The sequence below is a fragment of the Callorhinchus milii genome, unplaced genomic scaffold (assembly GCF_018977255.1).
Source record: "Callorhinchus milii isolate IMCB2004 unplaced genomic scaffold, IMCB_Cmil_1.0 Scaffold1, whole genome shotgun sequence".
Taxonomy (NCBI): Eukaryota; Metazoa; Chordata; class Chondrichthyes; order Chimaeriformes; family Callorhinchidae; genus Callorhinchus; species Callorhinchus milii.
In genome coordinates, this window is record NW_024704742.1 from 124,605,629 (window position 1) to 124,724,148 (window position 118,520).

Here is a 118,520-nt window from a genome sequence, read left to right on the forward strand (position 1 = left end):
AAAGTCGATCTCACAAGGTTTCCCACATTAATGTTGAAAGAGACTGGCTCACATAGCTGCCATGCTCAGGGCATCAGGGGAGATGTAGGCCAATTGCAAGCCATTATGGGCGTCCACATTTTGCTCACACAGCCCAGCTGCTTCTCATGCTCACAGATAAGGTTTTTTTCTGTTGTGTAGATCTTCGGACTTATCGAAATCCAAAAGTAGATTCTCTGCCTACAAAGGTTTGAACTGACAACATTCTGATACAGAAGTGAGAGTGCTTGTAACTGAGCGAGATGACATCTGGCTATATACCAATGAACCAGGGCAGAAGATAGCCGGTTTCTTTCTTTTAAGATATCTTAATTATATATCCCCTGTTCAGTTGCAGGATTAACATCGCCTTGTCTTCATCGGATTCCTGGTTGTAAGGGATCTGTCTCTGGAGCACAGGTTCAGGTTTGTGAAACTCAAGTTTGGGGGAGAAACCAGGAAGTATTTCTTTACATGTAGGGCACAAAACAACTGGCAAGATTACCAGAAAGAGTGATTGATGTCAAGACCTGGGGTCATTTAAGGTACATACTCCATGCACCTGATATTAATCCCTCAAGAAAAAAAACAATATTAAAGTTGGTCACTTCAATCCACGACTGTGTGTGGGACACTGCTGTGGCAATTGGCTGCTGTGTTTTGCCCACAAACATACAGTCAATTCACTTTATATATTCTGTGAAGCGCTTTGAGACGTCCAGAAGATGTGAAAAGCACTATATCAAAAGCAAGGATTATTATTATTATATTATTATTACTTCAATGTTGTTATGGAAACATGATAGCATTGGTATTTTGGAAAATTAAGTCAAATGTATCAAAGCAGTTGCTTCATCCAAGCTTCTCATGTGAGCCTCTGATACTTGTTTTGTGTACAATGGTTGCATGTGGAGTTCAGAAACTATGAGTCCAACTGGATCACATACTTTGCTGTGCTTGTTTCCCAGTTCAGAGCATACCACATTTCTCAGTCCAACATGTTGAACTGGGTTTATATTTTTGTCTATAATGATTATTGCTGGTCTGATTGAACCATTATGTGAGCTAATCTATACACTGATGGGTTTGTTTAAAGTTTTATTTTCAGTGCCTATTCTGGAGGAAGAAATTTCTCCTGCGTCTAGACTGACAATGTTTTCTTAGCATCTTAATGAGTAAAAAAAATGGCAAATTGTTAAATTCAGTCTTAAATTTGAAGCCGTTTTTCTGAAGGTTTTTTTCAGAACTAGGGAAAATTGGTTCAAAATTCAGATTGAATTTAAGAGTTTACCAAATTCTGCATGCCCTGAAGTGCTAAGGAAATAGTGAAAGCCTATGGTCAGCTAAAATATCTGCCTTCCGTTCTCCCCAAGATTCCAAAAGTTCAATTTTCTTCTACCATTGACATGAAGCTGCTGCAAATTTAAGGTTTACTGAGGTGTTCAAACCAATGGGCTGTTATTCAAAGTCTAACATCATAATCTTGCCCACCAACCCCTCTATATCTCCACCCATCCATTCAGGGCTTATTACTCCTCGTGTCATGCAAGGAACTCTAGATAAGATGTGCCAGTCAAAACACTCACAGGATTTCCAATCTGTTGTTACTTATATATATAGGATTTCTTAGTGTCTTGATTTCAATTAATGCAACTTGAGAAGTTCATGCCTTATTACGTCATCGAGACATCTTAAAGTGCTTCACAGGATTTTACTGTGAGGTGTAATGACTGTGTATTTATAGGCAAACATGACAGGCAATGTTGAACACAGTAATTTGTCACAAACAGCCATGTTTGTCAAATTTTATTTGGGAGAAATAGTGGGAGAAACACCCTACTCATTTTTAAATATTGCTCAGTAGTTGTGGGATCTTTAACATCCATGTGAACAAGCATAGAGGACCTCATTCAAAACATCTCATTCAAAAGGCGGCACCTCTGACAATGCACTGAAGTGTTAGCCTGGACTGTTAGTTCAAAATCCTGATGTTGTGCTTGATCCCATAACCTTCCCACTCAAAGGTGAGAGGCTGATCTGGCTCATATGGTGTTAAATCCTAACACAGACACAATGGGCCAAAGGCCTGATTCTCTGTGTGTGTAACACTCTGTAATGCTTTCCTCCTTCACACTGTTCTATTGCTCTTGCATCAGTATTTTCTAAAATTGGGGAAGTTTCCATTAAATCTCAAATTATTCATGACTTTAAAAGATCTGGAAAGATCCGATATGACTATGTGCATGATATGTTAATCTTACTCATCTCTGGCCAAGAACACTTCTGTCATTCATCTGCCATCACCTTGGATATTTCCAAAGCATAGTCAGGATTTTGTACTATGCACGTATTATCATCCAATGGTTTTCCATCAAAGATATGTTTAAAGCTATCAAGTTTCCTCTTAAATAGCTCTATCTGTTCTGCTGTTGATTGTTCGTTCTCTGGCTAATTTTCTTTCAACTCAAGGGTAAATTAGCGCAAAATACTAAATAAAGCTCTGGGTCTGGAAAATTTATTATAAGACATCAAGAAAGATTAGCTTTTATGCAGCATAACATAGTTATAATTATCATTGAATATATTTTCAATATTCACGTATTAATTCAGATTATAGCAAGTTTGTGGAAAGTTACAGATATTTACATTTTTCAAAAGCCAGTTTAACCAATGCAAAGATATCTTGAAATAATATGTAAGTATCAAACTCTGCATGTTGATTCAAGTTGCAGTATTAAATTTAGTGGAAATTTACAGTGGTAAGTTATGAATCGTATGTCATAATTAGTGACATTCAGACAGCAGCACAAGCAACAAGTAACTGCAAGGGGTTGGATAAAGTACTTTTATTTATTCTTTTGTTCATGTTGCCTTTCTGTAATAATCCTGCCCACTGCCTGACGCATACCTTCTCAAAGCTTAAGTAAGATATACAATGCTGCTTATATAAGCATCATATACAAGCGCTCCAGGACACTGTCCCACCGTGAAGGGTGCTATATAAATGAAAGTTGTTGTTGTTATAAATGTGGTCATTCCCTTATGGTTATTTGTGGAACATTGCTGTGCACAGATTGTTTACCTATTACACTACACAGTCTTTGCAGGAAATGCTGTAAAGTACTTTGAGACGTTTCGACGATGTGTTAAGACATATCAAATGCAAGGATTGTTACACGCTTAAGGAAGTTGCACTGATCAGAATAAATTTGAAGCATTTCAACATTTTTTAAATGAGATAGCATGAACCATGATAAAAGAATGAAAATAATAATAATAATCCTTGCATTTGATATAGTGCCTTATCACGTCTTCTAGACGTCTCAAAGCGCTTCACAGAATACATTGTAAAGTGAATTGACTGTATATTTGTGGGAGAAACATGGCTGCCAATTGCACACAGAAGTGCCTCACAAACAGTCGTGGATTGAAGTGACCAATTTATTATTGTTTTTTTCTTCTGGAGGGATTATTATCAGGCATATGGAGTATGGAAACTTGCCCAAGGTTTCGCCCTGCTGGAAAATGAACCCAAGTGTCTTGCTTGCGAGGCGAGTGCTCTGACCACAGAGCTACAGGACTCCACAAGAAGGCACTATTATTATTGCTAGATTGTGGTCAAAACTTTTCATTGATGTTTTTATACATTGAACACAAATTATATCTGTAAAGGGATACTTCATTCAGGTCACTGATTGTGTCTCCACAATTTTTTTGAAAACGTACATCGAATAATTTACATTGTACAAAAGTTGCACCTGCTCTCTCACAAACAGTTGCAGAGGTCATGAGTTGGGTCCCATGTACTGTACATTATGACAGATTGTTCTTAGTTTTCCAGGAACTAAGCCTGCTTTGAAACTTCCCGACAGCTTCTTTCAACATCATGCTGGAATCATGCTTCAAAGACTTCAATGCCCTTTTGTTCAATTTCTTCTTTTGCGTGTTTATTTCCAATTTCTATATTTATCAACTGTCTGACAAGGGTTCCAACATAATAATATGGTTCAGCCAATATATACTGTAACTGGGATCAACATATTGGCATAAAATATTGCCATTGTTTCAAGACGTAAAGCGCTCTGGGACGCTATCCCGCGTGAAGGTTCTACATAAATGCAAGTTGTTGTTGTATTTTTGAATCGATTAAACTGGCTTTTGAAACATGTTCCTTCTATCTAAGCAACAATCGCTTCCAGATTCTCTATTCTGACCAAAAGACATTATCTGGACATTCCCTCTGAACTGTCTGAAGGATGTTTTAACATTTATTTCCACGTTACATTGTTAGAGAGTGCAGTACCAATATGCCTGTCAAACACCAACATTAGAACAGACTTTTAATAAAAGCCACAGTCCATGAGCAAAACAATAATAATAATCCTTGCATTTGATATAGAGCGTTATTATGTTGTCCAGACTATTAAAACAAACTGCAAATGTAAATGTCCCCAATTATGAAGTTCCCCCAGAACATTAACTTGCATTTTTTGCCTTCACATCCTGACTGAATTGCAATCCAAACGCTCAATTCCTTATGTTAGATTTAATAATAATAATCCTTGCATTTCCAAACAATAATGGGTTTTGCCCACAAATATACAGTCAATTCACTTTACAGCATATTTTGAGACGTCTAGAAGAGGTGAAAAGCGCTAGATCGAATGCAAGGATTATTATTGACATTATTATTGCATTTGATTCGCAGCATTTGCAACTTTTTTGAAAAAAAAATAAAAACGTGGTATCTGTTTCCCATGCAAGGGGGAAAAAAAAGAATGCATGTACGGATAATAAACTTTACGATATATCAAATCGAAAAAAAAAAGTGTTTTTTTTTTGGTTTGCAACCCAACCCATTGACTGCTTACAAAACCATTGCAACTACTCGGACTCGATAGTTTGTTGCACCGAATCAGCTGACTGCCAGCACCCTATGAGCCCCCTCCCTCCCTCTCTCTCTCCCTCCCTCCCTCCCTTTGCTGCAGTTCTTTGCAAAGTTCGTCGCCGGGTTTTAAGGGATGGGAGTTGTAGTGACGCACTAGTTAAATGACGGCCGAGGTACAGTACTTTTTATTGGTAATATTGAGGGCATTTAAGCATTGCACTGAGACACGGCGGGCGGGGAGCGCTGCACGGCCGCTGTGCAGGGAGCAGTGGAACCCTGTGCTGGCTCCGGGCTCCGGGCGGGTGATTGACACATCAGCACCTGGTGCTCGCGCCCTCCCCCCCCACCGACCTCAGCTGTCAATCAGCGCCTCCCGCCCCGCCCCCCCGCAGCTGTCAATCAGCGCCTCCCGCCTCGCCCCCCCGCAGCTGTCAATCAGCGCCTCCCGCCCCGCCCCCCCCGCAGCTGTCAATCAGCGCCTCCCGCCCCGCCCCCCCGCAGCTGTCAATCACCTGGTGGGTACAGCTCCAGCTCCATTTAATAATAATAATAATAATCCTTAATAAAATTATCCTTAATAATAATAATAATAATTTGTGCCTCTCTGCAGCTCAGAAAGCGCAGAGCTCACACCCGGGGAGTTTGAATTCACCCCGTTTTATTCTGACTCTCCAATGCAGGGCGGGTGGGGGGGGTGGCGGGGGGGTCCCGGCTGCATTGTCGGAGGTGCCGTCCTTTGGGTGAGACGTTAAAACGAGGGTGAGCGTTAAAGATTCCCATGGCACTATTCGACAAGGGAAAGGAGCGTCTCCCAGTCTCAGGACCGACAATCCCCTCCCGGAAAGTTAACCATTCACCGCATTTGCCGACAAATAACGTGAGAGTCATACTTTGCCTACAAATACTTGTGAAGAGCTTTGAGACACCTTGGTGAGGTGAAGAGGCACCATATGAAATACAAGGTTTATTATTACCACTTTGACTGTGCTTTTGACCACCTATTTCTATTCCCCCTCCCCGCCCACCCCCACACATACAAAAAAAAAATTCAGCCCTCCTCAGCCTTTTTTAGAGCATGTGAGACGTTCTCCCAACATGAAAGACTCCATATAAGTTTAAATTGTATTTTTGCAAGGACTTACAGAAGGGATAGATAATGGAAAGCAGGTCGAAGAGGTATATTTTGAGATGTGTGGTGGGAGCTTGTCAGAGGGATTCCTGTAATTGGAGACCTGCGTTCTCCGGGATTTGGTGACCAGGGTACGTTCCTTCTTGGGGAGAGAGTGTGCATTTCATAATGAACAAATGGAAACCCTACCTAAAGTTGGACCCTGTCAAATGGTGCTTCGGTATAATGCTTTGGTCCATTTATAATGTGACTGTACAGTGGCCCCACATTATACCAGAATTGTAGTGCAGTTGTGACCTGGGAATTCTGACCAGTAGCCATTTTTACATCACTACCCATTATAATGTAATTATCACTCCAAACCACTGAGATATATGGAATTATCGTTAGCTTGTCTCAAAGATTCTTAAGCTTGTGATGGGTTTGTTGAACACCTGGCTGAACAAGGAAGAAAATATATTGGTGCTTCCACTTAGAATCGTGGTGGGCACCAAACTCAGAAAGTTTACTATCACAGCATAATAAACTTTAGATAACTTACTGCTTTGTGTGCAAACACTATGTGTGTTAGACCTTTAAATTTAAACACATTGAAGTTGTTTTTGTTGTCGTTTCCTCTCTTACAACGGTATTGTCGTTCTCATTTGCAGAGTATGTTTTGGCTCCAAAATTACTTGTTGTTCTGAGTGACTTATTCTTTCCTATGGAAACTTCTTCCTTAGCTTTGAAGCTGGTTGTCTGTAAATTATTTGAAGAACTACAAAAAGGTGGCTTTGACCTTTTTTTGATTCCTAACCTCAGGACTCCTATGCTGCAAAAGCTGGATGTTGAGTATCTGTTGAATTGAGGGTCAGCCTTCGTGGAATGGTAATAAGTCAGCAAAAAAGAGACAGGTAGAGGAAAGGAGGAGAAGAAAGAAAGGAAAAAAACAGTAACAAAGTACTGTAGATTGTCACTGAGTAACCATAGTGACAGATCATTACTGTTATCCGTTCTTCATTGAGATGCTTTCATACATCAGCACACAGAAACGCTTAATAATAATAATCCTTGCATTTGATATAGCGCTTTTCACAACTTCTAGATGTCTCAAAGCGCTTCACAGAATAGATTGTAAAGTGAATTGACTGTATATTTGTGGGCGAAATGTGGCAGCCAATTGCGCACAGCAATGTGCCACAAACAGTTGTGGATTGAAGTGACCAATTTATTATTTTTTTCTTGAGGGTCTATCATCAGGCGTGTGGAATAAGGAAACTTACCCAAGGTTTCACCCTGCCAGGAATCGAACCTAGGTCTCTCCAGCCCTGAGTGTGAGTTGGGATACTGCTGGAGTCTAACCAGCTAAAAACACATAGCTTGCCATTGATAGCACTGTCTGGCAAACTTTCCCTTCCTTATGAAACTACGTAGGGCTTTGGCTTGTAGGGTCAACATTAACCGAGTGGAAGGATTCCCTGCCACCAGTGACTGGTCTTCTGTTCCACGTCCTGCTGATGAGCCAGAAGGTCTTGGATGTCATCAGCAGTGCCCTGTAATACTGTGGAACCCCCTGGCTCAGGAACTGGACTACCGAGATGTCGATTCCGATATTCCGTTGCCAATCGTGTCACCTTGGAGCCAGTTCAGCTCCCCCAAGGAGTGCTTGTGTGGAATGTAAACACCAGTGAGGACCAGTTGGGCTGAATGACTTATTTCCTTGTAATATTACTCTGTGAAGTTCTATGTAAACTGTATGTATACATTGTAATGAGACTAGCTCTCTCTTGGTCCCTTGATGATGCTACATAATAATTCTATCTTTTTATTTGGATTGCTTTTTGGTGTTTACCATACTGTAGCACTGTAGATGAGTGACAAGAATCTGGTTCATGATCGATAATAATTAACTATGGAATTAAGTCAAGGAGAAATAGTAAAAACATCCAGCTTGGTTGAGGCCAGGACACTAAACTCATTTAAAATAAGAGCTTGATGTGGTGATGGGAGGATGGCTAGGTAGGTATTCTAGAAGGATAAGATCAGATGGGCCTTCTACAACCAAACTGCTCTTGTGAATGGCATTAAATTCAATTTCAATCAAAGGGATTCTTAGTACCTTCCAATAATATTTGTAAATTTTGCCACAAAATTGTGGTTTTGACAGTGAATATTGTACGTCAGTCTGGCTCAATTGTAGCACTTTCGCCTCCGAGTCAGAAGGTTGTGGGTTCAAGCCCCACATCAGGATTTGGAACCCATATAGTTTAAGATGACGCTCCATTGCAGTGCTGGGGATGTGCTGCTGGAGGTTGTTGGAGGTCTAGTCTTTCCGATGTGGTGTTAAATCAAGGTCGCATCTGCCTGTTCAGACGGATGATGAAGATCCCTATTAGAAAAGATAAGGGAGTTCCTCCTAGTGTCCTGTCCAACAATCTCCCAAATAAAAATTGGTCACTCATTCTGTGGCTGTTTGTGTGACATTGCTGTGCGCAAATTGGCTGCAACTTTCACCCACAAAAACACAAACGGTCTTTATACACTTTATAGAATATCCTATGATATCCTATAGCATTCTTCTGATGTGAAAGGCTATACTAAATGTAAGGTTTATTATTGACATAGCTGGTTCTGGATTTAAAACAGATGCTCTCTGTTAAATTGAGAGCATTTGATTATAAATTGACAGGCAGAAAATGATGTACAGTATTCCAAATGTGACCTCACTGGTGATGTATGTATACAAGCTTAGATTTATTTCTTTCATCTCTTAGCCACATGTGTAACCTAGTACTGTATGTGATTTGCTTGGTTTTTCATTGACTGGAAACTATATTTGCACCAAAATCCTTTTCCTTCTACATCTCTGCTAGTGGATAACCATTCTTCCTTGTACTCACTCATTATTTTGTGCTGTCTAAATCAAAATATTTTCTTAAAGTACCGTCATGTTTTCTGCAAACTGTTGGTGTATCTTGCATTAATTCTGTTTTTTATTTTTTAAAACAGGTATCAGTGCTGTATTTTGCCAGGAGTGCTGAGTTGTCAGGAGTTCGTTCTGAAACACTTTCTGTGCCACAACAATTAACCTCTATGCAACTCTGGGAGAAAATAGTTAATAAACACCCAAGGTAGAAAACAAATGCCATATCCTTCAATATGTTGAAGGATCCTACTTATCTTGACTGATTTATTCAATTTAAACTGCTAGAACATTTTACTGTCTAAGAACTGTTGTAAAATTAAGGAATTAAATATATTTTTTCTGAATATTGTATATTACTGGCTAAATAAAAATGGTAGTTTATGTGTCAGCCTGGATCTGTTTGTAGCACCCTCGCCTCTGAGTCAGAAGGTCCATGATTTTGAACTCATATAGTCTTATCTGACACTCCAGTGGAGCGCTGGAGGTGTGCTGCATTGGTGGATATACTATCCTTCAAATGAGATGTTAAAACACGGTTGTCTTCCTGTTCAAGTGGATATTACAGATCCCATGGCACAATTTGAAAAGAGAATTTTCCCACTGCCCCACCCATTTAATCCTCAAAATACATGGCTGTTTGTGGGATATTGCTGGGTACAAATTAGCCACTGTGTTCACCTACAAGTGCCACCGAACAATACACTAATTCCTGTGAAGAGCCATGAAACATCCTCCTGAAGTGAAAGGTGCTATATCAAATTGAAGGATTCTTATTATTATTAAGGCAGATCCTGCTGACCTCACACCATAACCTTTTTTTTTGTGAGACAAATATCTTGCTACATTGTGTGCTCATACCTTCTGGAAAACCGTGAATTTCCTTAAGCATTATTGACTCACACCGGTAGGGAACAATCCAGTCACAACAACAGCAACAACAACTTGCATTTATATAGCGCCCCCTCAGGCAGGGTGGCGTCCAACAGTGCTTGTATCCACTTTATATCGCGTGTTAAAAAATAATGATGAATTGCTGTTATTTCCTGTTTTTTCCTTACCTGCCCAACAGTCTCATTGCCATAAGGGATCACGTCCTTCTTGCAGTTCGTCAGGAATATATCCTCCTGGGAGATCAAATTCTGTTCCTCCAGCCAGGCGACGAGATTGCAGTCATCCCCCCTCTCAGTGGGGGCTAGCTTTTGGGATACGTATGCAGGTATGTCCAACTTCTCCTCAAATATGGGATCAATCACAGCAGGACGCACGTTATAATTCCTGATTGATTCTTTAATTTTAGCCAGGTCCAATGATTCAGTTGATCCCTGATGTTTGAACTTCCCTTTTTGTCTGCTTCCTCGTAGTCTGGAGTCTCTGTTATAAGGAGCCATACTGTTCTGTATGTAGCTTCACTGCAACCACAAAACATTAGTAAAAAATGAATGCAGTAAGTAATACATTTAAAAAAAAGTTAATTGCCAATGTTTTAAAGTATTATAGTAATAATAATAAACCTAACATTTGGTGGAGCACTTTTCACACTTTTCACATTCACTTTACATTGTAAAATTCAGTGACTTTGTGTTTTGTGGGTGAACACGACAGCTAATTTGTGCACAACAGTGTCCCACAAACAGCCATGAAGTGAATGACCAATTTTATTTGGTGGGATACTGAGAGAAATTCCCTTCTCTTTTCCATGGGATCTTTAATATCCACCTGAACAGGCAGACAGGGCCTCAGATTAACTTCTCATCTGATGGATGGTATCTCCAACAATGCAGCACATCCCCAGCACTGCATTGTAGGCCTCGAATAAGGGGAACTTTCCTTTGTAAAGTGTGGGATGTCAGGATTTGACTATGGAACATTTTCCACTCTTTGACCTGTTTTTATTTGATTTAACACACACGAACAGCACGTGCAACACATGCACAACACAGCCATCGCCATGATAAAAAAGTATTCAAACCTTTGCAACCATAAATCTACAGATATCAAATTCATACGGTAGATGTGCTTCACTGTTCATAATTAGACATTGTACGAGTGGTCTCAATCAGAGAACTTGGTTCTCCCAACAACAACTTGGATTTACGTAGCGCCCCTCAAACAGGGTAGTGTCCCAGAGCGCTTGACAGTGGCAGACCACGACGCTGAGCCAGGGGGTGGGGGAGGTGAACTTAGGCACAGTTGGAGAGGAAGGTCTTTAGGCCCAACCTGAAAATGGAGAAGCAAGGTGGAGGGATAGAAGTAAAGTGTTCCAGAGTTTTGCGGCCTTGTGGCTGAAAGCGCGGTCACTGATGATGGAATGGAGGGCACAAGGCACATGCAGAGAGCCGGAGCCAGTCCGGAGGCAGCGGGTGGTGGGTTGGGGAGTGCCAGGGCCTGAAGGGATTTGAAGACGAGTGTGACGATATTGAAATTGATCTGTTTGGCAACAGGGAGCCAGTGGACCTTGGCTAGAACTGGTGTGGTGGAGGTACAGAGTTTAGTATGGGTGAGTATGCAGGCAGTGGAAATTTGGATCAGTTGGATTTTGTCGATGGTGGAGCTGGGGAGACCGGTGTCTGGGAACAGTAAGAATTGCACAAAGAAGATTCCTGTAAAGATCACCGATGCAGTCCAAAAGGGAGACATTGATAGATTTTGTGATTTACACAGTTGTATCTTTTTTTTTCAGTGACCATGCATGAGAGTGACGATGAGCCCAAGGACTTGATAAAAGTGACCTATGAGAAGCTTTCCGCCGATGAAGTTTCAGAGTCAGTAAAATCTCCATCTTGTGGAGCTGTGTCTTTGTTTATAGGTAAGTTCTACAACTAGAATTCCTGCCTGGTGTGGCTATTGGCATACTTTGTATTCTTATTCTTGGATTACTTTCTCTTTTCAAATAGTGTCCCGGGATCTAAAATGTTCACCCGCACAAACAGATGGGCACTTCGTTTAAAATCTCATTTGAAGGATGGGATTTGAGACAATGCATCTCTTCCCCAGCTCTGCACTGGAATGATAGCCTATACTATGAGCTCCAAGCCCTGATGTGCGGCCTGAACCCACAACATTCTGACCTAGAGTTGAGAGTGCTACCAACTGAACTAGGCTTACACATAAACACAATAGCAAACAATGGCTCAAACAATGTTTAAAGTTTGCAGTTTTTCCAATTCATTTTTTTAAATACACTTTCACATTTTTGCGTTTCCTAAAATATCTTACACAATTTTCAAGTGTGCAAAAATACGCTGGAATATCATTCAGCTTTAGTGGTAGTACTCTTCCCCTCTTGAGTCAGAAGGTTGTGGGTTCAAGCCCCACAAAGGCATTTTAGGCTAACACTCTGATACAGTGCTGAGAGATAATGCTGCACTGTCCAAGGTATTGTCCTTGAACTAAGGTCCAATTTGCCTAAGAAGATGGATGTTGAAGGCCCCATGACACTACTGAAAAAGAGAAGGAAATTTCTTCTGGTATCCTTCCCAACATTGCCCTAAATATAATTAGTCAGTCACTTCATAGCTGTCACTTGTTTGTTTATGGGACATTGCTGTGTGCAAATTGGTGACAACATTTATCTGCAATAAATGCTACAACACTTCATGGATGAAGTGCTTTGAGACATCTTGGTAACGAGGTAAGGTGCTAAATCAAATGCGACGATTTTTTAAAAAATAGCTCCGAAGTATGAGAGATAGTAGCATTTGTGTTTTGCATATAGTTAAGAGTTGTTGAGGGATGCAGAAATATTTAATGAGAAAAGGGAAACCAAGTTTCTTATTGGCTGCTTGGGGAAGGAAAAGGAAGCTGTAATTTGGGTCGTTTTATTGACATTCATTTTCATCAGCATATTCTTATCATTGTTGTCTCCACATCACATGAAATGTGCTGCAAAAGTGGCAGCCAAGTTGTTCTTGAATATCTTGATTGACTTTGATACTTATCCCAACTTGCAGCTTTAGATGCTCAGATTCTTTCTCCACTTATTACTTTCTCTCTATCACTGCTGGGACTTGGTAAAAGCTCTGAGACTACCTTAATATCTCGCACAAAGCAAAAGATGAGATCCTGGTATGTAGCTGCTGGGAGTTTATATGTAAATTTGTGTCCATTACTGGCATTTGCTCTCTGCTCTGTTGTAGTAGCTTCAGGTGTCTTTCCTACATCTGATTTACAGAGGTATCTGTAATGTACTTATACAATGCAGCACCTAGAGTCTAGTTCCAAAAATATAATCTGGGATAATAATCATAAATCACATGAAGCGCTTTGGAATGTCCTCCTGCCATGCAAGGCGCTATAACAAACAGAATGTTATTATTATTATTATTTAAGCATAGCTGCTATTAGTATTTCTCCCGAATGATTTGAATGCACTTCTTGATAAAGAAACTAACTAAAGGCACTGCATAGCTGTCAAAATCAAATCATTGGCAACAGTCCAAGTTGTGAAGAAAACACTGAAATGGAGACCAGCATATTTTTGAAATAATGTGTCAACAGATTTAGGTCACTTTGTGTGAACCTGCGAGTCTCATTAAAAATATATGAAGTCTGACTTGTCTGTTGGTCACATGCTCATCGTAGTTTTTCTATGGCTGGCTGTCATCCTAGATTGTGGTGATGTAATTGTCCTACCCCCTGTCTGTTGGAAGAATGGTATAGTAGAAACATCATGAATAAGTCTGTGTTAGTGACTGCCCTCTTGGGGATGTGGGTGGGAGGGGGTGGTAATTAGGGTTTCCTTGGAGCCGAATAGAACATTGACAAGAGTGTGTTGGAGTGGGCCCCCATTCATTTAAGGCACTGATCATTGAAGAGCAGCCAGCCTGGCTCTTTGGCAGGACTTCAAAAGGCAGATCAGTCATAGAGGACATGCATTCTTCCCATTCGGTTCCTGTTAACTCTGCAAGACAAAGTTCTAAGATGGTCCAAGCTGGATAAGCAGCAGCCAGCACCCTCAAGCTATGTGGTTTTAGTTGGTTGAATTCTGGAGCACACTCTGGATATTGACCTTGGCTTTTGCAACCTGCACCTAATTCTCTTCTGAATTGGATAAGCAGGAAAAGGGGGAGAGTAGGTTTTCCATGCATAGGGAAATTTCCATGCATAGATGACATGTATATGTGGAACTCTCAATCTAGTTTGGATACTCTTAAGCATAGTGGATGGGTTTCCATGTATGTTATGTCTGGATGACTCCCCCCTGCGCAAAGTAAACTTGTTATAACTTTAATTTCTTGGAATTATAAATAAAAAAATAAGATTGTGGATTTCCGAGAGACAAAAGTTGTTTATGACTTCAAAACAAACGTATATGCATTGTTTTTCACAGAGCCTATTATTTTGTGTGTGATTTTAGTGTTTACGATAAAAATTGTGGGGGAAGCAACTAGAATAGAAATGAATACAAAGGTGGAGGATCTTCAAGAAAAGAAGACAGGATGGAAATGTTCCTCCGCCAAATATAAAGCTGTATAACCACATTTATAGCCAATCTCACTGTTTATATGTATTTATAGGCAAGAATTTGTGTTTGAATGATCAGTGGGTAAATAAATACATGGAGTGCTGGTGACCCACAAGATCACAGAATTAGTCTGGATGAAGAAGGTCCTTCGGCCCATTATATCTCATCCCTCCAGAACACCCACCCTACCAGCCCCCATTACCTCACCAAGTTGCTTTTCAAATGTCTTGTGTCCTGGCCTCCACCACCATTCCTGGCAGCCTGTTCCAGTCATTGATTACTCTCTATGTAAAGGAAAACTTTCTGGATACATTTTTTCAGTCCTGAAATTGCCCTTAATAACTTTAAACCTATGTCCTCTTGTTCGATCCTGAAAGATTATTCTGGATTTTCTTTTTCAATCCCATTTAAAATTGTGTACATCTCTATGAGATCCAATCTGAGTCACCTTCTCTCAAGACAGAAGAATCCTAGCTTCTAATTGTTGCACATAGGTCGGTAGAAAGGTCTCAGGTTTGATCCCTAGTTTTTACTGAGTTAGCTGATCTATGTCGGGGTGGCAGTGTAGTACTGTAGAATCCCTGAGTTAGGGAGGAAACATATCAGGTTGAGTTTGTGCTTACTAATATTAATCAGTGATTAACTCTCTCCGTCCCCCTCCCTCCCTAATTAAAAAATATGTGTGTGGAGACAATGATGAGGCCATGATCAGGCTTGGATGCTTATTCTAGATTTATTTGTGTTGGGGTTCAAAACAGACAAGCCTGATGCTTTTTATCCTGTACACATTCGCCACAAATTTAACAATATTTAAAATTGCAAAACCAAATATTATTCGGTAAATATAATAATCTTTGCATTTGATATAGCACCTTTCACGTCAGTAGAATGATTCAAAGCATTCACTGTACAGTGCAGTGACTGTGCATTTTTGGAGCTGGACGAATGATAGGGTGCTACAATGTGCCATTGATTTTTATTCACTGTTTCTGCTCTTTTAGTTTTGTTCAAATAATCTAAATTTAAATTGTTGCTGAGGGAATGTGTAAGATATGAACCAGCCACCATTCATTTAAAATAATCAGCTGCACTATTTGATGTAGATAAGAAACTTGTCAGTTGGTTGTGGGAGTTTTATAGTTAGTCACCTAAGCTAGTTGTGATGAGCAAGATCACGCAATAGGAATGATATCGATGAATGCACAATAGCTTTATATTTGGCAAGTTGCTATGTTTTTTAGCTTGTCAGATTTGGAAAGCAACTTGGGCCTACCTAGTTTGTTTTTGGAGGCTTCCAGCCCTGACATTGTTAAAAGTTTCTGAAGTGAATTGCAGCACTGGATGTGTGCTGTGTTTAAGCAATACTGTCACACCTAATAGGGGCAGTGACTGCGCTATTATTGACATTGCAAACAATAGTTTTTAATCACAGTTGTTCAAATCCAGGATTGTTAACAATCACTCTTTTCTGTAAATGCTAAAGCAGCATCCATTATTTATTTACAAATTTCCATTGAATACTTTCTCAGATCATGTTTCGAGTCTAAAATATAAAATTTCATTCACAGTTTGCATTTGTTTACACTTGGTTTGAATTATTGAAGAGATGACAAGTGTAGTTACCCTTTGCATATGAAAACAGTATAATGTTGGCATGTCCGCCCTGTCATTGAGAATTTATTTTAGGAGCGCTGCATGTACCTATTTTGCAATTCTAAAGTAAATTCTGTATATTCAACAACAACAAACAACAACAAAAGTACATTTGTATAATGCCTTTCACGTCGGAGGACATCCCAAGGCACTGGACAGACAAAGTTTCGGACCTGAGCTGGGGATCAAGGTTGGGGAGGGTGGAGGGCAGGGGGGGAAGCAGGGAGATCGAAAGCAGGGGACGTGAAGCAGGCCAGAGCCCGCTGAGCGAAGTGTGCGAGCAGGATGGTAGGGAGTTAGGAGGTTGCAGAGGTAAGGGAGTGCGCTTTGAAGGTGAGTACCAGGATCTTGAACTGTATCCTCTGGATGAGGGGAAGCCAGTGGAGTCGGGCGAGGATGGAGGTAATAGGGTCAGGAGCGTGGTGCAGTGTTCTGGATGATCTGCAGCCTGTGGAAGGAGGAGTTAGGGAGGCCGACAAGCAATGAGTTTGCATAGTTGAGCCTTGATGTAATGAAAGCATGTATGAGGGTTTCGGTGGCCTGCGGTGTGAGACAGTGGCGGAGGCGGGCGACGTTGCGGAGGTGGGGGAAGGCAGAGCGGGTCATGGCGCAGATGTGGGGTAAAAGGATAATTGAAGGTCAAACAAGGCCCCAAGGTTCCGGACTGGCTTAGCAAGGTGGGGTGTGCAACCATGGATGGTGATGCTGTCAGCGCCTGAGATGAGGAGGCGCTGACAGGAGCCAATCAGGAGAGCCTCAGTCTTCATGACGTTCAACTGAAGAAAGTTAGCTCTCATCCAGGACTTGATGTCCGACAGACATTCTGTCAGCACAGCAGTGGTCCTGGAGTCGAGGGTGGAGGCAGAGAGGTAGAGTTGGGTGTCATCCGCATACATGTGGAAGTTGACCCCATGTCTGCGGATGATGTCACCAAGAGGGAGCATATAGATATTATAGAGGAGGGAATCAAGGACAGAGCCCTGAGAAACGCCGCACGAGACGGTGCGGGGGATAGATGAGAAACCGTTTGTGGAGATGAAGTGGAGGTGGTGTGAGAGGTATGATCTTAACCAATCAAGGACAGAGCCGTGAAGGTTGAGGTGAGAGGAGAGGCAGTGGATGAGGATAGAGTGATCGAAAGTGTTGATATAATGTTCTCTGTAGAACATTTATCCTGGTATTACCCTGCAAGAAAATCTCTCCTCTGGAGTTGCCTGTCATGAGATAGATGCTATAAAAAAATCTGTCTCTCCTTCTCTTCCTGTCATATGCAGCTGACCTACCGTGAATGACAAAGTGCAGAACATTTTGCAGTGGTAGTGAACTAACCATATGACCAAAAACAAAGCAGAACCTATAAATTCTTAGAAGAGCTTTGAAAAAGAGAAATTGTGAAAGGCATGAAATGCAAACGAGAGAATAATATTAATAATAATAATCCTTGCATTGGATATAGTGTCATTTGTGGCAAGAAGACGTCTCAAAGAGCTTCACAGGATATACTGTAAAGTGGACTTGATAGGCAGAATGGGCTGTTTCTGTGGAGTAGGATTCAGTGAAGAACTTTAGAAAATAAAACACAATAACTGGATAGTGTGCTCCCGTGCTGAAACAGCATTGAACGATACACCCATTTTTAGATGGTGCTTTGTTTGGTAGAACTCCTTGATTGTGGCACTCAGCTCCGATATTGTATTTTTAAAGTCACGATATTGTGCATGAAAATAAGAAGATAATAGGAACACATCTTAATTTCTGTTTCTCAAGCATTATCCTCTTTGTAAATTACAAATCCATAATGCATTCAGCTGAGGGAGGAATTGCTATTTGAAGGAATAAAATGTTTTGCTTTTCAACGCACGTGTGATTCTGATCCATTTTTATAATTAAATCTTGCCTTTGATGTGCTAAAATTGTTTTTTTAAAAAAACGTTTGATTACAATTCCCACAGCCTTAAATTAAATTCATCCACCATTGACATTCTGCGCAATTCCATTTACTTCATTTTTAAACATTTTAATAAGCTCACGAATAGCAGAAAGCTTGTCAGATTATTATTGAACCAAGAACAAGCAAGATATAAAATGAACAAATGCAAATATGTAATGAAATAGGCTCCTAAAGACCAACAGATACAAAATAAATTTGATTTAGTGAAACAAATCAAATGCATTCATTACAGATTTATTGACCAAAACTATCAATGGTCCATTCATCCGAACCCCATCTGCTTCTTTCAGATCACATGCTCTTACTTCTACAGGCCAAATACTAAACCCAGTAAATCTTTGATCCATGGGACTGTAATAGTTATCCTTTAAGTTTTCCAAGTATGATTTCTTCATGCCTCACATAATAATAATAATAATAATCCTCGCATCTGAAGTAGCACTTTTCACATCTTCTAGACGTCTCAAAGAGCTTCACAGAATATGCTGTAAAGTGAATTGATCGTATATTTGTGGGCGAAACATGGCAGCCAATTGCGCACAGCAGTGTCCCACAAACAGTCGTGGATTGAAAGTGACAATTTTTTTTTTTTTTTGGAGGGATTATTATTAGGCGTGTGGAGTAAGGAAACTTGCCCAAGGTTTCGCCCATGAGTCCAGTCGCTATATAATGTAAGTTGTTGTTTATGGTTTTTGGTGTGGAAAACTTTTTGCAGTTCAGAGCTGATTGTATTTGAAATTTCACTCAGGAACAAGAAGCAAAACCAATCCAACTAATAAAAGAATCAAACCTCATTTCTATAATAATAGTCCTTACATTTAATATAGTGCCTTATCACGTCTTCGAGACGTCTCAAAGCGCTTCACAGGATGTACCACAAAGTGAATTGACTATATTTTGGGGTGTGAGCAAAACAGTTGTAACATAAGCAGTATTACGGTTAATGTGGCTTTTTTTTAATATATAAAAAAAATGTTCTCCTGACTTAAATTCATTTTACAGACAATATATGAACATTGGAAAGCTTGATACAAGAACCATTCATCCTGCCTGGCCTTTCATAGACCTTAGAAGCCTTATCCTTTCTTGCACTTCACCCCACTACTTCATCTGCTTTGGAAAGTGCTGTGTTGATACTCAATTAAACCTAAAACAGCCAAAAATAAGTTCTGCTCTTCATCCACCCCCAGTTTTCAAACTTGCCTCCTTCCCTTTGAATACAACCATTGGTCCGAGCAATACATAGACCATTGTGTCCTACAGAGTATTTGTGGTTTTCCTACGCAGTTCCAACACAGTTCTCAAACAAAATACGTATACTGCTTTATGTTGAAGGAGTTAATAGACATATCAACTGATGGCCTTTGGTGAAAGACAGTTTCACATACCATATCTATTTTTTGCTGATCTCAAATCCTACTTGAGCCTTATGCACTTGAAACCTATTGCCTGCAGTTTCTGCACTTAACAGTTAAAGTTAAACATTTTAGAGACCTGGGTCACGTTGTAGTTTAATCTTTTTCCTAATGAGAATATGATCATCTGTTTGAAGCTCTCCTCCTGCTGTAACTTTTAATCTTGATGCACCTCCTCTGAACTCTCTCCTACACTTTATTGTCCGTTGGAAAGCAATTGCCCAGGATTGACGTAGGTTTATACATTTTTTTAAAATTAAAATTTAATTTCTCTGCAGTTACTCTCAGAAGTAGTGCATAAAAGATAAATTTGATCAAAATGATTGAAAAACAGCTGTGACTGTGTGCAATAACATTTATCTTTAATATTTTACTGTAATTGAATAACCATGATCTATATATGGTTGACAAAACATAGGCAGAGAGTTGCACTTCAAGACTTTCTATCAAAGGAAATACACAGCTGAGCAGGTAGCAAGGCTACATAAGGGCAGATGTACTGTCAAGTCTCTTAAAAATAGGAAACAAATCATACCTTAACAGTTTGTTTTCAACATCAAAACGCAGCCTGAAGTATTCATCACACAGGGTTTGCTTTAACACCTAGTCCTCCATCGGGACACATTACAACACAGTTGCTCAAGTGCATTGTGCCAATTGTGCCAATTATGGTTTATGAATATTTTATTATGAATATTGGAGAACTTGCTGGTTGAAACTAGGTTGCGTTGCTCCAAACAACCAATTAATCATCACAACTTTGATCAGCAGAAATCCTCCTACTCTGTTTGTAGTGTAAACACTTCAAAAGCAAATTAATTTGATTTGTGTCTTTTCAGTGCCAAGAGATATAACAAATAAACACAATTACTAGTAGCTTTTTGAATGTAACAATAAATAGTAAATTGGAATACAGTTGCACTTGCAGATGTGTGGAAAATGTCTTGCACATTTATTTTCTATTGAGTTTTATTGCTGAACAATTTAAGATGTCAGTGGATTTTCTGTTTATGTTAGATTCAGTAAAATTGCAATTTGAGCTTTTGTTTTATGTTATATCAATCAGAATTATTTTGACTGATGTTTTTGGCAGGGATTATTCTCATTATGCTGAACTGCAAACACACTGGTCACTGTTTAATATTAATGATGAGTCATGATCTATCTGCTGCACCTTTACAATAATCATTACTGCCAAAATGTCTTATTTTATTCAATTAATCCCATATAACAAAATGAGTGAAAGATGTGGAACATAATCTTTACCTACAATTCTGTTTTAAGCATTCTAAAGTTTTTTTTAGAAAAATAATATTTAAGTATGCTTATAAGAATGGTTAGGAAACATTATGAGCTTAATCTAATTCTGCAAGGGGTTCTGGCAGTGCAGTATCATGCTGTGGAAATTGTTGATATGATTAGAAATGTAATTAATTTTGGTAAATTATCTCAAGTGCTCAATCAAATTAATCATATGTTTTTCAACCTCAATATCTAATTATGAATCTCATTTATTTAAATAATCCTGCTTTTAATTATGTATGTATGAATGTATGCATGTATGTTTGTGTGTGTTTGTGTGTGTGTGTATGAGAGAGATTGTTTGGAATTAAAAAAAACTTTCCTGGCACCTGTTCCAGTCATGACCCTCTTGACCCTCTTGGGTATTTCCATCATATTGTCCTCAAAGTTACTCGATTTCAGGATTGCAAAGGTATGTGCTTCTCTATCTTATGAAGCTTTTTGAGACGTCTCAAAGACGTGATAATGCACTGTATCAAATGCATGGATTATTATTATTAAGGAGCACATGACAAAGCAGAAATAATAAGAGGCTATTTGCTTCATGGATCTTGTTCTTTCCAATGGAGTCTTTTGTCGAGTCCTGTAGCTCAGTGGTTAGAGCACTTGCCTTGCAAGCGAGACACCTGGGTTCAATTCCAGGCAGAGGGCGAAACCTTGGGCAAGTTTCCTTACTCCACACACCTAATAATAATCCCTCCAAAAAACAAAACAATAATAAATTGGTCATTTTCAATCCACGACTGTTTGTGAGACACTGCTGTGTGAGATTGGCTGCCGCGTTTCGCCCACAAATATACAGTCAATTCACTTTAAAGCATTTTCTGTGAAGCGCTTTGAGACGACTAGAAGATGTGAAAAGCGCTATATTAAATGCAAGGATTATTATTATTATTATTAATGACCATACATAGTTTGTCTTATCCAATACTCAACAAAATTCATGCTGTGTTTGATGGTGATTCACTGCGACTTGATGCTATTTTAGTGGTGACTTGCTTCTATATGAGGTAAGGAAATGCAAATCATGCTGGAGCCTACTTTTCACACCACTGGGAGGAGCTGGTTGCAATAGTGCTGTGATTCTTGGCTGCCTTGTTTTGCCCATAAATACATAGTCAACCCACTTTACAGTATATTCTGTGAAGCGCTTTGAGACGTCTCAGCAATGTGATAAGGCGCTGTATTAAATGCAAGGTTTGTTATTATCATTATTCACACAAGCTACAATAAAAACTGGGCATGTGCACATCACACTGGATTCATTCCCTGAGATTTGTTGAATGTTCTGAGTCCCAACAGACACCTGAGGAACTTGTTTTTAATGTTGTTAAAGAGATAAATGTGCAACTTATTTTTTAATAACATTAAAAACAAACACTTGATTTTAATGATATGTGTGTACACAAACACTGATACCTTGCTTAAATTTCAAAGCACTGTAGCACAGCTCACTCAACAACAACTTGCATTTATATAGCGCCCTTCACGGGATCGTGTCTTGGAGTGTTTAACAGCTTTGTGATTTCCGGATTGGAAAGAGAGGGGAGGTGACTGAAGGCATGGTAGAAGACAAAAGTCTTCTGGTGTGATTTGAAGATGGGCAATGAGGGAGCAAGTCAGAGGGATTGAGGCAAGTAGTTCCAGAGATTCAGGTCACAGTGGCTAAACTTGTGTGGAGTATAAGCACAAGCTGAACTGGATGGGCTAAATGGCCTGTTTCTGTGCTGTACTTTCTATGAATCTGGAAAATATAGCTCAAATTTTGTGAAGCGCTTTGAACCATCTCAAAGACATGATAAGACACTATATCAAATGCAAAGATTATTATTGTCGCTGTATGGCTAGGAGAGAAATGGCTTTGCTTTCTGTTGTCTAGACACAGCACTAATCTGAGGGAATGTTTGCAAAGCTTCATTCTGAACACTCACAAAAAGCAATTAAGTGAGACTCCAGAATATCCAACATTCTTATTTATGTTTCAATTCATGCTGATTTAATGCTGTTTTCAACTGGAACATAAGAACATAAGAATTAGGAGCAGGAGTAGGCCATTCGGTCCCTCTAGCCTGCCCCGCCATTCAATAAGATCATGGCTGATCTGTTCTAACTCCACCTACCCGCCTTATCCCCGTATTCCATAATCCCTTTATCCACAAGAAATCTATCAATCTCAGTCTTGAATATGTTCAAGGACTGAGCAACTACAGTCCTTTGGGGTAGAGAATTCCATAAATAAAAGGTGAAGCATTAGCCTGGTTTAAAACAAATTATTTTATTCAGTCCTCAGGAGGTGCTTTCAGGAATTGAATTGCTGCTTTGGCTGTGGTAACACTTTATAAATGTGGCATGAAGGGCGCTATATAAATGCTAGTTGTTGTTATAATAATAATAATAATAATCCTTGCATTTGATATAGCGCTTTTCACGTCGGGAGGACGTCCCAAAGCGCTTCACAGAACATACTGCAAAGTGAATTGACTGTATATTTGTGGGCGAACGCGGCAGCCAATTGCGCACAACAATGTCCCACAAACAGTCGTAGATTGAAAATGACCAATTTATTATTGTTTTGGGTTTTTGGAGGGATTATTATTAGGCGTGTGGAGTAAGGAAACTTGCCCAAGGTTTCGCCCTGCCTGGAATTGAACTCAGGTCTCTCGCTTGCAAAGCGAGTGCTCTAACCACTGAGCTACAGGACTCCACTTGTTGGTATAAATCATGTCTGCACTGAAGTTGGTTTTGAAAGAACATTAATGCTACTGATTCTGCATATTTAGTGGTGAATCACAGTGATTTTCTGCCAGGTGTACAGTATAAATGCCTACTCAGGCTAGAGCCACATTCGTGAATCTGCTGGGTGAAGTGGATTTAAGGGCAGTACAAATTGTGACTGTACTGTGCGCCGTGATCCGCTCTGCCTTACCCCACCTCAGCAACTTCGCCCGGCTACGACCTGTCTTAAACCGCAGGCCACCGAAACGCTCATACACGCCTTCATTACATCGAGGCTCGACTATGCAAACTCACTGCTTGTCGGCTTCCCAACTCCTCCCTCCACAGGATCATCCAGAACTCTGCAGCCCATGTCCTCTCCAGCACTAGGCTCGCCCCCATCCTCGCCCAACTCCACTGGCTTCCCATCACACAGAGGATACAGTTCAAGTTCCTGGTCCTCACCTTCAAAGCCCTCCATGGTCTTGCTTACCCCTACCTCTCTGACCTCCTAACCCCCTACCACCCTATTCGCCCCCTCCGTTCAGCGGGCTCCGGCCTGCTTCATGTCCGCCGCCTTGCTCGCTCCACTATCGGCAGACGGGCCTTCCGCCAATCTGCATCCACCCTCTGGAACTCCATCCCGCAGTCCCTTCATCTTGCTCCCTCCCTTGCCAACTTTAAGATCCACCTCAAGACCCTCCTCTTTGACAGTGCTTTCGATCTCATGCTTCTCCCCCTGCCCTCCACCCACCCCGATCCGCAGCTCGGGTCGGGAACTCTGTCTGTCCATCACCTTGGGATGTCCTCCCGACGTGAAAGGCGCTATACAAATGTAATTTTGTTGTTGTTTTAAACACATCGGGTATGATAACACTTTGCAAAAAACTTTTACTAAAAATCTTACCAAATATTTTTGGCTCTTTAAATAATTTTTTTGAAAAAACACCCAATTTAGATATTCAATTCCCATGTTAAGATGTACATGTTTATGGATCACACGAAAACTGAGTGTTTTTCTTTACCAATTGGACATAATATGCAATGAATAGCGGCTTCCCAATCCACTTCGCTGCACTTCTGGCTATAAAGTGATGTTGCTCTTGGCACTGCAACAACATAAAATGTTTAATTGCTCTTTGGCAGTCCATTGGAATTGGGCATTGTATTGTCCAGCTTCTCACATAAGAGGATGAGTCAAACTACATCTCTGAACAATGGATTTCAACAACAACAACAGCTTGCATTGATATCCCCGACTGTCCAAATCCCTGACTGTCCAGCGCCTTGGGACGGTCTCCCGATGTGAAAGGCGCTATATAAATGTAATTTTGTATTGTATTGTATATAGTGTCCCTCATACAGGTTAGCATCCCAGAATGCTTAAAGAGCTTAGACAACAATTGACCTTAGAAACTGTTGCGGAAAAAGTATAGTGCAGAAACAATGAGACAGGACAGTAATATGTGATAACACACTGAAGTTGTACATGATGAGTTATTTTAAAAAGAGGGATGTGCATCCATACACAGTGGTATAAGAAAAAAACCCTATCATCAGTTGCATTGTTGAACACAACGCTGCATATTCTCATTGATTAGGAATAACAAGAAATAATTTTGAAGGAAAGAAAGTTGTTCAACTTGAATATGAAGCTTATATTTCGATGGCTGAAGCTGAAATAAAGAAAATTTGCAGGGATATAAGGAATAAATGGCCAATGATTCAGCACATCAGTGTCCATCACAGACTTGGGTAAGTTACTGACATTTAATATGTTGTGCATTAGATTATGTTTGAGCAAGAGGAATAGGCATGGTAAAGAGTAGATATTTCTAATAGTGTTTCAATTAGGTATAAATGTGCTTAAAAAATGCCATGTGCCATTTTAGTTAGAAAAATAAGAGGAATATTTCCATATTTCACATGTATTGCATATTAGTTAATCTTTGTGGAATTGAAGGAAAGTTATTCCACTTGAGTGTCACCTGACACCTGGCTCAGTTGGTAACACTCGTCTCTGAGTCAGAAGGTTGTGGGTTCAAGCCCCATGTCGGGACTTTGAACTCAAAATAGTCTCGGATGATTCTCCAGTACAGTGTTGGGAGATTTCTACATGCCTTTAGGTGCCATCTTTGAAATATGGTGTTAAAATTGGTCCTATTTGCCTGTTCAGATGGGTGTAGCACTATTCGAAAATAGAAGAGAGTTGCTCCATATATCCTGCCCAACAATCTCCCGGATAAAATTGGTCATTCACTTCATGGCTGTTTGTGGGTTATTGCTGTGCACAAATTGGCTGACACGTTTGCCTACAAAATACACGTGAACTTTGCCATAAATCCTGTGTCGCAGTTTGAGACCTACTCCCTACATAAAATATGGTATATCCAATCTGAGAATTTTTTTTTGTTATTTAAGACCTTTCAAGAATGCCCTCTTATGAGAATATGGTGGAATAAAAAATGCTTTGTTTATAAATAGAAAGGAGAATAATTTCAAACGATTTTGAAAATAAGTTTTCAGGGCTTTAGAATGAATGGTTTTCTATTTTAAAAAAATCTAATTCCCTTTTTCCGCAGTTTGGTTCCTATAACAGAAGCAAGTGTAATCATAGCCATATCCTCGCCACACAGAAATGACTCTCTTGATTCTGTGAAATATTGTATTGACACTTTGAAAGCAACAGTACCAATATGGAAGAAGGTATTTTTTTAAAAAAATCCAACTACAGTAAAACTCTATACAGTCTAATCTGTATAAATTGTATAATCCCTTAAATCGTACATCTGCTCAAATCCCATTCAAGAGTTTATATTCTATGCAAGTTTGACATAACACATATTTTGCATAAGTCATATTAAATGTATGGTCCCAACTGATATGACGTATGTGAGGTTTACTGTATAAATGCAAATTATTGTTGTTGTTATGTATATATACATATACCAACAATAATTCACATTTATTTAGCAACCTTCATGTGGGTACTTTCCTCAGAGTGCTCACATACATAGAATTACGTATACAGAATCTACAGCACTACAGCACTGAAACAGGCCATTTGGCTCCACTGGTTTGTGAGTCTCTATCCATCCTATTGCCCTCTCCTGAGTCTCTTCCCGTACTCCTAGTCCCTTCTCTCTCATGAATGCATTGAATGTCCTGTTAAATAAATTGATGCTTTCTGCTTCAGCTGCAGTTTTGGGTAACGAGTTCCACATCTCACCACACTCTGCGTAAAGTTCATCTTAAGATCCCCTTTGGATCAAATTAGTAGCTATCGTGTATTTATGGCCCTTGTTATGGACTCACCAACAGGTGGAAACAGTGTATTTATGTTTACCTTATCAAACCTCTTTATAATTTTAAGCGCATCTCTCAGGTCCACTCTGAATCATCCCCAGGGTACAAATTCCTCACCTGTCCAGATAGTTATCTCCTGTTATCCTTTTTCTTGTTTTAGTCTCTCTTCATGTGTACTAGATTCTATGCACAAGTGCAAGTCAAACTATCAAGTACATCAATTTTCCCTTCCCCTCCTGAAGATGTGGTGCCCTTTGCTGAGGGCTGGTCCGTGGGCACTTATATCCTTCAGGTTTCTTGTCCAAGATACCATCTCTCATGTGTGAGCTAGACAAGATGTTTGATGGTGAATTGGAAAAGGCTGACAGTGAATTGAGATTTTCTTGCCAAGCTCTGATTTTGTCTCTCTGGAGCAACTGTCATATAGCTTGAAAATATTTTTTTAACTAAAGGAACTCCTTACCAATAGGATTTTATGAACACTTTCATAAATAATGATTTTCTGAAAATATAATGAAGGGCTGCTTGGTGCTTTATAAACTGCAAGTTGAGGTAATCCTTATTCTTTAATCCTCACTCCCAATGGTGCACTACTAGGGAGAGACTTGGGCAATCCAATTGTTTTAATTTGTCTTTGGATTATTCAGTTGAATCAAGGACATGAAATTATTGAGGCTTAAGTGATTTTTAATTCTCACTCCTCTTAAGAGTTGATTTAACATATATGGAATTCATGGCATTCAGATAACTATACCCCAATGACTGTAAAGTGTTTTTGTTTCTCTTGTCTATTTCTGATTTAGGAGATCTATGACAATAAAGAGTACACCTGGAAGGAAAACAAGGAATGTTTTTGGGCACAAGACCAACAGAAGTAATATGATCCCGACATATCATCTCTTTGCTAAAGTAAAGGGCCTTATGAATTTAAATTTGATTCAAGACACTTGAGATTTTAATTGCATTTGTTCTTAAAATGATTTTCAATTGATGATAGTTGATATTTGCTGATTTGATTCTCACTATCGATGCTGAATCCAACTACAATCCATCTGTCTCCTGTGGGAGCACGATTATGTTAAATTGATATTCAGAAGCCCTAACTATACATAGGAATTTCATACTGCTTATTTGCATGTAGCCTTCTTAGTCAAAACAATAAATTCTAACAGAAAATACCAGCTTTTTTGCTGAGAATTCTCTGATGCCATTTTAGTTAAAAACAGACTTTAACCTTTTCATGTGCACAAATGCAAGGAAATTTCCATTTAGGTCAGCAAGATTTCACAGCTATTTTGGGCATTATTGACCTGGAATGAGTTAAACAAAGTAAATTTATAAATATTCCTGTATGAAATGTTGAATGTACTGTGTACCTAGTGCCCTCTAGTGGGTCAAGTGTGTTCTTTATATGCACATTTTTTGTTACCTGTAATCACAGTTTCATTATTGACCTGTAAGAAAATATATACTCTAAACAAGGTATTCAAATAATCACACTTGCTGCTTTTACAGTCTGTGCATAATGTGTTACAGTGTGCAACATTTTACTTTAAGACACCTTCAGAGCTGGCCTTTGGAACACACCCAAACCAAGTACTCAACTTTTCCATTTCTATCTCTGTTTGGACAAATCTACATGTATACGTCCCTTCTTAACCTTTGCTTATTGTCACAAATCAATTTGTTACCAATTTGATCAACGTTTAAATAGCTATTAGTGAATTTATTCAATTCATAGCATTTTGGTCTTTGGATCATAAGTTTCTGTGTTCAAACTGCAGATCAGGACTTGTTCTTGTATCTAGGCTGATTGTTCAGTGCAATACTTTAGTGCTGGATATGCTTTTCGTCAAATAATTTGCAAGGATTTTTATAGTTTCCTTGCACTTGCATCAAATTATTACAATTTGCTTGTTCCTTTGGATGTTATTGAACCCATGACACTATTTGAAAAGAGGTCGCTATCGGAAACATAACTCAGAAAAACATTTACAAATCATTCAAGATTGTTTTTGAGGAGAATTGAAGCAATCCTATGCCACTACTCGAAAAGAGATTGGAGTTTCTCCCGTGTTCCTGCTCTAACAATTGCTCTAAATAAAATTGATTATTTACTTCATAGCTGTTTGTGAGACATTGCTGTGTGCAAATTGGCTGCCGAGTTTGCTCAGAAAGCAGAGACACTGCATTTTACCATATACACTATGAATGCTTTGGGACATCCTCCCGATGTGAAAGGTGCTATAACAAATGTAAAGATTATTAAGAAATAGACCGTACGAATAGAAAATCTTTGTCCATAACTTTTATTTTAATAAAAATCCTCATCACACAATTGCAATATTAAGTACAAAAAAGAAAGAGGTAATGTATGACAAAATTCCCTTGAACTGTAGATACAGTAGTAGACAAGTTTTGGCAAGAAAGCCACCTAATAAATAAAAGCATTGATGCAGACAACAAACACTCCTCAAGATAATTTTTTATTAAACAAAACAGTTGTATCAGTGCAAATAGCAAAGTCCTCAGCAGTACGCTATAGCTTGCCTTATAGTGCATTCATCTAGACAACCTGAACATCCAACACACTTGGGTTCACAATGGATTTGGCAGTGACTTTTTAAGCACACTGTACGTTCAGGACAAATGCAGAAAAAAAGGCAGAAATGTTGCTGCACATAAAATTCAATCTAAGTGTCACATTATAATAATAAAAAAATGTTAGTACCAGACTTGAAAACCCCAGTTATTTTATTGAAGAGCACTCTTAATTCTAAACAACTATTTTTTAAAATCTATATTATTCCCATAGACAAACTGTACAAAACCCCAACCCTTTCTTAATCTAGCACAAAGAAAAACTTTTATATCAGTTATACCACCAGCCCTATAACTTTACACACACACTGGTGTCGTCTCCACTGACCCAGTTTCCCAGCGGATCAATTTCAAGGTCATCGTCCTCACCTACAGATCTGCTCACTGACTGGCACCTCCTTATCTCCAATCTCCTCCCACCCCTCTCTGCTCATTCACTCTAATCAGCTAAGTCTCTGACTCACTCTGTGACACCATCGGCCAAGCCCTCTGTTTCTATGCCACTGACCTCTGGAACTCGCTCTCTCTACCACTAAACTTGCCTCTCCGTGTCTTTAAATTCCACCTCAAGTCCTATTTCTGAATGTGTCCATGGCCACTTCCACCTCCCCCTCCCTTGCTCAGTGTCCAATCCCATCCCTGTAAAGCGCTCTGCTACATTACCCTATTTGAAAGGTGCTATGTAAATGCAAGTTGTTTTAATTATTTCTTGCTGTGGCTGTAGTTTTTCATCTCGGCTGTGTGAATAGGGTGCTACTTGGATACTATTTGGGCCAAGAGTCCTTATAAGATGTACCTGAATCAGTTTTTGAGGGAACTATAATAATGTTAAAAATTCTAATCTGCAGTCAAATGTGTTATTTGACAGATTACACTGGAACTCTGTTTTCAGTAGGTCAGGAAATAATAGGATTCCACTGTAGCCATAAGATATATGATTTACAAAATATACAGAAATAAGTATTAAATTAATACAGGTATCCAAGACTAGGGTCACAATGCAGCTTGCATTATGGTGCAGAATTCCACATGTTGCATCTTTTATAGCGTGAAATTATTGCCTGTTCATTGTATCCATGTGACTGCTATTCCATCATTGGTCAGAGCTAATGTTTTTGCTTGAACAAAAATACTTGGCCATATTGCACGCAGAATATGTACACTTCACACAGCCTAAAGAGTACATTATTTTGTCAACAAAATATCCAGTCAATTCACTTTACAGTATATTCTGTGAACCGCTTTGAGACGCCTTGAAGACGTGAAATGCAAGGATTATTATTCTCAGTGTTAAATTGCACTTGAAACATTCAAAAATGTAAGTTTCAATTTTTGTCTCTGATAGTTAATGCAGTGTGCAGTAAAAGTGAGATAGCTATTGATATCATTTCACCCATGAAAAATATTGCTCTCAAAATCAATGAAATATTTCAACTTTTTTTTAACCTTTCATGTGTTGCTCAATTCAAGTACCTGTGAAATCTAGAACATTTAAATTACATTTGTCAAGTTTATGCCTCCTGCACATTATCAAAACTAACCATTCTGGAATGTAAACAATGAATACATCCCCAACCCCACTGATATAACAGCACTGTTTGGTGTTTGGTACTGTGTAAGTGTACCAGCATTTGTTTCCAGGCAGGTTCAATAATTCGTTCCATAAAGTAGTCCCACAGAACAAAGAGCCACCCATTCACAGTGAAGACAGGCAACGCTCAAGATTCTTCGGGGGAATTGGTAAGGCTGTCGTTTTCCTCTTCATCCTTTATCAGTTTGTTGTATTTCCTTTTGAAGAAGCCAAGCTATGAAACATTAAAAAAAAACGCTGATTTCATTTCAGAGAAAATATAAAGTCTCAATAGGTTTAGACACAGCAATTACCATCTATTGCCACTTCCCATAAAGAGCTCAGTTATAAATCGCGATTTGGGACAATCTTCAAAAACACAACTGAGAGGATTATTTTTTTTAAAAGTTAGTGTGTCTGATTACTTTTCTAATTTCTTCTCTATTGACATAGGGTCCTCAGCCTCCTCATGCTGTTGCCTCCCGCTATCCTGCCCAAGTGGCCATTGATCACATGTGGGGACATGGCAGTCAGTTTCAGCACACCGCTCGATCTTAGAGTGTTACAGCTAAGCTTGATCTCTCCTCACGAGGCTGTCACACATACATACCATCAGTAGAGGGTGCTGCAGAGAGACCAGGAGCAGGAACCCTGACTTTGGAATATTGTATTTGAGCTCTTGCGATATTGTGTGATCCTGGTCCTCACCTTCAAAGCCCTCCACGACCTTGCTCCTCTCTATCTCTGAGACCTCTTAACCATCTGCCATCCTGCCTGCTCCCTCCGCTCAGCGGGTTCCGGCCTGCTTCACGTTCCCCGCCTCGCCCGTCCCACCATTGGCGGGCAGGCCTTCTGCCTCTCTGCCCCCACCCTCTGAAACTCCATTCCACAGTCCGTCCACCTCGCCCCCTCCCTTGTCTCCTTCAAGACCCATCTCAAGACCTTCGTCTTTGACCGTGCCTTTGGTCACCCTCTTACCTCTACCCTCTAATAATAATAATCCTTGCAATTGATATAGCGCTTTTCACGACTTCGAGATGTCTCAAAGCGCTTCATAGAATATACTGTAAAGTGAATTGACTGTATATTTTGTGGGCGAAACATGGCTTCCCCGCCTTCTAGAACCTCCTGGTCCCAACCACCAGCTTGGGTCCAGACCCCTGACTCTCCAGCGCCTTGGGATGTCCTCCTGACGTGAAAGGCACCATACAAGTGTCATTTGTTGTTGTTGTTCTGCATGCCAATGACCTTCCAGTTCTTTGGACACAGGTAGTGATGCCACCACACTCAGTATTGGAAAGTGGCTCAGTTGCAGAGAATGATGTACTATCTTTGTTTATCTTAGGGTTCTTTGATTAATGTATGTTCCCCCTTTGATATTTGTATCCTTCCACAGGAGTAATATCCACTTGTCTGTCCCAAATACTCATTCCCACTTGCTGGACTGAGCCTTTGATGCCATTATAATCAAGATCTTTCTTGTTATAAGTTCTATAACTTGCTGTCCTGTCCCAGAATTCGTCGCCAATGTCAGGCATGAATAAGTCTTCTATGGTTCTCCTTAATTTAGCCCTTCTCATGACGCACTACAATGCCTAACTTGAGTTTCTATGTTCTATTGATGTTTCTATTGATTGTCCCTATAATCTTATCTCAGGAGTGTGACTGTTGCAAAGAGCTTTCTTATTGTTGTGATATTGTGATGGCATTTTTCTTTTATTTGCATAATTTCACATTTTGTTTCTTCTTTTCGTACATCCTAACAATTGATTCATAACTTACCAAACAGAAAAGTTTAAAAATGAAAGGTTTTGAGATACGTCCAGTCTAGGAACCAGGTGACAAACTCTGTGAAAGGAAGAAGTTACTTACTTTCCACAAGACAGCAATCAATACTGCAAGTAAAAGCAATCCTCCGATCGTACTTCCCACAATCACTCCTGTAGGAATGTCTTTTTTTCCAACTGGATTGGTTATTGTAATCGGAATCTAAAAGTCAAAATAAAAAGTACTGTTATAATTTGGTCACCCATCTATGACGGTGTGGGACACCGCTGTGCGCAATCGGTTTCACCCACAAAATATACAGTCATTTCACTTTAGAGTATAGTCTGTGAAGCGCTTTGAGATACGTGACGTGATAAGGCTCTAAATCAATTGCAAGAATTATGTTATATCTCAGCCCTGTTCAGTGGTTCTATTAAACTTGCAAAATCTGCAATAATAATAATAATCCTTCCATTTGATATAGCGCATTTTCACATCTTCAAGACGTCTCAAAGCGCTTCACAGAATATACTGCAAGGTAAATTGACTGTATATTTGTGGGCAAAATCAATCAATTGGAACTAAAACAAAGTTCAGTTTTGGAACCCAGATAGCAATAGTTTTTTTTCCAGACATTTACATTCCTTTGCTTCTAATGTAGCAAATACTCTGTTTTCCACATTAATGAAATAGATGGCATTAATAATTTATACTTACTTGAATCCAATACAGTAGGCGATTCTTTAACTTTTAGTACATTTACTGAGCTTATCAAATAAGTGGATGTGATTCTTCACTGCTTGGTATATGTACTGATTTTAGCAATGTGAGTTTATAATGGGATTTTTGCAATTTAATTCACACCTGATTTATATGTACCAATCAGAATAACGTGCACTGGTTTACCAAGGTAATTTGTCAGAGAATTATATCCATTATTTCACTTCAAAATAGCATTTGAACACTTAGTCCTTTAAAATGAGATGTTATACTGAGTTTCTGTCTGCCTGCTTATTTGGCTGTTAAAAATCTCATGGTAATAGTCAAAACGAGAAGGGGGATTCTCCAACAATTATTTGGTCATTTACATCATGGCTGTTGGGAAATTGCTATTGCATTTGCCTACAAAATACCCAGTCACTACACTTTACATGAAATCCTGTTAAACGCTTTGAGATGTCTGCCGATGTGAAAGATGCTGTATGAAATGCAAGGATTTATTTATTTGATTGATTACAAAATCTTGTATATCACAGTGAGATTTAATTATTGGCATTTAATTATTATCAGTTGAAAATATTGCTTGTGTATTGGAAGGATATTGAATTTCTTCCTCATGTTCTCTTAAGTTCTTCATTACTCAAGATTTAATAATAATCAGTTAATTCCAGTAATAATATATAATACAATAATAATCCTTGCATTTGACATAGCACCTTATCACGTCGTTGAGATGTGTTAAAGAGCTTCATAGAATAAATTGTAAATGGATTGACAGTGCAATTTTTTTGTGGGTGAAGAGCGGCAGCCAATTACGCACAGCAATGTCCCACAAAGAATTGTGAATTGAGCAATCACATTCATTTTTAGGGAATTATTAACCCCGGAAGCGATCTACCAATTGCCTAGCAACCGGGACTCCATGGTTTCATTAGTAATGTGGGTTTATCAATCATTCAAGTCATTACTTTCATTCTTTTTTTGGTAAACAATTTTCTGCTCCTTAATTCATTTTTGCTTTTGTTGAGATTTGATTCCATGAGATTGCCCTCAGGCACATCATCCAAGTGGCCATTATTTATGTCTGATCTTCAGTAATTGAGTGTCAGAAGGTTATTCAAAGGCTGGGGAGTGGGCTAGAGAAGAGAAGATGGATCACAGCCTTGATTCTAATCTCATTCAGCATCCACACAGCAGTTGTCGCGAGTTACAAATCAGGTGGGAACCCTGGTTTCTCCTTCCTAATCCAGGACACTGATGCCAGTTGTAGTGCCTCCCTGGTTGAGAACAGCTAACTTAACATACATCAAGGATTTGAATGGACATTAAAAGTCTACCTACCGTCAGAGTGCTGTTTCTGATGATCAATAAGGATGGTTGGTTTGTTTGAATTTCTGCATTTGCAGTGAGCGTTAGCGATTGTAAGGAAGCCTGTAGAAAATAGGAGAGATATATTGACTGACTTTTCAGATTCATCAATTCCATTGCAATAAATGATTATGAGAAGACCACAGCCCTTTTAAAAACATCAGTCTTGTTTAAAGGATTTCTTTTAAAAACAAAAGGCAAGTAAATCTACAGAGTGCCATCTGCTTTGTGCTAGTCACAAATTGGTGTTTAAAGAGTGAATCCTGCAGATACATGAACGTACAGTGTCTGAAACTGATTCTCGTAGACAATCCTGGGCACCAGGAATCATAATCTGGTTTCATAGAATTAAACCTGAGATCTGCGTTTCATCAGCAAGTTAGAGGTCAGTTTTAGATGATCCTGGTATTTACAGGATCTATAATTTACAAGGAAAGTCACAAGTTGCTTCAAGTAGGAGAATCTCAAATATTTCTCTTCTGATTCGCCTTCTTAACTACCATTTAATTATAATTAGTATTTATCTTACTATTAATAAAACGTAATAATACAATTATTAATATTGCTATTAATTAAATTATTAATAAAAATGGGTAAAGTGGGAGTAAGGTAGAGATATTGAGGCAAAGTGGTTTGGGTAGAGTTGCTGAAGGCATGCCTGTTGATGGCGAAGGAGTTTGGGGGATGCGAAAAAGGCTCGACCAACCATGGGGGGTGGGGGTAGCGAGGAGTAGGATGTGAGCAGATTGGAGAGGTAGGGAGGTGCTAGGGTATAAGGTGATTTATAGGTGAGTGTGAGGGTCTTGAAATAGATCTGTTCTACAATACACAAACTACTGTAACTTCAACATGTGATTTAAACGTTTACATCTACGTAGACCTTCAGATAGTTTCCACAAAACACTTCAACATGTGATCTGTCTATACACTGGACAGAAGCAAAATCAGTGTTGTGATGATCTGGTTCTTTACACTTCATCCAATAAATATTTCAGGAATTTCCACGTATAGGTGAGATGCATGGAACTCTCAGTTTGGTTTGGCAACTCTTAAGCATGTCGATACTAAGCATGGGTGTTCAAGGTAGATAGATCACCCGATCCAGACGGGATGCATCCTAGGTTACTAAGGGAAGTAAGGGTGGAAGTAACGGAGGCTCCGGCCACAATCTTTCAATCCAATCCTCCTTGGACACTGGGCTGAGGACTAGAGGGTTACAAATGTTACTCCCCTGTACAAAAAGGTGCAGAAGGATAAACCCGGGAATTCCAGGCCAGTCAGCCTAACGTCAGTAGTGGGGAAACTTCTTGAGAATATAATAAAACAATTATTAATATTGACATGGGCTGCAGAGTTCTGGATGAAGGAGTGGAGAGGGTGAAGAAGGTAGTGCAGTTGATGTAGCTTATATGGATTTTCAAAAGATGTCTAATAAAGTGCCACATAAGAGACTTGTAAGCAAAATAGAAGCCCATAGTATTAAAGGGACAGTGGCAGTATGGATGGAGACGGAAAGCAGAGAGTGGTGGTGAACAGTTGTTTTTCTGACTGGAGGGAAGTGTGCAGTGGTGACCCCAGGGGTCAGTATTGGGACCACTGCTGTTTTTGATCTATATAAATGACTGGGACTTGGGTATGGGGAGTACAGTTTGATACTAAGCTAGGGAAAGTAGTAAACAGTGAGGAGGATAGTAGCAGATTGCAAAGTGATACATTTTGGGAGGAAGAATGAGGAGAGACAATATAAGCTATATGGTAGAAAATTAAAGGGGATGAAGGAACAGAGAGACTGGGGATTCATATAAGCAAATCTTTGAAGGTGGCAGGACAAGCTGTTAAAAAAGCATACGGGATACTAGGCTTTATAAATAGGGGCATAGCATACAAAAGCCAGGAAGTTATGATGAATCTTTATAAAACACTGGTTAGGCCTCAGCTAGAGACTGTGTTCAGTTCTGAGCGTCACACTTTAGGAAGGATGTCAAGGCATTGGAGAGGGTGCAAATGAGATTTATCAGGATGGTACCAAGAATTAGGGACTTCAGGTGTCAGGAGAGGCTAGAGATTCTCCTTGGAGCAAAGAAGGTTAAGACGAGACTTATTAGAAATTTTAAAAATTATGAGAGGATTCAATAGGGTGAACAAGGAGAAACTATTTCCACTGGCAGGTGAGGGCACCAATTTAAAATAGTTGTTAAAAGAACCAGTGGGGAGGTAAGGAGAATTTTTTTCGCACAGAGAGTTGAGTTGTTTGGATCTGGAATGCATTGCCTGAAAAGGTGGTGGAAGCCGATTTGATAACAACTTTTAAGAGAGAAGTATTTTGGGAGGACAAGTCTGCAGGGCTATGGGAAGATCGGGGTGGGATTGATGTAGGTAGCTCTTTTCAAAGAGCCGGCACAGACAAGATGGGCTGAATGGCCTCCTTCTGTGCTATATAATTCTATGATTCTATACCCGGCTGAACTAAAAAAAAGTTATACTTACAGTTAGAAATGTGCCACTCCAGATCCTTGATGTGATATTAATTGAATATTGCTTATTCTGTTCAAGGTTATTAAAAGAGCACATAAACTTTTCACATTGTGCTGTTTCACAGTTCTGTCAGAAAAAAAAGAAACATATCTCACAAAATTAATCACAAAAATTTGTGAACCATGAATCTCTTGCAAGTAAACTAGTTTGGTTAAACAGAGGCTTTTTTCTTTTAACAGCAATTTATTTTCTCCAGTGTTGTGAATAAACTTAACCTCACAGTTAGAATTTGAGTCTGCAAAAATGTGTGCTTAGCTACTAAAATGTGAGAAAATATTCTAATGAGAAGGACAGTTTAACAACAAGTATGTACTAAATATAAAACACAATATTTACTTGACTGGATCAAATCTGAAATAACTGCTTGGTCTATACATTTGGTCATTCACTTCATGGCTGTGTGTGTGACATTGCTTTGCGTAAATTGGCTGCCATATTCACCCACAAAATACACAGTCACTACACTTCACAGTATATCTGTGAAGCAACGTGTACAGTACAGTATAGCTGTGAAGCACTTTGGGATGTCCTCCCAATGTGAAAGATGCTATACCAAAAGTAAGGTTATTATTATTGTCTGTTTAGTTAAAACTAGATTAGCTTACCAGATCTTTCACATTTCGAAGGTTCTCTTCTGAAAAGGTTGCAGTGTAAGGTTGCTGTTTTATTTTCAGGCTATCAAGTTTCACTTCGCAAAATAAGTTGCTTCCCTGCAAATCCATTTTTAAAAAGTTGCATAAATAAATCCCATTAATTACCCTTGGAACATATATTGTTAATGAACTTCAGTGGTGAATGTGGAAGTTATGTCAACACTGCGACCCTGGTACAACTCCCAACACAGATGTCATTGTCCTTTCCTAAATTGTTGCTAAATGTTTGCAATTTCATCCCAGTAGAAATTAGCAAACATCGCAAAAAAGTCCGAAACTTCACACTGATCGAATAAACTCAAAAAGTTTACAAAAGAGATTGTGTGAAAAATATAAAAGCCATATAGTAGTGCAGTAAAAGTTGCTATTTGGATGTTGGGTCATTGCATTGCCTCCTCACCTCAGGCGCTGATAGCATCATCACCATCCATGGTTGCACACTCCACCTTGCTTAGCCAGTCCGAAACCTTGACCCTCGACTATCCTTCCTACCCCACATCTACAACATGACCTGCTCTGCCTTCCCCACCTCTGCAACATCGTCTAGCTCTGACACTGTCTCACACCGCAGGCCGCCAAAACCCTCATACATGCATTCATTACATCGAGGGTCGACTATGCAAACTTATTGCTTGTCGGCCTCCCCAACTCCTCCCTCCACAGGCTGCAGATCATCCAGAACTCTGCAGACCTTGTCCTCTCCCGCACGAGGCTCCGCGACCCTATCACCCCCATCCTCGCCCGACTCCACTAGCTTCCCATCACACAGAGGATACAGTTCAAGATCCTAATCCTCGCCTTCAAAGCCCTCCACGGTCTTGCTCCCCCTTACCTCTGTGACCTCCTAACTCCCTCCCATCCTGTTCGCTCCCTCCACTCAGCTGGCTCCAGCCTGTTGTTGTTGTTGTTACATATAAACAATGTGTTTGATTCTGTCAGAGTTTAAAGCAGCAATGTCAAGCTATGCAGTTTTAGCTGGTTAGACTCCAGCAGTGCATCAACGCACACTCAGGGGTCCTCATCCTTGGTTCTTGCCAACCTGCGCCTAATTCTTTACGGAATTAGGTAAGCAGGATGTGTGCATTCACTTCCAAAAATCTATCTCTGGGATTTCCATGTGTAGGTGGGATGCATGGAACTCTCAGCTTGGTTTGGATACTCTGAAGAATGGTGATGGGTTTCCGCATGTATCAGATACCCCAAAAAAGTAAGTCTGTCAGTCCTGCTACGCTTTATCTTGATAATTACAATGGGATGGCAAAATGCATATCTCGCTAATTCTGTGTCTCTTCCCGAGATAAATATAATCAAAAGGCCTCGGACAACTAATTACAATGTTATAATAATAGAAGACAATTAGAAAATAAATACACTCACTATAAATATATATTTGGAATTCATCATATTGTCAAAATGTTGTTAATTAACCTCTGGAGGGATTACAAAGTTACTTTGTTTTGTTATGATCCACAACAGAGTGGTTACAATCTTTCTTTGAGTCTGAATAATATAAGCAGCCTATGAAACACTTCTGTTTACGGTGATAAAATTATTGTGATTAAAACAGATTCTTCGTGAAAAATCATGGAATGTTGCCAGTTTGAGATTTCCCAGAAATATTCCGGTAGATAGATACTTGCTTCAATTCATTAAATATATTTTCCACAAAAAAATTTTTGAATGTGAAGTGCTGATATTGGCTGATATTTTAATAGTATCAGTGATATAAGAGATCATTGTTTCAGGGCAATATTCAGGCAGACACCTGCAAGCAGATACCTTTGTACAGTAGTTCATTACAGGTTTTAGTTAAGTATTGAATAAAGACGTACCTGATTTGTTTTTACATCCGTAAGATACAGAAGATGATTGTTGCCCTTGGTTGTCACTGGTATTTCAACAGTAACAGTTGCAACATTGATTGGGAAATGTCCAGTGTTAACCTATTTTTTAAAAAAAGTACAGAAATTAATTGTATTGCCAAATCACATTAGCTACTATCCATTTTCTGATGCAACAATCAAGATATGGAATACACATCTAATTCATACAGATCTAAACCTTGTTAAGATAATATTGTAGGACAGATTGGTTCAGTACACTTCAAAGTGTACAGAATTTGGCAAATACAGTCTTAATTTTAAAGTGGGTTTTCTGTAACTTCCTTTAAAACCAATTAGTTTAAGTGTCATATACTTACTTTGAGTGTAATCATGTATTCTGGACCAATGTCATCAAAGGTAGTTATTGTTGTGACAGCTTGTTTGCCAGAGTCAATTTCATAGAAATTTAAGTTGGTGTCCCTACAAATATAAAAGAAGACATTTAAAGCTGTGCATACATATGGAGGCAGTGGATTGCCCCACACTACAAATTTATCTTAACACTTAATTACATTAATTTTATCAGTAACTTCTGGACAACTTGTCTGTGTACATTGACTTAAAAGCCTGGAATAAGAAAAGACTGGCAAAGACCTAAGATATAATAATAATAATAATACATCTGATATAATGCCTTATCACGTCTTCGAGATGTCTCAAAGCACTTCACAGAATATACTGTAAAGTGAATTGACTATATTTTGTGGGCGAAACGCAGCAGCTAATTGCGCACAGCAGTGTCCCACAAACAGTCGTGGATTGAGTGACCACATTTTTTTCTAGATCGGGCATATCAGGGACTCTTGATACTTGAGCTTCTGATGTGATGTTCTGTAGAAATACTTCCTGAAACCTAAATATAATCAAACATAACTCCAGAATAGTTATCTATCTCCACATCACTATTCTCAATCCCAGCCGGCTGCTCCTCACAGACGTTTCATCACTGAATCCAGTCTCAGCAGCAGCAGCACATGAGTCCTCACAGTTGATCAGAAAACAAATGTTCATTTTCACATTTAAAGCCCTGCATGGTCTTGCCCCTCCCTGCTCTGTGACCCGCGAAAACTTTATCTAAGTGAACATTCCCTCCGCATTGCCCCCCAACCTGTCGGTCTGTTAGAATATGATATATGTAACGAAATGTTGTAAGGCAGGGCCCCATCAAATTATAAGCGTTAAGTTGTTAATCTTGCTTATACGGAGTCCTGCAGCTCAGTGGTTAGAGCACTCGCCTTGCAAGCGAGACACCTAGGTTCAATTCCAGGCAGGACGAAACCTTGGGCAAGTTTCCTGACTCCACACGCCTAATAATAATCCCTCCAAAACCAAAACAATAATAAATTGGTCACTTTCAATCCACGACAGTTTGTGGGACACTGCTGTGTGCAATTGGCTGCCGCGTTCACCCACAAATATACGGTCAATTCACTTTACAGTATATTCTGTGAAGCGCTTTGAGACGTCTAGAAGACGTGAAAAGCGCTATTTTAAATGCAAGGATTATTATTATTATATGAATCAAATTGGCGAATAACACCATTTTGTACCTGAACCATCACAAACATCTGTTAATAACATAAATACTTTTCTCTCAGTTAAGAGGAAGTGGTCGGCATGAAAGGTTGAAGTAAGACAATCACTGGCCTTGGGAGGAAGGAGATAAACTGTCACGCACTCATAACTAACAAGTATAGTCAAACAAGCTATTGTGTAGTCGAAATTACCCGGTTCCTGAGTAAAACAGAAATGACAATACCCCTGACCCTTTGCCCAGTGGCAAGAGGTCTACACAGTCTGCATGCCTAATAATGGATTGAATGAATAGAGAGGCATAAAACATGTCATGGGTAAGGTAGGAAAGGTTGCCGGCTTACAGCAGCAGACTTGGCAGGGAACGAGGCACCCACAGGCGGAAGGCCAAAGCACGCTGACTGCTCAAGAACCGGTAGTATATGTTTTATGTTTTCTCTTTTCTGTACTCAGTATTTGAATAAACATAGTTAACCACAAACTTAATACTGTCTGGTCATTCGACTTGAGCCATAGGATCTCTTATCCTAACAGGCTCCACCATTGGCAGTGAGGTCTGGAACTCGATCCCAGGGTCCCTTCACCTTGCCCTCTCCTTCGTTCTTGAAGATTTTAATCAGGCCATCTCTTGGCTCTAGTGAAAAAGCTATCAAGTTACTTCTCTGTACGTTTTTCAACTCCATACCTTAAGAAGAGAATTTCACTGTCATACTGCACATTAGCAGTAACTTGTGCTCTGTTGTCATTCATAGTCGCTTGCTGTTCTGCACTTTCGCTGTAAAATAAAACAGCTACACATATTATTCTGAAACTTCTAAACAGTAAAATTGGCAGAAATGCAAACCAGTGGTAAGAAATGTCAAAACATTTGTAATCCATATGTACCTTTCGACACTGAAGTCCAATACAACCTCTTTCTTTGGTTCTTTGAGGTTAAAATCCAAATTGATCTGAAAAGAGACCTATTGACATGCAAAAATAAAGAATAAATGTAATGTATTTAACATTTTGACTATTAGTCTTTACTATCTCCCAGACTCGGAAGTAAGAGTCCTACCCACTGAGCCAGGTTGACACACATGGAATTCTAGACCCAACTGGAATTTGTTCCCATATGTATCTTAGATTTCCTTGTCATTTCATCAATTCATTCAATTGTTCCAAAAAACATCCAAAAATATTTACCTCAGCTCCTTGCCTCAGTACTGGGTGCCCTACATCACAGGTTACTGACGTTTTTTCCATACTTCGACAAAGTACTTCAGTCGCACCAAACTGTTTTCCAGAAGAAAGTATTATAAAAATGAATCTATGATTAATTTAATACTTCTAAATATTTGATAGAGCAGTATCCAGCAGGAAAGTGAATACATAAAACAAATGGCAAGTGCAACACAATTTCTCATAGCCACAAAACTACACAGGAGACCAATAATGTTCTTTCAGCTGACACAACACTGAGACAATCTGATCCTGTGAAAGGTAGTTAATAAACCATATGAGAATGGTCCAATGTAAATTACTTGCTTCAGTGTTTCCCTTACGTTCTGTGGGAAAATACTCAACCTCTACTGAGTGACTGACAGACCAATTCAGACTAGACATTCCAGGTAGGGAATCACAGGGCCAGAATGAATAGAATAAACCTGAATCTTCAAAATTTACAGCACAGAACGAGGCCATTCAGCCCATTGAGTCTGCACCGGCTCACAGAGCAAACTATTCGTTTAAGCGCACTACCCCTCCTTAACTCTCTACCTCTTCAAGCCTCTATCTTTTTTATACCTGTCTATTTCCCTCTTGAAAGTCACAATAGTCTCTACCTCTACCACCTTACTTGGCAGAGCATTCTACATATCAACAACTCTCTGTGAAAAGAATTCTCCTAAGATCTTCTTTTGTTTTTCTTGTGTCTATGTTCTCCAGTTACTGACAGCCCTATTTGTGGAAATTATACCCTGTATTGAATATTGCAATCACAGTTAAACTTCCAATGTTTTAATATTTTTCATTTAAAAATAGGATGTATTCAGAATAAACACTGAACATTTTGTCTTGTGTTTTGTAATATTTTTCAGATTTCCCATACCAAGTTCAGATTCTTGTTCTATGATAATCTCTTGGTCAAGACATGGTCAAGACAACTGGACGCTAGTATTTTCTGCCAACATGTCCAGCCAATTAAGGAGACATGCAAGATCAGAATGAACTCACTGTGTCGGAATTGCATGTGTCATCCCACACATGTACCGTACCTCTCAATGGTACAACATATATGTAGTACAGATGTAGTATACTGCCACACAAGTTTTAGGGAACAATTCCACCTCATTTCATTTTCTCTATTTATGTAGCATATTGGAGAGTCCAGAATTTGGCGAATTGTTGAATTCAGACTTAACTTTGAGGTTTTAAATGATATTGACTGAAATCAGAATTTGACAAGTCTACCACATTCTTGATACAACAACAACAAGACTACAACAACAAGATTACATCTTTACAACAACAAGATTTAGCACCTTTCACGTCGGTAGGACGTTCCAAGGTGCTGGACAGAGGACAGCATTTCAGATACTCTATAATGCTACATAAATAGAGTAAAATAGACACATGTGGATTTTTTCACCAAATCTATGTTGTTTGTATAGAAATACTACCATAATCGTTGAAGGTTTAACAAACTGTATGAACAAAAGGTTCCACTCACCAAGACAGAAGATGCAAAATACAAGTTGCTGGAAAACTGAACAAATACTTTGGTGTTGTATGCATTCTCCTTCTTGTTAGATACTTTTACATCAATAGTTAGTTGCTTGTTCTTGCTATGAACAATGTAAGATGAGTCACTGTTGGCAGAAAGAAAATATTGATTAATTTCCGAATGAAACAAAATTTTAAGACCTGCTGTAAAAATGGTAAATAAAAACACTCAGCAACATTGAAAGAAAAAGCAGAGAAGTAGTGCAGGAATAACCTTAACATCCTTGTCATCTCTGATTTCTGGTTCTGATTTTAAGCACTCTTATACGCTACCCTGCCTGGAGGGGGCTATATAAGTGCAAGTTGTTGTTGAAGTTGTTTTTGTACGCTAAAGAAAGGCATTTTTGATATCAGAGAATGTAAAGGTCCATTTGTTTAACATTGGCAGAGGCTCAATTGAAGTACTTTGGCACATAGCGACAATCCCAACATTGTCAATGGTAATGAAGAGAAATCTAATGAAAATTCAAACTTGGCTTTATGTTTCATTAGGAGGACTTTTTAATGAGTTGTATATTTCAATATTCACTAAAGAGTGGGAAGAGCAATTTCTCAAAGTTGCTGAAGTGTTCAAACAGTTCAAATAGTGCAAATGGCCAACCATGGGGAGATGGTGCTTACTTTTGGAAATCACTGACCCCAATCTGACAACAACAATAACCTGCACTTATCCCACCCTCTCCACCTTTAAAGCCTATCTCAAGATCTTTTTTTCAACCAGGCTTTCAGTCAACCACCCCACCTCTGCCAAACCCATATCCTCCTCAGCTCCCTCCAGCCCCAGCTAAGTTCCCAGTCAGCTGGGTGAAGCATTTTAAGATGTCCTTCTTACGTGAAAGGCGCTATATAAATGTATATTGTTGTGATGCTTTTCACAGGGCATGAACATCTTGAATTGCCTTCAAAGAACAATCATTACACTAAGTTGGGAGAACGGGAAATTTAATAGTGATGACCAAAGGCACGGATAGAGAAATAATGTTTTAATGGACTGCAAAGGCAGAGAGAGGAGTCAGATGAAGGAATTTTAGAATAGAGTTCTAGAGAGCAGTAGCTAAATGTAAAGCTTCCCGCTTCAATGCTCCGCATGAAGGATGCTATATAAATGCAAGTTGTGTTGCTATATCATAAATTGGCTCCCAATAATAATAATAATCCTTGTATTTGATATGGCTCTTTTCACATCTTCTAGATGTCTCAAAGCGCTTCACAGAATATACTTTAAAGTGAGTTGACTGTATATTTGTGGGCGAAGTGCAGCAGCCAATTGCGTATAACAGTGTCCCACAAACAGTCGTAGATTGAATGATCAAATTATTATTGTGTTTTTTGGGGGAGATTATTATCCCCGGAAAAGCGATCCACAAATCGACTAACAACTGGGTTCCTTCTTATTGCTAGGTAAACATAGGCATGTGGAATAAGGAAACTTGCCCAACATTTCGTCTCAACGGGAATTAACCCCAGGTCTCTCACTTGCAAGGCGAATGCTCTAACCCCTAAGCGAAATGGGATAGCTGAGTAATCAGTTGAATTAGTTAAAGATATTTTTTAAGCTCTCACCTGCTCAATGCAATAGCTGGGTGAGCTTTAATCACAAGGTCTGTTATACATTCTTCATCCTCGCCACATTCTTTTGAAAATGGAATCTGTGAAAAAGATTTAGTCAATATTAATTAACATTTAAAAATGTCAATTTCATAAAACGCTGTTCAATACAAAATGACTTGTAAAACTTACAAAACTTTCTCTGGACCTTGGTGTGTTGGCATCAAGAACAGGACCAATGTCAACATTTTGTAGTGCGAGGTCCAAACGAAGACCGATTGGGTTAACAATATCTCTTGTGTCCTACTCAAAAGGAGAATTGCAGTAAAATAAGGGAAACATTGGTGTTTAGATCCATACAAAATACACACTGAAATTATTGAAATGCATGTGCCTAAGTGGGAAAGGAATTACAATGGTCAGTAAAATAATGGTGATTTTAAAAAATACTGTATATGATGTGACGATTATCACCGTTAATGTTGGCCAACACTTGGGACATTGCACTTCTACTGATTTCTCTCTCTCTTTGCTGCAAACCCCATCCTGACTTCATAGAAATGCTCTCAACAACAGCAACTTGCATTTATATAGCGCCCCTCATGCAGGTTAGACTTCCTGCTTGACAACGACGAAGCATGACACCGAGTAGGGAAGAGGTAACCGTAGACACAGTCAAAGAGGAAGGTTTTCAGGTGCAACCTGAAATTGGGGAAGGAGGTATAAAGGTGGAGGGATAGAGGGAGAGTGTTCCAGAGTTTCGGGTCGTAGTGGCTGAAGGCGCGGCCACCGATGTTGGACTGGAGGGAATGAGGGACATGCAGGAAGCCAAAGATAGTAGAGTGGAGTCAACAGGTAGTGGGATGGGAGTAAGCAGGTTGGAGAGGTAGGGAGGTGCCAGGGCATGAAGAGATTTGAAGGCGAGTGTGAGAATCTTGAAATTATTGATAGTGGAGCATTTGATCCTATCTCTTCGCAGATCGTGTAATTTCATGTTTTAGTTCGGGGATTATATAGAATGATACAGCACAGAAATAGGTCATTGCGTTAAGTTGGTATTCCTCAAACTGTCACTGAAATGCTGGGATCTGCGGATTAAACTGCCAACCAGTACATTAGCTGCAGGAATTATTTGTTGGGCAAAATCATTTTAACAAAGTAGTGTTGGGGAGAAGGGGATTACAAGTATCTCTGCCAAAGTTATCATTGGGAATCTCCAGGAGTTGAGAAGAGTGTATGGCACCAGTTATAGTTATTACACCACATCTCGTATTTTTCGCCTCAATATTTCTATCTGTTGCTATACATTTCTTTATTATTTAATGGTGCCTTCTTGAAAATACGAAGCTACGATCTGAGTGTATTGAGCTAAAACTAATACACCTAAAGAGCTATTTGACACATTTTTTGGCAACTGCATTTAGAAGAGCAATCAGTGTGTTGCAGTTCATGTACGGAGTTGAAGCTGAAAACCTAAAAAAAAATCTAAATGATCATTGTATTTAGCTTTAAGAAGCCAACAAAGGGAGTGGAGTGTATATTCTAAAAGTATGTAAATTTGGGGTGAATGGGAACCTTACTTCCATGGATGCTCCCTCCACTCAGCAATCACCAGCCTGCTTTATGCTCCTCACCTGATCCATCCCACCATCAAGCTTTCATCCATTCTGCCGCTGCTCTCTGGAACTCCATCCCACAGACCCTCCGCCTTATCCCCTGCCTCCCTGCCTTTTGCCCACCTCTCCTGCCCCCGCTTGGTCTCCTACTCAGCTATGTGAATCACTTTGACACATCCTCCTGATGTGAAAGGTGATATATAAATAGAAATTGATGTTGTTAAATAGCTTTGTAGTTAAGTCAGGGTGGTACAATTGGCGGACCGCATTAGACCGATTTAATCTGGTCCCCCACTCCCTCCATTTAATCTGGCCCACACGCTCCCTCTGTAACCTGTAAATGTTGTTATGCTATGTTTCTGGAAGGGAAACACAAAAATATTGCTTATGCGGCCCATGGACATTTCTCAAACAGGGCATCCGGCCCTCAGCAACCAAAAAAGGTTGGACCACTCTGATTTAAGTGATTGGGATCTTTCGTTAACTACTGTGAGCTAACAACTACTAGGTCACAGACAATGTCACACTGACCTGCACATAAAATTTGTGTTCATCGCACTTTGAAACACTGTCAAGAGTAATATCCTTTTGTATTAATCGGTCATGATTCTCTTCAAATAATCCTCGTGAAATCACGTGAAGTGACAGGAGATCTCCATCCAGTGTGGCTTTGTATCGAATGTCTGGAAAGTTTGAAGAGGGTTATTTTTTCAACATAACATTTGAGGTCTGAAAAATCTGTTAGTATTTTATACATTTTAAATCCAAACATAAAGTAAATAATAAAAATAACTGCCTGAAAGACTACACATATTCTCCAAAAGTTACAATATGAGGAACTAACACAAAGTATAGATGACCAATGAATAATATAACAAACATTTCTAAAATACCTTTTACAATGGATGGATTTGCCTAATACTTTCTGGAATTAGGTAAGCACGATGTGTGCCTCCAGGGAGAGAGTGCGCACTCCATTCCAACAATCTATCTCTGGGATTTCAATGGGTAGATGGGATGCATGGATATTCTTAAGCATGATGATGGGCTTCTGAATGTCCGATTGACTGAAAAATGTCTCAAACCATTGTCTTTAGTGGATAAAACAAGATTAAATTTGGGGATTAAATTGTATTATATTCATTAAAATTGTATTCATATTAGGATTGATGTGATTATCATGTTGAATTTGTTATGAAACAGAGCCTTTCACCACATAAATTCTTAGTTTAATATCCATCTTGTGTAACTAAGAAAACGACAATACATGTAGAAGGTTAATTTTTCCTCGGCTTTGCTCTTACTTTACAATGCAACATAATAATAAAAATACTTGCATTTGATATAGCATCTTATCACATCTTTGAGACGTCTCAAATCGCTACGCAAAATATACTGTAGTGACTGTGTATTTTGTGGCTGAATCGTGGCAGCCAATTGATATATTGATCAGTACGGTCAAAAACTAACAAGCTCAATGCACCTATGGAAATTAAGATTTTGGAGTGTCAGATTTATCTTAGATTTTGGATTACTCAATGCATGACTGTGTAACACTGCATTTGGCTACCCTATTATGCCCACAAAATATACAGTCAATCCACCTTACAATATATTCTGTGAAAGCTCTTTGAGGCGTCTCAACAACGTGATATGATGCTATATAAATGCAGGGATTATTATTATTATTATTATTATTTGAATTCGAGATAGGAATTTGCAAAAAGATGACATGCCACACCGCCATGGCACACCGCTTATACTAAACATGGTGAAATATTTGCCTGTAACGAATGATTTGTGTACAAGAGCTGTATGACTCTCTAGGAATTTTCACTGGAATGTCCTATGGCATTCTTGTGATCAGTATCTGACAAGGGTTATACACAAACCTATACATGCTTCAGACCTCATTTTCAGAGAACTCAACCAATAATAATTGCTGTTGCACTGGGTTAGTGCAGTGCTTTCAGCTCTCAGACCTGGGCTTACATTTATCTCAGTCTGATGGGGGGGGCGAGGAAGGGCGGTGTATGGGGGGTAGAGGGCATGGGCTCACTTGTTTGCTGAAATGAGACTCATAGTCACTAGTTCCAGTGCGGGAGCTCACACCAGCACAGGCATGATGGGCTGAATGACCTTAACTTTCTCTGTTTCAGTAATTTTTCCTCAGGAAATAGTAAGAAGAATGGTAGGTTTGCGTGATAAAACACATGGACAGTATTGAGAATGCTTGTGTATAATTCCCATATAGGAATGTAATAATTTTGTATATTTTCATGTAACTTAACTGTAGAATGTAGCTGAATGTAAATGGAGATGGTAGATTGTAAATCGTGAAAGGTGTGGCAGTTTAAACCAATGTTATTGATAAACATCTTCATGATAAGCATCCAAATAGTGGCAAACATAAACAGTCTTTCATGCAAGATGTCTTTACAGTGACTTTGAAGTCAAAAGGCTCTTTCTACACTTAATGGCAGAAAGCCCATAATCTTCAGCATTTGGACCTTATATTTTGGGGGAAAATCATGTCCTTCTGATGTGAATGTAAAGTTTTATCGAAAGAATGTAGTAGAATATGAAAAAGACACGCTATGAAAAGCAAGGTTTAGGTTTAGCAAAGTATGGGGGAACATTCTGGTCAAATGTTTATAGAATTATAGATGGAATTTGGAGAGTAAATTAATACAACTAAGTAACTACTAAGTAACTAACTACTATTTTGTTGTGTGGCTTTTATATTGTACATAAAAAGCAGAATAACAAAAATGGTTAATAAAATAGACAAGAACAAGCAATCCTTACTGACTGAAGAGACGCGTGTATCTGGTTTAAATGTAGCTTTGAAGCACACATTGAATCGAGCACAAATTTGACTTTTTCCATTGACCATGCAGTTTTTGTCAAAAATAGACAGTTTTTCTGGTGTGAATGCCATTGTAACGCTTACATTTACAATGCTTCGTGACCTGAAAAAAGAAATCACTTTTGTTACAAATTATATCTTTCAATATATCAGTGATAAAATGTCACTTATTGATCTAAAGCAATTACAAACAGCCCATGATGTTTATTAGATTATTCAACCTTCAATGTGTATGCCTTTATAATGTTTAAGCTGCAATTTATCCTCTACACATTCATAGAGGGAGCTTCAGAGCGTGAAACGACAGAGCTCCTTTATGATGTAAACTGAGTAGCACCAATGATGCTACATAAATCGTGCTTAATTCTCATGTAACTAACGAGGCATTCATTAGTTATTTTTGGCAAAGACGGTGGTGAGAAGGAACGAAGAGCACTATAAAAGGAAGGACTTGTTTGCTAAATGTACAAGTCATCTTCTAATTACCATATTCAGATCAGAGAGAAACAGGAGAGTGGGAACTTGATGCAAGAAAGACAAACGACTATCAGGGAATGAGCAACATATTATTATTATATTAAACGATGGACGCATAAGAGAGAAGAGAATAATAAGGTATGGGGGAGGGGTTAGACTGGGTGCAGGCTCATGTGGAGTACAAACATTGTTGTGGACTTGGGCCAAATTGCCTGTTTCCATTCAGGAACGTTAAATGTAATGACTTTCACCTCATTCACTGTTACACATTATACCTACAATAGGGGAGATTCACTGTGACATCATTTGACAAATGAGGTTGTTTATCAGCAAAATGAAGGAAAAGATTACTGATTATCCATTGAGGATTTCCAGTTTAATAACTTCAAGGAAGTTATTATCAACAAAACTACTGAATTTATAGATTGAGCAAAACAACAGAGTTGAATTTATGACCATCTTTGTTGTTCTTCCTTGAACTCTTCCCATGATCACAAAGGCCCTCTCATCATCAGACATCCTATCCTATCCGTCTGGCCTTCCACCCGGGTAGATCCTGAAGCAGCCGTCCAGCTGCTCCATGATCGCCTCTCCTCCACTTTCAACTTCCTTGTCCCCCTAAAATCCAGGACCATCTCTAAACCTACCCGATATCCCTGGTACAACAACCATCTCCGCCGCCAAAAACCCCAAATCCGTCTGCTCGAGCGCAGATGGTGGAAAATTGGCCTGACAGTCCACCGCCAACTGTGGCTCGAGCATCTCCACAGCTACCGCCGTTCTTTGACACACGCAAAAACGGCCTTTTATTCCAACATTATCTTGGAGGCCAAAAACAATCCCCAAATCCTTTTTTCCACCACCCACTACCTCCTCCGTGCCCCCCCTCAGGCTTCCTCAATCTTCACATCAAATGCCAAGTGCGAGGAGGTCATGGACTTCTTCTCTGCTAAAATACTCAACATCCGCCAGGCAACCTCATCCACCTGCCCCTTGTCACCCACCATCACGCCCTTTCTGCCCCCCTCACCTTCCTCATCATCTGCTCCTACCACCACCCCCTTTCTACACTCTTTCTTCCCCATCTCTCCCTCCTCCCTCTCACCCACCATCACCTCCATGAAACCCACCACCTGCTGCCTCGACCCCCTCCCTACCAACTTACTGGTCACACAGCTCCCCCTCCTATGCCCACTACTGGCTGACATCATCAACCAGTGCCTCTCCTCTGGATCAGTCCCTGCCTCCCTCAAAACTGCTGCCATCACCCCCCTCCTGAAAAAACCTTCCCTAGATCCCTCAAACCGCAGCCATTACTGCCCTATTTCTAACCTGCCCTTCCTCTCAAAAGCTCTAGAACGGGTTGTGGCCAACCAACTCCGCACACAACTCTCCTCCCACTCCCTCTTGAACCCCTCCAGTACGGTTTCCTCCCTGCCCACAGTACAGAGACTGCACTTGTGAAAGTCACAAACGACATCTTCTCTATCTGCGATCAGGGTTCCCTCTGCCTGCTCGTCCTCCTGGACCTCTCCGCCGTGCTCAACACAGTCAATTACTCCATCCTCCTTCACCGCCTTTCCTCCATCATCCACCTCAGTGGGACCGCACTCACTTGGTTCGAGACCTACCTCACAAACCGCCAACAGTACATCTGCACAAACAGCTTCTCCTCCCGCTCTCACCCGGTTACCTGCAGGGTACCCCAAGGATCCATCCTTGGCCCCCTCCTCTTTCTGATCTATATGCTCCCTCTTGGGGATGTCATCCGCAGACATGGGGTACATTTCCACATATATGCAGATGACACCCAACTCTACTTTTCCAACTCTCTTTGCGACCCCCAATCCCCTGATGTTCTGTCAGCCTGCCTATCAGACCTCAGGAGCTGGATGAGCGCAAACTTCCTTCAGCTGAATGTTGCCAAGACAGAAGCCATACTCTTCAGCTCTCGTCAACGTCTAAAATCTCATGGTTCTCACCTCCTCCACCTACCCGACCTCCCCCTAAAACTCTCCGAACGCATACGCAACCTAGGCATCAGATTCGACCCCCAATTATCCTTCCTCCCCCACATCCGGTCCCTTACCAGCACCGCCTTTTTCCACCTCCGTCGCATGGCCCGTCTCCGTCAATACCTCTCCCCAAAAGCCATTGAAACTCTGGTCCATGCCTTTGTCACCTCTCGGCTGGACTACTCTAACGCCCTCCTCGCCGGTCTCCCATCCACTACCATCCATAAAATCCAACTCATTCAGAACTCTGCCACCTGCATTCTCACCCACACGAAACTCCACTCCCCGATCACCCCAGTCCTTGCCAGACTGCACTGGCTGCCTGTCCCAGAGAGGATCGACTTCAAGATCCTCACCCTCGTTTTTAAGTCCCTGCACTCCTCTGCACCCCCCTACCTCTCTGACCTCCTCTCTCCTCAAAACAGTACCCACTGCCTTCATTTTTCCGGTCTGGCCTCCTCCTCGTCCCCCGAGTCCTCTGCTCCACCCTCAGCAGCCATGCCTTCATCCACTATGCCCCGAGGCTCTGGAACCGCCTTCCTCACTCCCTTCGTCTCGCTCCCTCCCTTCCCATTTTCAGGTCTCTGCTGAAGACCTTTCTTTTCGACTACGCCTTTGGTCACTTTCCCACCCCTCCCCCTGGCTCGGTCCTGGATCCAAAACTGTAAAGCGCTCTGAGACGCCGTCCGGTGTGGAGGGTGCTATATAAATCCAAGTTGTTGTTGTTGATCAATGCCCAATCGCAGTTGGGTGCTTAAACTTCTAATTATTTCAAATGTGACCTTACTTTAGTGATCTAAAAATTAGAAATGGGGTAGAAGAAGAGGTGGTGGAATTGAGGTATTTGATGTAATCATTTTACATCAGTGATTATAATCACAAATGATCACCTTTGGCCCTATAGTCTTCAGTGAGAGATAAATTTCCTATTCAATTTTTACAAGACATTTTGACGAAGCCTTAGAGTCTAAGGACAGTCTGATCTTTAAGCCTTGTTAGATAAGATTCACATGTCATATGGAGTTCCCTTGTTCTCACATGAAAGTAGTTCACGTGTCAGTTTTCAAAACATAGAAATTTAAGTCACCCAAAGTCATAACCCTAAAATGTGGTACATTAGTTTTTGTGCTAAAAGACTGAGACACCAGGCATAAAGAGAAGACTTGGACAACGCAGTCATAAGTACAAACATGAACGAACAACGTGACATTGATGCAGAAGGAGAAATGTTCCAAGCAATGACAAAATGGCTCATTATGGACTATTCAACAAAAAGAGTGCTTATTATGGGGTTCGCCACTGCCTGTCCAACAGCAGCCACTCTGACTGCCCTATTCCCCCTTCTCATTGCAAGGCTCACCGATTCCCGACCACAGAGGCCAATCTGTCCTCCCTGATCCACATCCCTACCCTCCCTGTCCCCCCACTCCCCCACCTCGCCCCCCACTTTCCCCCACCAACTGTCCCCTCAGCATCGGTCTACGGAACATCCATTCCCTCTTCAACAAAACACTCACCATCCAAGACTTCATTGTCGATGAACACATCTGAACCCTCACTGAAACCTGGATCACTCCAGGCGACACCTTCCCCGATAGAGGCCACACTACCCGGCTACATCTTCCATCATACCCCACGACCTAACCACCGTGGTGGTGGTGTGGCTCTCATCTGCTTGGCCTATCCCCTTACTCCTCTGGAACTTTCCCCTTCTTTGAGCACCTTATCCTTTATCACCCCTCCAACTCTCCTTACCCACTGACCCCCAAGTCCTCCCCCACCATCATCCCCGACATCTCCACCCTATCTTCTCTCTCCCTCTACTCTGAACTCTTCCTCATTCTTAGCGATTTCAACCTTCACTTCAACCCTCCTGCTCTACCTCTGCTGACTTTTCCTCCCTTATCTCCTCCCTCAATCACTCCTTCCACATCCACTCTGCTACCCACGTCCGCGGTCACACCCTCGACCTGGTGATCACTCGGGGCCTCATTGTCTCGGACCTCACCATCATCGACAAAGTGATCTTGGACCATCACTTCATCTCCCTTAACTTCTCAATCCCTTTCACCACCGCCATCCAACCCACCTCCACCTCATATCACCCCTGGAAAAAAATCTCTCCCCCCTCCTTCTCAGCTGCCTTGGAGTCATCTGATCTTCTTTCCCTCTGGTTGTCCTCCCACAATGACCTATCCTCCTCAGTCATACTTTTCCACAGCTCCCTCTCCTCCACTCTCAATTCCCTCGCTCCTCTCTCTTCCCAAACGGTCTCTTATTCACGTAAATCACCTTGATACACTTGCCATTGCCGCTCCCTTAAAGCTCAGGCACGTTACGCTGAACGCATCTGGCTTAAATCAAACCTAACTGCCCATCGGCAGATTTGGCTGGACCGTATCAAATCCTAGCACTCTGCCCTCGCCTCCGCTAAATCGTCATTCTACTCCAAGACAATCTTGGAGGCTAAGGACAACCTCAGGCTCTTCTCCTCCATCACGAACCAGCTCTTCCGCCCACCCACTCATGCCTCACCCATCCTTACCTCAAATGCCAACTGTGAGGGGATGCTGGACTTGCTTGAATCCAATGTCGAGGTAATCCGCTCAGCTGCCTCTGCCATCCCCTCCCCATCTCCTTCTCCCACCCCACCTTTGAATCTGTCTCCCCCTCTTCTCTCATCACCACCATAACCCGTATGAAACCTACCATGCTCCCTCGACCCCATCCCTATCCCTCTCCTTACCTCCCAGCTCCACCTCCTTGCCCCTCTACTCACTGACATTGTAAACCTCTCCCTGTCCTCTGGTACTTTTCCCACCCCATACAAAAACGCTGTCATCACTCCTATCCTTAAAAAACCCTCCCTAGACCCTTCTCTACTCCCTAACTACTGCCCCATCCTCTCCAGTGTTCTGGAAGGAGTTGTTGCTTCTCAGCTTCGCCTCTTCTTCTCCTGCCACTCCCTTCTCGAACCCCTCCAATCGGGTTTCCGTGCCGCCCACAGCACAAAAACAGCTCTGGTCAAAGTAACAAACGATATTCAGTCCATTTGCAACCAGGGCTCCCTCTGCCACCTCGTCCTACTTGACCTCTCTGCTGCTTTCAACTCCAACAACCACTCTATCCTCATCCACCGTCTCTCCTCTCACGTCAACTGTGGTGCTGTCCTTGATTGGTTCAGATCGTACCTCTCATACTGCCTGCACTTCATCTCCACAAACGGCTTTTCCTCTAGCCCCCGGACCATCTCGTGCAGTGTTCCTCAGGGCTCTGTCCTTGATCTCCTCCTCTTCAACATCTATATGCTCCCCCTTGGTGACATCATTCGTAGACATGGGGTCAATTTCCACATGTATGCAGATGACACCCAACTCTACCTCTCTGCCTCCACCCTTGACTCCAGGACCACTGCTGTCCTGACAGAATGTCTGTCAGACATCAAGTCCTGGATGAGAGCTAACTTTCTTCAGTTGAATGTCAACAAGATCGAGGCTCTCATGATTAGTGCCCGTAGGCACTTCCTCACCTCAGACGCTGACAGCATCACCATCCATGGTTGCACACTCTACATTGCTAAGCCAGTCCGGAACCTGGGGCCTTGCTTGACCCTCAATTATCCTTTCTACTCCACATCTGTGCCAAGACCCGCTCTGCCTTCCCCCACCTCCACAACGTCGTCCGGCTCCGAGACTGTCTCAAACCGCAGGCCACTGAAACCCTCATACACGCTTTCATTACATCGAGGCTCGACTATGCAAACTCACTGCTTGACCACCTCCCCAACTCCTCCCTCCACAGGCTGCAGATCATCCAGAACTCTGCAGCCCATGTCCTCTCCTGCACTAGGCTCTGCGATTCTATCACCCCCATCCTTGCCCAACTCCACTGGCTTCCCATCACACAGAGGATACAGTTCAAGATCCTGGTCCTCACCTTCAAAGCCCTCCATGGTCTTGCTACCCCCCTACCTCTGCGACCTCCTAAACCCTACAATCCTGTTCGCTCCCTCCACTCAATGGGCTCTGGCCTGGTTCACGTCTCCCGCCTCGCTCGCCCCACTATTGGCGGGCGGGCCTTCCGCCACTCTGCCCCCACCCTCTGGAATTCCATCTTGCAATCCCTCCGCCTTGCCTCCTCCCTTGCCACCTTTGAGACCCATCTTAAGACTATCCTCTTCGACCGTGCTTTTGATCTCCCTGCTTCCCCCACTGCCTTCCGCCCTCTCCCACCCTGATCCCCAGCTCGGGTCCATAACTCTGTCTGTCCAGCGTCTTGGGATGTTTTCCTGACGTGAAACGGGCTTTAGAAATGTAATTTTGTTGCTGTTGTTGTTATTCAAATTCCACACACAAACCTCTGTTTACCTACAGTAAGTAGGAACCCACTTGTTAGTCAATTGGCGGATTGCTTTCCGGGGGTAATAATCCCGCTCAAAATATTAATAATTTGGTTACTCAATCCACAAATGTTTTGGGACACTGCTGTGCGCAATTGGCTGCCGCGTTTCGCCCAGAAAACACATGCCGTCACTACACTTTACAGTATGTTCTGTGAAACGCTTTGAGATGTCTTGTTGACGTGATAAGGCGGCATATCAAATGCAAGGATTACTTTTTATTATTTAAGGGTATAGAATGAACTGAAATGGGTTTTGGTAAATGGCTAAAATGTAATCTCTAAAAGAACAACATATAAGACAATTTGAAGTTGAATGGTTGAGGTAAATGTAAGATGCAGGGCTTAATACAAGTCTTAAACATCTCCTCTACCCCCATTCCCCCATAGCGGAGGCAACTATGATAACTCTGAGAGACTGGATTCTCAAACAAGAATATTTTTTTATATACCAAGCACTTTAAAAACTAAAAGTACTTAAATAGTACAAAGTTCTCACAGTGATCAGACAGTATCCAGTACACACTGCAAAACAAATCTTATCATGGCGTTGCTAAGGTTGTTATGTATAAACTTTATATTTGTAGGAACAGACAGCTCACAAACATTTAGGCTGATTCATACTTAACTTCAGAATAACATAGAGAAGAACTTAAGTCCCTTACCAGAGCTGCACAACTCTTCCAATAGATCCAACTGAGAGATCTGTAATACCATCACTATCCATATCCATTTGGCCATCAATGGACAGTCCAAAATATTTCAAGTTTGTGTCAACTTCTGAAGCTAATATTTTCTAGGATATAGAAATCACAAGGCATTTAGATTCATCAGATAATACTACTAAACACAGTGGAGCATGGTTATAATATGGAAACCCCAGCAGAAGTTCACCTTGCAAATATCAGCAACTTTGGCAGCTAGTGATCTATCTGATCCAAGAGTGCCTGATCCTGACACTGGTTGATTGAAAATAGTATTTTATTTCCAATTCCAGTTTCCCTTGCCTTGATGAACACAGCATTTCACCCCATGCCCCGAAAAAAAAGTGGGTTAAACCTCTGCATTGCGCAAGCAGTTCAGGTATAATTTTAATCACAAAGTCTCAGTTAGGCTAACTGTGCATCCTGAAGTTTTTGTTCAGGAATCTCTTACCTGTGTGGATTTGGGCTGGATTGTGGTTTTGTGTCCACTGTATATATAAACCGCTCCACGATTGTCATTTTCTAACGGTGCTCCTACTGCTATGTCATTGTAACCATCCAGGTTAATGTCAGAAATGACAGCAATGGAGGCTCCAAACCGAGTGTTCCCAGATCTAGTAGGGCCTTCCAGGTCACCTTGCTTAGTCAGAATTCCCTGTTAAGTTACACACAGAGACATTGAGTTACATTGCCTGTACAGAACAGACACGAGGAAGCTTTTTCATAGATTCATAGAATGTTACGGCACAGAAGGAGGCCATTCGGCCCATCGAGTCTGTGCCGGCTCTTTGACAGAGCAAGTCACTTTCACTAACCCCAATCACCAGCTTTCTCCCCATAACCCTGCAAACCCGTCTTCCCCAGATACCTATCCACTTTTCTCTTAAAAGCTTTTCATTTATCCAGAGAGTAATCAATGACTGGAACAGGTTGCCAGTAAAGGTGGTGGAGGCCAGGTCATTAGACCCATTTAAAAAAGGAGAGAGGAAGTGACAATACTCACCAACTTTGGTAGTAATGTGGTGAAGTGAGTAGTACTGTGGGGGAGATGTGAGGGCAGCCTAAAGACCACTGGCTCTCTTTGCTAATGCTGCTTTGCTGACCGTAATTGGATTTCTGTATCTTATTTGTAAAGCACCCAATGTACTGAACACTGGATTCTTCAGCACATTCCAAGCTTCAGACATTTGATAACTGCACATTTCTTAGCATGGAATCTGCTATTCACAGCAGAATGACTTATTTCAACTTCTACTCAATGCAACCTTTTATTTTAATAGCTTTGGTGACAATACAGTTATATAATGCCCTAATCACCCCCATTTGGAATACTGCTTGTAGTTTAGGACACCACACTTTAGAAAAGTTGTACTGTATTTGCTTTGAAACCTGAACAGCTGGATTTAAGGGGTTTAGTTGTGAGGATAGAATGGGCAAATTAGGACTGGACTCCCTTCAACAAATAAGACTGGGAGATGATCTGATCGAGGTGCAAAAGTAATTGAAGTGAATAAGAGATTCTTTCCTATGGTTGCAGAATCCGATACAAGAGTGTAGAATCTACAAATTAAAGCTAGACCCATTAGTACAAGAAATCAGAAGTCATCACTTTCCTCAGAGAATTGTGAAATTCATTTCCCCAAAGGAATGTTAATTTAGGATCAGGAATGTTTAAGAGGGAAGTAAATAAATTCCTATTCAGTTTGCGCATCAGCGGATACAGAGAAAAGGCAGGCAAATTATATTGAGGTACAGATCAGCGTGAGCTACAACAATAACTTGCACTTATATGGCGCCCCTCATGCAGGGTAAAGTCCCAGAGTGCTTGACAGTGGTGGAGCACGTTGACAAGCCGGGGGAGGTGACTTTTAGGCACTGTTGAAGAAGAAGGTTCGGCACCATCTGAAGATGGGAGGGAGGGAGGGAGTAAGGCGGAGGGATAGAGGGAGAGTGTTCCAGAGTTCCGGGGCATAGTGGTTGAAAGCGTGGCCACCAATAGTGGAACAGAGGACATGAGAGACAAGCAGAAGGCTGGAGCCAGTTGAGCGGAGGCAGTGGGTAGTGGGTTGGAGAGTAAGCAGGTTGGAGAGGTAGAGGTGCCAGGGCAAGGTGGAGGGATTTGAAGATGAGTGTGAGAATCTTGAAATCGATCTAAGAAAATAGTACGGCAGGCTTGACAGGCATAACGCCTGTTCCTAATGTCTTTACATTGGCTGGAAAAATCTATATACAATGGAGTGGCAACATTTGCTAAAAAGAGAATCTTAATCTATCAACAGTTTTGTACATATTCTGGATGAGTTTCTATTGAGCAGAAAAATATTTCACCTCATTGACGGAGAACATATAAACTCTTCCTTCTTCATTTTTTTGTTCACCCATGAATGTTGGTGAACCAACCAACAGTATGTCTGTCAACGAATCACGGTTAACATCCACAGAGCACAAGACACTGCCAAAATAAGACCCCAGCTGAAGACAAAATGGAAACAGCATTCATTTATCAAGTGCAATTTTATAAAAGAAGGTTGGGTACTTGCAACAACAACAACAAATTACATTTGTAAAGCGCCTTTCACGTTGGGAGGACGTCCCAAGGCACTGGACAGTCAGGGATATGGACCTGAGTATGGGATTGGGATCAGGAGTGGTGGAGAGCAGGGAGAGTAGGGGTAGGAGGGTGGCTGAACAAATATTTAATAGCTTTTAATATTTTTATAGCTATGGTGACAATACAAATACAAATTGTTGGATTGTTTCTTTGTGTGGTTTTCCGATGTTCCTTTAAGAGACCTTCCTCCAAACAAACCCTGGATATTATTCTCTCCCTAGACACAACAGTTGCGTTTGACACATTTTTCTCCAGTCACGGAGAGCAGCTGTGTGTAGGAGGACAAGGTTCCGACACGGCTTCTGATAAAGTGGCTGAAGAAGGATGGTTTGCTCATAATAATAATAATCATCTTTGCATTTGAGATAGCGCCTTATCACATCATCAAGACGTATCAAAGCCCTTCACAGAATATACTGTAAAGTGAATTGACTGTGTATTTTGAGGGTGAAACGTGGCAGCTAATGGCACACAGCTTATGTCCCACAAATTGTCATGGATTGAGTGACCAAATTATTATTGTATTTATTTTGAAGGGATTATTACCCACGGTGAACGATCCGCCAATCGACTAACAACTGGGTTCCTATTTACTGCTAGGTAAACAGAGGCATGTGGAGTAAGGAAATTTGCCCAAGGCTGCCTCATTTTGTGTCTTATTACTGAAGAGGATTGGAATCAAAAATATATGTTTTTAAAGCAATAAACAGAATGTTTTGTTCAACTTTCTACAAACTATTTACAAATTCTTCTCCTCAAGAGGGCAAAACTTAATAAATGTTTATAATAATAATCATCCTTCAATTTGATATAGACCTTAAATGTTGTGTCTGTGCAAAGTCCCACAAACAACCATGTAGTGAATTACCATTTTTATCTTGGCGGATTATTGGCCAGGCTTCCGGGAAAACTCTTCTCTTTTCTAATCATGCCGTGGATCTTTTATGTCCACCTGAACAGACAGATGGAACCTTGGTTTAAGGTCTCACCCAAAGGAAGGCACCTCCAACAGTGCAGAGCTGCCCTCAGCACTGTATTGGAATGTTGTCCTGGACTGTGAGTTCAAAGACTGGACATGGGGCTTGAACCCATTAATTTCTGACTTGGAGGCAAGAGTATTACTAATGGAGCTAGGCTGACACCTGTTTCTAGCCTTGTTTGGATAATGTGTGCTTAGAGATTTCTTGTTATCTCGAGTTTCTTTAACTTACTCTTTAAAAAATCAGAATAGGTTTGCAATAAAAAGAATGAACTGCAGCATTGTACGTGCCTGCTCTCCTTTCTGTTTCTGTTTAATCGTGACCTCGCCATTTGAGCCAACTGTGTAAACGATTATCTGTCCCGTGTGTTGGAAACGTGGTGCTCCAGCAACATAAAACACAGAGTCAGCTGAAACCAGCGATGTCAAAGCGTAACCTGGATATAAAATATAATGATTAATTAATGGAGCGCTTTCTGGTTCGAAAAGTAGTAAAGCGATTTTTAAAATATAATCCAAATGTTATATACTTAATCCCCTTAGCATTATCGAACAACTCAGAAATATTTTTACCACATTTCTCTCTCAAGCTTAACTGACTGACATCATGCCTTCAATGGATCTACTCTTTAATTTTCCTTCTTCTACTAAGGTTTAGGGTTCACAAATCCTCTCGCCTCAAATGAAATGCTCATATCCTCCTTTGCTAAAGCAATCTCCAAAGAGCTTAGTTTATTATTTCATACCAAAACATTACTGCACCTCCTATCAATTCAACTCCAGAAGGTTCATATTAAGCACTCTGGTAATAAGTCTCTACCCCATTATTCTCTCTCCCTGCTTTCTGTCTCACATTTACTTTCAGCAGCTCAGCTGAGAGAGTTTTAACTCAGTGCATAGAGATCATGAGCATTAAACTACTATTACTCTATGGCAAGTGGTTTGCTATTACTGTAGGATGAGATCAAATCCAGAAGAGCTTTTTTATCTGAACCTTTCTTTTGATCTTACGTTGTTTACTTTCAGTAGCACTGGCATTACTGCTGTTGGTTTTACAGTAAACTATAGAACACCTGTGGATCTGGAATCAGAGGAGAAGTGGAAAAGTAGAGTTGGATGTCGTCCGCATACATGTGGAAGTTAACCCTGTGTCTGTGGATGACATCGCCAAGATGGAGTTTGTAGGTGAGGAAAAGGAGTTAGAACGAGGTACTCCACAGATGACCGTGCAATGCATATTTTCAAAGTGATATATTCACCTAGGTATGAGCTGTCATTTCTGTCTTGCAGAACACTTGCAAATATTTTTTTGGTAAAGATGGTAGTTTCGTCAGATGACTGATGTACAATTGTGCCACTCCAGTCATAGGCTCCTACTGCTCCCAGTATCAGGAGGCTCTGAAAAAGACATTTTAACTTTAAAATCACCTGTCGCCAGCAGAAAACAAAGCAGTGAAATAATTGATAACTGAACAAGAATAACATCACATCACTGTCACGGCAATCTATTTCTCAGCACTAGGTTCCACAACAATAAAGCAATGAAATCAGCTGTGGCTAATACAAGTCGTAAAACTGTAAGGTGTTCCTTCAGCTTAGTAAAGATACTATCTCATCTCTTGATTTCTATTGAGCATCTCAATTGAAACAGACCTCTGACCCAATCTTTCAAAAGTTCTTAGAATCAATAGTGTAATATAATAATAATAATAATAATAATAATAATAATTCTTGCATGAATGTAAGACCTTTCATGTCAGGAGGAAATCTCAAAGTGTTTTACGGGATTTACACTTTTTTGTCACTTGCACATACATCAGGGTTACTAGTTTAGAAACTAGGAAAGTCACATTCTCCTGGAATGAAGCTGTTCTGAGTGTGTTTTCATGTGGGGAAGTAGGGAATGAAGAACTCTGTATTCCACTCAGCCTACCTGCTATTCTTCGTACTCCAAAATTAAACTTTTGTACAACAATAAGTTGCATTTATATAGCACGCCTTATGCAAGATAGTGTCCCAGAGCGCTTGATAGTGGCAGAGCACGACACTGAGCTGGGACTGGTGAGGTAGTTAACCCTGTGTCTGTGTTTGACATCACCAAGATGGAGCTTGTAGGTGAGAAAAAGGAGGGGATCGAGGCTTCCCTTTAAAACACATCTAAACCTTTTTCCTTAATTTAAGGAGCAGGAGGTGCTTAGGAATCCCACAGATTTGACCCTGTGGAAGAAATCTTGTGGAGAATGAGATGGGTAATTTAGATGAACCAATAATCTACTCCGACCTGAAATTATTATTAAATTACTGAGTGCAAACAAAACCAGACACTTCAATCTCTAGAACTTGGTCATCATCTCTATGAGACCCACACTGACTTGAAAATGTTTAGAAATGAAAGGTAATACCTGTTTAGGTGTATAGTGTGCACTGAATCCAACTTCTGCCATTTCCAATAGAAATGTATCTTCGTTCTTATTACTGGTTCCTGATACATTTAAAAATAAAACAATGTTAATACCTTTCCCTTAAAGTTATGTTCTCCTAGTTGAACCCACAGTATTACATGCAGATGAATCCAATTAAATATGCAGTGGTTTGGATCCATAAATTCATTATGTGGCAGTAGAACATAGAACGATAGAAATTTACAGTAATGAGCGCCATTAAGAAGGCAGTTTAATGGTGAACAACAAAAAATCTTTCATAATTAATCTTAAAAAATTGGATCCCAATTATTAATAACATGTGGAAACCCATCACCTAGCTTATAAGTATCCAAACCAGACAGAGTTCCATACATGACTAAATATCTCTAGGCCACAACATTAATAGGGTGCAAAGAATGACAACGTATTAAGAGTATACATGCTGCAGGCCAAAATAACAAAATAAAGATAAATTGATTTACCTTCAATACTGAAGATCCGTTCCCCGAGAGCACTGGCTATTTCTAGCAAAGCTCCTTCTGAAGATACGTTGAAAAAGTGCTTTTCTTTTGGTTCACTCGCTATGGACTTGATCTCCTTGATTAAATTACTTGTGTCTATTCCCACCCTATTGTAATACCCGAGCACCTATGAAATGACAACAAAATATTCTGCTTTATTATAATTTCCACATTTTCACTAACTAGTCCAAGTTCAGGATTATTTTTCATTGAACAGTATCTAAAGTTTTAGTTAATTGGAACTTTGCTGAATTGTGAACTTGGTGAAGCAAGGCTGAGTGATAATGAGTTTGGGACACAGGGAACAGACTAGTTTATATCATGTACTTCTTAGTTCAAATGCACTGTATTCTGGCAGCTAAGGAGGAATGATGTCTCAGAATAAAGTATTTATTTTATTATAAAATAAAAATCAACATAAACTAAATCTGTGATAGAGATTGCACTAAAGCACAAATGGAAATATTGGCACAATTCAGACAGCAAATGGAAAATGGTGCTCTGATTTCTGAAATTAGCTACCTAAATTTTTATTACCATCTATGTTGATAAAAGTTTGATAATATATCGTGATTCAGATAGCTACAATCCCGTGTGTGTGGTAGCATTGGATAGAAGCAGTTCAGTAGCGTACCATTATAACGTGGTTGTGTTTTAGTGGGGGAGGGGGGGGATAAAATCTCAAGCAATGCTTTTACTGGATGCGATCACCAGTCAGTGTTTCCACATTCACCATGAGACAGCCAGCTCCACTGGCATTTCAAATTACCACCTTGCGCACTGGAAGCTAAAATATTCAACTTCCAGGCATTAGCAAAGTGACCAGAAATTGTTCATTTTGGGCTTCTCCACTGCCAGCCTCGTTCTGAAGCCCCGATGGAGACACTGCTTGCATATTGGATTTTTTCTTAAGTAAGCATCAGGGTGCACAGCTCAATTACACCATGAGCAAACCCACATTACAATGAAGTGTGTTTTAATGGGGGTTCTGCTGTATATCTAGTGTCACCTTTGCTTAGGTGATCGGCTTTGAGAGGAGTAGTCACTGGAATTGCCTCCCTGCATTCATGGATTTAAAAACAAGTGTCCCAATTTCATTAGTCGACTCCAAACTTTCTAAAGCATTTTTAAATTGTCTAAAATAACTAATGCTTTGTGGCAGTAAAAAGGCAGAGTGATAGAAAGCACATCAGTGCTTTATTTCTGCTCTAGGCTTTGTGCATTCCAAATGTAAGCAAATTAAACCCAATAATTACAGTACTAAGAGCTAAATTCCAAAGAACACAAACAACCAAACAAATGTGGTCTTCATGCCTGGGTTAATAATTCTCTCTTTCCCAGACAACAATCCCAAAGGGAAACCCCTTTGCCAATTTTTCATGGTGACTCAAGTCAGACAGTTTTCTTGTTTTTAAGTCCTTCCGGTAAAATAGCTCTCGACAGTCACGGATTCACATTCTAGAAAGATCTCTATCTCGGGAGTTCATCTTTCTTAAAATGCGGAAGTGGCACTCAGTCGGCCAACGTTGACTGACTGGAGAAAAGAAAATTAATTAAACCCAATTAAACTTGACATTTTCCGTTTATGTTTGTTTAGAATAGTCATAAATTAATAAATACAAGAACAAGAATATTTGAGTTAAAAAATTGTAGACAGTCAGTTTTTGACCTGTTCATAATACATTAGAACTTGGAAAAGTTTCCCTGGCTAACTGGCTATCTGTGCTAAAAAAAACTGCCTCCTTACAACGTAGGTAATCACTGTAAGCACTGTGTGCTGGTGCTTTCTGCACAGAAAGTGTGGCTGCTGTCACTTCTTGTATGCATTGTATTAATGCTATGCACAAGAAGCCTTGTTGATGTCACTTTGCACACACAGTGTGCCCAGGAAATGATATCCACATCACTTCCTGTGACTAACTTGCCGGAAATGACATCAGTGGTATAGTAGTTTGGCCAAGTCCTATATATAATATAGTATAGTCCTATATATAAGTCCTATATATAGTATAGTCCTATATATAAGTATAGTAGTTTGGAGCCTCTCCCTTTGAGTCTGATGAAAATTAAACCTGATTTTCTCTATGAAATGTTGACCAATCTGTTGTGCATTCCCAACGTTATTATTTTCACTTAGAGAGTCAATGTTTAACAATTTTTTTGTGGGATAAAGTTTGCAGAATTTCGTAACCGTTAGGGAGACTTTTACGCCTTGTATTTTTCTTATTTTTAACAAAAGGGTAACAATTACTTACAGCAATCCCAAATCGGATAATTCGCTCCGTCTCACATGCAGCAATTTCACTTGGTAAAATGCCACTATCATGAGATTCACCATCAGTTACAACAACCAAAACCTTCGTCGCTCCTTTTCTTCTACCATTATCAAGTGAGAATGCCTGGTTTCTGGGGAAGCAGGTAGATATTACACAGAGCAGAACATTCTCTGCTAAACCTCAGGCAGCCGATCAGCAATTGCTAGGTGTTTCAGCTGACCCGTGCTACTTTCATGCTTTGCTGCTAAATATGCTGTATTAATGAAGGTTGAGTCAGCGTAAATCCTGACACCATCAGAAGGAGACAATTTCAGGAGCAATGTGTTTCGCATCCTCTGCAGTAAATCTGCAAAGCTCAAATTTTGCTATCATTAGAAAAGGAATCTACGCACAAACTTGAATAGTTATCAATGTTGAGACACCATGAGCAGAGTTGTGTGTGTGTGTGTGTGTGTGTGTGTCAATGTGCAAGCAGTAATCCATTTTGATCAATAAACAAGTGCAGTGTGCAACCAGCTGCTTAATTCCTGGCTGGCACTGCTATAAAACAGGCACTAGCACTTTTATTATAACCACGGCATTAAGAAAAGATCTGTCATAGATGAAAAGAAAAGTTGTGAGGAACAGGTGGAACATTAGCGCATCTTCTACACATGGCAGCAAGTATTGTAATTTTCATTTATAATTGCAAATCAACAACAACAATCACTTTGATTCATATAGCACCCCTCACACAGGGCAAAGTCCCATAGCACTTAATCAATAAAATAACTTGCTTTTTTTTCAACAAACAAAAAGAAATGTTCACCTTGCAAAGCGAATCCCATGGGCAGTATTTGTTTCCGATCCCAGCATCTGTGACACTCGAGCTGAAGCTTTTACAGCTTCGGCTTTTGTTTTGTGATCACTTAGCTTGAATTCAAATCTTGCAGTTTCAGCGTACTGCACAACTCCCACCTGATTGGATCACACATTCAGAGACACAATTTACACATGTGCATTTCAAAATAGCGATGACACTAAAACAAAGTAACAAACTTGATTCAAAATTAACTGATAATACTGGGGGCGGGAGAAGAAATTCCATCCAGCTCCAGATTTACTCTATGTAAAATCTCAGAATGTCCAGAAATTGCTGAATCAATCTTAATTTTGAAGTCGTTTTTCTGTAATTACAGAACTCACGGAAAGCCGGTATAAAAATTAAAACTGAATTTAAGAATTTGCCAAATTTTGGACACAGCAACAACTTGCGTTTATACATGTTGCCCTTCAGGCTGTATAAAAGTGTGATCAAAGAAGTACGCTGCTTTTGTCAGTGCTGGCCATGAATGGGATGTTGCATCATAATTGTCCATCATCATAGGTGTCGTGTATAACACTCAATGGAATTTTTACTACTGTGTCTTTTTAGTCTTAGGGGCTTTTATAGAAATGAAATGATCAAATAATTAAAAAAACTTTTTGCTTACCACATGTGGAAATATCAGGAATTACAAAATCAATGAATACAAAGTGACATCAGTGAAATCAGGATGTCTTGTACACCCACAAAGCCAAAGATCAAACATGAGCAAAACTAATTCACAGTTACCTGAGCTTTGCCAGGACCAATGTCCAAGCTTGACACTAGTTCTGTAAGGAAATTTTGGACGGGATCCCAAGGCCAGATGCTGTTGGAGCCATCTAACACTATCACAATGTCAATGAAGGATCCACAAGCTGCAAATATACCAAATTCAATCATAATATTATACATATTCATTATATTGTGTACACCCATTGTCACTCAGTGCAATTGTACATGTTTGCTGAAACATTGTTCAAATATATATAAGTATATGTTAACTTGGCCCAATCATTGGGTTCTGAAAATTGTAAAGATCAAGGGTTAAGGAAGTATACAATAATAATCCTACAATAATAATCCTTGCATTTTATTTAGAACCTTATCATGCTGTTGAGATGTCTTAAAGTCCTTCACAAGATTTAGTGTAAAGTGTCATGATTGTGTTTTTTGTGGGCAAAACCTGCAGCTAATTTATGCACAGGAATATACCACAAACAGTCATGAAGTTAATGACCAATTTTATCTGGGGTATTGTTGACCAGGACGCAGGGCAAAATTCCTTTCTCTTTTCAAATAGTTCCATGGGGTCTTTAACTTCCACCTGAACAATCAGATGGAGCTTTGGATTAACTCATTCGAAAGACAGCACCTTCAGCAATGCAGCACATCCCCATCGCTACATTGGATTGGCAGCATAGACTATGTGAGCTTAACATGGGGCTTGAACCCACGACCTTCTGATTCAGAGGCGATAGTACTACCACTGAGCAAAATTGACACACCAACCATACTGTCTGCACATTACAACATCAAAATGTTTTTGTAGAAGTTGAGGTTTTGTAAATGATCACTGAGCGGGCCGATGAATATATTTACAGGAACGTCATGGACTGAAGCACCATAGCATGCAGCAAGAAACATTTTCCAAACATGCTTTAAAATAATGAGATTAATCTCTTGGGTAAACACTGCAGAAAGATAATGATCTAAGCACAAGCAACTCAAGGTTAATGGTGAATCATGTATTTTCATAAATAACCACAGCTGATGAAATGAATGACCGTTTCTACTAACAGTTTTGTCTTGGCTTATGTATCCAGTAAACTCCTGAAAACAACAACAAATAATTGCATTTATACAGCACCTCTCACTTCAGGAAGACATCCCAAGGCACGGGACAGTGAAGGGTTTGCAACCGAACTGGGCGCTGGAGTCAAGAGGGGTGGAGGGCAAGGGGGGTGGAGGTGGCAAATGACTGAAGGCATGGTCGAAGAGGATGGAATTGAGATGGGCCTTGAAAGAGGTAAGGGAGGGGTGAGGTGGAAGAGCTCCAGGATGGAGTTCCAGAAGGCGTGGACAGAAAGGCTGAAGGTGAGCAGGTTGGTTTACATATGCCTAACTCGCCACTCAGGATAACTCATCATTCCATGGGGGAAAGGGACTCATTGACGAAATTATCCAACCTAGTGAGTTAGGCATATGTATAAATACATAAATAAATGTAGCCGGGATCTTGACAGCATGATGACTTAAGTGCTACTAACAAATTAAGCCAAGTTAAGTTATCAGGAGTTTACTGTATACTTGAACAATAAATGAAAGTCTTAAGATTTATGATAATGCGGAATGCACTGTCCCAGAAGACTTTGAACTCATACCCAATGGACATGTTCAAGTGATAAGTTTCTTCATGTGTCAGACACCCAACTGACCAGCCCTGAAAATGATGAAATGTGCAACAGTTGTTGTGCAATGCAAAATTGGGACAGTCATTTCAGAATTGTTGTCATGGAGGGTTACAGTAGCTTACACTTTAATGAATGACTTTTTCAATCACTCATTCTACAATACATGCAAAGGAAATAAAATAATATTAAAAAACACATGGAATAAAGTAGCTTACATTGAAGAGCGGGCAAAAAGGTTCTTGACAGCTTGAAACTTGAATCGATTTCAGAGCACATTCCAACTGGGTAATAGTGACTCCCGCACTTCTGTGCCCACAAAGGACCACAAGTCTAAAATAAGTAAACAACACTGTCAATAAAGCATTAGGAAACTTTTGGGTAAATGTGGTTTTAAAGGTTTGAGAAATGGTGTCAGCCTATTTTGGATCTTGGACTTGGAACCCATATAGTCTATGCTGACACTCCAATGCAGTGTTGGGAGAGCCGCTGCATTGTTGGAGATAATAATAATCTTTGCATTTGATATAGCGCTTTTCATGTCTAGATGACTCAAAGCGCTTCACAGAATATACTGTAAAATGAATTGACTGTATATTTGCGGGCGAAACGTGGCAGCCAATTGCGCACAGCAGTGTCCCACAAACAGTCGTGGATTAAGTGATCAAATTGTTATTATTTTTTTTTCTTGAGGGATTATTATTAGGCGTGTAGAGTAAGGAAACTTACCCAAGGTTTCACCCTGCCGGGAATCGAACCCAGGTTTCTCGCTTGCAAGGCAAGTGCTCTAACCACTGAGCTACAGGACTCCACAAATGCTGTCCTTCGGATGATATGTTAAACCAAGTTCCGTCTGTTGTCCAGGTAGAAGTTAAACGTATCGTGGCGCTATTTGGAAAATGAAGGGAGTTTTTTCCTGTGACCTGGCTAACAATCCCCCAGATAAAATTGGTCACTCACTCTATGGCAGTTTGTGAGGCATTGATGTGGGCAAATTGTCTACCTTACACTTTACGACTTGTCGGACCACTTTGCAGTATAACCTGTGAAGCACTTTGAGACATCTTGATGACGTGTTAAGGCGCTATGTCAAATGCAAGGATTATTATTAAATGTTGACTGTATCTCAGATTCTTTCAGTATTTTAGAAAAACGGAGTAATATTTGCAGTATTTTTTAAGACCCCTTTTACCTTTCTTAAGGAACACAGAGAAAGTAGCAGCTGGTGACTCCACAAAAGCAAATTATTCCTTTCAGTGTCCGAGTGTCATTTGCGTCACTCTAAAGTGAGCTCTTTTAGTTTGTATATTTTCAGCCCTATGTTGAGCCCCAGGTTCTATTTTTGGCTTGTTATTTCATTTATTTGCCTAGGAGGGCATCAATCCATGCCTCCCGACTCCAAACTATGAACTTGTTATAATAAACCTTACATTTGAGATAGCACGTATTGCAGCAAATGTCTCAAAGCACTTCATAATGTTTCTTTGTCCTGTGGATTTGTATTTGAATTTATGCATTTGTAAATGAATATTTATGAATATATATGAATTTATGAATTTGTAGATGAATGCAGCAGCCAATTTATACGCAGTGATGTCCCACAACCAGCAAATAGGTGAATACCAATTTATCTGTAAGATTGTTACTGAGGACACTGAGAGAAGATCACTTACTTTTTCAAATAGTACAATGGTTCTTTAATGTCCACCTGAACAGCAGACTCAGTTTAAAGAGTTTGAAGTCTCCTCTGAAGGACAGCGTCTCCGATAATGGAACTGTCCCCCAGCACTGTGGTAGAGTAATTTTGTTGTTGTTGTGGAGAGTCTGTCTGGACTGTGAGCTCAAAGATCCGATGCAGGGATTGACCCACAACCTCAGAAGTACTTGCTAACTGAGACAGTCTGACGCGTGTTTAGTGTTTGGGCAAGCTTAGTCTGAAGCCTCCAGGCTGATTATTAAATGTTAACTTACAAGATCTGGGGGTTCTGACATTCAGCACAAATGTGCAAGATCCTAAAGATAATGTTGTCAGCTGATACATTTTAAGTCATATTTATTCCAGAAACTTATAATTACCAGAAATCCACCCGACTTTTCATTCCTGAGAAGTGTGAGACCAACATTCATGTTCTGCTTGACCTCTGTCACATTTGGAACAGTCATTACATCTGCAAGATCAATCAAACGAAAATAACAATAAAACAGCGTTTTATTATTAAAAAAGTTAATGTTAACGAGATAGAAGATCATTCAGCTCTTTGTGTACGTGTTAGGTTAGGGTTAGCTTCCCAGCAAAAGCTATCTATTATATTCCAATCCAATTATCCTGCTCCTTCCTCAAACCCTTTAATACTTTTCTTTATGTATTTATCCAATTGCCTTTTAACTGTTTTTATGGATTCTGTTCTGACAGCTATTTGTAGTAAATCACAAGAACACTCTGTGTAAAAATACCAACAAAACCATTCTAATCACACATTTAAACCAGTTTAAGTACTGAAATTTCAGTTCCTTCGTTGAAAATAGAGTGGTTGAGAGGATTTTGAGTGATGCTGTGCATTAGCGCATTTTCTTTCACTGTTGAGTATGAGTTTTGAATTCAGTTGAGATTAATGGGATGAATCCTCCTCTCTGTTTTGGCTGTTGGTGTCCTTTAGCAGCCATTCTGCCCCCACCCTCTGGAACTCATTCAGCTGTGGAGTCCTGTAGCTCAGTGGTTAGAGCACTCGCCTTGCAAGCGAGTCACCTGGGTTCAATTCCAGGCAGGGTGAAACCTTGGGCAAGTTTCCTTACTCCACACACCTAATAATAATCCCTCCAAAAAAAGCAATAATAAATTGGTCATTTTCAATCCACGACTGTTTGTGGGACACTGCTGTGCGCAATTGGCTGCCACGTTTCGCCCACAAATATACAGTCAATTCACTTTACAGCATATTCTGTGAAGCCGTTTGAGACGTCTAGAAGATGTCAAAAGCGCTATGTCAAATGCAAGGATAATTATTATTATAACTCCACCCCGCCGTCCCTTCGCTTCACCCCCTCCCTTGCCTCCTTCGAGACTGATCTCAAGACCCTCCTCGTCGACTGTGCTTTCGATCACCCTGCTTCGCTTCCTGCCCTCCACCCTCCACGATCCCGACCCCCAGCTCGGGTCTGAAACATTTACTGTCCAGTGCCTTGGGACGTCCTCCCGACGTGAAAGGCGCTATACAAATGTAATTTTGATATTGTTTTTGTACATCAAATGTGCAATTTCCACCCAGTTGGTCATAAGTGCTGGCCCTCAGGACAAAAAATGCCCTCAGTCTAACTCAACAAAGCAGCAACTAGAATTCTAGAATCCTTAATTAAGGATGTCGTAGTGGATACTTAGAGGATCACAATATGATTAGACAGAGTCAACATGGGTTTACAAAAGGGAAATTATGCTTAACAAATCTTTTAGATTTTTATGAGGACATATCAAGTAGATTAGATAGGGGGGAATCAGTGGATGTAGTGTATTTAGATTTCCAAAAGACATTCGATAAGGTGCCACATAAAATGTTGATTCACAAGATTAGGGGCCATGGAATTAAGGTGAAAATATTAGCATGGATTGAAGAATGGCTAACGGGATAAACGGGTCCTTCTCAGAAAGGCGGGATGTGACTAGTGGAATGCCACAAGGATCAGTGCTTGGGCCTCAACTATTTACAATCTACAAAAATGATCTAGATGAGGACATCGAACTTAATATATCCGAAATAGCGGATGACATTAAACTAGGAGGGAGAGTAAACACCGAGGATGACATTAAAAAAATGCAACAGGATATAGATAGGTTAGGTGAGTGGGCAAATAGGTGGCAGATGAAGTATTATGTAGGGAAGTGTGAGGTCATCCACCTAGGTGGCAAAAACAGTAGAGCAGATTATTTTTCAGAAGCGGAGAGACGAGATAGTGTTAGCGTTCAGAGGAACTTGGATGTCCTTGTACATCAGTCACAAAAAGTTAGTTTGCAGGTACAGCAAGCAATTAGGAAGGCTAACGGTATGTTGGCATTTGTTACAAAAGGGTTAGAATATAAGAGTAGGAAAGTCTTGCTGCAACTGTATAGGGCCCTGGTGAGACCGCACCTAGAGTATTGTGTGCAGTTTTGGTCTCCTTATTTAACAAAGGATGTACTCGCCTTGGAGGGGGTACAACGTAGATTCACTAGGTTGGTACCTGGGATGAGAGGGATGAGTTATGAGAATAAGTTGAGCAATTTAGGCCTACATTCTCTAGAATATAGAAGAATAAGAGGTGATCTTATAGAAACCTATAAGATTATTAAGAGGCATGACAGAATAGATAGTGGGAGACTTTTTCCTCTGGCTGGAGAAACTATAACCAGGTGTCACAGTCTTAAAATTAGGCGTAAGCCCTTTCACACTGAGTTGAGGAAAAACATCTTCACTCAGAGGGTAGTGAATTTATGGAATTCTCTACCCCAGAGGGCTGTAGATGCTCAGTCCTTGAACATATTCAAGACTGAGGTTGACAGATTTCTTGTAGATAAAGGGATTAAGGGATATGGGGACGGGTAGGTAGAATTAGAATAGATCAGCTATGATCTTATTGAATGGCGGGGCAGGCTCGAGGGGCCGAATGGCCTACTCCTGCTCCTAATCTTATGTTCTTACGTTCAACAACAACAACTTGCAGTTATACAGCTCCCCTCACACAGGGTAGAATTCACTGTTCACCTTGGTATACAGGCAGAGAGACTACATGGGAGTGCTTGATCTGACCTTTGAAGTATTCTATTCTCAGCATTCATATCCTACATAATGTTGAGCACAAAATTCACCAGTAATTACACTGGTGAATTTTGTGAATTCTACAATATGTATAATGGATTGATGTTCTTTTCTTTACAGTCACTTCTAGGTGTAGTTAACTTCTTTGAGGTACACAATTTTACCCATGGGAGTATGACATTTTTGTTGCTTTAAGCCGATGTCAATTCTTATTGCCCAAACTTGCATTTACAGTTGACTATATTATAATAATACAACAACAAGATTTCATTTATAGAGTGCCTTTCACGTCGGGAGAACGTCCCAAGGTGCTGGACAGTTGGGTCAGGAGCCGCGCAGGGGGGAAATGGTCAGGGTGAGGGGAGGGAAGGGAGGGAGCGAGGAGGGGGTAGAGAGTCGAGAGGGGAGCTGAAGGCACAGTCGAAGAGAAAGGTCTTGAGACCGGCCTTGAAGGAGGAAAGGGAGGAAGCAAGGTGAAGGCACTGGGGGATGGAGTTCCAGACCCTAGGGGCCGAGAGGCTGAAGGTCCGGCCACCAACGGTAGGGCAGTTAGGGCGGGGGATGTAGAGCAACCGGAGCCAGAGGAACGGAGGGTACGGGCAGCTAAGAAGGGGGAGAGTAGATTGGAGAGGTAGGAGGGAGCGAGGCCATGAATAATAATAATAATAATAATAATAATAATAATAATAATAATAATAATAATAATAATCCTTGCATTTGATATAGCGCTTTTCACGTCGGGAGGACATCCCAAAGCGCTTCACAGAACACACTGTAAAGTGAATTGACTTTTTGTGGGCGAACGCGGCAGCCAATTGCGCACAGCAATGTCCCACAAACAGTCGTAGATTGAAAATGACCAATTTATTATTGTTTTTGGTTTTTGGAGGGATTATTATTAGGCTCTTGTAGGTGAGGATGAGGATCTTGAATTCGATCCTCTGGGGGATGGGGAGCCAGTGGAGGCGAGCGGGGGTGGGAGTGATGTGTTCCCGAAGCCTGGTGCGGGACAGTACACGAGCTGCAGAGTTCTGAATGACCTGCAGCTTGTGGAGGGAGGTGGCGGGAAGGCCGGCGAGGAGAGAGTTCCCGTAGTCCAGCCTTGAGGTGACAAAGGCGTGAACCAGGGTTTCAGCAGCGTGAGGGGTGAGGTAGTGCCGTAGTCTGGCGATGTTCCGGAGGTGATGGAAGGCGGTGCCAGTTGTGGTGCGGATGTGAGGGAGAAAGGACAGCTCAGGGTCGAACAAAACGCCGAGGTTCCTGACTGGCTTTGAGAGGTGGAGAGTGCAGCCTTGGATGCTGATGCTGTCAGCATCCTTGCATTTGATATAGCACTTTTCACGTCTTCTCGACGTCTCAAAGCACTTCACAGAATAGACTGTAAAGTGAATTGATTGTATATTTGTGGGCAAAATGCGGCAACCAATTGTGCACAGCAGTGTCCCACAAACAGTCGTGGATTGAAAATGACCAATTTATTATTGTTTTGTTTTTGAGGGATTATTATTAGACGTGTGGAGTAAGGAAACTTGCCCAAGGTTTCACCCTGCCTGGAATTGAACCCAGGTGTCTCACTTGCAAGGCGAGTGCTCTAACCACTGAGCTACAGGACTCCCCCCATTATAAGACAGTAGTTATATGGACTCTTACTTTACTTTTACTGACTCCACTTTACTTAGCATGTAAGAGCTCACTATTCACTAACTCTTGTAATTTTTGCTGGAGAAAACATATCCTAGTAATGCAGAATGCAAATATCGTCTTTAAACATAAATGGTCATTGTTCAATGTGTACTTTGTCCTGTTAATTTTGTTCATTAAAAAGCATACATTCTGCCGATCCATGAAGATAAACAAGGGTTGTAACTGGTTAATAGAGATCAAGAAAATGTATGTATATGTGTGCTCTGTGAGCCAGTGTGGACTCAATGGGCTGAATGGCTTTTTCTATGCTGTAGATTTCTATGTTTCTACGTGGAGAGTGACTGCAAATAATACTTTGTGCAGAAGATGAAGAAAATCACACAAACATTCACTAGTCAAGCTGCTTGCTGTGCTGGCCTGCACTGATAAGAAACCCCCTCACATACCCTCAAGGAATTACCTGGCCCTCACAGATCCCAAGGTTATCAAATAAGAATTTCAGCATTTCTGTTCTGCCTTATGTTAAACAGTCTCAATGGGTCCATATGTTCATCATTGAACAACCTCTGACCAACTCAGGGCATAAATTATTTTCCAAGTAAGTGAGGGAGATAAAATCATTTAACAAGAATATAACATTGAAATAAATAACACTGGGGTAAACCATATCTCAAACCAACACATATATGCTTGGTTAAAAAAAGTAAAATAGTGTTAGTCTCAGCAATACGTCTAATCAGCGTGTAACTTCTGTATCCTGTGTCTGAGCATCTGCTGTTATTAGTTCAATTGTTTAACATTTGCTCTGTCTAAAGCTATTTGGAGTTCTGAAAATATATCAACGTTTGACAAACTTACAGCTGAAAATCCCATAATATTTAGTGAGGGAAAAATGACACTAAGCTTTTAATAAATGCATTTATTAAATATCAAATGTTGAATCTAAGGTTCCCAAAGCTTTCCACTGTGTTAGTAGATTAATCCATACAGAACTAATTACTGTTAACATCTCCATTATTGTAGCATGCAACAACCAGGATGGAAGAAGGCGGACTAGATGGACCTTGGTCTTTTATCGTCTTGCAATTCCTGTGTTCTATTGATGTGGAATGATTTGCTGTGCCGCACAATGAGAAGGCACAAGGAGAATATCGGAATAGATAATTTTTGCCCTTGCACTTTTGGCATCTGCATTTTCAAATGCAAATTGCAAAAAATGCAAGGATTGTTATTATATCATTTTTGTGTCATTTGTCTGGTCGAGTCTCACCCCTTCAAGGTTCACCTCAAGACCTTCGTCTTTGGCCTTCAGTTATCTTTCCCATGCCCCCATTCTCCTAGCCCCCATCCCCACTTGGATCCCAACCCAGTTTGGGTGCAATCCCTGGACCGTCCAGCGCCTTTGGATGTGAATGGCCCTATATAAATGTAATTCGGTTGTTGTTGTTGTTATTGGGTTAGAGTTATTCATCATCGTTCTTTATTGTTTTGAACATAAGCCAATATTTCCCACTCCCCAAATTATACTTTAAAAATCGTTACCTTACACAGTGTTTGTGGCCTTGAAAAATAGTAGAATGCTGAATTATACTGGCAAAAAGGTCCAGTTGTGTGCATGCATAAGACATTTCTCACATGCTTGTGAGGTTACTAGGGTCTCGAATCCACCACACTTGCTGGTCAAACACTTGCAAATTCCCAATTCCCGTGCATGCACACAACAGGAGTTGCCTGTAGTCTGACTGAACATATTAACAGACAAAAAATCATAGTGAGACAAGTGTTAATTACCAGTGGACAGATAGAGAGGAGAAGATGAGAGAGAAAGAGAAAGTTATAGAGAGGGAGATAGGAAGTTAGAGCGAGAGAGAGAGAGAGAGAGAACTTTGAAAAACATGTCATCAGATTATTTGTAATGTACCATAATATTATTATAAAATTTTACAAAAAATACAGGTGTGGATTGCTCTATAATTACCATGTTATGCTTTTTTCGTTTCTTTCTCAAATATAATCGAAAATGGGGAGGGGGGAGAGAAATTGTCTTATAGTTGAAATCCCTTTTTACATTAGGAACATTACGGTATTTCACTATGCTGCAGCTATATCTATGACTCTGAAGTCTACATTTTCTCTTTTATCTTTAAGTGTTGACCAGTCTCTATGTTCAACACCAGCTGTAGAACTAGGAAACTATTGAGTAAACATAATTGAATAATCTGAATAGCTAAATTACAACAGTAATTCCTGAAATCTCAAAAGGTTGGATAGCATTACACAAAGAGAGCTTTTGCAAGACGGATAAATATGTAATATGTTTGGCATGCCCTGAGGTCACAGGCATATTGGCAGAAAATTAATTTGCATGATGCAACCAGACATCAATAATAGCACCGACAGTTAAACTACATTCCTCCTATGTATTGTATTGCTAAGCTTGTAGTCCTGTTGAGCTCAGTGATTGTGTTTGTAGTACGGTCTTTGTCATACTTGTGGAAAGCAACAGAGGTGGGAGGACATTGCTCATGCATACTACTAGTAGTTTGCTTTTAATCTGGCAGATTTAGATCAGGTCAGGGCTCGTACATGGAAAAAAAACTTTTTGTGCTGTCTTGTCTAATCACGCCTGTGTTAGAGGAGTTATTTTTAAGTGATGTAATGAAGATCACTTTGGTTCTGAAGACTGGTAGAAGCCTGCTCAGCATTGTACTCAACTCTGATCAGCCTGTCTCCTGGCTACAACTTTTTAATAATAATAATAATCCTTGAATTTAATAGTGCATTATCACGTTTTCGATATGTCTCAAAGCACTTCACACTGTAAAGTGAATTGACTGTATATTTTGTGGGTGAAACGCGACAGCCAATTGCATACACCAGCTTCCCACAAACAGTCGTACATTGAGTGACCCACTTTTTTTGAAAGGGATTATTACCACCATAAAACTGATGCGCCAATCAAATAATAACCAGTTCCTACTTACTGCTAGGTAAACAGAGGCGTGTGGAGCTAGGAAACTTGTCCAACGTTTTTGCCCTGCCCGGGAATTGAACCCAGGTCCTCCAGCTTACAAGGCGAGTGTTCTAACCACTAAACTACAGGACTCCACATTTTGTGGTAAATTTTAATCTGCAGATTGATAGGTATTGGGAAATATAGTGAAAATTAATTTATTACAGAAATAATAGCATGTCATGACACTGCAGAAGTTACTTGATCATGATTAAATAAACTGGCTGAGCTGATATCTGATATAAATGCAAGTTGTTGCTGACCTGGTGGGTAAAGGCACCACCGTCAGACCATCATTCCTTATTGAGGAATTCCATTAAGAAATACTGAAAATTGGATGCTATTATTTGTCTGCAAAAATACACGGACACTATACTTTACAGCAAATCCTGTGAAATACTGACTTTATCAAGTGCAAGGATCATTTTTATTAATTTACTTGTATATTGATAATTTCCTGACAGGCAGGGCACACAGACTTAAAACTGTTGGTTATTAAAAAAGTGTACTTACTTTATCTTAACAATGAAGTGAAAGACTTTGAAAGTTCTTTCATAAATGAGATAAAATGTTTCGCTTCATTGACAACTTTTGATTTAAAGATAAGATCCTAAGAATTTTTAGTAACAGCTAAAGGCTATCTGACCTAAAAAAACAGATCTCTTTTTTTGACTGCGTTCAGCTCCACAATTCTGCCTTCTGACCAAATCCCTCAATCCCTTCTCCCTCCAGAAACAACTAGTTACCTCTCGAGCCCACTTATACTATACCCTTCAATGGCTTTATTGGGAATGTAAACATGTTCCACCTGAATTCCTTTCTTACTGCAAGCATAATAATAATAATAATCCTTGCATTTGATATAGCGCTTTTTACATCTTCTAGACGTCTCAAAGCGCTTCACAGAATATGCTGTAAAGTGAATTAACCGTATATTTTGGGAGAAACACGGCAGCCAATTGCGTACAGCAGTGTCCAACAAAGTTGTGGATTGAAAATGACCAATTTATTATTGTTTTGTTTTTTGGAGGGATTATTATTAGGCGTGTGGAGTAAGGAAACTTGCCCAAGGTTTCGCCCTGCCTGGAATTGAACCCAGGTGTCTCACTTGCAAAGCGAGTGCTCTAACCACTGAAGTACACGACTCCACAACTCCACCAGGTCATTTCACAATTGTTCAATGAGTTTGAATTGTAGTCAACTTAAACAGAATACAGATTCCCAGAAAGTTTACAGTACAGAAGAGGGTATTTCTGCTCATGTCTGTGCTCATGTCTCCTCCACTAGCTGCTGCACTACTCTATTTCCTTGTTTGACTTATATTCCAAGGAATTTCAGCTACAAAGCAAATAATTTGCCTGCATGGTGTTTTTCACTACTGTGATTAGTTTTCAAATGAAACTTTATACCAAAAATTAAGTGTAGAAAAATCCCACTCTTAAAGTAAAAGGCTTCTTTAGGTTCTCTAGGAAATTCTGGGGTTTAACTCATTCTTAATATGAAACTGTGTCACTCTGTGGGAACTCTTCCTACAATAGAGCATGACACACTTCTAGTAACTGAAAGGAATCTCCATTTTAGCAACTAGGATTCCTTATTAAAGAATACTTCCCACCCTCTTTGATCTCATGCCCAGCTCGGATGCCCACCAGCAGTATCAAGTACTTTGGGATGTCCTCCTGGTGAGCAAGTTGCTATATAAGTGTAAATTGTATTGTTTATTAGATATTAATGTAATATATCTCATAAAGTGACTGTATCAGAGTTATCTTTACATCCAGGAAAGCCTTCTAAATGAAGTTACATATGTTAATCTCAGTTTATTGCAGTATCACGGCCACTTTACAACATGCTCACCTCCCAGGTTGAGTTTGTCACAGGTTTGTTGGGTTCCTGTGACAGGACATTTGTAAACATCTCCTATTCGGTTCTGGGGAGCCCCACTCCATGGTGATCCAACCAGCAACCTATAGATTACAATACAAAAAAGACAGTCATCATTGAATCAAAAAAAATAATACAATGAGATTTAGTGGACAACTCCACCAGGTCATTTCACAATTGTTCAATGAATTTGAACTGTAGCCAACTTAAACCGAATACAGATTCCCAGAAAGTTTACAGTACAGAAGAGGATATTTCTGCTTATGTCTGTGCTGCGCTTATCTCCTCCACTAGCTACTGCACTACTCTCATTTATTTCTGTTGCTTTTGGTTCAGCTTGGCTCTATTGGTAGCATTCTTACCTCTTCGTCAGAAGGTTTTGGGTTCATGCCCTACATTGGGACTTCGCACTCACATCTATGCTGTCACTCCAATGTGGTACTGGGGATGTGTTGCAATGATATAACACCTTTCAATTTGAAAGGACACCTCACAGTGCTTCACAGGTTATACTGTAAAGTGTAGTGACTGTATATTTGTATATTTTGTAGACGAACGGATGCAGGATGGAGTTCCAGAGGGTGGGGGCAGAGTGGCTGAAGGCTCGCCCAACAATGGTGAGGCGGGCGAGGTGGGGGTTGTGAAACAGGCCGGGGCCAGCTGAGCGGAGGGAGCGAGTAGGTTGGTAGGGGGTTAGGAGGTCACAAAGGTAGGGGGTTAACAAGGCCGTGGAGGGCTTTACAGGTGAGGACCAGGATCTTGAACTGAATCCTCTGTGTGATGGGAAGCCAGTGGTCGGTTGAGGATGGGGATGATAGGGTCACGGAGCTTGGTGCGGGAGAGGACACAGGCTGCAGCCTGTGGAGGGAGCAGTTGGGGAGGCTGACAAACAGGGAGTTTGCATAGTCAAGCCTGGATGTGATAAAAGCGTGTATGAGGGTTTCGGCGGCCTGCGGAGTGAGACAGTGGCGGAGCCAGGCGATGTTGCTTAGGTTGGGGAAGGCGGAGCGTGTTGTAGCACAAATGTGGGGTAGAAAAGATAGTTGAGGTTCAAAAGACGGCAAGGTTCCAGGCTGGCTCAGTAAGGTGGAGTGTGCAACCATGGATGGTGATGCTGTCAGCGCCTGAGGTGAGGAGGTGACGGGAGCCAATCAGGAGAGCCTCGATCTTGTTGATGTTCAACTGAAGAAAGTTAGCTTTCATTCAGGACTTGATGTCTGACAGACATTCTGTCAGGACAGCAGTGGTACTGGAGTCAAGTGTGGAGGCAAAGAGATAGAGTTGGGTGTCATCCTCATACATGTGGAAGTTGACCCCATGTCTGCGGTAAATTAAATGGAACGATATTATTATTATTATCAGAAAGAGAATGAAACACAAGTTTCAAGAAACTTATAGCTGGTTAACCTGAAACTTCTGCTTTTGTCAGAGGTCATTTTTAAAAAAATTGCGAGAATGCAGTCTGATTATTTAAGTAAAGAATCTCCACAAAATGGATCCATCTGATCTCGCAATTACAAAATGGGTTTCAGGCACAAAGAGGATAATTGCTGAATGTTTTAACTGTAGTTTTGGCCTCTGACAAAGCAGAAGTTTTCAAGTTAACCTGCTGTAATTTCCTTTCAGGCACTTGAAACTTGTGTTTCATTCTCTTTGAAAAGGGATCTGCCAATTAACTAATAACCGGGTTCCTACTCATTGCTAGGTAAAGGGGTGTGGAGTGAGAAAACTTGCCTAACGTTTTTGCCCTGCCCCGGAAACGAACCCAGGTTCTCTCGCTTGTGAGGTGAGTGCTCAAACCACTAATAATATAATAATAATATCCTTGAATTGACTGTATATTTATGGGCGAAACGCGGCAGCCAATTGCGCAATGCAGTGTTCCACAAAGAGTCGTGAATTCAGTGACAAAATCATTATTTTATTTTTTCTTGAGGGTTTATTATCTGGCGTGTGGAGTAAGGAAACTTGCCCAAGATTTTGCCCTACCGGAATTGAACCCAGGTTACTTGCTTGAGAGGCGAGTGCTCTAACCATTGAACTACAGGACTCCACAAATGTACAATGATACTGTTGATGGACCAAAGCTAAGAGTTTAAGTGTTCGAGGGGAGAGTGAGGAAGTGCTTTCAGCCTGTCCTGACCCTCTTCTCTCTCCTGTAAACGGTTTTTCCATTCTCCAAGCTGTACGTCCTGATCCTGTGCGAAGCAGCTGTTCTGTGGCCGATATCAACAACAACAATTAGCATTTATATATGTCCCTGCTCACTGCTGGCAGGTGATCATCTCTGTGGGAGAAGAGCTGCACTTTAGTGTGCCATCCCAGGATGTTCCTGTACAAGGTCCAGTGCTGGAGTCAGCTGAGTGCATCCGCTCTCAAGAAATGCCAGTCTGACATTGAGCAGCTGTTTGCTGGAAGATTTCTGCTACAATCAAAATCTCATGTCCACTGCAACCAAAGTATTCTCCATTAAAAGTACTTTTCCTCAAATAGAGGCACTGAAAGGATAGTAATAATAGTAGTCCTTGCATTTGATAGGCGCCTTATCACGTCATTGAGATGTCTCAAAGCGCTTAACTGTAAAGAGTAGTGACTGTGTGCTATGTGGGGGAAATGTGGCAGCCAATTGCGCACAGCAGTGTCCCACAGTGTGTAGGGATCATTCTACCTGCACATTGCTATGTCAAATGTCCATTTAAAGGGCTCACATACTTTGAGAAAATCATGTTTCTTGATCTTACTATTTACTCTTTATCTTACTACTTGGATCAACAGAATCACTGAAGAGGGGACTGGGAGAGCTCCTGAGAAGATAAAACATGAAGGGATATGGGGAAAGAGCTGTAAAGTAGGATTAGTACAAAAGGAAGTTTAGAAAAACCGGCAGCAGTTGTACAGACGTGGTGGGCTAAAGGGCCTGGTGGTTTGGACTGACAATTCCTATTTTCTCAATGCTCACTAAGATTCCTTCACGTGGATAGGTAAAAGGTTTGCTGCTTTCTACTCAGATAAGACAATACTAACTCATAAGTAAAGAAGAGCTAGGAGCAGTTACGTGGAGCTTTGAGAACCTAAGTACCTCTTAGACTCACTTATTCCCCATGGCTCCACCCGACCCCTCCACTTCGCTGGTTCCAGCCTCCTGGATGATCTTCGCCCCTCCATTCCACCATCAGTGGCCATGCTTTAAGCTACTATGCCCCGGATCGCTGGAAGTCTCTCTCTTAATCCCTTCACCTTGGCCCTCCTTCCCCATTTTCACATCATGCCTTAAGAGTTCATGCCTATGGTCACCTCCCACCTCCCCTGGCTCGGCGTAAGTCTCCGATACTGTTAAATGCTCTGAATATATAGCGCCTTTCATGCTACCCTGCATGAAGGGCGCTATATAAACGCAACTTGTTGTTGTTGCATTAGGATCAGTGACTTTCTTTAACCTAAATTTAAAAAGAAACTGTAATCTTTTGTGTGCTTTATCGTGATTCAGTTAATTAACTTGCTGTTCTTCAATAAGACGTTTCATATCTGTCCTTTATATGATTTCCCAGTAAACTAAGTTCACAGATGTTCAATAAGCCACAAATAGCCAATTGTTCAGAATAGTTTTCTCTCTCCTGATTTATCCACTGAGATATGACATGGGATTGCTGTCAAAAGAGTGAATAGTGCAGTAGTGTCTGATGTAGGAAAAGGATTTTACTTTCTTTCATCGATCTCTAGGAATACTCTGATACATATCTCTGATGAGCTGATAACAGGACCATTTTACATTGGGATTTTGTATAGAGATAGACTTCCCTGTATTTCTGGGTTGACTTATCTTACTGAAACATTCCATTTTTGTTTTGGATCAGTGCTGCAACTCCACATCTTTCATCAAACCATGGGTGTGAGCCAATGTTCAGTTTAGATAATCGTCATCCAATCGCTCAACCCTGTTGGGTCATGTTTTAAAATGTGTGCTCTTTTGTGCAAGACTTCATAAGAGAGCACAAATTCCTGTCCCCATTCCTGCCCCAACACTCCTCCATAATCCACCGGAAGACTTTTCAATTAAGTTGTGTTTACTCTAATGTTCTGCCTTATAAAATTGAATAATTCAAACAGTGCCTCAGACAGTGAGACACAATGCATCAGTGGCTTCTTTATTCAGCATTAGAACTTCACTGAAACATCATTTCTGATGTTGCTCTAAGATCAAAAAGATGCATCCAACTGAGAGTTGAAGGGATAAGAATGGAAGCTCAATTCTTTTCTTCCAATTTTAGCAATTCAAATGCTGACACTTAATTATTTTCCTATGAGGACAGAATAATTACACTACTATAAATCATGAGGCAACTCCCAGTTTGAATATGACCGACTCCATTGGCTCCCTATCCTTCAGATGATCTAGTTCAAGATCCTGGTCCTCATCTACAAAGCTCTTCAGGCCTTGCCCCACCCTACCTCTGCGACCTCTTAATCCCCTACCAATCCGCCCGCTCCGCCTCCCCCGCCCCACCATTGGCGGGAGAGCCTTCAGCCACTCTGCCCCCAACCTCTGGAATTCCATCCCCCAATCACTCCGCCTCACCCCTCCTTAGCCTCCTTCAAGTCCCGCCTCAAAACCCTTCTCTTCGACCATACCATCGGTCAACCCCCTTCCCCTCCCCTCCCTGACCCCAGCTCATGTCTGAAATACTGTACACTGTCCAGCGCCCCAGGATTCCTTACTTTGAAGCGCTCTGAGACACCATCCAGCGTGGAGGGCACTACATAAATCCAAGTTGTTGTTGTATACAAATGTAATCTTGTTGTTGTTGTAGGACATAGTGTTTTGTGAATACAGTATCTGTGATTCCATCAAACTGTTGCACGACAGATTACAACTTGGAAATGTGTTTCAAGAAAGATGTAAATGGACAAGATGTGCAGCTACTTTGCAGATTATTGGGGTGAGAAATGTGACCTATGATGTGTTAATTAACACACTGTTGAAAATTCCACCTTATTGTTGATTAAAGACAAAGACTGAAGGCACGATCAAAGAGGAAGCTCTTCAGATAGACCTTGAAAGAAGTGAGGGAAACGGCGAGGGGGAGCTCCAGAGAGTGAGAGCAGAAAGATTGACCATTAATGATGGGGCGGATAGGGTGGGAGACGTGAAGCAGGTGAGTGCCTAATGAGTGGAGGGAGTGGGCAGGTTGGTAGGATTTTAGAAGGTCACAGAGGTTAAGTGGGGAAGACCAGGGGTGTATCTAGGATTGAACGATTGGAGAGGTATTGAGTCAGGATTTGGCCGACTTGGCTCCACTCCTCTGCTGGACTGCCAGCCAGCCAGTGGGGGACCTTGACCCATGCCCCACTGACACCTACTGGCTACCCCACTGTGAAGAGCTTTAAAAATGAGGACGAGGATCTTCAACTCAATCTTCTTGGGGATGGGGTGCCAGGGTAGGTGGGCGAGGATAGGGGTGATAGGCTCACAGAGCCTAGTGTGGGAAAGGTCCCGAGCTGCAGTGTTCTGTATGGTCCTGCAGACTGAATGTGCGTAGTGTGTAGAAAAACAATTACGAAACTGTAGTAGGAATCAGAATTATGATCAGTGGCCTCTGTAAACTAAGACTGTGAAGTCTACAATTCAACAACAAAGACTTGCATTTATATAGCGCCCTCCATGCTGGGTGACATCCAAGAACCCTTGACAGTGGTGGAGCCCAATGCCAAGCCTGGGGGAGTGGGAAGGTGACCAAACGCATAATAATCTAATAATAATCCTTGCATTTGATATAGCGCTTTTCACATCTTCTAGACTTCTCAAAGCGATTCACAGAATATACTGTAAAGTGTATTGACTGTGTAGTTGTGGGCGAAATGTGGCAGCCAATTGCGCACAGCAGTGTCTCACAAACAATCAAGGATTGAAGTGACCAATTTATTATTGTTTTTTTTCTTGAGGGATTATTATCCCTGAAGGCATGGTCGAAGAGGAAGTTCTTCAGGCACAACCTGAAATTGGGAAAAGAGGGGGCAAGGTGAAGGAAATGAGGAAAGGTGTTTCAAAGCTTCGGGGCGTAGTAGCTGAAGGCATGGCTGCCGATGGCGGAGCGGAGGATTCGAGGAACGATGAGAAGGACAGAACCAGTAGAATGAAGGCAACGGGTAGTGCTATGAGGAGAGAGGAGGTTGGAGAGATAGGTGGGTGCCAAGAAGTGGAGGGATTTAAACACTGGAGTGAGGATCCTGAAGTCGCTCCGCTCTGTGACAGAGAGCCAGTGGAGTTTGGTAAGGACTGGGGTAATCGGGGTGCAGAGTTTAGTGCGGGTGAGAATGCGGGCGGCGGAGTTTTGGTTGAGTTGAATTTTGTGGATGGTGGAGGAGAGGAGACCGGCGATGAGGACATTTGAGTATTCTAGCGGAGAGGTGACGAAGACATGGACAAGGGTTTTGACAGCTTGTGGTGTGAGGTATTGTCGGAGACAGCCAATGTGATTCAATTCATTTTGGACAAACAGCTCCTCCATTGGCTGCATAATAATAATCCTTGCATTTGATATAGCGCTTTTCACGTCAGGAGGACGTCCCAAAGCGCTTCACAGAACACACTGTAAAGTGAATTGACTGTATATTTGTGGGCGAACGCGGCAGCCAATTGCGCACAGCAATGTCCCACAAACAGTCGTAGATTGAAAATGACCAATTTAATTATTGTTTTGGGTTTTTGGAGGGATTATTATTAGGCGTGTGGAGTAAGGAAACTTGCCCAAGGTTTCGCCCTGCCTGGAATTGAACTCAGGTCTCTCGCTTGCAAAGCGAGTGCTCTAACCACTGAGCTACAGGACTCCACCTGTATGACCTGAATGAAGCTAACCCTGCATTAGGTGTCAGCCAGGATAGTTAATGCCTGCGTTCCTCCATAGAAAAGATTCCAGGGGAGGATATGGTATGTTAGGTGATAATAAAGACCATTGATGTGGACAGAAAATGCAGTTACAACTTATCCTTAACAACAGGCTTGGGAGTAAACAACCATGCCTCCCCTACCCCCCAACTTTGAGAGAATGCTTTGCTCACAAACTCTGGAGATTGAAAATGACTGACATATTTTCTTTTAACAGGTGAGGAAACAGCTTGTTACATCTAATGGGAAAGGAAGCATAATCTACAAAGCAACAACAACAACAACAACAAGATTCCATTTATAGAGCGCCTTTCACGTCGGGAGCCCGTCCCAGGGCGCTGTACAGTTGGGTCAGGACCCGAGCAGGGGGGAAATGGTCAGGGTGAGGGGAGGGAAAGGAGGGAGCGAGGAGGGGGTAGAGAGTCGAGAGGGGAGCTGAAGGCACGGTCAAAGAGAAAGGTCTTGAGACCGGCCTTGAAGGAGGAAAGGGAGGAAGCAAGGCGAAGGCACTGGGGGATGGAGTTCCAGAGCCTGGGGGCTGAGAGGCTGAAGGCCCGGCCACCGATGGTAGGTGGGGATGAGGATCTTGAATTCGATCCTCTGGGGGATGGGGAGCCAGTGGAGGCGAGCGAGGGTGGGAGTGATGTGGTCGCGAAGCAGTCACTATCTTAACAACATATTGCCTATTGCAGCAATAAATTAATAATAAATTAACATTAACACATCATAGGCCCAAAATTCCTCCTAGTCTTAACGTATACAATGTTTGCGCTTTAAAAACTTAAAACTGAACATTCTTAATCGTGGATTCAGTCTCAGTTTGGAAGTCAGTTTTTTGTTTTAAGAGCCGACTTCCGATTTCAGATTGAATTTAAGAATTCAGCACAATCGCAAAAATTTTAGGAACAAAGTAGTCTCACAGGCAAAGACCAGATGAAAGATCAGGTATCACAGGTCACAATTCTCCTCCCCCATAAATATATGAAGGTAAATACCCACTCTAACAATGGTCACGTGGACTATCAAAATCAGTTCTCTTACCACTGGCCTTTGGAGTTTGAGAACTGCTGAATAGAGTAACCAAACTGACCATCTGCTGGGCCAGTATAAACCTGGGCTCCCTTCACATCGACATTAAAGGCCTGGGATGGCTGAAGCAGAAGAGTTCCTACAAATGAACAAAACAATATAAGTGCCAAGTAAAACCAAAATACACGTACAATTGCTGCTATATTAACAACAACAACTTGCATTTAGACACCCTCCCTCACACTTGGTAGCACCCCAGAGCACTAAAACAAATAGATACCGCAAATAACAAATAGTTACTGAATCTATCTGAGCACAATTGCATACCAATCAGGACGAGCGGTAGAGGCCAGGACATGCGACTCATTTAAGAACGTCTCAGATGGGATCTTATAGAGGTATATAAGATTTGAACTGGGATTGAGAAATTAAACATATTGTTCATGAAATCATCATATGAAATCATCATATAACTGAAAACCATAGTCTGAGACAGTACTTAATTATGACTGGTTTGGCTGTGACAACTTCAGCAAAATAGTTTAACCCTAATCAAGCTGAAGTCTCTGACCACTGCTATTGTTATTGCTGCTCTCTTATGCCAATATTTCGGGCATCCATACAAGACTTGCATAAAAGCAACGATTCAAAGGTGCCTTCAAAGCCTTCAAAGACATCCCAAGGACCACCAAAGTGTAGGTGGGCAAACTCTTGTACTGCTTTTGAGCTGGCATTGGAAGTGTTAGGTTTCAAATTGGAGCTTTTCAAAGCTGCTTTACAAGATAACTTAAACCAAGTTATTATCTTGTAAAGCACAACTCGAGTTCTGTTCCCATGGACCATAAAGTGGGTTCTCTTAGTGGAAGCCCAACATAGTGTCTCCATACAGGCTTTGGCTGCTACCATTATTCAGACCTTGGGTGGGGAATATTTCATCAACTCATGTTAACAACTGTTTTTAGGAATCCTGAAATTTTGACATCGCTATGATTTACTTTTGTAGCTCATCTTTGTTTGCAAAGTTTATTGTTCACCACTACATTTGTCAAGCACTTTGAGATGTTCTTTTTCATGAAAGATACTACAAAAATGCAAGTTGTTAGAATTTTGGCTTAGAGTTATGTTTGGTGTTCAGAAAAAGGTCAATTCAACCTCATGGTTAGATAAAATGTTGCTTCAAATCTTCATTTTATTGCAAACTCGAGAAATGTAACAACAATGCCATTACTATTATAATAATAATAATAATCCTTGTATTTTGTATCGTGCCTTTCAAGTCAGGACGACATTCTAATAGTCTATCACTTGTATTCTATAATAAATTTATATTCTATAATATGTTATATTAAGTCATAATTTAATATTCATAGCATTGTCATTTCCTGGATTGACAACACAAGTTAATTTTCTCTACACGTCTTATGCTGTTGCCAGTCTGAGTCTATCATTACCAAGTTAAAAAAAAATATTGCCTGCAAAATACATGGTAATCATTGTCATGCATGGTACACTTGATGGCAATTACCTGTTAATTGCTTTGAGAAATGTTGACATTATAGGTTCTATATAATAATAAGCCTTGTATTTGATACAGTGCCTTATCACGTCTTCAAGATGTCTCAAAGCGCTTCACAGAAAATATTATAAAGTGAATTGACTGTATATTTTGTGGCGAAACACGGCAGCCAATTGCGGACAGTAGTGTCCCAAGAACAGTTGTGGATTGAGTGACCAATTTTTTTTTTAAGGAATTATTACCCCCGGAAAAGCGATCCACCTATCAACTAACAACCGGGATCCTACTTATTGCTAGGTAAACAGAGGCATGTGGAGTAAAGAAACTTGCCCAACATTTCGCCCTGCCGGGAATCAAACCCAGGTCTCCCGCTTTGTGGAGTCCTGTAGCTCAGTGGTTGAGCACTCGCTTTGCAAGCTAGAGACCTGAGTTCAATTCCAGGCAGGGCGAAACCTTGGGCAAGTTTCCTTACTCCACACGCCTAATAATAATCCCTCCAAAACCAAAAACAATAATAAATTGGTCATTTTCAATCCATGACTGTTTGTGGGACATTGCTTTGCGCAATTGGCTGCCGCGTTCGCCCACAAATATACAGTCAATTCACTTTACAGTGTGTTCTGTGAAGCGCTTTGGGACGTCCTCCCGACGTGAAAAGCGCTATATCAAATGCAAGGATTATTATTATTATTATTATTATTATGAGGCGAATGTTCTAACCACTGAGCTACAGGACTCCACAACTTGCAGGACTTGCATATAAAATGCAAAGATTATTCATTAAACTGCAGTAAAGTGAAGGTCAAGGTGACGGTGCAGAAACAACTTTGTTTTCCAGAAGTTGAATTCCATCTTCAGGTCAAACAATTCCTCAAACATAGTGAAGCCATTTTTGATACTCTGTTCTCCCAAACCACAGGAAGCTATGGCTTGGAGCACAAGTACACATAAAATCAGCAATGTTCCAAAACACTCAGAAGCAGAGAACATTACTGCGAAGAGAGTGGCACATATGGAGTGAATTACAATAAACAATGGTTCACATCACAAACAGGGGATAATAATAATGATAATAATCCTTGCATTTGATATAGTGCTTTTCACGTCTTCTAGATGTCTCAAAGCGCTTCACAGAATATGCTGTAAAGTGAATTGACTGTATATTTGTGGGCGAAACGCGGCAGTCAATTGCGCACCCAGGTGTCTTGCTTGCAAGGCGAGCGCTCTAACCACTGAGCTACTGGACTCCACGCATAAAACGCACACAAACATACATGCACTAAACCACATACATATACCCACATACACGCAAACACATGAACACACAGATGTGCACAGATAGACAGAAGACTTGTTGGTTGGCACATTTCCCAAATACTTTAAAAGCAGCATCTCTTCTGACTTAGAACTGATTGGCAAGAGTAAATCAATATACACAGTGGACGTATAGTATCATACATTATGTCTCCAAAAAGTTTACTTGAATCATTTTGTTTTTATCATAACAGCATTGATAAGCCCTGCTCTTAACATGATGCAGGTCCAAGTAGAGTATGCTGGGTTACTAATTCCGATATGGAGTTTCTCATGTGATACTGTACTTAGTCAAAGGTTTTTTGGAAGTCCAGGTACATATGACTTCCAAAGTCAGTTTGAAATGAAATTTCCTCACAAAAGTCTTTTAAGTTTTTAATCACCCCAACATCTACCTCTTCTGAAGCCAGGCTGCCTGTCATTCATTAGATTATTTTTATACAGGGAATCTTTTGGAGTTTGATTCCATCATTTGTTCGATTATTACGGTCAAGCTAATGGTTCTGCAGTTTTCATATATGGTCCAATCACTTTACTTGGATAAGTATTTGTTTGCTTCTAGTCTATTAGAACCTCACCATTGGTGATGGACTCCCTCATTATGCCTATTAGTGGTTCACAAATCTCCGGTCTTGTCTCTTCAAGTAACATGTAGTCTCGACTTGCCCAATCTCTTTTTTTAACCTCTTTCTATTCAGACCATTCAGCCCAATGTCAGTTTTCTGCCTCAATCCCTCTTTGCCCATCTTGCCTTGCCCCTGTTTGCCCATCTTAAGATCTCACCTGAAGACTTTCCTCTTCAACTGTGCCTGTGGTCATTTCCCCTTTCTCCCCAGCTTGGCATCAAACTACACCATTGTTAAGGGCTCTGAGACACTATCCAGCTTGAAGGGTGCTATATAAATGCCAGTTGTTTTTGTTCTCCTTTGTAAAAAAAATGTTTTCTTAATCCACATTATTTTCCTGCCGATCCATTTTGGAGCTTCACTTGAGTATCTAACTGCCCCATCTGCTTGGGATTAATGTTTTTTTAAGGATATATAAGAATAAATAATAATCTTTGCATTTAGTATAACCCCTTATCACATGGTTGAAACATCTCAAGAACCACAACTAAAATATCTTAGATAACTATGAAATCACCCAATCTGCTCTCTCCTCTAGAACACAAATTGAAAAGTGTCTAAGACTCTAAAATATATGAAAACTGAGTCAAATTCAAATACAACAATAACTTGCATTTATACAATGCTCTGCATCTAGAATAACGTCTTGGATTGAAACACTTGGGATGATGTTGGGTGCAGAGCAAGGAGGGTGGGGTTTGGATTATAGAAATATGCCAAATATATTCAGATTTGAAGCAGAATGACAGCCTGTAGGAAGGTGGTGCTGTAACCAAGGTTCAATTTTACCCTAAGGGAAAACATGTTTTTTTCCCTTTATAAAGAAAATAATCTTGGTCACTCACTTCACGGCTATTCGTGGGGTATCACTGTGCACAAATTGGCTGCTGCTTTTGGATACAAAATACACAGTCACTACACTTTGCTTTATAGTACAATGCTTCTATCAGAATAATCTAGTAAAAACACTTCCATTTTTCAGTAATCCATACAATATATATGTATACATGTATGTAATATAACATTTATAAATCTGATTTTTTCCTTGTTTCTCAATTAATTCTAACAGACATGGCTGCCAAGTTCTCAGTCTTCTTGAAAAGTATTAATGGTGTTTAGGGGAACTGAACTTTCTTTACTGTTTCTTAATCAGCAGCACAGCTGATTTCCCTGACCATCTGGCTGGTTGCCAATCTTGGTCCAAACACAAACCTTAAATGTCAAAGGGAACCGGGGAGAGTCGTAAGAAAAGGGAACAAATCTGAACATATACGATTTCTGTTTGAAGTTTGCTCCATGTGAGTATGTTTTCTGCTGCTAAGATTTCACACTATGCACGTGCATTGCTGAAATGCACACACAATCAAAGCCTCTCCCATCTTAAAAATCTGATCTCATAATAAAGGTGACTGCCTGGTAGCACTCTCATCTTTGAGTCAGGTTGTGGGTTTAAACCCCATGTTGAAACTCTGAGCACATAATCTTGACTGACACTGCAGTGCTGATTGAACTCCTCCTGAGGTGAAAAGACAGATATAAATGTAAATTTGTATTATATGGTCTATCACCCTTTTACTAAAATAAATCTCTGCATTTCTCATTCTCTTTTGTTGTCCTTACTTTGACAAGAAACCCCTTATCCTTGAATAACAGTAATGAATGAATATGATAGCAGAACCGGGGACAAAAAGATAGTTTGTGAATAAAATTCTTGTCAACCTTGTTTGGGAAAATGCCTGTTGACTGACTTTGGTGCAGTTGTTCACTGCTAACTTCGTGAAGAGCAAGTCACAACTGGCCGTTGTTCACAGCTGCATTCAACATACATTTTTGGTCCTGCAGCATTCCAAAGAATATGCATCACTGACAAGATCAGTTATTTGGCTCTCAATTATTAACAGGCACCAAACGATCAACACACATAATAGTTGTTGCACATTGTTATTCATAGATTCATAGAATTATATAGCACAGAAGAAGGCCATTCAACCCATCGTGTCTGTGCCGGCTCGTGAAAGAGTTGTCCAAATTAGTCCCACTCCCCCACTCTCTCCCCATAGCCCTGCAAATTTGTCCTCCACAAATGTCTATCTACTTCTCTCTTGAAAGTTATTGTCGAATCAGCTTCCATCACCCTTTCAGGCAATGCATTCCAGATCCAAACAACTCGCTGTGTGAAAAAGTTTCTTCTCACCTCCCCTCTGGTTCTTTTGGCAACTATTTTAAATCTGTGTCCTTTGGTTACCGAGCCACCCTGTTTATCCTATCAAATCCCTTTATAATTTTGAACATCTCTATTAAATCTCCCCTTAAGCTTATCTGCTCCAAGGAAAATAATCCTAGCTTCTCTAGCCTCTCCTTATGACTGAAGTCTCCCATTCCTGGTAGTATCCTGGTAAATCTCCTTTGCACCCTCTCCAATGCCTTGACATCCTTCCTAAAGTGTGGTCCCCAGAACTGAACACAGTACCCAGAGCTGAGGCTTAACCAGTGTTTTATTTGTGGAGTCCTGTAGCTCAGTGGTTAGAGCACTTGCTTTGCAAGCGAGAGACCTGAGTTCAATTCCAGGCAGGGCGAAACCTTGGGCAAGTTTCCTTACTCCACACGCCTAATAATAATCCCTCCAAAAAAACAAAACAATAATTAAATTGGTCATTTTCAATCTACGACTGTTTGTGGGACATTGCTGTGCGCAATTGGCTGCCGCGTTCGCCCACAAATATACAGTCAATTCACTTTACAGTGTGTTCTGTGAAGCGCTTTGGGACGTCCTCCCGACGTGAAAAGCGCTATTTCAAATGCAAGGATTATTATTATTATAAAGGTTCATCATAACCTCCTTATTTTTGTATTATATGCCCCTATTTAAAAAGCCGAGTATTCCGTAAGTTTTTTTAACAACTTTATCTATCTATCCTGCCACCTTTAAAGATTTGCTTATATGAACTCCCAGGTCTCTCTATTCCTTCAACCCCTTTAAGATTGGACCATCCATCCAGAATTTTAGTAACTTTGCTTCTTTTGGACACCTTTGACACACACAAACACGCACACAAAATATTTCAGAACCTTTTACAAATTAAGATTCATTAGAAATTAAATAAATGTGATTATCTTGGCAAATGTGTGGACTCGAATTCTAGGTGATGTCATGTGTAACACCTTTGGCAATTAGAATAAGGGAAAACTTCCTAGTGACTAACATCACCAAAAGTGTTGGTTGTAACAGTGACTGTGGTAATACTACTGCTAATAATAATATAATATTCCTTGTATTTGGTATAGTGCCTTTCACACCAGAAGGACATCTCAAAACATTTAACAGAACTCACTATAAAGTGTAGTAACTGTATTTTTGTAGGATGTGGTGGCTGCCAATTTGCACACAGCAATGATTCTCAAATAGCCATGAAGCAATAGAAGGGATATTGCAATTCTATGACTAACAATGTTAATTTTATAACAATAGTGTTGATTAACAGAGCACATTTGAACAGTGAGTGTTTGGCTCTCTGCATGCAGTGACTGGTCTACTGCAGGTGGCTGACCAGGTGCATTGTATAGTGTGGTTAGAAAGCTGTGCTTCAATTATTGCCTCCATTAATGCATTCCACAGAGATTGGATTGATACCTGCACAGCACAGTAATATCCAACTTAAAGCATCCTACCCATTAGAGCTAAGGTTGAGGACATACATATACCTTTGAGTCTTATTAACGTTTTAATACGTATTTTACCAAAAATAGAAGGGAACCTGGAGGCGAATGTTATTGAGGAACTTAAAAGAAAGGAACATCAGTAAAGCGATAGTACTAGAGAAATTGATAGGATTAAAAACCAATAAATCCCCTGGATCTGATGGCCTGCATCTGAGTTTTTTTTAAAGAGATGGCTGCAGAGATAGTCAATGCTTTGTTTTTGATCTTCCAAAATTTCCTGGATTCTGGAATTGTTCCCAGTGATTGGAGAGTCACAAACGTAACGCCGATACTTAAGAAGGGTGGGAGACAAAAAATGGGGAACTATAGGCCAGTTAGTCTGACATCGATGGTAGGGAAAATTCTAGAGTCTTTAATTAGGGACGTCGTCGTGGGGTACTTAGAAAATCATAACATGATTAGGCAGAGTCAGCATGGCTTTACGAAAGGGAAATCATGTTTAACAAATCTTATAGAGTTTTTGAGGATATAATTAGCAGGTTAGATAGGGGGGAACCACTAAATGTGGTGTATTTGGATTTCCAGAAGGCATTCGACAAGGTGCCACATAAAAGGCTGTTGGATAAGATTACAGCCCATGTAATTAAGGGTAATATATTAGCATGGATTGGAGAGTGGCGAACGGGAAGAAAACAGAGAGTAGGGATAAATGGGTCCTTCTCAGATTGGCAGAATGTGACTAGTGGAGTGCCACAAGGATCAGTGCTTGGGCCTCAATTATTTACAGTCTATATCAATGATATAGTTGAGGAAATAGAGCTTAACATATCTAAATTTGCTTATGATACAACAACAACAAGATTCCATTTATTGAGCTCCTTTCACGTCGGGAGGACGTCCCAAGGTGCTGTACAGTTGGGTCAGGACCCGAGCAGAGGGGAAATGGTCAGGGTGAGGGGAGGGAAGGGAGGGGGCGAGGAGGGGGTAGAGAATCGAGAGGGGAGCTGAAGGCACGGTCAAAGAGAAAGGTCTTGAGACCGGCCTTAAAGGAGGAAAGGGAGGAGGCAAGGCGAAGGCACTGGGGGATAGAGTTCCAGAGCCTAGGGGCTGAGAGGCTGAAGGCCCGGCCACCGATGGTAGGGCGGTTGGGGCGGGGGATGTGGAGCAGACCGGAGCCAGAGGAACGGAGGGTATGGGCAGGCAGGTAGGGGGATAGTAGGTCGGAGAGGTAGGAGGGAGCAAGGCCATGAATGGCCTTGTAGGTGAGGATGAGGATCTTGAATTCGATCCTCTGGGGGATGGGGAGCCAGTGGAGGTGAGCGAGGGTGGGAGTGATGTGGTCCCGAAGCCTGGTGCGGGACAGTACACGAGCTGCAGAGTTCTGAATGACCTGCAGCTTGTGGAGGGAGGTGCCGGGAAGGCCGGCGAGGAGAGAGTTCCCATAGTCCAGTCTTGAGGTGATAAAGGCGTGGACCAGAGTTTCAGCAGCGTGAGGGGTGAGGTAGTGCCGTAGTCTGGCGACATTCCGGAGGTGATGGAAGGCGGTGCCAGTTGTGGTGCGGATATGAGGGAGAAAGGACAGCTCAGGGTCAAACAGAACACCGAGGTTCGTGACTGGCTTTGAGAGGTGGAGAGTGCAGCCTTGGATGCTGATGCTGTCAGCGCCTGAAGTGCAGAGGCGCTGACGCGAGCCAATCAGGAGGACCTCAGTTTTGCGCACGTTGAGCTGGAGAAAGTTACAAAGAATGCAAAGGGAAATAGATAGGTTAGGTGAGTGGGCAAGAAGGTGGCAGATGGAGTATAATGTGGGGAAGTGTGAAGTTATTCACCTAGGCAGTAAAAATAGAAAAACAGATTATTTTCTAGAGGGAGAGAGACTAGGTAGTGTTAGTGTTCAGAGGGATTTGGATGTCCTGTACACCAGTCACAAAATGTTAGTATGCAGGTACAGCAAGGAACTAGGAAGGCTGATGCCATGTTGGCGTTCGTTGCAAAAGGGTTAGAGTACAAGAGTAGGGAAGTCTTGCTGCAGTTTTATAAAGTCTTGGTGAGACCGCACCTAGAATATTGTGTGCAGCTTTGGTCTCCTTATTTAAGAAAGGACATTCTCGCCTTAGAGGGTATGCAGCGTGGATTAACTAGGTTGGTTCCTGGGATGAGGGGATTGACCTATGAGGATAGGTTGAGTAAACTAGGCCTATATTCTCTAGAATATAGAAGAATTAGAGGTGATCTTATCGAAACCTCTAAGATTCGTAAGAGTCTTGACACAGTAGATGCCGTGAGACTGGTTACCCTGGTTGGAGAATCTAAAACTAGGGGTCATAGTCTCAAGATTAAGGGTCAGCCTTTTCAAACTAAGTTGAGGAAACATTTCTTCATTCAGATGGTAGTGAATTTGTGGAATTCTCTACCCCAGAAGGCTGTGGATGCTCAGTCCTTGAACATATTCAAGACTGAGATTGATAGATTTCTAAAGGATAGAGGGATTAAGGGATATGCGGATAGCGTGGATAAATGGAAATAGGATAGAAGATCAGCCATGACCTTATTAAATGACGGAGCAGGCTTGAGGGGCCAAATAGCCTACTCCTACTCCTACGTCTTATGCTCTTATGGTTCAGACAGACAACTATCAACAGTTTGTTGAATTGCTGCAAACCTGCCTGGATTTGCCAGGTATGTCCCTGCAGTCTCAATAAATCCCTAGGAGACCTGTGTCTCTCCCCCACAAAGATTATACAACTAAAACAAAAGCTATGTACTGATTCCAACTTCCCCAAAACTCTGCCTCCTGTAGCCTCACCTACATCACAAAATATACTCCCACAAAATATATCATCAATTCACTTTGCTGTATATCCTGTGAAGCGCTTTGAGACGTTTCGAAAATGTGATAAGGCATTAATTGTATCAAATGCAAGGATTCATTTATCAAACTTTGCATATCCACAACCCAGGTTGTCGGCAGGGTCCACTGGTTCCCAATCTCCCAGGGGACTGATTTCAAGGTCTTCATGTGAGAATCACATCTATAAATACCTTTGCACTCTAGCATCACGCTATCTCTCTGATCTCTTCTTTTCCTACTAACCCTCGCGCTCCCTCTGCTCAGCTTACTTGGGCTTGCTATCTGACCCCCATCCTAGCCAGTGGCTGAGCCTTTAGATTCTACGCTCTTAAACTCTGCAATTCCCTCCCTTTACCCCTTTGTCTCACCCGCTCTGTATTTACCTTCAAGTTTTGCACTAAAACGTACCTCTTCAACCATGCCTATGGAACCCCTCTTCTGCCCCCCTCCCCTCGTCTCAGTGTCCAACCCAGTTGGGAAGGTGCTCTGAGACATTATCCTTCATGAAGCGGCTGTATAAGTGCAACTTGCTGTTGTCCCTGGAAAGGAAAGTAGAGCTTTGGACTTGGAATGAGAAAATTCTGGTTGCATTTTTTGGTGGGTCAATTCAACCCTTATAATGATAGAATTGTTAAAATAACAGCATAGAAGCAAGATATTCGTCCCATCAGGTCACCATTAAGTTTTCCATGGCCTTGCTCCTTCTTACCTCTGTGACCTGATAACCCTTTATCAAACTTGTCCACTCCCCCTGTTCAAAGGGGTCCAGCCTGCTCCACGTCCCCCACCCAGTCCACCCCACCATCGGCGGACGGGCCTTTAGCCTCTCTGCCCCCACCCTTTGGAACTCCATCCCACATTCCCTTCGCCTCGCTCCCTCCCTTGCCTCCATCAAGGCACATCTCAAGACCCTCTTCTTCGACCAAGCCTTCAGCAACCCTCCTACCCTCCACCCTCCCTGATTCCAAACACCCACCCACCCACCTCCCGCTCGGGTCCAAATCCCTGAATGTTCATCACCTTGGGATGTCCTCCTGATGTGGAAGGCGATTTACAAACGTAATTGTGTATTGAATTGTTTGCAGGTGGTAGTTTCCATTTGCTCATGCCTCCATAAAAACACTTGGTCTCAAAACAGTACATGGATTCTCATGTTGCAAACTTTACTTCATATCGTCTAATCTTATTTCCGTTCTCTTTCCTTGTGTCCTTTTATATTGCTGTTATGTGCCCCCCTTAAAGTTGGTTATAGCTCTAGCTTCAATAAGCACTTATGGCGAAATATTCAATGTTCTAATAACTCTTTGCCTGAAAATAACTCTTCCAAATCTCCAACAAATCTCCCACAAAAGTGCTGTGCTCTGAACCTTTGAGTTGCAATTCCGGTAAGATAGCTGCTATATCTTGTTATCAAACATATAGTGCTTATATGTTCAAACACATAGCTCCAATTTTAATGGTATTCTGTAATGTAAGGAAAATATGGCAACAGGGTAAAGTTAATACAGTGATGGTTATCTCACCAAAATTATTTCTATTTCCTATAACATTGAAAGCATCTATTCAGGATTGGGTCTAATTTTATGATATTTCTTTAAGAGATTAGTTTATAAAATATCTTATTGGAATTCCCATTAATCCGCGGGAATTCTTGTGATCTGTATAGATCTAAATCCCTCCATAACAATGAAGGGATTAGTGCTGCACCAATTGATAGATGACGATATATTACCACTATTGCCATTGCTTATTCCCAAAATAGCATTGCAATGAGACTGGCCTTTTTTTACACAGTAACGTAGCAAGTAATGACAAATAACAAACTCCTTCAAATTTAGCTCATGCTTGATTTGAGTCTGCACAAGGTAACCGTGGCAACGTGAATTCCAGTAAGAGTTGCTATTGAAACAAACAAAGACCGACTCTGAAATAAATGAAAGGGCATAATTGTGACAGGAAAGGTTCTCTACTAATCATTAACAGCACTGGCCAAGGAACAAAGGTTTCCTATACCGAAGTTAAAAACTTTACAAAAATGTTGAATTAAATACTGTTGGTTACGGCTTAGGAAACAATAGCAATTTAGACAATTGGGACTGTGGTGGATAGCGTCTTAAAAACAGGAAACTACAGAACAGAAGGAAGCCCTTCGGTTCATTGAGTCCCCACTAGCTCACAGAACATGGAGATCAATTTATTCCCACTGATGGCCTTATCCCCATACTCTTTCTTGATGATTCCATTAATTTTGCCACTGACACAACCCACCAGCACTGTCCCTCCTTAATTACTTTGTTCGGTCCGAGATACTCTGAGATTCTATCTCGAGTAAAGGGCACTGTAAAAATGCAAGTTTTTGCTTTAGGAAATTGAATGGAGAATCTGATCAGATCTCTCCTTCCAGATATTGTAACTATATGATCAGAAGTATGAACAAGACATTTAGGGCCTCACTCAAAACCCAATTTATGAATTGTCCAAAGACATGCACGATCATAAACATTAAAACAATGGTTTTAGCTAAGATAAGTTAACGCGGCAGCCAATTGCATACAACAGTGTCCCACAAACAGTCATGGATTGAAAATGACCAATGTATTATTGTTTTGTTTTGGAAGGATTATTATTAGGTGTGTGGAGTAAAGAAACTTGCCCAAGGTTTTGCCCTGCCTGGAATTGAACGCAGGTGTCTCCCTTGCAAGGCGAGTGCTCTACACTGAGCTACAGGATTCCACAAAGATTACTGCTTCGTGATAGGAAAAACATCTTTATTCAGAGTTATAAAAGTTTAAAATAATTTACCATGCAAAAAAGTGGGAAAGGTGGAATATATATTGTATATATATATATATATGTCTATAGAACTGTCGGTCTGGTTTGGATACTTGTAAGTATGGTGATCGGTTTCGATCTGCATGTGTTTAACACTCACTTGACCAAAAAAAACACTAAACACTTGTTGCAGTGTTGCAGAACTATATCATACACTACGATTTGGCTTGCAACAACGCTATTAATATAAAAAGATAGAATTTATTTTCTGGATTACATCTCAGTTCATGAAAAAGCATACTGTCTGCCCAGAAACAAAGATTTTTCCGTACGTTATAGGGTGACAGTAAAAGCCTTGTGTTTGATTTCCCTCTGATGACACTTGTCAAGATGAATGTTCCAAAAAAGAGATTTAACATGCTATGACCAAGGTTGAAATAAGGTTATTTTATGCTAACATAAAAGAGGAGACAAGGAAATGATCATCTTTGTGCACTTGCCAAAGATTACGTTTGACCACATTTGTCAATTGGACAAACACATTCATAATAAGAAACACAAAGGAATAAATGTTACCTTGAACCATGAAACAAAATACCAGGGAGTAGTGTATGAGTACAAATGTACATTGTCACTGACTAAAGTTCTGTCACATGACAGAACATATATGACCAAAGTTCTGTCAGTACTGTATCTTATTCTGGACTGAAAATATCCTGAGCCACTAACAAAAGAGCATACTAAAGTAATAATAATAATCCTTGCATTTGATATAGCGCCTTATCATGTCATTGAGATATCTCAAAGCGCTTCACAGAATATACTAAAAAGTGAATTGACTGTACATTGTGTGCGAAACAGCTTGTCTTACCAGTTTTACACAGAAGCAAGCAGCACTTTGTGTTAAAGAGTGCTGGCATCTCTAGTGTCAAACTGCAATACTGTAGTCTATACTGTAGTGTATTGTGTATTGTGCAGGAGCTTGTGTGGTAACTCAGAAATAGGATAGTGGGGGAGGGGAAGAGGCCAGTGGAATGCAAATCCCAAATCTGAAAAGCTTTTGATGCATCTTTTGAAAGTTTTCAGATGGGAGACAGACCTTCTCACTTCACACACATGTGAATGCTAGGATACAGAAGCATTTTTGACTTTAGACAAATATCAGAGAAACAAAATAACTCCTCCCTCCTACTTTCATCTTCGTATATACAGTACTATAATGGAAGTGTTGTCCTTCAGATGAGATAACAAACCGAGGACCAGTCTGTTCAAGTGCACATTAAACATCTTATGGTACAACTCGAAAAGCTAATTGTGTCTCTCTTAACTTCTGGAAAATGTTTTTCCGAATAAAATTGGTAATTCTATGCCTGTTTGTGGGATATTATTGTGTGCAAAGTTACAAAATACACAGATACTACGCTTTATAGCAAATTATTAATATTTTATATTGTAATGATCTTCCCAATTGGTAAACAGTGCATATATGTTTTTTTTCTTATTACTTACAGATTCATATATAACAATCATTGATGTAGCTATATAACGTTTTGAGTTCCCTCAACGGTTGTGCGTCAGTTTGGCTCAGTGATAGCACTGGTTGTGGGTTCACGCCCCCCTCTTTTGGGACTTGCAATCACATAGTCTTAGGTGATGCTCCATTGCAGTGCTAGATGTGTGCTGCATTGTTGGAGGTGCCATGCTTCAGATGAGACGTTAAACCGAGGCCCCACTTCCCTGTTCAGTTGGATGTTAAAGATCCTCTGCGGCGCTATTCAAAACGAGAAGGGAGTTTCTCCTGGTGTCCTGGCCAACAATCCCCTAACATAAAATTGGTCATTCGTTTCATCGCTGTTTGTGGGACACTGCTGTGCGCAACTGGGCTGCCGCGTTCACCTACAAATACACAGTCCCTACACTTCACAGTAAATCCTTCGCCAGTAAATCCTATGAAAGAGGTTATACCACATGCAAGAGTCACTATTATTGAATTGTAAAAGCATAGTTCAATAATAATAATAATAATCCTTGCATTTGATATAGCGCTTTTCACGTCAGGAGGACGTCCCAAAGCGCTTCACAGAACACACTGTAAAGTGAATTGACTGTATATTTGTGGGCGAACGCGGCAGCCAATTGCGCACAGCAATGTCCCACAAACAGTCGTAGATTGAAAATGACCAATTTAATTATTGTTTTGGGTTTTTTGGAGGGATTATTATTAGGCGTGTGGAGTAAGGAAACTTGCCCAAGGTTTCGCCCTGCCTGGAATTGAACTCAGATCTCTCACTTGCAAAGCGAGTGCTCTAACCACTGAGCTACAGGACTCCACAATATACATCTCAGACATACAGACCAGGAATGACCTGCATTAAACTCCACAAGCCTATCACCCCCATCCTCGCCAGCTCCACTGGCTCCTCATCCCCAGAGGATTGAGTTCAAGATTCTTGTCCTCACTAAATCGCCTCTGGGCATCTTCCCTCACCCTCCCTCTCTCCCCCACTGGCCTGTTCGGATGCAAACCCTCAACTGTGCAGCGCCTTGAGATGGCCTCCCGATATGAAAGCTATTTAAATGCAATTTAGTATTTCTGTTGATGTTTAATATTCACCTGAATAGGCACAAGCAGAATCTCAGTTGCACCTCTGCCGAGACAGCAGTCTCCAAGTACTACAGCAGAGTGTCAGCCTAGACTTTGAGCTCCGTGTGCCAATATGAGGTTTGACCCACAACCTTCTGACTTAGAGGTGAGAGTGCTATCAAGTGAGCCAGGCTGACTCACTGAGACAGGCTGAGACAACTGCAGGATCTCTACAATTGCTTTCAATGTCTCTGGAAGATCACCCAGGGCTTGTGCTCTTGATGAGTGACTCCTGTTGGAATGTGTGTCGGGATTGCGTGGGGAAGGTCAATCTGAATTCTGATGTCACTCCCTCTCCTTCCTTACCACACAACTTCTGAGCTCACACATTAACAATGGCTACTTGGGCAGGATATCAATGACCAGCTGGTTACTATGGAAGCGAATGCAGGCATGAGTCAAAAAAGAATAGAAGAAGGGAGAAAATTTAAGAAAATTATGAAAATAGCACTAACTTCTCAGGACAGCTCGCAATACCTCAGACCAAGGCGTAATGTTAACTATGCAGCTTACTTGTGTGAAGCACTGGTCAACCATCAAAAACAGCTTAGGTTCCATTTGAACCTCAAGGATTCCTGGTTATTCTCCCTCCTCTAATTCCCTCCCCCACCCACAATGAGAGTGGAGGGTAGAGGCGACACACCAGAATTTGAGTGCAGAACCTTTGTTGTCTTGTTTCTCTACTATTACTATATTGTTACTACTCATCATTCCCACTCCCTCTTTGGGTGCCCAGTCAATACTGTAAAGCACTTTGGGAAGTTCCCCCAACATGAAAGGTGCTATGTAAATGTAAATTTTTATTGAATTGTAGGTATGCTAATGCAAGCTATTAGTACACCTTTAATATGGAGGTAATATTATAAATAACATAGAGTCTTGCCATTACCTGAAGGCAATAGAACTTCTTGTCACACTCCCATTTGTAACAAGAGCAAACACGATCATGAATCAGTGACTTTCCACACACAAGTTGTGCCTCTTATTAATTCAGGGCCAATTCACAAATGCAAAAGCACTGTTCACTGGCAAATATATGGGATTATGTTGCAGTACATGACTGTGTACTGTGTTTGTTTAGCGTTTGTATGGAGTTTGTCTAACAAGCTTGTGTTCTGTGTTTTCAAGCACCGCAGAAAACAAATCCATACCAGACCAAAAAAAATTCTCTTGTAACTTCACCATGATTTACCAGCTATAAAGCTTAAAAGAGATCAACGAGAGAGAGAGGGTAAAATGAAAGATACATTCATCAGCTAGCTCTGTGTTGCCAACTCACGCCTCCCACTGAATTTGTAGTCGGGTTTAAATCTTTCCCAAAAAAGCTGAGATCAGCATTTCAGAACTCAAAATTCCACTGTGCAAACAATCCTATTCACACTGAGCTCCACTACTGTTTATGGATATTCAGTTGCAGCCTGACAAACAGCGACAGATATATTTAAGCTCCATTATGATTAAATATACAATGAAGCACTTAACAAAACACTCTTGTTTTTAAGGCGTTCATTTTCTTTTCAAAGTTACGCTGCAGTTAGCCATTAATAGAATAGAAAACCTGAAGCTCATTGATAGGTAATAGATCAACATGGAGAGAGAGAGTGTGAAAGATGGAGAACCCTCCCAAAATTTCCATCCATATTCATCTCACTCAGAAATCCATCTCCTGACTCCAAGTGGAGTCCTGTAGAGTAGTGGTTAGCATGATCACCTGGCAAGTGATAGGATCCAGGTTTGATTCCCGGGTGGGGCAAAACCTTGGGCAAGTTTTGTAACTGCACATGCCTGTGTTTACCTAGCAGTAAGAACCTGATTGTTAGTCGATTGCCGTATCGCTTTCCAGGGATAATATTCCCTCAAAAAAAATTGTTTACTCAATCCAAAACTGCTTGTGGGACACTACTGTGTGCAATTGGCTGCCGTCCACAAAATACAATCAATCTATTATAAAATATATTCTGTGAAGCGCTTTGAGATGGTTTAAGGATGTGATAAGGGGCTAAATCAAATAGAAGAAATATTAAGTTATAAAGCTGTGTTCCATTCTGTTAATCTTTAACTGTCGATGCATAGAAATACAGAGGAATATGAATTTGGAAAGAGTATTCAATCACACATCAGCAGGCACAGTAATATGAGTCAAGACCAGACACAAAGCAAAGCTTTTTTTCCTATCCGCAACACCAGAAGTTTTGTTTTTGTAAAAAAAAGTTGTCATAATAATAATAATAATCCTTACATTTGATACAGCACCTTATCAAGTCGTCGAGACGTCTCAAAGTGAATAAACCGTAAAGTGGACTGACTGTGTATTTTGTGGGTGTCACTTTTAATACGAACCTTTAATGTGGATTACAGCCAGATATTTTAAAAAATATAGTGTTCAATGTGCCCTTACGTTAAACTTTCCCCAGCAGCCTTTCCCCAGACTTCAATGCACTAAAAACAAGCATAACAGGTACAAACAGGTGACTTTCAGACAAGTCTCAGATCCTTACCGTGTATGAGGAGTAAGAAACAAACGATTCTTCTGTTGCGACCCATAGCTGCAATGTGAGCTCCAGCAGATTAAAGATCTCTCTCTCTCTCTGTCTCTCACAGCACAAGAGGAAAATAATCTGACGTCCTGGTTTTGTATGTTCCTCCTGCTGCCTCCACCTCACCTTTTGCTGCCTCCACCTCACCTTTTGCTGCCTCCACCTCACCTTTTGCTGCCTCCACCCTCACCTTTTGCTGCCTCCACCCTCACCTTTTGCTGCCTCCACCTCTCCTTTTGCTGCCTCCACCCTCACCTTTTGCTGCCTCCACCTCACCTTTTGCTGCCTCCACCTCACCTTGTTGTTGGCTTCACTCACTGTCTCTCTCTGTCTCTCACTCTCTGCTGCTTCTCTCCTGTTCTGACACTGCTCTTGGTGTCATGTTAACCGCACCTTCTCAAAACGTTTATCACAGAAACTAATTTCGAGGAAGGGCCAACCCCTTCCTTACACTCACTCACACACACACCACAGGAAATGGGGATAATAATAGAGCAGCTACTGTGTGGGATTTGTGTGTTGCTGCTGTCTCATTCTGGCTCTCCCCGACACACACGAATATCAGCAACATTCAAGGACATCCTATCAAATAACTGGGGATATTTGGTCTGGATGCTTTATTATGCGATCTGCAATGGACCTTAAACACTTCTGTTCTTGACGCCGATTGTTAGAGCAGCCCAAACAAGTCACATTTTCAGTGTTGCATATACAAAGTGAGAATACTCCATGTTCCAAATCTCTGCTTCACGCCTGAAATAATTGCATTTGAAAGTGATGTGATGCCATTTTTTTTCACATCTTTGTTTTGAAAGCACTTCTGGGCATATGAGGTTATATTGACTGGATAAAACACTAGGTTTGGAGCTGTTGATTTGGGTGTTATAATAATAATAATAATAATCCTTGCATTTGATATAACGCTTTTCACGTCGGGAGGACGTCCCAAAGCGTTTCACAGAACACACTGTAAAGTGAATTGACTGTATATTTGTGGGCGAACGCAGCAGCCAATTGCGCACAGCAATGTCCCACAAACAGTCGTAGATTGAAAATGACCAATTTTTTAATTGTTTTTGGAGGGATTATTATTAGGCGTGTGGAGTAAGGAAACTTGCCCAAGGTTTCCCCCTGCCTGGAATTGAACTCAGGTCTCTCGCTTGCAAAGCGAGTGCTCTATAACCACTGAGCTACAGGACTCCACATTCTGTCAGTTCTGCCAGTTCTGTCACTGGAGCTAAGAGAGTGATTGTGGGGATAAAAAAGCACTGGGATTTGTCAGCCTATGTCCTCGCCCCTGTTGTGTAGCTCAGGGTTAACCAGTCAGCTCACATTTCCTGCAAAGCAGACCCTCCATTTATAGACGCTGAGGCAACAACTTGGGTCACTGTCTGGTTATCTTCCTCCGCCTGCACCTTGCTTGTTCAATGGGGAGGAAACTGCTAACTGGAACTGATGATTGCCACAGGCAATAAACTGGTTTTACTTTGCACAAGTGTGTCCACAATCCAACCTCTTTTTTGCAAACTGGCATCTTTTAACGAGGCGGATTCTTAGCCAGATTTTGGAGTTCACTAACTGTATGTCAATGTACATTATAATACATTATAGTAAATTACAAAATAATACTAATACTACTAATAATAATGTGATCACTCAATCCACGACTATGGGACACTGCTGTGAGCAATTGGCAGCCGAGTTTCACCCTCAACATAAACAGTCAATTCACTTTGCAATATATTCTGTGATGCGCTTTGAGACAACAACAAGATTGTATTTATAGAGCGCCTTTCACGTCGGGAGGACGTCCCAAGGCGCTGGACAGTTGGGTCGGGACCTGAGCAGGGGGGAAATGATCAGGGTGAGGGGAGGGAAAGGAGGGAGCGAGGAGGTGGTAGAGAGTCGAGAGGGGAGGTGAAGGCACGGTTGAAGAGAGACGTCTCAATGATGTGATAAGGCGCTATATCAAATGCAAGTATTATTATCATTTTATTGGCAGGTTGTTATTATTATATCCACTTTTCCAAGGATAATTATAACTAAAGATATTTATTGTGAAGTGTTTTGAGACATCTAGAAGATGTGAAAAGTGCTATATCAAATGCAAGGATTATTATTTTTATTATTATCTCACTTAAAGCAACTGGGTTAAGATTTTTTTTGGTCAGCCGGGTATCTGACACAAATGCGGAAACCCATCACCATGAGTATAAAAGTATCCAATCCAAACTTTTGGACAGCTGGGTTACCGACACATGCGGGAAACCCATCATCCCCAGTGTTATGAAGAGTGAGCTCGGAGCAGCCATTAGATAAAGCTTGGGCTCTTCAGCCTTGAAAAGAGACATCTGTATGATTGTAAATTGAGAAGAAATTAAAAGGACTAATCTGCTCAGCTTCAGAATACTAATAATGCCCTGGTCCATAAGATTCAGGATCCTTCACAGTATGGTCATTGACCATTCTCGTGCAATGGGATTGTGTATCTGATACCAGCTGCTGATTTGCAAGAACTAATTATGATGTAAGGAACTGATGCAGCCTGCTGAAACCGCAGAACTAAAACGATATGATGATTTATTGTTTAAGCTTTGCGAAAAACAGGAAATAGACAGAAGATATAATCCTGGTAAAATGTTAATATATACATGACATGAAGAGTACATAGGTTGGAGCCATCCATACTATGATAACCAAATAATGTATAAAAGGTTAGAGAGTCCGTACTTGAGCTGAGCTGAAGACAATCGAGAAGTCTTCGCAGGTTTGCAGGACAGACATGTATTGTATTATCTGTTCTGTACTATTACGGATCCAAATCCCTGACTGTTCAGCACTTTGGGATGTCCTCCCAACTTGAAAGGCGCTATACAAATATAATTTTGTATTTTATTATATTAGCTAATGCAATCTAACTGGTTGATAGTTTTACCCGCTCGAAGTCTATCAGATTCTAATAAATCTATCGAACATAATAGAGTTCAGTCTCATGATGATTTGAGAGTGAGAATGATTTATTAAGAACCCAACACATACATCTCAGAGAAGATCTTATAGAGGTATACAAGATTCTAAATGGGATTGAGATGAATCCAGAACAATAGTTTCAGATATGCCAACGCAGCAAAACTAGAGAGTGTAGATTTAGGGATGTAAAGAGCAATTTCAGGATAAACGTCAGGAATTTTTTTTTACCTAGAGGGTAATTTACCACTAGAACTGGCTACCAGGAAAGTTGTTGAGGCTGAAATTAACCAATTCTCCACAGTACACAATGATTTCTCTGCTGCTGGACTCTGGAAGACCCAGGAGATTCTTAATCGGGTAGAAAGTGAATACAACAATGAGAGTGATGCCAAATAAGCTTCACAAATCATTGCTCCTTCTTTACACTTAAACCGGCAGCATTTTGATATAGCGTGTTTCACGTTAGTGGGATGTCTCAGTGCACTTCACACCCTACATTGCAGCATGTAATTTCTGTGCATTTTGTAGGTAAACGTGACTCAAACTTGTGTCTCAAAAGCTGACGTGGCACCATACCATACTCGGAAGAACTGGCTGATGAGGAATTTTGACTTTGACCTTTATATAGCTCAAAAAACTCAAATGAGCTCTGGCCCTTTTACAGAAGGCTGAAATGGGATTAGTGTAGGAACTGAAGTCCAGTGGTTTGCTGTCTGTCAGGTTTGTGTGCTGCAAGATTTGTCTCTAATTATGCACCAGTTCAAATCATTTTGCAAACTAGACCCCAATATGTACTTTGATCTTCTGTAACAATAAATCAGCACCGGAAAACATGTACAGCTTCATAGGCTCTTGCACAGTCTTTTTAATGTGCTTCAAGACGTTCTCCCAATGATGAAAGCTGCAATATAAGTGTAAATTCATAGAATTGTACAGCACAGAAAGAGGCCATTTGTCCCATTGTGTCTGTGCCGGCTCTTTGAAATGAGCTATCCAAATCAATCCTACTCCCCTGCTCTCTTCCTATAGCCCTGCAAAGTTGTCCTCCCCAAATAATTATCTACTTCTCTCTTAAAAGCTGTTATCGAATCGGCTTCCACCACCCGTTCAGGCAGCGCATTCCAAATCCGAACAATTTGCTGTGTCAAAAAATTTCTCACCTCCCCTCTTTATCTTTTAACAACTGTTTTAAATCGGTGTCCTCGGGTTACCGACCCACCAGTTGAAATAGTTTCTCCCTGTTCATCCTATCGAATCCCCTCCTAATTTTGAAAACTTCTATTCAGTCTCCACTTAACCTATTCTGCTCCAAGGAGAATAATCCTAGCATCTCTAGTCTCTCCTGAGAACTGAAATCCCTCATTCCTGGTACCATCCTGGTAAATCTCCTTTGCACCCTCTCCAATGCCTTTACAACCTTCCAAACATGTGGTGCCCAGAACTGAACACGGTACTCTAGCTGAGGCCTAACCAGTGTTTTATAAAGGTTCATCATAATTTCCTGACTTTTGTATTCTATGCCCCTATTTATAAAATCTAGTATCCTGTATGCTTTTTTAACAACTTTATCTACCTGTCCTGCCACCTTCAAAGATTTGCTTATATGAACCCCCAGGTCTCCCTGTTCCTTCACCCCCTTTAAGATTCCAGCTTATATTGCCTCTCCTCATTCTTCCTCCCAATTTTCCCATTCTTATTCTTGATTACACTACTATTCGTCTCTCCCAGCCATCTATGTAACTTGTTGTATTGCCTCTCCAAACCAGAACACAGTATCTTAAGTATGATCTCATCAACGCATTGTAAAATGTGTAGTAACAAAATCTGACTGCTGTACTGTGGATACACCTGAAAGGTAATAATAATCCTTGCATTTGATGTAGCACTTTCCTAGATGTTTTCTAGATGTCTCAAAGTGCTTCACAGAATATACTGTAAAAAAGAATTGACTGTATATTGCAGTCACACCAAATAGATGTTCACTAATAATGATACGGTAGAGACACACCTTGTGTTAGCAATAGGTGTGTTTTCTCTGTCACAGACTAATTCCCATCACAGTAATGCAGTGCTATCTCCGACAGGCAGTTTTTATGACATAGTTACTGTTGACTAAGAGATTACAAATTATGAAACAGGAAATGACCAATTAACTCAACCGAACCTATTGCTGATTTAATCTCCTGAGAGAAAGATTTATTTCTCTGAGGATCAGGAGTTTTTGTTGACCAGGATGTACTGAGGCTGCCAAATACGGCTACATTATTAATATTTCATGCTGAATTAGAGGAACAAATCTGGGGAAAAAGTCAGTAATCAGCAGTACAGTGCCTCTATCTGTAAACTCAAAGGTAGGTGAGTCTGTCTCTCCGTGACACCCCTGCCCTTGACTCACTAAAAAGGAGTGGGTTTTATTGCTCTGTGAGCTCAGTTGGAGAGTTTCCTGCATTTCCTAATGCAGAGGAACTTCATTCTAATGTGATTATCTGGGTCAAATAACTCAGAGGCCGTGTTATCTGTGATGCATAAAAATTGCCAACTTTCAGGCTATCTTATCACCACTGATGTCACATCCTGCATATTGCGTGCATATGCAATATATGCAAGACGTTCCGCTGATGTTACTTCCTGTGAGCTGCGCATGCGAGCCATGAGCAATAAGTACTGTTGAATGCATGACTCAACGTAGCACTTCCTCTGCTTACAACAAACTGATCTTAGGTCCTCAAAACCTATTGAAGAGAAAGATACATAATAATAATAATCCTTGCATTTGATATAGCGCTTTATCTTGTTGGTGAGAAGCTTCACAGAATATACTGTAAAGTGAATTGACTGTATATTTTGTGAGCAAAACGCGGCAGCCAATTGCGCACAGGAGTGTCCCACGAACAGTTGTGGATTGAGTGACCAATTTTTAAAAGGGATTATTAATCAGGGAAAGGTAATCCGCCAATCAACTAGCAACTGGGTTCCTATTTACTGCTATGTAAACACAGGCATGTGGAGTAAGGAAATTTGCCTAAGTTTTCGCTCTGTCCAGGAATCGAACCCAGATCGTCCTGCTTCCAAGGCGAGTGCTCTAACCAATACATTACAGGACTGCACAAAATTACGATTACTCAGGTTTTACAAATTAAATGACTGTTTATAATATCTGTTTACCTTAGCAAACTTCTTAAAGTTATGATGTTACTGCAACATTTAACTCGCATTTAGAGTTTAACCCGCAGCTATTCTGTATGTTCATTGTTGCAGTTTATAATTCCCCGTTTTGAACAGTAAAATAAATATTTTTCTTTTAAAAACAAATATTTATGGGTCTTCATTCATATATAAACATACAAGGAAGTAGCAAGATACAGTGTTTATTTTGTATATTCCAACATTTAATCTGGTGCACAATTGATATTACATACACCGCATAACAATTAAGTGCTAGTAGATTTCTCAGTTCAGTGCTTCCATTGACGTAGCAAAACTAGGTTTTCCTGGTGTCTAGTCCGCCTCCATATTGTCCTCAAAATACTGTCTTGTATAAGAGTGGACATTAAGTCATTGGGGAAAGGGGAGGGGGGAGGAGGAGGGTTGCAAAATAATACAAAACTTACATTTCAATTTTATTCAGAGTTGAGTGTAAAAAAATAAATGTTTAGCGCATTCTTTATTTCCATTTTTTATGCAAATTTCAACTTTGGGCCTATACAGAACATTGCAATTTAGAAAGCATAGGGTTGAAAAATGTGATATAATTATCTTGTTATCAAAAAATTATAATCATGCCAGTTGGTGATTGATGAATATGAACCCTTGACCTGAAATGTTAACTCATTTTCCTCTCCATGGATGCTGCCTGAGCTGCTGCGTGTTCCCAGCGACTTCTGTGTTTAGACTAGATCTGCAGCACTTTATCTTTTGTTTTATGAATATGAAATCTTCCTCCAACCCTTCACAAGCGGTGTTTGCACCTGAAATAGTCCCCAAACCTCTGTAGGCCATCACACGAAGTGTGGCGCTTGAGTGGCAATTTATGGGATACTAGATTGGGTTAAGGTGGTACCTCAATGATAACTAACATCACATTGCAGTGTTCATGCTATGTTTCCGCCTTAACAACTATATGGTCCATTTTTAAAAGACCAGTCAAATGCCCTTTGGTGCTGTGGACACTCCAAATTGACACTTATATAGAGATAATCCAAACCCTTTCCAAATTGGATAATGTTAGTAGAAAGATGCAATTTAAAACATGGATATTCCAGCATCATCACATTCAGTAACAATTATTTACAAAGCATGTTTATAATGCTGAAACCAGTGCTTTCTTTAAGAAAAAGATTAAATGTATGAAATACACCTGGACCCTAATTCTGTCCTTCCTCTGGCATGTTGTGAAAATAGCTGTACCCAGGTCTAGACATTGTATACACATGATGGTTTGTTGTTACTGCTTAAATCTCCAAAGCGATACAGAGGTAGATATTATAATGCACTAATGCATCGAGGAGTTTAGAGATTGAGGGAAGTTGTAAGAGAAAAGATTGACTGAGATGTTTCTGTAACTTTTATTGAGGTTATTTACCCTCCAGTGAAAGGTACAAAGGCTTCTCAGTGTGCTCCAAAGTGCCCTGTTCTTCCCAATGTGCTACCAGCTGAATTCCCTGTGTGATAAAAAGCAGATCTAATTCCTGATTTTTGCCAGTCACTTGACTGATCACCAGAAACACATGATAGAGATTGGGCAATTGAATCCCAAACCAATTTTCTTTCCTTTCACTAGCCAGGACTGAATGCTGAAAGTCATTCTGATTCAGACCTCAGAGGAGGAGGATAGCAAACTTACATTTTATGATTCCATTGTCATTTGTGTTATTGCTTAAATCACAATATAACTGCTTTGCGATGTATCCTTTGCTTAAAACAAAGTTGTAAACATTTGATAGCTTCACTGGATATTTCTTGTTTTTTAGAGAGAACTCCAAATAAAAAGGAAAATTAAAAACCTGGAATCATTTTGCAGATGTTTTTCAAAGTAACCTATTCCCCAGATTGATAATGAGAAATGTGTTTCTTGATATAGACGACAATATAATCATTTGGATGTAAGGCTCCCATTCATAGGTTTGCTGTTTGATTTTTCACAAAGAAATCTGAATTCTGTGAATCAACAGGACGTTCCTGCAGCCCCCCATCACTGCACAATGTGATTAAGAGCAGAGGAACAGATAACAAAAACAAAAGGTGCTCAGAAAATGCGAACACATATTTGCTGGGTAACCCGTTTAGCTATTTGGGTCCAAATAATTTTGTTGTCTTGTAATACTAATTCACTTAACAGTATACACAATATTTACAGTATATTCTGTGAAGCACTTTGAGATGTCTCAAAGACGTGATAAGGCACTGTATCAAATGCAAGAATTATTATTATTATTAATATCTGATGATGACAATTTATCCTGAAGGAAAGATGAAGTTTACAAGCATGAAGTTTGGATGAGATGTGAAGGTGCATAAATGCTGGGTAAAAACGGTTTTGTACAAGAACAAAATTTAATTGCTACTGGCCATAAAATCAAATGCAAAATCATTAGCAACTTCATATTGAGATTTTTACCACACAGTTTGGAAACATTATCTCATCACTTCATATCGTGGAGTCCTGTAGCTCAGAGTTTAGAGCGCTCGCCTTGCAAGTGGGAGATCTGGGTTTGATTTCCAGCAGTGCAAAATGTTGGGCATGTTTCGTTGGGCACTCCACATGCCTTTGTTTACCTAGCAGAAAGTAGGAACCCGGTTGTTAGTCGATTGGCAGATCGCTTTTCCGGGGTAATAATTCCTTCAAAAAAAAATACTTTGGTCACTCAAATCCACGACTGTTTGTGACTGCTGTGCGCAATTGGCTGATGCATTTCACTCACAAAATATACAGTCAATTCACTTGACAGTATATTCTGTGAAGCGCTTTGAGACATCGCATAGGCATGATAAGGTGCTATATTAAATGCAAGGATTAGTATATTATATATATTTACAGAACTCTTGTATAGCCCACAAAATATGCTTTTGTCATAAGCTTAGCAATAACTTAGGCCTAGTTTATACTGAGCTATTTGTGGCAATTGACAATGAAAAGTACAGTATAGAGTAGTATTCAGCAGGAGCCAAAAGCAACTCTTATGCTGAAGGCAAGTTTTTGATACCAAATGAAAGACAAGGTTTCAGTAGCATTAGCTTCATTGAGAAATTGTCCCTTAAAAATAACTATTAAAAAATCATTTTTAATGTTTAATGTGCAGCTGAATCTTTTACATAATAATTTAAAAAATCCACTTAATCATAGCTGGTCAGAAAGTTTTTTCTTAAAGTTTAAGATCACACGGAACTGCGCAAAAACTTTAAAATTCAGCTGTAATTTGCAAGTGAACCTGTTTCTATATTAAGACTCAAAAGAAGAATGTTGCGCAATTCTGCGCAACCTTAACATTCTCATAATATGGCGTTAAGATTAGATAAAAATTTCTGGAATTTCTGATATCAAGAATTTTGCACACAACCAGAACTGAACTTATGCACTCAGTTGCATGTGTACTCAACTCTTCCCAGCTCTACAGCCGATGTGATTTAGAACTTGAAGTGTAAATCAAGCTTTTCACTCCCTATTGCTCTATTAGCAGCAATGACAAACAGCGCACAATCAGTGGTACAAAGAGACCATTCATCTGTCTGTGTGCTTGTATCTAGGGAAAAACATTGAGCAAAAGACTGTCAGTACTCTGGTGTATCTCACACCATACTCAGACTCAAATGGAACAGAACCCAATGTAATGGAAACTCCTTGATTTCAACAGAGATTTATATTCCAGATCTGATCATCGTGTGATGAGTTAGTGTGATGACGTTGATAAAACAAAATACAATCACAAAAACATTCTTTTGCAGGCGGTGACATATAGCTGTAACATACGTTCAGTATCACAGTCAAGGGCTGACCAAAGAATTTAATCATTTCTATTTTGGGTTACTGTAGCTTAGTGGTTAGAGCACTCGCCTCACAAGCGAGAGGACCTGGGTTTGGTTCCCGGCAAGGTGAAACTTTGTAAAAGTTTCCTTACTCCACACGCCTCTGTTTACCCAGCAGTAAGTAGGAACCTGGTTGTTAGTCGATCGGTGGATTATTTTTACGGGGGTAATAATCCCTTCTCAAAAAAATAATAACAATTTGGTCACTTGATCCATGACTGCTTGTGGAACACTGCTGTGTGCAATTGGCAGCCACATTTCACACACAAAACATAGTCAATTCACTTTACACTATATTCTGTGAAGCGCTTTGAGACTTGGAGAAGACATGATAAGGCCCTATATCAAATGCAAGGATTATTATACTGTATTTACACAGCCTGGGTTAATATCCTGATGCTGGGGCTGCAGTGGTGGTCAGTGATTAAATTCAAAATGCAGGCCAACCCTGTTCTAACGTGCCTCAGTGTAGCACAGGTCTGCCAATAGTAGCAATGTAACATAGATCTGCGGTTTATTGTTATCACTGTATTAGCAGACTTGCGCTAAGCCAAGAATGAGAGATACATTTCCAACTTCAAGCACTGACTGACTGACTAGCTTCCTATGTATAGCCTAAAGCCACAGAAGCCTCCTTTCATCTCATCGTGTCTCAGCACCACTGGAAATGCTCACAAGAGCAACAGGAAGAAACATCAGCAGCAGCCAAGTGACCAGAAATGTTGATCGGTCGCTATTTTGTATACCGTGCCCCATTATAATATAGTGCCCGGTTTTATGGATCCTAACCAATAAACTGACTATTGCCTTAATCTGTGCAAGAAAAAAAATCCATAAAATTCCATTGAAGTAAATTAATTTTGAGAGAAAAAAGTCTTACACTGAGAATATCAGGTTACAATGGAGCTTCTTAAATAGACATTATTCGATGAGTTCTGAACTATGAATATTTGTTCTCATTATGTACAATCAGATTTTCACTGACACAAGTGTTTTTTTACAAGCAATTAAAGAAATAAACTCAAACTATCTGTGTTACTCTAATATGTCAGCCAAGTGAAATCCTGAAAACTCATACATAGATGTACATTATCGAATCAGCAAATTCAAGTACCACTAGGGTGAATTGATAGTTTTTTTTAGGGTAAGAAATTCTATTCAACAGGATTTTTTTATCATCACCCTTCAGTGATATTAAACCATCAGATTGTTTGTTCTAACATATCTTTGAGGCAATAGTTATTAAATCTCAAGACCAGCTGCCAGTAGTTATAGTCAAACTAATCTCAGCAAGAATGTGAAGAGTGAAATAGTTTCTTGTTTTCATTCAACTTCCAGATCTTAATTAATGGTTGCTTACTAGTCAGACACAACACAGACAAAATGTGAGTTTGGCTAATAATACCATACAATACAAATATAAAATTACATTTGTGAAGCGCCTTTCACGTCAGAAGGACATCCCAAATCTATGAAATCACCATTGTTTTAAATTGGTGGTTGATCATACAATTAAAGGCACTACATATGCTTGAA

The 118,520-nt window shown here is 40.6% G+C and overlaps 3 protein-coding genes across 4 annotated transcripts; 2 read left to right on the forward strand and 1 right to left on the reverse strand.

The window, feature by feature from the left end:
- The first annotated feature begins 4,949 nt into the window (after positions 1–4,949).
- LOC103177839 (molybdopterin synthase sulfur carrier subunit) lies at positions 4,950–10,136 on the forward strand. 2 transcript variants are annotated; one of them, XM_007892201.2, is made up of 3 exons: positions 4,950–5,079; positions 9,024–9,145; positions 10,010–10,136. In XM_007892201.2, exons 1-3 carry the CDS (start codon positions 5,068–5,070, stop codon positions 10,134–10,136), a joined length of 261 nt encoding a protein of 86 aa, XP_007890392.1. In that variant the 5' UTR covers positions 4,950–5,067. The 2 variants fall into 2 exon arrangements, with proteins under 2 accessions (XP_007890392.1, XP_007890391.1); XM_007892200.2 differs by lacking the exon at positions 4,950–5,079 and adding an exon at positions 5,650–5,783.
- LOC103177838 (molybdopterin synthase catalytic subunit) lies at positions 9,083–28,868 on the forward strand. The gene is made up of 5 exons (XM_007892199.2): positions 9,083–9,145; positions 11,621–11,746; positions 25,042–25,195; positions 26,023–26,146; positions 27,550–28,868. Exons 2-5 carry the CDS (start codon positions 11,626–11,628, stop codon positions 27,622–27,624), a joined length of 474 nt encoding a protein of 157 aa, XP_007890390.1. The 5' UTR covers positions 9,083–9,145; positions 11,621–11,625; the 3' UTR covers positions 27,625–28,868.
- A 171-nt stretch (positions 28,869–29,039) lies between these two features.
- Positions 29,040–107,190, reverse strand: itga2.2 (integrin, alpha 2 (CD49B, alpha 2 subunit of VLA-2 receptor), tandem duplicate 2). The gene is made up of 30 exons (XM_007892202.2): positions 106,953–107,190; positions 89,084–89,210; positions 81,133–81,242; positions 71,908–71,999; positions 70,050–70,164; positions 68,171–68,298; positions 67,385–67,533; positions 66,556–66,706; positions 64,262–64,427; positions 63,759–63,838; positions 62,616–62,754; positions 61,648–61,793; positions 60,095–60,238; positions 58,218–58,421; positions 57,728–57,858; positions 50,112–50,275; positions 47,835–47,986; positions 45,880–45,990; positions 45,703–45,788; positions 44,087–44,225; positions 42,562–42,651; positions 42,262–42,338; positions 42,062–42,151; positions 40,161–40,263; positions 39,793–39,903; positions 37,913–38,017; positions 37,260–37,373; positions 34,746–34,835; positions 32,790–32,906; positions 29,040–31,152 (listed from the first exon to the last, which is right to left on the reverse strand). The coding sequence occupies exons 1-30, from the start codon at positions 106,996–106,998 to the stop codon at positions 31,066–31,068; spliced, it is 3,564 nt and encodes a 1,187-aa protein (XP_007890393.1). The 5' UTR covers positions 106,999–107,190; the 3' UTR covers positions 29,040–31,065.
- Between the last annotated feature and the right edge of the window lie 11,330 nt (positions 107,191–118,520).

Bases quoted from the DNA above. Each gene is read 5' to 3' on its own strand.
- LOC103177839 (XM_007892200.2), top strand. From the start codon at position 5,685: ATGGCACTATTCGACAAGGGAAAGGAGCGTCTCCCAGTCTCAGGACCG. The intron at 5,784-9,023 runs GTGAGAGTCATA...TTTTTAAAACAG, and splicing joins CGCATTTGCCGACAAATAAC to GTATCAGTGCTGTATTTTGC. The intron at 9,146-10,009 runs GTAGAAAACAAA...CCTGCCCAACAG, and splicing joins ATAGTTAATAAACACCCAAG to TCTCATTGCCATAAGGGATC.
- LOC103177838 (XM_007892199.2), top strand. From the start codon at position 11,626: ATGCATGAGAGTGACGATGAGCCCAAGGACTTGATAAAAGTGACCTAT. The intron at 25,196-26,022 runs GTAAGTTACTGA...CTTTTTCCGCAG, and splicing joins AGTGTCCATCACAGACTTGG to TTTGGTTCCTATAACAGAAG. The intron at 26,147-27,549 runs GTATTTTTTTAA...TTTCTGATTTAG, and splicing joins CAGTACCAATATGGAAGAAG to GAGATCTATGACAATAAAGA.
- itga2.2 (XM_007892202.2), bottom strand. From the start codon at position 106,998: ATGGGTCGCAACAGAAGAATCGTTTGTTTCTTACTCCTCATACACG. The intron at 64,428-66,555 runs GTAAGTAATTGT...GTCATTTCATAG, and splicing joins TTATCCGATTTGGGATTGCT to GTGCTCGGGTATTACAATAG. The intron at 31,153-32,789 runs GTAAGTAACTTC...AATGTTTCATAG, and splicing joins TGATTGCTGTCTTGTGGAAA to CTTGGCTTCTTCAAAAGGAA.